Source organism: Poeciliopsis prolifica, unplaced genomic scaffold (genome assembly GCF_027474105.1).
Source record: "Poeciliopsis prolifica strain line A6 unplaced genomic scaffold, Auburn_PproV2 SCAFFOLD015, whole genome shotgun sequence".
NCBI lineage: Eukaryota > Metazoa > Chordata > Actinopteri > Cyprinodontiformes > Poeciliidae > Poeciliopsis > Poeciliopsis prolifica.
The window spans coordinates 3328656-3472834 of NW_026562390.1; the positions used below are offsets into that span (position 1 = coordinate 3328656).

At 36.4% G+C, this 144179-nt stretch overlaps 5 protein-coding genes across 5 annotated transcripts in view; 3 read left to right on the top strand and 2 right to left on the bottom strand.

The window, feature by feature from the left end:
• The first annotated feature begins 15501 nt into the window (after positions 1 to 15501).
• lpar1 (lysophosphatidic acid receptor 1) lies at positions 15502 to 48363 on the top strand. Its single transcript, XM_055040724.1, is given in 4 exon segments — positions 15502 to 15841; positions 30767 to 31382; positions 31384 to 31517; positions 44107 to 48363. Coding segments are annotated over 3 exon segments (1050 nt in total). The 5' UTR covers positions 15502 to 15841; positions 30767 to 30783; the 3' UTR covers positions 44424 to 48363.
• Positions 48364 to 50676: 2313 nt separating this feature from the next.
• On the bottom strand, positions 50677 to 74084 carry musk (muscle, skeletal, receptor tyrosine kinase). The gene is given in 17 exon segments (XM_055040723.1): positions 50677 to 53780; positions 56132 to 56280; positions 57932 to 58126; positions 58214 to 58388; positions 59252 to 59426; positions 63339 to 63427; positions 63514 to 63537; positions 63976 to 64169; positions 64282 to 64560; positions 66585 to 66600; positions 67043 to 67202; positions 69313 to 69437; positions 69554 to 69695; positions 70481 to 70608; positions 70692 to 70843; positions 71838 to 71964; positions 73857 to 74084. Coding segments are annotated over 17 exon segments (2901 nt in total). The 5' UTR covers positions 73927 to 74084; the 3' UTR covers positions 50677 to 53079.
• A 3332-nt stretch (positions 74085 to 77416) lies between these two features.
• Positions 77417 to 84148, top strand: rassf6 (Ras association domain family member 6). The gene is made up of 13 exons (XM_055040725.1): positions 77417 to 77585; positions 79420 to 79491; positions 79847 to 79925; positions 80035 to 80168; positions 80278 to 80369; positions 80489 to 80525; positions 80684 to 80784; positions 81814 to 82013; positions 82490 to 82591; positions 82710 to 82761; positions 82845 to 82963; positions 83531 to 83628; positions 83885 to 84148. The coding sequence occupies exons 2-13, from the start codon at positions 79433 to 79435 to the stop codon at positions 83958 to 83960; spliced, it is 1149 nt and encodes a 382-aa protein (XP_054896700.1). The 5' UTR covers positions 77417 to 77585; positions 79420 to 79432; the 3' UTR covers positions 83961 to 84148.
• Positions 84149 to 92707: 8559 nt separating this feature from the next.
• On the bottom strand, positions 92708 to 95829 carry si:busm1-57f23.1 (uncharacterized protein LOC368621 homolog). Its single transcript, XM_055040726.1, has 5 exons — positions 95724 to 95829; positions 95462 to 95619; positions 94442 to 94593; positions 94256 to 94357; positions 92708 to 94167 (listed from the first exon to the last, which is right to left on the bottom strand). Exons 2-5 carry the CDS (start codon positions 95547 to 95549, stop codon positions 94072 to 94074), a joined length of 438 nt encoding a protein of 145 aa, XP_054896701.1. The 5' UTR covers positions 95550 to 95619; positions 95724 to 95829; the 3' UTR covers positions 92708 to 94071.
• Positions 95830 to 102831: 7002 nt separating this feature from the next.
• Positions 102832 to 144179, top strand: part of il11ra (interleukin 11 receptor, alpha) — a 47183-nt gene continuing 5835 nt past the window's right edge. Inside the window, exons 1-9 of the mRNA XM_055040727.1 lie at positions 102832 to 102970; positions 133415 to 133511; positions 138584 to 138650; positions 138800 to 138966; positions 140033 to 140147; positions 140260 to 140429; positions 140747 to 140910; positions 141036 to 141180; positions 141639 to 141719. Coding sequence (XP_054896702.1) covers positions 133415 to 133511; positions 138584 to 138650; positions 138800 to 138966; positions 140033 to 140147; positions 140260 to 140429; positions 140747 to 140910; positions 141036 to 141180; positions 141639 to 141719 — 1006 coding nt within the window. The 5' untranslated portion in view covers positions 102832 to 102970. The remainder of the gene's footprint in view (positions 102971 to 133414; positions 133512 to 138583; positions 138651 to 138799; positions 138967 to 140032; positions 140148 to 140259; positions 140430 to 140746; positions 140911 to 141035; positions 141181 to 141638; positions 141720 to 144179) is intronic.

Genomic DNA, 144179 nt, shown 5'->3' on the forward strand with positions numbered 1-144179 from the left:
CAGTGGAACAGATCAAAGTGTTGTTTCAATTTCATGAAAGCAGATGTAATTTTTCTGAAAGAGAAAAACATCTCGTCAGAGCAAATGTCTGACAAAACCAAACTTAAATGTTTGAGCCTCAATTCCTACATTTTGGTACAAAGACAACACACTATATCACAGAAAGACCCAACATTCTGCTTCTTTAACTGATTAACGACCTTGTTTTCCAGTGTTTTGCTAATTGTCACTGGATCATTGAATCTTCAAGTTCAACTTCAAATTAAGGCAGTTTCAAACAGTTGCAGCAAGTAGTAAAGTATTCCTATAAAATGTTTATAACATTATTTATAAAAGGCAGAATGTTGACAGAAAAATGGCTGATTTAAAGTGCTTTTAAATTGAGATTCTTGAAGTCAATTATTAAAGTATTTCACACTTGATTAATTTACTAATTAAGAATCCATTTTTGTGTCACATCGTGTTTTTTTGCGTGTTCATCTGGTGTTTCAGTTGTGTAATTTTATCAATTGTGTTATGCTATTCTGCCTTTCTTGCAAATTTTCACATCTCATTTGTACATTGCCTGTTAAAATACTTTGCAATTTCTCAAATATAGGATAAGTTAGCTTGAACATTGCTTTAATGTTAAAATGAGTCACATTTTATCAAATGCATGCATTTAAGTTAAAAAGAAAACAACTCTACCTGTATCATTACATATTCCATGTAACTATTTCTTAAATATTATATTTAATGACAAGTAGCAAGAGGAGGCTATGAATTAATCCTGCAAGTGCTTCAGATATATAACTACAGTGTGCCACAAGCTATGGTCCAATAAAGAGGCAGTAACTCAGTCTGACTGTGATGTACAATGTATGTATATTTCATATCTTTACCACTGGAAATTAAAGTTCCCAACATTGTACATTGTACATTCTACACTACACCAAAAAACAACAGACTCCAGAGAATTGGACAAAAGCAAAAGTAATTAAAATTCAGCTGACTGCTTTTCATATTTTGTTCAAAAATTAGTGTCAAAACATAAAAAAAACAAAAAACATCTACTCCTTGAAAAACCGACTATTTTCTCTGTGGCTAAGCACTCTCGGATTAATTGCATTGTGAAACATTCTTCCACAAACACTTTAATAAAGTCTCCAACAATAAAACAAGGCTGTATACAGCTCAGCTGAAGGCAATGTTAATGACATTAACAGAGTGTTCACTAGAAGAAGTTGATTTATGCAGACAATGCCTGTGTGTTTGCACATGCTTGAGTGCGTGAGAGACTGAAAAGTAGATTACCGGTACCGTGACATCACTGTTTTCCACAGGAAATCGTGTTTCCAAAACCCTGGTTTTTCGCTCATGGCCTACCTCATACACAAACTTTTTCTCTGACTATAATCTCTTCCCTGTGAATATTGTTGCACAGTAGATCATGTATCTCAGATTTCTTGGGCTCAGTCAGCAGAGATGATGATGGAAAGTTTAATTTTTTATGTGCGTAAATAACAAGACCCCCGTCAGACTTATTCCTACCGCTAGTAAAGATGTGTACAGACTTGCATTATACTGATCGACTTTTGTTTGAAGTGTTAGAATTGAACATCAAATAAAAAATTAAAACAAAACTGTTCTAAATTGAATTCAGACTCCAACGCAATACTTTCTGTGAAATAAATCTTACATTTCAAGTTTATTATGTAATCCTTAAGGTGCTTATCATACAAATTGCTTCTTCTCTGTGAAAGATGAGCTCTGGGTGAGACACGGCAGATGGTGGTGGAAAGTAAAACACAGGGGAAGGGAGGGTGGAGCAAATTCAGCTAAATGAGTGGCGCCCTGTGCTGTAGTTCAGAACAGGGCAGGACGAACGTTTAACTGATTGAACATTTAAAAGTGTCTCCAGAGTGGCAACTGAGGAGAATCCCAAAGGAAAACCAGATGCATCCTCTAAACTGTGGGGTGGAAAAAAACAACCAAATAAGAAAACAGCAGGGATAGCAACTCAATTATTCATGTTATTTTAATTTCTTAGTTTTGTCCATATTTTTTGATTTATGTACAGATTTTTTCCTTTTTGATGCAAGAAACGATACAAAATTACAAGATTTAGACTTTAATTACACAATAAGTAACAAAACATGCATACTCATATTTTGTTAATCCTTTATCTTTGTATTGCATTTGAAAATCAATAGATTTTACACACAAAAAATGTACATACTGTATAAAATGTTAAGTTAGTAAAAATAATAACAATTCTTTACAATCTTTCCATGTCTGCTTGCAAATCATTCTTATAGCACTTCCTCCATTGATGACAGATTTTTTTGCATGCATTTGCATCTTCTCAATACAATATTAGTAGCAGAGATTATTTAGAAAGGACAGTTTTGATACACCAGGGGTTGCCTGCTGTGCGCAGCTCCCTCACTGTGAGCAGAGTTAGGCAGTAAAACAGTATTCCTGTAATTATCCTTGGGTTTGCTGTGTGCGTGTGGTCTTCTTGCTGTTTGATGAAGTAGCTAAATCAAAAACAACACAGCTCTCTGCCTGAAATAATGCACTTTAAAATAAAACAGCTGCATGAGTGTAACTTGTGAAATTTACTTGCTGATCATGATTTGCAGTGAGGGAGGACAATTGATTGTTTAACAAGTTTTTATATAAGTCAGGTTTTTGGATTATTTTGGCTAGAACAAAGGGTTATTCTCAGTTTCAGTCATTTACAATGTGATGATGACTTCATAAGTTATCATGGCTATTATATTTGTTCTGATACAACTGCCTACCTTCATTCTTTTTTCTCTCTTTCTGTTAGTTGGTGAACACGTCTTCAAAAAATTTAATCAGATCGTCCATGTTAGGTTCACTTTAATTCTATATTTATGGAATTCATATTGGTACAACACCATAGTTCTTATCTTAAAAGGCAGCCAGTGACACTTCCCATCTTGCCAATTCTGAGAAAGCTCGTACAATGAATACATTTGGATGGAAGGTCAGGTTTCTGTCTGGATGAACTCTCAGAAAGAAAATGTGCATGCGGCGAACTAAACTGGGACGGATGCATGAATTTTATTGTGTAAATATTTACAGTTCTGCTATCTAACTCAATTGTTGTAGCCTAAAAGAATTGTGCGGGTCAAACAGACTTTCAAGCCAAACCCTAAACTCGGCTAACCTAATCAGATTTCCTTTCTAATTAAATCTACGTTTGCTCTGAGTTGCTCTGGGACAAAGGTTTGTCTTGCTTGGATGTTTTCAGTAAGATGTGCAACAATATGATCTGGGGAATCTAAAGTGGTTTAGCACAATCCAAAGGATAAATTACAGCATTTCATTTGTGTCCCTCAAGTGGGACACAAATGGATATTTTGGGCTTTCTGGAGGTTGCATAAAGGTTTTTCAGTGGGATTGGTTGTCTCGAAGGTATGGACATTTTGTCCGCTTAGCTTCATAAGACCAAGTTGTAAGATACTGACAAGGAGCAACGTTACTGCAATGACAATAATGAAGGGAGACAAGACAAAAGATACAGTCTCCAAGGTATTCCTTGTTGAAATGACTGTTGAAACAGAAACAACACTGTAACCCCATGCTTGCCTCTTTAGTTTGCGTGTAAATGGGAATACATTGGTCAATTGTTACAATATTTATGGAAAACTTCACAGGTTGTATTGAAGGCTTATTTTAACAGAGAACCATGAAGACATATTCCTACTTCTTTCCTCTTCTCTAATAAAGACCTCACACTTGCAAACACACATATGTGCAAAAGAATGAGTGACATTCTCATCTTCACTTTGTCAGTGGGTGTTCTGACCGGGTTGACCTCTTGTTGAAGCAAAGAGCAAAATGTCACCACTTTGATGTATCGGCAAAGCCCCTCCTCTGCGTGTGCATAAAAACTGATGCTTACCGAACAATAGAGCTATTTGTAAATATTCTTACCGATTTTGGGATACTACAGAAAAACAAGACTACATGACTCCTGAGGCAATCCCCAGACTGACTATACCAGACTTGGTCTCTACAGAATCAATCTGTTTGAACAATAGTGATCAAAAATGCTGCAAACAGATTCTACTCATATGTCAATGCTTCAAAAGAAGATAACTGAACTCTTTCTGCTTTCTTATAAGTTGTTGGGCGAAGCAAAAACCGACAAGCCAGAAACTCCTAAATCCTTAGAAAAGCAAGAAGGCTTTCTGTTCAGGCATATGAGATTAGTACTGATACCATTTTAGGTTCTGCTGGCAGTCAACCCCGGTTAGGCCAATTGACTGGCCTGCCATTTTCATCTTGTCTGAAACGCTGCAGGGAAGGAAAATCTCTCAGCAGCTGTTTAATCTAGCAGTCTAGTAAGAAATTTATTGAATCTTCAAATCTGTTCTATTTTGTTTACTTTTCTATGCATCAGTTTAACTTATGCATATTATTTTACACAGTATATTTCATTTAGGTGGCATTTTAAATAAAGCGTTGCTGAATGCTACACATTTAAAGCAACACAACACTAAATCGCAGGGATTGGTTAATCAGTTTAAACTGTATGTTCAGCTGGGTATCATTTCTGTAGTTCACTGATCCACTGAAGTGACATCAGATATCAAATATTTATTTTTCAGCCGAGCCAATTTATTCTGCCATCTCGCATAGAACTTGTCAAATTTGTCTTTGAGAGAATGAGACCAACAATATATTGTTGTATATAGTGATGCGGAAACAGAAATGAAACACTGGGAAAAGTGGAATAAGTGAAAACCTGTACTAAAGTGACTGAATTAGAAGAGAGCTGAAATGTTACTTTGTTGAAACAGACAAGGGTTTCTTTTACCTCTTTGGGCAGGGATCATTTCCTCTTCCCCCTCTTCCTCCTCCTTCTTTCTTCTTACACTCCCATAATTTCTTCTATATCTGTCGGCCCCTTAAACCTTTTTTTGTGCCATCTGCCATCTATTGACTTATAGTCTTCCTGTATCTGTCAGCATTTTGATTGGCTGACTCCATTTAGTTTGCTGGCATGCATGCAGACAATCTAAACTTAAGTCAGTGGGCTCTCTGTCAGATTGTGTGGGTTGGTTAGAGGTTCTGAAGTTGGTTCAACTTCAAAGCTGAAACTGGAGTCTTTCCACCGTCTGCGACTTCTCTCTTTGTCTCATTAATTATTTGGCAAGTGACACATAAATGTACCTGTCCACAGCCACTACAAAGAAGCAGGGGAGGATTTGGGAAAAAAGTATATCAGAATGCAAACAAATACTGTAGGAAGAGGCAAAGAGGTGGAGGATAAACCAAAATTTAAATCCAAGAGAGGGTCAGACTAGAATTAAATAGAGAAGATGAAAGAGTAGTGTAACATGAGAAAAAAAGCCAGTCTTTCATTAAATTTCCCATAGAATAAACAGGGTGTTGCCAGTCAAGCCCTAAGTAACTTTATTTTTACAGCAAGAATCTCACTATTTCTATGTTGCCATGAAGCCAGATGAAACATATCTTGTGGGACATAAAGGCAAAATCATTTCTCCTGATGGGAGACAAAGCAAAATCATGGACAGTATTTGAGTTATTCATGCTGAGCATCTGTGGCAATACTAATCTTTATTTTTACACATATGCTTAATCCAATTTTTAATCCAATTTGACCGAGTTTGAACAATTTAGCAAAAAATAATGTCCAAAAACGTTGCTCTCTAAATGTGAAAAACGAGGGACGTACCCTCAAACAGATTAGCAGCCACACTTTTTAGATAAACTTTTCTTGTCTATAGAAAAATTGAATGCCTCTACCATTTTCCTTCCATATCATAATCCTGCAGTCCTTTGTGATGGTGTGTCACAGTGAAGTACATGATGTTTTCGTTGCAATTTTACAACGTGTGAAAAAGTTCAAGAGGTGTGACTACTTTTTTCCAGCTGTTTTTGCGCAGTGTACGTGGAGTCGAGTGTCTGCAAAGTACATTTTTAAGGGCCAATTTTCGACACACATTATCAGAGAACTGCAGAAGTCAGCAGACAAACACAATGGGAGGTAGATACACATCCACCCGTCTGCTAGTAAAACAGCTGCTCTTTGTCCAAGCTTGTGTGTGTTTTCATGAGCGCGTTTTTTTTTTTTCTGAAGGAAAGGTTTATAAAATAGTACTTGGTCTGTACTTGAGATATAGAGTGCTTTCACTATTTCAGTATGTTTCTTTAAGCACACAGATCTGTTGTTATTTTGAATTTATTTACTCTGACACAAACCAAGAAGAGGGTGAAATGAAAGGCTGAAAACGGGAGGATTAGAGCCTCATCCAACCTTTTCTCTTCTTAACAAAAGTGTTTAGAGAATATATAAGTATACTTTTTTTGTTTACCTTTTTTTGTTTTTTGTTTTTTTTAAATATTATTTTAAAAAATACATTTAAACAGAAGAGAATGTAAATCTCCTTGTTGATTCTCATCATTTTAATTGACAAATACATATTTAACATTTTAAGCTGCGTCTTCACTACCAGAGCTGGTCTTCACTACCAGAGCTGGTTGGATATGGATCAGAGCTCTCATCAAATGACAAATGAAATGAGTAAGACAGAGCCCCTTTGCCAATTAAAGCAAAAGAAAGAAGAAGTGAAAAAGAAACATAGGCAGTACGTAAGTACAGTAAGTACCATGTGGAGTGTGAGAATTGCCACAACTATACCACAGAGTGGTACGCTCGTTGCTCACATGCTACCAAACCACAAGGCCTTATGCCACAGATTGAACTGCTCCATGTGTCTTGGTGTGCAGTCTATCCAGCTCTACTGAAACAGTGACCACATGTAAACTCTTTGATTTTATAGCTGAAACCCTGTTTTGGCTATGTTAGGGGCTAATTTTCTTTCCCAGGCAGGTGAAGTCTGGGCCACAAGGCCTTGCTCTCATGTGTCAATCATTAGTGATGCTGCTAAAAGCCTGTGCGTTTGCAATTTTTACCAGAAATAGTATCGCAAAGTTATAAGCGTAAAGTCTGAGCCAATACAATGTTTTGAAGTATTTTATTTTTAAGTAAATTGATTAAAAATATAACTTAAGTTCAGATTTCTTGAAAGATTTGTGCAAAAGTATAAAAATTATTTGTACTTCTGATTAAGTGATGCCAAGATGCAAAAATAATTTTTTCTTTGTCCAATCTTCGTCTTTTCCCGTGGAGCAGGCTTCTCCTCAGTTGTTTTTCACATTAGCGTTGTACGGCATAAAATATTCTGTAAAGTCCTTTCTTGGTTTTTTAAAAATATTTCATAAACTTCTATTTTGGGGGGATTTTCCTTCTAAATGTGTCACTCTTAAAGTAATTTATGACCCAAACTGATGTTTTCCTATGATTTTTGGGTTCTCCAAAATGTGCTAGTTGGACATCATTAACATGACACTCGAAAAGGCTCATCCAATCAGTTTTTTAGACTTTGTGATTCCACATATCCTCACAGAAAGAAATTATCAACAGACGGGAAGAGCTTACACAATATTTCCAAGAAGTGACCAATCCCATGTAAGCATGTTGACCTTCATAAAGGATGTTGAGAATGTTATGTGAAAGTTTGTGTTAAATAAAACAATCAGCTGAGTTGCATTAGACCGAGTGTTCAGCAGAAAAACACTTTATCTCCTATTGGGAGTGCAGGTGGAAGCTCAGTGTGAAGGACATGCTTAGTTTCTGCAGTTCACCATAGTAAGAAATCAGCATTAGAGTCTTACATCACCTAATTTAGTCATTTAACACTGTCACACAGAATAAAGTTAGGAATACCATCAATATTTTTTTATTATTTTTTACAACTGAAGCTTGGAAAAAAGGAAACATTTAGTAAAAAAAATAATAAAAATCAGTTGCACATCAGGTCCAAAAAGAGGTGTTCACTCAGAGCAACATTCATGCAAAAACCACTAATAAGATGTTATAAAATAGAAATCTTAAGCAGTGTGAAAAATGTCCAGTTTGATGGAACGGGAGAAAATTGGAAAAGTCTGGAACTACTTCCATTTTTTTTTTTTAAATGTAAGAAAAATTTAAAAAAATAAGGTGAGCTAGCAGGATAGGGTGGGGTAGAAAAGAGTGAAAGCACATTTTAGGGAAAGTCAGGAAGGAAAAAGGAGGGTTCGCTTAAAAAAAAAAAAAGTAGAGCCAGCAGGACAGAAGGCAACAGACAGGGAAGAAGACAGGAAGGAAAAGACGGAACACCGCTGAGAGGCAGAGAAAAGGTGGGGGAGGGATGCAGAAGAAGGTAGACATGGGGCAGGGGGAGGGGTCTGCATCTGCTCTCTGAAGACGGCAGTTATAGGTAATTGATTCCTGATGTGAACCTGAGCTCAGCTCTCCAAATAAAAGGCCTTTCTATCAGCTGTAATGACTTTTCCATGCCACACTGCTCCAGTGGGGGGTATGTTAGAACCTTTGCCTGGAAACAAGAGTAAGACAGAAAAAAACCTACTCCCATTGGCATGATAAGCATCTTGCTCTGATGACGTTATCAAACACAGTTGTAACTAAGTAGATTGTTGAAGCATTTCTTCAGATACGGGTGTGCAACAAAGTACAGCTGCTGCAACACAGCATTGATGAATTCTGAAGGTTTTGTTGTGATGTTTGGGGTTGTGTAGCAAAGTATTGTTTGATTCAACAAGGGGAAAGTTTATTATGTCATAAGAAAAGATGGATGTGAGGAATGTCAAGTTTGTTTGCGGATGGCCTGTGGAAATTATCCAAAGGAAAAAAACAGTCACAAAAACTAACAAACCTGCAGTTTTTTCTGTCCTGATATTCAGTATCTCTATAAGAATATGCCTGAACCGTGATGCCTCTACATTACACCAATAATTATATATTTCCATGTTGTCAAAACATGTAATCATGTTATATTTTGATAATATGAAGACAGTTTCTTGTTTTATGATTCTTATGTAGAAATGTATTAGGGTGAATAAAATAAAAATATTTGAATTGCTCACTGTTTTAATTCAGGCACAAGCTGGGAATGCTATATTCTGAAATATTTAAAATGGAAATGGATAAGCGCGTGTGAACTTTACACACACACTAAAGTGAAGTGACCCCAAGGCACAATGAAAGTTTGAGTCACAAACACCAGACCCCACTGACCTTACTGACTCAATAACAAACAGCTGTCATGCCAGCAGCCTGGGTGTGTGTGCAGCAGTGTGTGCATATATGTGAATAAGATGCACATATGTGCACATTTATGTTTTTGGATTGAAGAAAGTTGAAAACAAAATTAATCATGTTTTTCTGCTATCAGAATAAATAATACATTTGTTATAAGCAGTTTTGGTGATGAAAAAGGTCTGCAAGAAATTATTTGAAAACATTTAACATATTATGCGACCTTTAAAGTTTTATAAAGTGACATTTATGCAAATGGAGATCCTGAATCTTCCAACAATAATGCAAAATACAAAACTGATAAAAACGCTCCCGTTGATTTTATTTTTTTAGAATATGATGTGCCCATGTAAAACAAAATATAAAGTAGAAAGAGAAAGAATAACTTTGAGCCAGCAGTGAAATCTATAAGATGAGAACATTAGCACTCAGTTTAGCATAGAAAGATAGTTAATATTTCAAAGCACAGCAAGCACTTGTTGGAAATTCTTCTAACTCTTCTAACCCAAACAGTTTCAGACTCATCTTTACTTGGTGTTAGGAAAATACTTCATATTTTTACAGGGCTTCATTTTAACAGGGGTGTGAACACATTGGGGAGCCGTGGTACAGTAAGCTTTTGATAGACTACAAGTTTCTTTTTTAATAAAATGAAACTTGACTTGGAAAAACCAAACAGGCTTTTATGCAAATTTTTATCCCTTTTGTGGTTTATTATTTATGATTCCATTCCACATCAGCTTCCGTCGCCTGTTTTTCTTTCACAGTGACACAATGGAGATGAAAATGGCAATAAAGAAAAACCGCTGGAACACCAACATAGTGCTTCGTCTAAATTTTCAATTCGGCACGATAAGTAGGTCTACTGATGGCCATTTGAGCTGCCACCTAAATCTTGAAGAAGAAAAGTTAAACAGTGCCTAAGGCAAACATAGAACGATGGAAAAGTTCATCCAACACATAAATCATGGCACAACAAAATGGCATGGCAAAAGGAAATTATTAATGTCATATTTGCATTGTTTCCAAGTCCTTTGAAAGCAGAGCTTCTACCCACAAGTCCTCTCCATCAAGAACTGTAAATTATTCATTCTGTTGCTTAGAACAAAAAATATGAAGAACAATAAAGGACTCCTGATACGTGTGTTGCTCAATAAACCTTCATTTGGAATCAAGCATGAGGTCATAAACCACATTAGACATAATGATGATGACATTGACTCTTTGTTCTTTTGGACTTATTACCCACTGCTTTCCATAACCAAACACATACATGATAGCCTAAATTCACAGTTTTTTTCAGTTCTGGCGCAGAGTTTTGTTTACACTGTGATGTCATTCACCCCACTGCTCCTGAGTTGTTTATGTATCCCCAAGCCCCTCCTTTTCTCTCCCTCCATTTCACCCAAACTAATCCCCTCTGCTCTTTGAGACAAAAACTCAACTCTCTTTCCAAACCTCTGAGCCTCTGTCTCTTTTTTTCATCTCTCGCTGGTCTAGACTTATTTAAACTCTGGAAATGTCAACTGCTTATGCGTGCAGCTAAATGTCACAAAGAGAGAGCCAGACAGAGAATGAGTACCTTTTAAGACATTATGTTTGTGTGAGCAACACACAGGGAGCTAAAAAAATATAAATAATCACAAACTTCCCTCTCTTTTACTATACTGAGCCTTTATGTAATAAGCCAATGCAAAGGAGTGCAAAAAAAACCCCAAAACAAAACAAAACAATTCATTTGACAGAAGAGAAATCTGAAAACTGTGGCGTGACTTAATATTTAGCCCAGCTAGGTTCATGCTTTTGAAACAATGTTTTGCTGTGATAAAAGTAAAAATATTGTCAAAATATTGTCTGTTCTCCTGCTATGAGGTAAAGCTTGAACCGGTGGCAAGTTATTTTAAGCTTTTCTTCCAGGATTGTCCCACATTTAGTTCCATCCGTCTTCCCGTTAACTTTGGTGAGCTTCCCTGTTGCTAAATTAAAAGTTTTGCCATAGTGTCTTCCTTTCTATATTTGGGTGATGAAATAAACTTGAGATTTTCAGCCTTAGCAATGAAATCAAGTGGTTGCGCTGGATTTTTGTTTTGTTCAGTGTCATCTTTAAAACCTTAGTTTGCATGTGTAAGATTGATTTTTGAAGGTGTTGCAGCTTTCTATTGCTTATTTGTCTTGTGCCCCTTAAAGCCAGTGGAATATTTAAGATATGGTTCAAAACCACAGAGCTAAACAATCATTTCCTTAAAAGCACCTGCACTACTACACTAGACTGGGAAATTGAAGCGTTTTTGACTGAAAATTTGCAAGACTTGGACAAAGTGAGAGCTGGAAATCTAAAAAAAATATATATAGTTAAATAAATTTCCATACACAAAAGTAGCATTTTGTAAAAGAAAATGATGCAACAAGACATAACTCAGTAAAAAAAAAAAAAAAGCTGCAGCGCTCCAGTCAGTCTGAAAAGCAGGAACAAAGAAACATGCAAGGAGAAGAGATAGCAAAGTTCCTGGAGTGCTGAGGCAACAGGACTACATTTCCAACAGTCTTTATTCCTGGCCTAGTGTTTACTAGGTGATTTAGTGAATCTTACATAAAGGCTTGTTTTTCCACCATCTGCTCAAACTGAGGGTTAATGCCCAATCGCCCTTACTATTTATTACGAGTTACATTAGGGAGCTAAAGACAAGAAAACTTTATCTTCTCGATAAAAACATCATGTTTTAGCTATTTTGTGTTTTTAGATCTACAGTATTGACAGTATGTCACAAAGTGCAGTTAGTGGTTTTGAATAACAGATAGCATAGTGTCGTTCAATAACATCTGAAATTGAATTCCACTAGAGCTCCAAGTGGAGTAAAAGAGGCTATGTGGGGATATTTTTTTTCCATGTGAAGATTTATATCAGCAAGTCAAATTGAATCAATTAAAAACTGAACAGTTTCCTTTTTTGGGCATAACCGAGATCATTTTCTTCAAGTAAATTAATCCTGCTCTTTCAGGCGTGCAACTGTTCTCTTAGATTCTTGAAATTATGGTGGTTTTATTTACTACCAACACCTCTATAAATGTTACCAGATGCTGCAAATGTCAGTGGGTGTGCCGCCTTGGAAACAATACATGTAGTTGGGGCTGCTGATCCATGTGTCTGCAGAAGAATGCCCGGCTTCCTCAATATCTATTTTAACCACAATCTAATGTAAATGCTCTTCATTACTGAAGATGCCCTCACACAAAACTCAGTGTCCATCAAATTTTACACAGCATCTTGTCTTTTAGGTCTAGACTAGCAGTCGTTGTGGGAGTGGCTCATTTTAAAGATTTCAAAATCTGGTGCAAGGAAGTAATAGAAACCTTTCTGTCCACAGCTGTAGAGCTTATGTTCCAGAAACCAAGACAGTATGTTAGTTCACTCCCAGCACAGGCATGACAGAAGGCCAGCAGCAGTTTCTTGTTCGGATTGCTTTTCCTCAGGACACGCAGAAAATGTATCACTTGCTTGACCTTAACAAAGGCCTTGGTGTTGTGGGACCAGTACAGACTGGCCGAGATGAGCGTGCTCGGGAATTTGAGGTTATGAGAGTTTCCAAATGCTCTCCGGTTTCAAGGAAGGGTTGTGATCTTGTCTCTTCTTTCTGAAGTCTGTGGTCAATTATTTTGTTTTATGAATTTGGAGATTCAGGTTGTTTTCTGGTCACCAGACAAATGGTTTCTCCTCCTTATGCCTTTGGACCAACTAATCTCAGAAATGAAGCTGAACCCAGGGGTTAATTTGAAGACACTGTGTTTGTGTGTGTTGAATATCAAAGATAGCCAAAGTAAACACAAGATTTCAAATGATGATTTTATAGATAAAACTGCCCAAAAAACTTAAAAAATAAAAAATTGTCGACTTTAGTTTATCATGTTGACAGGTAAAAGGAAAGAATTCTGTGTTAGGAAACCCAACCAACTGAACTGAGTGACAGACTTTCTAGAAATCCCCACCCCAATCAGTTAGTGACAGTAATCAATGAATTTCATGAGGTGATTAACTTTGAGAAATCCCCTCATACTAAGCAAACACTGCAGCATGAATTTTAAGCTTCCGGTGTGAGATTCTGTAAAAAACATTAATTTGATTTCAAGACAATTTTCATATTTATAATGGGTACAAACTGTATAATGTGTAATGCAACTGTGATTTGTGTAGTCTAATGTCTTTTTTTTAATCGGCACCTTTCAGGAATCAAATTTAAAATGTTCTAAATGCTGATGTTTCAATTTTGTTCACAAAAATTTGCTATAAATTTTGCAGAACACATTTACCATACATACATAAACTGCACATTCCTCATTTAAAATAAGCCATTAATAGTCAAATTCTGCTTCAGACTATTTCTGGGATGAAGCAGGGTCATAATAATTTCAGGGGAAAAAAAAGTAACATTTGTACAGGAGCACAGCTTAGCATACATAGGCCTGCAGCAATGTGAGCATGGGGTTCCACTTGCACAGTAGGTGGGATTATTATGTGGCCAACACATAGATGTTTGCCTTTCATTGTGGGACACCATGGTTTAAATTTGGTCTGTTAGACTCATGTGAAATAGAGGGGCTTCTGTAACAACACAAGCCCAAATGCAGCACAGTGGTTATGGAAGTATTTCTACAAATCCCTCAAGGCAAACAAATCCCCCCACCGCCTCACCTCCTGAAAGCCCCATCATCACTGACTTCTTTGTGGTTGCTTTCATTCCTCTGCAAATCTTGGCTGCACTTCACTACACTTCAAGTGACTTTGCATCGTGTACCATCCAATTTTTGGTATTCCTGTTTCGTGAAATGTATTGTGATGTTGTATCTTTTCATAAATTGTATTTTGGCTTTTTCACTATGGGAACTTCTATAGGTTTTGAGCCAAACCACAAAAGAATACAAGAGAAGATGAAGGCCACAAACTGAAGTCACACTGGTGTTTGGGCTGAGTTCAGAGAGATTTAGATTCTAATAATAGCATTTCTGTCAAATGAAGGGATCTCTGTAATTTTATACCTCACACAGAAGATTTATAAAATAAATACTACAGGATTCAATAAAGTCCTGAGAAAAACAAAGTCCGCCCTTACTTATTACAACAAACTTAAGACTTTAAGATGCTGTAAAATAAATGCACTTTAATTACCTACCATCAGAAGATATGACTCAGTGAATGCTAGCACAATGCTATGAAGGAAGGACATCAGCAATGATAAACTTATGTACCAGTATATATATATATATATATATATATATATATATATATATATATATATATATATATATATATATATATATATATATATATAGTAGTCGTGTTTGTGGATAGAGTTAGAAATCAATTAAGAGGCATTCTCACATATAATATTAAATATTAAATATATGTTTCCCATTTCTTGTTAAGGTGCAGTCTTGTTGCCTGAAACTGTAGAAAATGTAAATATGAAAGCAATTTAAATGTAATGTCTTCTAATACAGAGAGCTTCTCACAAGATTTGACAGCAGATTGCCATGTTGTCAATAAAAAAATGCAACAAATCAACCCCTCATACTAAATATTGTGGGAGATGTTCAGTCATCTAAACACACACTCACATATAATACTCATGCAAAAATCGTTGGTTGGTTCAGCCCTAACACCTCACTAAGTGTTCACAGATGGTGTGGATTGTGCAGACATAGCTGTTCTTGCTCTTGCTAAACACTCTCTGAGATCTCCACATGTGAAAGTTTAACCTTTAGAGACAGCAGCACCAAGTCCAGGCTGAAAAACACTTTACCAATAATAATAATAATAATAATAATAATAATAATAATAATAATAATAATAATAATAATAATAATAACAAAGGTTCAATTGTCAGTTTATGTCTTTAAATCTCCCAGTGTAAGTCTTATGGTTGCTTTTCATCTCTTTTTCACTCCTCCCCTCTTAGCCCTCTTCCTGTCTTTTTTTTTTTTTTTTTTTCCTCTTTACAAGTTGCTCACGAAATGTGTTTCCAATTAGGCAGGGAGAAGAGAACGACTCTCAAATATTCTCTTGGAAGCCGGACTTTGTGCGTCTTTGACAACCTCTATGCACTTGTTGCTTGTGTCTTCACTTGTGTTAACGTGGAAGAGATTTACAACAAGCTCCCTTTCGTTGGCCCGAACAAGGCGAACGAACAGAGGTGTTGTACTCATTAAACTGATTACATAAAACGAAGGTGCGCAACGATCCTCAGCTGCGGCGTCTTTCATTGCCCGGTGCAAGTGCGTGTGTGTGTGACGTCACGTGCAGACCCTTCTCGCGCTCCGTGTGACAGTGCGTGTAGGCGTGTGCGTGTGTTTGTGTGTGGCAGGCGTTCAGTGAGGGAAGGAGAGAGACTCGCCTGCACAGAGAGGCGCGGAGCCGGAGCGGAGAGCATCAAGCAGACCGCATCCTGAACCAGCGCAGGACTCGGGAAAGTAACACAAACTCTGACGCACCTATAGGACGCGTTAGTGCGGGGACTGTGTTGGTATTTGGACGTAAAATGAAAGGTTTACCTGTCTCTTTATTGGATCTGGAGTCCAATTTGCGGCGGCTTTGACAGAGGAATTGCGCATGCAGAGTGGGCTTTCGAACCGAACTTGACTTGGACATCCAGGATCCCCAAACCACCTTAAACCTTCCCCCCCACCCCCGCTGGACATCATCAAGCTGTAAGCATTAATATTAAATGTCTTAACTTCTGATACATTTACATAAAGTGCCTTTTGTTGTTGTTTTTTATTTTGTTTTTGTTTTTTTTGTTTTTTTTTTCTGCATTTGAAACTATTTCATCTTATTTCGCACAGCGCGCACGAATAATGCAGGCATCTGTAGATAATCAAAGCATACCTGCCACGTAGACGCAGCGAAGCAGTGTGCGGTTCAGATAAGGGCTTCAATGCCACCAGCAGGTACATGATGGGCGAACCGTTGTTTTAGCATGGGGTATGGTGTGCCATGGCGAGCGAGGCACTTTTGTGAGGACTTGTTGTGCCAGAACATGGCTCTTCCTCAAACCTCTGGGAGTAGAGCAGCACTTGAATGAGGGAGTAAGAGGAGGGAGGAAAAGACAAACGAGCTCTGGGACTTAAAAAAAAAAAGTTGACATTTGTCTTTTTTTGTGCAGAAAGGAATTTGTTTTAAACATATTTTCTCAGTTTCCTCCTCTAACAAATGCACGAGCCATCCCGGAGTTGTAAAAATATGTTTTGTTTTGTTTTTTTCCAACATTCAGCATTGGTTAGCCGAGAGGAAACCCTCAGTGGTGGGCTGAAAAATCACAGAAACACAATAGCCATGCCAGAAACATCTCCAAACTCTTTCTTGTGGTGCTGGGACCCCCTTTAATACTGTCAACTGTTTGTGGGAATTAGAGAAACCCAACCGAGCCGTGAAATTTAACCGTTTTATGAACTGTTTTTCATTACAGTCAGTTGGAATTGCAGCACAGCTAAAACTGAGATTTCTTTGAAGTCAAGATAAAGAACTCAAGATGTATGAGCCGGCAAGGGAAGCTAGCCAGGGTGGAATAAAGATAGAGATAACTAGAGCTTATTTCTATTTCACGGAGAGGATTCCTAAATATTTCTAGCTCAGTTTTAGTGTAGTAATGAAACGTTTTATTTAGCAAAGAAAAAAAAATGCTGTGTGATCCCATTTCCTCAATAAAGGTGATGGATACATAGTGGACAGCAACAACAATCATGCAGGCTGTGGTGTCTGAACAATGCTTTGTTGGTACCAAGAGGCTCAGAGTGCCAGCAAAATATGTTACATCACCACATCCTCTACCACTGATGAAAGGTGGAATACAATTTAATTTAATTTTTATTTATTTATCTTTTTATGTTCTGATGAGCCTGTGCCACTGCAGCCTTAGTTTCCTGCCTTTAGCTGTCAGGAGTGGCATTCGGTGTGGCCTCCGGCTGCTGTCGATCGTCTGCTTCCAAATAGTGCATTCCGAGGTGATCTCTGATTTTAATGAGGTATTTTAGTAAACACAACTGTTAACAAATTTGCCATTTTTGCACTGTTCTGTAAAACCGAGAGACGGTTGCGTGTGTTTAGTCCCAGTAAATAAGTGGTTTCTAAACTTCTTAGATCATCAACAACCAACCCATGTTCAAAGTAAATTCATTCCCTTTTTTCACATTTGTGATGCTCTTTTTTTTTTTTCTCTTCAGCAAATCACCTGTACTATATCTAAATGCACCAACTTGGATTCACTTGTCTAATTGATTGGGTATTTTTTATAAGAAGCCACTGAACAAACCCAATAAAGACACTTTAGTGAATATCATTGATCTTCTTACATTACAGTGGAAGAAGGTTAAAAAAAAAGAGCATGGCTACTGAGAAGCCAGTAGAGGGTTTAAATGTGATAAGTAAACTAAATCAATTTCTGTGACATCAGTAGCATAAAACACGCAAGATATTTGTGCTTGATGGTGAAGTTTGATTGCATATTGGTGATAATAAAAGAAAAAGTTGTGAAACTATGGAAATTCAAGTCAATATAAAAGTGTATTTTTCACAAAAGAGACTGAACATTTTTGTGTAACACAAAAAAATCAAAGGCTAGATGAAGAACAACAGTTCTGTAGAAAAAAAAAAACAATATGCAGGCAATTGTTTTCCCAGCAGGAGTTTGTCTGGCTGTTGTGGAGTTGTCATATATCATTTTAAATTAGCATGCATGGAATGCGCAGATGTTTGCAGAACTATCCATGACTAAATGTCAGAATTAATAAAGTCATGGGAGCATCTGCAAAACTCTGCAAGTCCAGAGATCCTAGAAATGCGTTTCCATGTGATATCCCATTGTTTGATATTTCAAGCTGTGACGTGAATTACAACCATGTCTCACCTTTGATTAAGAATTTGCCTGGTCATGCATTCCAAAAACAACTAAATGCCATATTTTATTGCTGGAAACCTTAGGAGTCTCATTATTGATGCAACAGAAATCTGTTTTCCTCTTTGTGAAGAGTCAGTTTCCAGTAGCATCAATTACTTCTGATCTCTCACTTGCCAGCTTCTTGTTAATTTTTCAACAAATCAATCTCTTGGCTCACAAAAAAACAACAAACGGTGTGGTTTATCTCACATGTTGCTTTCTGTAGGTTAAATTAGGTTGAATATGACTTCAGAAAAAAAATATATGTATGGTCTGTTTCAGCTATAAGTGTTAGCATTCAACAAATTCCATAACATAGTGAATTCCCAGTATATTCAGCTTAAGCTTGCTTTCTACTATAATCATTATTTTTGACGTAACCTAGTGAGTGTTATCTCTTCATGACCTCAAGCAGTACTTGTTCAAATAGCTGAGTGTGTTTATTAGTTTGTTCACAAGAGAACGCGAAAACACTGTTTTCCGCCACCCACTGCCAAAGACCGCAGGGGGTCTTTGATGCCACAGGCGTCTGTGAGGGTCATTTGCACTTTGGCAGATAAAGTAGGTCAGTCAAGCTGATTTAAGTAGAGGTTACATGATTTATTTCTCAAATTATCCACATTTGTTCGCATTGGTTTTGAAGTTAAAGCGAGTGAGCTATCAGGACATTTTGAGTTAAAATACTTATAGTTTGAGGTAGGATATGTCACTCTGGAATCATTTCATCAGTGTTTTCAACATTAAAAAGCATTTCACCTTTTTGGTTTTGACCTATTGGGGCATTCCTAAGACATAATTAGTGGTACTGGCCTACATTTACAGTACCTTGCTGAATGTCCAGGCACACATTACTGTGTGTTTTACTGAAATATTCTGAAATTCAGTAAAAAATTTTACTCCAAGTGAAAATAAATAATGCATGTTTGTTAGGGTTTTTTATGTTTTTTTTTTTTTTTTTTTACTTGCATACATTTTAACAACCTTGTAAACAGTTAGGTGTCTTATATTCCACATGAGGGGAAAAAGAACAAAAACCATTAAATGGCTAATGCATATAGGGTCAGGATACTACTCAGCAGCTCATTGGTTTCCTGATTTGCTATTGAGCAATACAGACAATGAGTCCGTAATATTCTCACTAGAAGACCTGAAAGGATTACAAATGCGTGGTCATCCGGGAGTTATTCTGCAACTTGCACGAGGCTTTAAAAGGAAAACAAAATTCGAAGAGTGAAGTTGATGCTTCTGACTTTTGACCTTCTTACCGAGGCTAAACAAAACTCCTGTTGCAAAGATGTGGTATCTCCCCTGCAGACAACTGCCTTATGTTTCCCTACATGAGCCCTGACATTCGTCAAGCAAAAGGGCCCTTGAAACATCTGTGTTGTGATTGCTGAAGAGCTTGATCTTTCCTCCCCCTTGTCCAAAGTCTTGCATTCCACCCATTCTTATACCAGAAGTCCAGATTACTTCAGCACTCATGCAGGTAAGAGTGCTATTTGTGAGCTAGTGTTGCGAAATTAGATTTCCCTCAAGAGCAGTGGGATGACTCAGGGAAAATACTTCCTTTGCAAGTAAAATCCATTTAAGGCATGCCAAATTCACATCCATGTGCATATTCTCATTAGAATACTTAGATTTACAATACTGCAAAATTGCCAGATACAAACATTGTTGAACAACTTCAGCTTAGTTTTAGTAGATTACAACAGGCGTTTTCAATCTACAGTGAAATACGTACATTATGATATAATAAATTCTATACTGACTTCATTTATTTGTCTTTATGCTGCTGACAGAGTTCTCTACTGCTCATTCGCCAGATGTAGGTGCTGAACAACTTCAGCTTAGTATCAGAAGATTACAACAAGCTTTCTCCAAATTGCATCTCCAGGTGAAGTCATGTTTGGCGAGAATGACTGTCTAAACTCCCAAGTGTCTCCTTTCATGATGGGATTCCTTTGTGCTAGATTACTGGGTTATATACCCTGTTGTCCATTTCAGAACAGACTGACACATCATAAACCAAGGTTTATAAAAGTCTATTTTCCACATCTTTTAGTAAAAAAATAAAACATTTATTCAAATGACCATCCTCTCCATTTTAGATTATGATGATGTCATGTACAAAGCATCATGTAAACACTCTGAAAACACAACCTCCTGGAACAGTCTGCCATTTGGCTTTTAGCTTTTAGCTCTCTTTGGAACTTGCTACTGTACTTTATATTCTTTCCTAAGTTCCCTTCTGGTGCATTATGAAAGTTTTCATGGACAAACTTGGTTATTCAGACTAATAGCCAACTGTTTCTTGGTCTACTTGGTTGACTGCATGTACAGTATGTTTTTATTGTCTTTGATTGCTTTGTGTAATGTTTATATATTTTTTTATTTGCTGATGTTTACATTTTATCTGCTCTTACAATTTATAGCCATTTCCTTAAATGTCCTTCTTTTTGTCTGCAATTGCAAGTGCCAATTTCTTCTGAATATGGCACTTGGTCTGCAAACATTATGTCACATAACGTGTGCATGTCAGCCTACAGTATGTGACATCAGTTCTTAGTTGTTGTTTGTATCATTTTAAAGTGAAACACTTGATGTTAACTAATGGTCTTTGCTGCCAAACTAAATTTTACATCACATAAATTCCTATGGACGCATTAGAATTTTAGAAGATGGAGGAATTGGTCTACCCTTGTAAAGATGTAAATGGACATCACAATGGTGAAACATTTGGTTAAAGTGTACACAAATTCACATCTTGATGACAGAAATTGCAAATGGTGAACCAGTACATTTTATGTAGACAAAATTAGTATGTTGCTTCTGCATTAAGAGCACAATTGCTATGGTGTGATATTGGTAAGCTGGACCAAATTAGCTGCTTAGTTCGATGCCTCAAGGCTTGTGCTCTTGTGGTTTAACATATACAGTTCTCTAAATCACCCCTTATTTCTCTGCTAGTCATTCATTAACTTCTCTTATTCCAATTTCTACATCTTCAACATGTTTCGGTTTTATGTGAAGGGTTCAAATTACAGAAGACAGCTGATGTCAGTCATGAGAAAGACAAAAAGAAGAACCAGAATATATCAAAAGGAAACTGTCTTTCAGTACAGCAAAATCACAAATATGTATGACATTATTATGTGGTCATTATTCTTTCTTACTTCTGCATTTCAGCAACTTCGAGTTAGGAAGCTGTGGCAGTGTTTTTTAAATGAATTCTTGAGTATTTAATCACAAGTTATCTCTTTGAAAATAAGGACATATTTTATCAGATTCCTTAATCTTCAAACGAAACAAAAAAAAAACTGACAACCAAAAAGTTGAATTCCCAGCAGTTGCGTTGGCACAGGAAGCTGGCCATCTACAATTTGGAATGTTGATGGTTTTGTCTTCCATGTGTTGAAGTGTGCATCCGTGAGATACTGACTGCCCTGCTGCCCCTTCATGCTTGAGCATGTTTGTGAAAACAACTTGTTTTTAGAGGTGCTCAAAAAAAGCTCCTGACTGTGCAAAAAACATTGAGTGTAGCATTAATATATGTGGATCAGCTAGTAATGTATTTTTCTTTCTGCTATGTTTCAGTTGCAACCATACTTTGAGTGTTTTCTCAAGATGAGTATATTAGCTAGACTAATATATTTTCTCCTTCTGTTGCATTTCAGGTACAAAAATCCATTTATAAAAGATATTTAGCTAAGAAAAGGAATCCTTGTGTAGAGCCGGCTTTTATTAGTTGTTTGCTGGCTGCCAACCTGCACACACTCACATGTTGTGACAGGCCCAGACTCCAAAATCACACAGTTTGAGTCTATGACTACTTCACTCTGTTGGTGAAAACACAGAAGTGAGAATTCTTCTAATTTTTTGGCAATTTGACTACAATGAAATTAGAGGGGTTTTACCATCTAATTTTACATAAATAGACTGGAATATAGTATAATTAGACTCAGGACCTCAAGTTATGATTTCTCAAGCCTTTACTCTTTTTGTGAAAATAAGGTTTGTTTAGTTGACTCTAAGATATCAGTAGAATGTTTTCAAGTCTGATGAACTCAACATTGTTTATTGTCTTGTCTCTTGAGTTAAATTTTGTGCAGTTGAAAATAGCAAGTAGCTTTGTGTATTTTGTGTACATTTAGAAATTTTAGACACACTTATCAATTTTTATCATGAAATATTATGTTTCTCTTTTACATAAAAATTCCTCTTCTAAGCCCCTGACCCTTACCAAACTTAACCTTTTGAATCTCAGCCCTAATGCAGAACTTTGCTTTTTTACTTACGGTACTGAAAATCAGCAGTACTTTTGAAAAGTACTGCATTACATGAGTGATGAAGATGAATGCTTCAGAGTCAAACATTTTGTAGGATACTTCGCTGATGCAATGCTTTATTGCATCCAGGCCCATGTGATGTAATCTGTGTCAAAGAGTGTGATTTCAATACAGGATGGCTGAGCACACCCTACAATAAACTGAGGTTGAACATAACGCATATGGTAAAAGCTGCTTAGTAGAAGAACTGTGGCTGTAACCTAGTAGATGGAATGATCTGCAATTCCAGATTTCAGATGGGAGAAAATTGCTATTTACACACCTTTATATTGCTTAAACTAGGTGCCACAAATGTTATATGTTAGTGTATAGTGTGCTAAAAAAATATATGTATTGTTTTGCTGGCAAAGGGTTGTTCTGGAAAATTTCCATTGAGCATATGCTTTTCTGCAAGATGTTTCATGTGTTTCATTTCTCAGTTCCCTGCTTTTAGGGATTTTCCATACTGATGAATGAGGTTTTTTTTCCATGCACCTTCACCAAACACAGCCAGCTCAAGAGTCAAATGTAAGCACTTTTTACACTTTGTCCATAATGTCATATGAGATACTGGTTAAAATATAAGGTAAAATGCAAACAAGTACACATTAACAAAAGAGAAAATGTTCAAAAAACAAACCAAAAGCTTTTAGATATTGATAGATGATGTCACTAGATAATATTATTTGGCATTTGCTATTTTCCCTGTTGTGCAAATTATATTGTTTTTCTCACAAGACAGAAAACTTTAACATTTTGTCCTATAGTAGGACTATGTAAAATCAACCGTTTTGAGGTTTGGATTATATAATCATGTTATTCCCTCTTACCTTGAGTGTAATTTGATTATTTTATGCACATTTGAAAAATTAGGTAATTGTGATTGATCATTAATACTGCATCTCACTCACTGCTGGTATTTGTGTGATGTAAATGGGAGCAAAAGATATTTTGGAAATAGCAGCTAGTAGGGAACGCTTATATTGTTTTTAAACCCATTGTTGGTCAAAAGCTACTTAAATGTCACAATATTCAACCAAACTGGAGTTCTTCTTCAGGGAATAAGTTCATATTCCCCTTGCCGGCTGTCTTTGTCTGCTTGACACAAACATTTGAAACAGATGGGCCTGACTGGAGCCAAAACAAGTTTCAAACTCTTCTCTACTCAGCTGATAATAACCCATAAACTGCAAGTTTTGTTATCACTTTCCCAAGTGATGATACTTGAGAGAATATATGGCCCAAATGAAACTGCTATGCATTTTTAAAATGATTTTTTAAAAATCATTTTTAAGTAACCCACTCTGTCTGTGGCCTTGGAAAACTAATGCTACACTGAATCTAACAAACCTCATCTACTTGCAGCTACAAGGTAACTCCTCTTGTATCGAGAATAACATTTTATCTTTCCAGAATGCGTTCAAGGAATGCTCCCAATGAGCTACTGTTTTTGAAGGGTGATAATATTCTGATTTAATTCAACTTGATCAAACAAGATTTTACTTTTCATAGCTACATAATAGGTCTTGTCACTTCATAACGGTAATTATTTATGACTTTGGCTCCCATCACTTCTCACAAACCAATAGTGCTTAAAATAGATTTAGCCTTTTTCCCAACAATAAGTCACTTTGTGTTCTATTTGAAGTAGTCCAATTTGATGAAAGTTTCAGGCTTTATGTATGGAAGTGCTCAAGTGTTTGCAGGATATCATCCACCGACATGCAGTGACTCAGCAGCCGCTCCATGACTCTGTGCCAACTCTCTATCTATTCCTTGTCCGGGGGTTTTTTTCGCCGCATTCTAAGCGTCTGACAGTGTATGCTGGTGTGAGACGGTTGGGTGCATGTTGTTCAAGAGAAAGTTGTAGAATGAAAGCTTCTATGTGAGCGTTTGTGAGTTATGTGCTTGCAGACATCCTTTTTTCTTTGCTTTCTGGGGAACGACCGAGGGAACAATGGGCACATTGTGTGGACTGCTGGCAAAAGGCAGGAAGAGAGGGGGAGACGTCGGGGGTGATGTGTAGAAGAGCAGTGAAAACTGTAGAAGAGTGAAATGACATGAGATTTTATAGGCCGTGAAGGAGACGCATGAAAAGACACTTGAAAAGAGATGAAAACAGAAGACGGAGGAAAAAATAAATGTTCACTTTACCTCACGTCTGCATTCAGGTTGCCATTACTGTACGAGGTTAAAGTAACGACAAATGAAATTACATGTGTATTCTTCCTCGTTTGTCACCTCCAATACTTTTCTCTCTGTCCATAAATGGTTTACATACACTCATTAGAGCAATTGTCATTTTGCTCCTTAAATTTAGCATTTTACATTACACGTGATGTCTGAAACATCTTCAGTTCATTTCAAAAACTGAAATCTGGTGTACGAAAATTGTGTTGTAAGTTTTCATTAGTTCACACAATTCCTATTTATGTTGACGGGCATAAATTAAAACATACAATGCAACTAATGTTTCAGTGAAAAAAATCACTAATAATTTCAGATGGCAAAAACTCAACTTTTATTAGTCTCAACTATATAATCAGTTCAGTAATAATCATTATTGCCTTAATTTCAAAACCAGTTTTGATCTATTTGTCTTGATGGAACGCTCTTTTGTTTCTAAGTTGCAAAAATGTAGCCGTTTTATGTGAAGTCAAAGGATTTAGAATTAGTCTTTGTTCATTACGCCATCCATTGACTAATGAACCATTATAGCTGGCATTAAAACAGTCCCACAGCATGATATCCCCATCACCGTGCTTGACAGGTGGTACAATGTTTTAACATTACCTGAGTTTCTGAAAACATACGGCTTCTTAGTGTGGCCGCATAGGTCACTCTAATATGATACTTTTGTCTTGTGATTCTCTTAAAACAATGAAATAAATTAAAATTTCAATTGCATTCTGATTTATTAAGATGTTTTATGGTACGACTGCGGTTATGTAGTAGCAGAGCAATGACAGAGATGGAGACATACTCCAATACCAATAATTCAAAATGCCCTGATCACAATCAAGATCCAATATTTTGGAAAATTTGTTGCAACTATTTGTGCATGTGAACTTTTGGTGATAGCCGTAGCTTTAAAGTATAGAGTCTGAAATGTTGTCATTTTCATGCTATTTTTTGGAGCTTATTGTGATCTTATTTGTTTTTTTTTTTTTTTTTTTTTGTTTTGTTTTTGTTTTGTTTTTCCCCTCTACACATCTGGATATCTTGTTTTCTTTTTTGCCATCATAATTTTATTCTCAATGGATTTAAAAGAGGAAGATTTTTTTTTCCTTACTTTTTGTTATTTAATAAAATCCTGACCATTTTTTTTTCTCTCCAAGATACCCAAATAACTGTTCACATAGTCAGAAGTTCAGATTCTTGTCGTGGGAAAAGTAATAAAGCTTAAAATGATATTTCCCTATGAGTAGAAGCATTCATAATTCTTTGTTTTCTGCATTTGTTTTGAGAGACGTAGTCTCAGACATTTCTATGGTGGTTTTAAATGGAACAGCTGCAGGCTAAGTTGGAGACTGGATGAAGTTCCTGTTGTTTTGTCTGTATTGTTTTTACACACATTATAGAGATGTTTTACTTGTTCCAAAATAAGATTAATTGCAGAACAGTTTGGAGCTCTACGAATGAGCTGTAGAGGTGGCGTGAATAAAAATATTAAGAAACATAAATTCTGACTTCTTTAAATTGCAAGTTGCACTTGCGTAATCATTTTACCCTTGGCATAGCTTTGAAATGAATCATCACCAGCTTATCTGTAAGAGAGCACTGTGACCCAAAGCTTTTAAAAGGTCCAATATTAAGAGATCTAAGATCAAAAGATTATTGAAATGTCAAAGCTATTTCAGGAGTGTCTGAAACACCAGCTAGCACCTTGTTGCCCCTCCATCACCTGCTGCTATCTCCAAACTTAGTCTAAACAGAAACACTAGAAGTGCTTGATTAGCTTATTTGACCTTTCTTTGTAGATTTTCATCTTAGTTTTGTAATTATGTAAAAACATTTAAACAATAATAAAAGCCACGCAATGCCTTTTTGGTCACATTTATTGTTGGTAGTTTTGTCTTTTCTGTGTCTGACCAATAAATCTTTGCTTTTACTTTACAATAAAAAGTTGACAGACCGTTACCAAAACTGACATGCTCAACATGACATTCCATTTCAGCCAGATAGACGATTGTTCTTTTTTGAATCGGACAAAAGTTGATCATGTTGTATATTCTATGTTTTAATGCACTACCATGAGTATTTTGAAAATCAGAAACATCCACAAGATCAACAGGATGGGTATTTTTATTGTTGTTTTTCAGTTGATAATGACTACAAACAGCTATGTGAACTACCAGGCTAACAAAAGTTTAGTTTCCTCTTTCATATCTAATCTTTAGAATAGCAGAATCATAAAAATTCACACTGTGAAACTATGATGACGTGAGTGTGAATTGTCCTTAATGTTCAGATGCAGCCTTGCTGTCAGTGCTTGAGTAATGACCTCACTCATATGGATTCCAGAGTGGCCCTTTCATACCCCGTTGGACACACTTCCACACACAAAACACACTTACCCCCTTCTCCCCCACCTAGCCAGAGATTAGCAAACCTCACTAACAAGTATGAAGTGTGTACACATAATAAAATGTTTTACTCTATCTAATAACACTGATTCTCTCACTTCTACAAAATTCCGTCTTTCATTTCCACAAAAATATGTCTGAAATTTTTATGTTTTAAAACATGTACATGTACACACCCAGGTTGGACAAAGTTGGAGAAACCAAAATCCCCTTTCTTTCTTGGCCCCTGTCTTGCACAATCACTCTCTCTTTTACAAGACACACTCCCCAGCTGTTGAACACAAACACAATGACATGATCTGCTTTTGCAGGCTCCAAGAGGCTGATGAAATTGTTGGGAATGTGCACCAAAAGGACACTGACACTTCATCCAATTCGTACTACTGGCTTTCGACCTATATAAAGTGTCTAATACCGCCTTGAGTCCTCCCAGATGTTTAGTGGGAGGAGCCACACAAGACCAGCAGAATAGATTAGCTTTGATTTGCTCTGGTAATTGTCACTGAGCCTCCCTTGTTCTGGATTTATAGCGCTTTGGGGTTGCTGATATTCAGATGCTGCTTGTGCTGTCTTCTAATTGCTGATGCTGCTTCATCAAGATGTAACAGCTGTTTGAAAACCTCAGACTTACTTGCAGGTTAAGAAATGCCTTGTATAGTAAATGATTTAATAAAGATTACTACAGTCTCTACAAAGAAACAAAATTAAAGAACATAGATGGGGAAAAAGATTAATTTATATATTGTGAGTCATATTTGGAGAAATTCAAAGGTTGAAAATTGTTGAAATTAAATTTTATTTGCAGCAGCTTCAACTTTATTTGTATTTTTGTTCATCTCTGTTTACATACACAATTAATATGTAGAGAAAGTGAATATTGAAACTATGGAGCTTGTTCCCTGTGCATGTGGAAAAAAATCTGCTGTATTAGCAAGTACTAACCTGAGTAAAGACAGAAGCTGATTGTTCCCTTGAGCTGTTTCCAGGAAGTCTGGCAGCTCTGAATATTCAAATTCTTTTTAGCAAGGGTAAAAATAAGTTTAAAGTGTGTACATTTATTCATCACTAAATGAAGTGACAACCTACATCCGGGTAATTTAACCTCAGTAGAGCGCAGCATGAACACAACTTCCTGAATAGTTAAAGACAAGCTATTTAAAGAGGCACTCAAGAGGCCATTTGTTTCTCTAGAGAAGTTGTGAAAACAGTGATAGAATCTGTCAACATAAGTATTCACTCTACAAATTTGACATTTTGAAAGAATGGCACATCACTGTTGAAAAAAATAATGTAATATAAATAAATAATATAGAATAAATATGTGTTTATTTTGCAATAAGATCATTTAAAATGGTAAAAAAATGAATAAAATAAAATCCAATCAAGTATAAAACCAATACCATACTGTGAATGTTCCTCTCTTGCCTTGTGATCTATGGAGATAGCAATTACAGATGACTGATGGGTGGAATTCCAACATGTTTGCATATAACTGACTGTACCACATGGATTATATAGTATTATGCTGACGTCCTAATCAAATGCATCTGCAGATGTTTCATATAAGCCAGTGCCAGGAATATGAGAAATGAACTGCATCTGCAAAGCCCTGATTGGACTTTTTTGGACTTCCTTCATACTGCCATTGGGGCACTTCAGTGCCAAGACACTTGTTCCAGATCAGCAGAATAAGCATTTTTTTTTTACACAATGTCAATATGCTAAGGAAGTGTATGGCTCATGCAGTGCAGATTTCAACTGAGAAGCTTCAAACTGTATCAGATTTTGTTTATGCAGCACTGGCCCCTGAAGAAGAGGTCATGACCTCTATTGTAGGTTAAAGTCACTCTTCTGAACTATGTGACAAAACATTTCCAACAAATGACATTTGCACCCAAGGTTAAGGATGATTATTGGCACACTTCAGCCTGTGTTCTCTGTTTGTGTAATGCTAACATGTTTTCGTTTTATAACAGCGAGCAATGCAGCCTTTATAGATTTTCATATTCACCAAAAGGAAACTCCTGTTTAAACACAAACACTAGCCTTTGACCAAAAACCTTTAAATCTAATCTTCTAATCTTGCCTTTCTATTCCCCTTCATTTTTCACAGAGCTGTCCTCGCAGCACACGCTTTGCCTGTCAAATTTACACACAAACAAACCAACCCTCTTCCAGCCCTGAGTTCCTGGTTCCGGTCTGGGGTGTGTGAGAGAGCAGCCTACGTCTGTGTAGGACTGGAGCTTATTACACTGGCACACACACACACACACATCTGCGTCCCGTGTTTGTTTGCGTGAGTGAGCTGACAAAAGCAGTAGGCTCCTGGTCCTGTTTAGCTTCCTTGGGATCCTGAGAAGCATCTTGCAAGGATAGACACCGACAGTCTTCGACTTGATGAGAAAAACAGTTCTAGCTCAATTTTACACCAAAGTTTATTGACACAGCTCAAACACATACACACATAGCCACAAGTTTATGGCTTGTCACACATAGTGGGGATGCATGCAAGCACAAAAACACACCAGTCTTGTGCAGCGTTGCTGTAAAGTTTGACTTGCAGACTGCAGCCGTTTTATCTTCGACAATCATTTCAGACGCCTTGCTCTTATAAAGCTACTGCTTCTGACTTAATGGTAGCTGTTTTCCATATGTGAAGCAGTCAGGGTACCACAAGCACACATTCGCTCACATTAACAGCAAGCAAATAAACTGAGTGTAATGCCAGAAGGAGTTTTTTCTTTTCTTCTTTTTTTCCACTTAAGGTCTGATTTACCAATATATACATAAAACTGTATCTAATGAAGAAGGAGTGTCCTTTCCTGAATGAGAAAATCATAGTTTAAGAAAGGTCACTCAGTGGAAAACAGATATTTTGACAGCTTTTACCCGATTTTAAATATTTAGCCTGGATGCATTTTTTAACCATATGATAAACATGGACTGAAATTAATGGGGAAAAAAGGAGATTCACAATATTATTCAGGTAAATTTGTATCAGACTAGTACAGACTCAGAAATTGAGATGCTTAATTGCTCTGTCACTAATAGTATAATGGTTTCTAGTATTATATACATAGCCCTGCTCAAACTAATCATTATCATCAATGTATGAGACTAACTACTCTAGATTTACACTGAATCAAGATGCGTCACTCAACTATTTTTCCGAGTTGCCAAAAATCTGTAATGAACTTAGCCCACCTGTCATTTGTCATTATCTAAATACTAGTCTGAATTAGGATAATGGCCATTTGTTTAATCGAAATTGAAATCCATCCATCGATTCATTGTCATCCATTTATCTGGGGTTGTAGCCTAAGCAGGGAGACCCAGACTTCCCAGTTTCCAATGTGTCCCCTGGCCAGCCAAGAAACACTGTGTGTTCTGGGTCTTCCTTAAGGTCTCCTCCTGGTGGGACATCCTGGAGGACTCTTAACCAGATGCCCAAGCCAATATTGAATCAAAAGATTTTACTATGTAAATGGCCTGGGATTTTAATCCCAATCAAATAATCATAAATGTCCTTTTTTTATATATATAAGTCAGGTTCTATGGAGGTGATATCAGCAGTTGAAATACTTGCATTAGCTGTATCATCCAAAATCAACTTACTTGATGAAGATATGTGTTTATTGCCAAGTAAAATGCAAAAAGATATTCTGCTTTATACTAAAGTGAATGAAAACTTTTCTCTTTTTGTAGATCCCAAATGTTGGAATATAAAAGCATTACCTGTTTTAATCAAATGTCAATGAACCTCAAATTTCTTTTTTTTTAATCTTTCAGCAACGATCACCACCATCATGGATGAAGAGCAGTGCTACTACAACGAGACCATTGCCTTCTTCTACAACCGCAGTGAAAAGCACCTGGCTACCACCTGGAACACCGTGAGCAGGCTGATGGGTCTGGGCATCACTGTGTGCATCTTCATCATGCTCGCCAACCTTCTGGTAATGGTCGCCATCTACATCAACAGGAGATTCCACTTCCCAATCTACTACCTGATGGCCAACCTGGCGGCTGCTGACTTTTTTGCTGGACTGGCCTACTTGTACTTAATGTTCAACACAGGACCAAACACAAGGTGGCTGAGTGTTTCAACATGGCTGTTGCGTCAAGGCTTGATCGATACCAGTCTTACAGCTTCGGTGGCCAACCTGCTTGCCATCGCCATAGAGCGTCACATCACTGTCTTCCGCATGCAGCTACATACGCGTATGAGCAACCGACGTGTAGTGGTGGTGATCGTTATAATCTGGACTATGTCCATAGTGATGGGGGCAATCCCCAGTTTGGGCTGGAACTGTATCTGCGCCCTGCAAAGTTGCTCCAGTATGGCACCGCTTTACAGCAACTCCTACTTGATCTTCTGGGCAGTGTTTAACCTGGTGACGTTTGTTGATGGTGACTCTTTATGCCCACATTTTTGTCTATGTGCGACAGAGAACCATGAGGATGTCGCGGCACAGCTCTGGCCCACGACGCAACCGAGACACAATGATGTCTCTGCTCAAAACTGTGGTCATTGTGTTGGGTAAGAATTATCTCTGTTTTCTTTCCTGTTTCTCTTCATCTACCCATATTGCCTTCCGAGAATATTTATGCTTCCTAAGCTGTGTTACCTTATCACATGTTATACCACTATGAGCACTAACTAAGTTTGCTTCCAATTTTTTGACTTTCTTGCTGTACTGGCATAAGAATATTGAGAGAACTTTTAAAATGTCTCAAAAATAAGAAAAAGAAAACCATTCATATTAGTCATATTTTCATCTACTGCTTTGAAACAAAGGTGAGCTCTATTCAATAACTTTGAAAGCATTTGTTTTAAATGGTTTTGATGGAAAAGATACACATAAGGTTTGAATGCATTTCTTAAATTTGTGTTGAAACAGAAAATAATTTAAAATTTAAAATCGAGCAACATTTTCACAATTATGGAAAACTTTGTGTTAGTCTCTTCCATAAACACTTAGTAAAATATACTTAAATGTGTGTTTGCAATTAAAATCTCAAAAGGTCTAAATGTCATAACCTTTTCAAGCCGGTTGAAATACTTGCATTAGATATATCATCTAATGCAAGTACTGTGTATTTTAATGGTGTAGCTTAATTTCTATTTTTTATTTTTTTTGGGGGGGGGGGTTGAAGAAAAGATCATTTTAAGACCTCCATCCTTTAATGAAACATTATTCTGTCCCTGCTCAAAATATGTTTATGAAGCTGATTACATAGAATGTCAGAAAACATTTTCATCCAACATTGAGACGTCAAATGTAGTCCACAATTAAGGCCCTCAATCCATTTCAGATTGCGGTAATGTTTCACTCTGGAGTCATAACAATAATGAGAGTCCATACTCCATTTTCTGTTGATTCCCAGTGATGTTGAAAGCTCTATATTTATCTGTTAATGTTCATTTAGCGGTAAATGTCTGCATCTCTGTTTAGTTAGAAATTTTGTTTATCATTCTATCACTGAGCGCAACTACTGTCATCAGTCATCAGTTTCACCAAAACAATGAAAGTGTTGAGTGGTTCATCTGCAAAGCTTCAGCATTCAGACCAAACACAGTGTCTGCCTAGTACGAATGCTGGCGTCGCATACAGTGGTCTCATTCTGTGCTGTCTTTTCTCAAATATGTCACAGTGTTGGGATTCAGCACAAGCAGTTAACAATGAATGTGTTCTCGATGTGCTGGAGTTTCTATAAGAACACTTTTTCATTGCGATTTATCAGTGCAAGTCCAGTTGCAGTCTCAAGAAAAGTATTTTAGACACCTGTGAAGTGGGACAGATCCATGGTTGAGACGTCTTTTATCCAAAATGTTAAGTGTTTGAGTCCAAAACTTGTCAAATAATTCGTTCCGCCTGTGACATGTGAAGCCATGTATCAAGTTGGCAATCCCAATGTACAGATTTTTTTGGTGTTAGGAAAAGGCGCAACTAGAAAACATAATTTACATTAACAGTCCTTTCTTGGTATTTTGGTCAATAGAATTTGCATCAGTTACAAAAACACATTAAAACATGCACAAATTCTCATCATAACGCACACACAAAAATAAACCAAAGACAAAAGATGAAAAACCTTTCTTTCCCCATTTTAACAGCGTACCGACCAAACAGAACAGCAAAATAAAACCAACTGTTCAGGGCCGTATTGTACAGAACTCCCCCAGGCCATAAAGATGTCACACACTTTCTTCAGCATGTGCAGCAGAGTTCCTCCAGCTTATCCTAAACAGACACAACCCTCCTTCAGAAGGCCAAAACCATTACTTCAGCATAACCACTGCTCAAATGTGCAAATCCCTGATTTCCTACTGAGAGAACTCAGGACACACACTCCAGTGTGCAAAATTTCTGCATGACTGTAAAACACTGAAAGTTCAGAATTCCTTCCTTTAAATGCAGTTCTGCATTGTATAATATTAATATTACCGTATATGTTTTGAAAGACTAAAAAACTGATAATTGCCACACTTGTTAAATTGCCTTACAATGCTGGTCATGACCTTGTTGCTTAGTATGTATGAATAGTCTAATTCAGTGGCACCACAGATCAAATATATTGTATGGTTTTTAGAAAAAAATAATTCTCAGGAATCCTGAGTCCAATCACTAAAAATAATTCAGAAAAGAGTTCGTTTAGTTTACTTTTGTTTGTTTGGTCCTATTTTCTTTTGAAATCCACAATTTTCTGTTTCTTTTTTGAGCTCAGGTCTACTGAGATGGCCAAGATTTCTATTAATTACATTTCTGCAATTGGAGGAAAAAAGTAATGGAAGTCATCAATCAAACATGACATACAAAACACGCTCTGTGAAATGGGAAATATGGACCGTTTCCTTTATTTGCAGATTTAAGCTGATAAAGTCCAGTTTCTTTGTGAAACTGACAGATTTTTTTTTTTTTTTCTGGTTGATAAGTGATAGTCGTACTAAGATGCCTGCTATTGTACCTTAGATTTAGACAAACTAAATATCCATATAGTTACATCATCACCATAACTTTTTTCACAATGACAGTCATAATTTTGGATAAAAAATAACTTCTCTAGCCATTGGATGTCATTATTCATTACAATATGCTTTCAGGCTTATGAATTATGCAATAAAGAAGTAGAAGGACATTTTACCTAATATTGTTGTGTCTAAGTTGATTTTGTGCCTACCAGTGCATGGGTTAAATGGCATCCATTTCTAATAAACATGGTCTGTTTTGTATTTATGTTCAAAAGTGAGCAGAGCCTGACATTTTCATGTCTGAACATTTACCAGAGCAATGTTTTCCATTTTGAAGGGCCCCAAGACTCTCCAGTGTTTAAGATTGCGTTTTGTCTTATTTTATTCGTTTATCTTTTACGTAGATTGCCTCCAACCTCATAGTCGACCAGCTCAGTGGCTGCAAAGTAAGCTGGTGCAAGACTTGTGGGAAAAAGGGCTTCTGAGTGCCTGAAAACAGGATATGTTGGTCCCAGACAAAACATACCAAAGGATTCCACACGATTTGTCTCCGGTGCTCTATGTTATCTCATCCTGATGCATTTGTTGTCTTTACAGCCAGTTTTAATACGAAACAGGGGAGAGCAGAATGTTCTCTCAGTATAAGCAGAAAACATATATTCTCAGCTGCTTGAGAAATGCTTGGTTTTATTTTTGCTTGTTTGACCTAAGAGGAAAGGGGTTTCGCTTTCTGCATGATGGTGTGTTCTCTTTATGTTTGTGGGGTCCAGATGTGGCAAAATGTTAAATATGAAACACGTGAGTGCTTTATTTTTGAACTGCACTTTGAAAATGTGAGCGGATGGTGAGAGGCAATATACCATAGTCTGTGTTAAGGCACAGAGAGTTACTGCTTTCTCTGCCATATCTTCTTTCAAAATTATTTAAGCGAAACTTTACACATTGGGGTAAATGAAAATCTAAACTCATCCCAGCGTCACTCCAGCTGGTTCTGCCTTTAGCGTTCCAAATGCCTATGTGAATCAGTTAACCTTGAAGCAATGCTAGAAATTTCCTGATAAATTATTGTACACATGTTTCAGATTCAGAGCAAACAGCTGTTGATTCCTGAGAACAGAACTTTTGGTTCATGAGATTATTTTTTTTGTCTCATTAGACACATTAAGTCATAATATAACAGTGTTGAAATAATTTGTTAGAATGTGATCACACTTTTACATTTGCCAAGGACCGTTTCCTTTATTTGCAGATTAATTATTTCCCACTGCTACTTGAAACAGTTGTACCAAAATAGATGTTTTGCTTGATCAAATTTTCTACAGTAATGCGAATTAAAAACCCCTCCTGGCTCGAGATTAAAGAACAAAACAAAATGTAGATAAAAAAGCAAATCAGATTTTAACCAGTTTTAGTTTTGCAAACTTGTGGCAATCACAATTTATGCTTGATTAATAAAATGAAATATAGCTTTGAAGACTTAAATTATATCCTATCTCAGACTCTTTTGCTGCATTTTATGACTTTTAGATTTTACTGTCTGAATGATTCCTGAGGCAAATTTACAGAACATGTTTCTGTAGCTTTTTGCGTCTCCAAACAGTGATGGCATAGTTACTTTGAAAAAAAATAACTTTAATTGGATTACTGATTACTCCTTGAAAAAGTAACTTAGATTACTGATTACTTGATTTGGAAAGTAACTAAGTTACATTAAAAGTAACTATTTGAGTAACTTTCAGCAGCTGTTAACAACAGCGCTGCGCCACCTGTGAAAATGACATTGATCTTTGCCAACACTTAATTGCAAGAATATTTTAGAATAAAAAAGTGTGACCCGCGACTCCCCAAAGCTGCTTAAAATAATCGGACTTGACCAGCGAAACGCCAAAATACTTCTTGTTGTTCCAGCAACAAAATGCGCATCTTCCTCTTCCCTCCATTGTTTATGTTTCTGTCGCTGCTGATACTGTCGCATGGAAATGGCGGTTAATCCCCAAGACACGTAGAGGAAATCAAATTTAATTACAAAAGAAAATAGTAACACAATGTAATTTTGATGATCAACTGTGGTCAGACTGCTGGATTTGAAGTAGCAACGCGTTAGATTTCTCATTACTGAAAAAAAGTGGACTGACATCAATAACTTTGCTAAGTAATGCTACTGACATCACTGCCCATGACCTCAGCACTAAATATTGGCACTACACTCTGACCAGCTGAGCTAACCTACCATACATAATGATGAGTTTTCTTCAGTTTTAAGAAAAACTTGCATGATTGTAACAAAAGTGCTCATATTCTAATGTTTTTTTTTTTTCAAATCAATATGCATACTGGTTCGATTTAAAGCCTTCTGCTATTTTGAAGTGTTGATTTTCTGAAAAGACATCATGTTTCAATTGGCCAGTATATATATATATACATATATGTATGTATGTATGTATGTATGTATGCATGTATGTATGTATGTATGTATGTATGTATACATACATATTTTTTGATATAAAGCAAGTTTCTACAAAGTCACACTTATTTCATGTCACTGAAAGTAAAATATTACTGGCAGATTAAAGTTTCCCAGAGAGGGTGTGATCTGTTTTTATTCAGCCAGGAATCTTCTCCAGGTTCTGAGTGAGCTCATTTGGAAATATCACAGGGGATGCTGAATATTACGTCTCCTACTCTATCACTCTCCTCTGCCTACTTTGACTATGAGTAGTGAGTCACATCTGTATTAACATTGCTCCTGGACTCTTTGACAGGCATTAGAAGATTTATTAAAACAAGAAAAAATATCCCATGATGTCAAATCTCCTATGATGTAACAACCTCATGTTACTGGTTTTGATAAATTGCTTCTCAGAGAAGAACTGTAATTTCTCCCATAATCATTGCTGCACTCCTGACTTTTGTCCTTCCTTCAGTTGTCCCTTGGGGAAACTGAGGGGAAAAAAAAAAAAATAAAACTTTGGTTACACGAATGTGCACATCTGCATAAAGAGGCGTAGAAAAAAGCGTGCAAATACAAAGTCTCCCACAGTCACATAAACCTCAAATGGAGAACAGTCCAACAACAGATTGGCTTCATTCACATGAAGCTGATTGGGGGGGAAACAAAAAACAAAACCACAATGAAGGTTGTTTATCTGTGTTGTTTACATAACAGATGAATACACATCTGGAACTAAAACGGAAACACATGTTAAAATACATGAAGAAAAAAAAATCTTGGACTTTTGAAAATACTTTGTTGCATTATGAAGGTCTAAATGTTCAAGTTATCAAACCATGCAGTACTTTTTGAGGAAAGATTATAAAATCAAATTGTGAACACAATTACACGGTATTGCAGCTCATGTTGACTCACTAAGATGCAAGTAATTCATCTGGCAGAGAGGACACATCAACAATATCGATTCACTGTTTTTCATCAAAGAGGAAAGATGAGAAGGGAACATAAATGGATCAGGAGGTTGAGCTTTATCTGAAAAAAACAATTTCTATCTTTTTAAAATGATTCAAGTGAGTAAATAGAATAAAGAAGGATAGTGGAGCAAACAGTGGTAAAGAGGGATTAGCAGGTTGAGTGGCGTGAAAAGGGGTCAGAGGTGAATGAGAAGGATGTTTGCAATAAAGAGGGTTTGCAAAGAAGGATTTGGTAGATGAAAGTGGGATGAAGGAGGATCGTAAAGAGGAATGATGAGAATGAGTAAAACAAAAGGAGAAGTGGAAAAGAGCCGTCTTAAAAAAGAGAGTACAAAGAAAAGGGGTCAAAGGGAATATAGAAGAGTCATAAAGGTCATATTCAGCTTCCCTTCTCTTTTTTTCTTAGCCATTCACAAAATCTATGATAAACAGTCCAGTTGTTCTTCCTATTAATGTCTAAGCAGAGTATATTTTTTTAACTTCTTATCTTCACGTGAGATAAGAAGTTGTAGTCCAAAGTAACATGTGGACTACAGTTCGCTAATTTAAATGCACTGCACATTAAAGCCATCTTTGTTAGTTACATTTTGTACTTTTTGTTTAATGTAGGAAATGTTTTAGGTAGACATACAGATTTTCTCATGTATAGCACGTTTATCTGTACAATAAACAAATCTTACTTTAATTGTAACTTTTACAATTTAATGTTTGTTTCTTTAAATCCAACTCTCCACTTGCAGCTTCAGTTTTGACTGAGATATTGCTTTGCGTAAAAACGCAAAAACGGTCCACTATGACAAATCCGTATGACAAGAAAACCAAAACTCTGAAATGCCAAACACTTGGTGAATCGGACTACAGCTGAAGTGGATTAGTTGACGGCGATATTGTTACAGTAGCAAACTTTTGTTGGCAGTCATCCAATGAGGCCACCCATTTACGATAGAACAGTTACACATCCCACTGCTACAATTTGGCAATCCATCAGGAGAACATTTTGTTTGAATGACCTGAACAGATACCCTTTGCATTCATCTCCACTGACCCAACAGCCCTTTCTAATTAACCATGGCAATTCCTGAATGTGTGGGCGTCTGTCTGTCAGTTGTTGGTCTTTGCAAGGGTCTTTTTGTGAATGATTTGATTATCTTAAAGCTTATGGTGCAGTATAAAGTCACAGTATCAGCCAATGTGGTGTGCCAAGTCATCCCATTGCCAAACACATGCAGCCAGATGGCATATCAGTAACTTACATTTGTTTCAAAATCTCTCAGTTCGAGTGAACAGAAACAAACCAAGACCTCTTTTATGTGTGGATTTCAAAGGGAGAACTGAAAGAAATTGTTAGATGGTCCCAAATGTGTCTTCCAGACGCAGGCAATTATGTGATTACTTTGCCACAGTTGCATATGTGGTTTCTGGCAAACTGAGACCTGAACCAATCAGAGCTGCTCGTGAGCCAAACTCTACAATCCTGCATAAGCGTTCAGACGCGCCTGGTATGTTGATCATAATGTCACCTGTTTTCCGTGTGCTTCTGTGAATGTTCTGTGAATGTTTGGGTGTTGCCAAGAAGTCTCTTTTTGCACAGTGAGGGTTTTCTGAACTCTGACAATGGCTGAATCGGTCTGTCAGAGTCCGGTTTCAGCAGCATCTGTCGCTCATTTTGCCAAACTCCAAGTGCTGCCTGAACATTGATGTGGTTATTAAAGTTTTCATGGAAAATCCAGTGTGTTTTAGGTCAAAACTTGAACCATTGTGAGGTTTCTTAATAACTCAGGAATACATATTTGGTTCACAATTAATCTCCCCAATCTGCTGTTTTTACTGTTGACCTCTTCAGTTTTTTTTTTTCTTAGATTCATTTTGACAGCCTATTTTATAGATATTTTTGCTAAAATGTATATCTTTTTTTTTATACAGCTGTTGAAATGGAATTAAACAGCTGGCTGCTTAATTTAAGAATAAGATATTTAACTCAGTAAATAATGTTATGAGATCCGCTTTAATTTTGATAACCTATGGTTAAGTTAATCAGGTTAAAGTTATTTAAAGAGACAGACAATTTTTGATTGGTATAAGCTCTGAACATCCTAAATTGAGTTGGTTTTAAAGGCAGATCTTCTGAACTTTGTTGGGTTATTTACATTATGTTGTTCCATCTTATGTTGCTTTTTATTTATGTTCCTGATTAATCATCAGACCTTCACCGATTCAGAGTAGAAACCACAAGCACAGACATAAAACTACCCACAGAAGCAAGAAGTTACAGCAAAGTGTTTTGATATGTAGGCAAAAATATAAGTAATGATTCCAATCCCCTTTGGAAAATAGTCACAATTTGGAAGTTACGTTTGTCGAACACAAAAGATATAATTACACTGAATGTGTTTCTGTTTGCTTATTTTTTGAACAAAACGGCAGAAGTCGGGCTCAAAGACCAGAAGCTTCACTTTCAAATGAGTCACTGCTGAGCCACAACTCACCAGATAAATTATGGACTGAGAGGAAGAACAAAATATTACTGTAAAGGAAGTCTGTGTACTTGGAGCCAAAAACACTATTCTGAGTTTGACACTTTGTTCATTGGTGAAACCATTACAGGAATCCCCTCTCACAGCACGCCATAATCCCCTTTATCGTTAACTAAACACCCAGTGACTAAACATGAACTTTTATTTAAGCTTCGTTTTGTTTGAAAACCCTGATACAGAAAAGAGTGGGAAAGAGAAAAAAAACACTTCTTCAGAGAAGCCACTGAGCTATATAGAGATGATGGTCACAACCACAGAGGATAGCTTGGTTTCAACAAAATGAGCTAAATTGAGAGTGACATTTGGACAAAAAAAATGACAGAATGGGCCAAAAGATTATGGACAGAGAAGTAACTTGAGTAGGCAGGGGATGACATGAAAAACTGAAAATGAAAAAAAAAGCAAGCTGGAGATAAGACAGGAAACCAAAACAGCTGCGGAAAAAGGCAGAAAGCGACAAACGGATATAAGTGGAAGGAGAGCAAGAGAGCAGTAATGAAATAATGAGTTCTTATGGATTTAAAAGCCTCAGGGAGTAATCACTTTAGCTGAAACCTTAGCTAACATGCTGACACATGAGAAATATTTGGAAAGCTTCATTAAGGCAAAATATTGCCAAAAACTCTTCTTTGACTCAAACTTGCGTTTTATGTTTCACATGAACTCATTTGATTTCTGATTTAGAAATGAAAATTATTTGTATATTAACAATACAGATTTTACCAAGTTACACAAATCCTACAAGCACTTTGTTTCCCTAATTATTTAAGAACATTTATTATCAGTACATGTCTTTGTATAACGGCAGCAAAGTGAATTTAGCTCACCGGACCTACCAGAACACTGACAGATCCGATTAACTGTCAACATTAATGTCCTTTGCCATGACCACGATGTTTTCCAGTTATTTGCAGGCTAATATATGCCTGGCTAAAACTGTTAGCTGCAGGGCACTGACAATGGGAGTGGTGATGGATGTTTGTCAGACAATGGATGCAACATCTGCACTGCCTTATAGTGATTATCATGGAGTTTGCTTGAGACAAAGACAGTCAGATATTTCCCTGTAATGCCATGAAACAAATGCAATACTTACAAATACTCATACTTGACAAACTTTGCTGCATTTTCTCTTTTCATAACTGGTAAGAGAATTTCTGCAACTGTTGGCATCACTGTTTAATCTGACTTCAACACTTAACGCTTACCCATTTTTAAAGCCTCTTGGTAATAAGGCAGAGAAAATCTACTATCTTTATCCTAACATGAAATTAATCATCCAAGTAGCTAGAAAATGATTGTTATGGATGGTGATTTTGTGGGCTGAATGATTATCCAGTAATAGTCAGTCTTGCACTGTTGTTGGCAAACACTGCTAATCCACCTTATTTGCTTTTGCAGCTCCTCTCTGTTTCTGTATATCTCTCTCTGGTTATGTGATTATAAGGCCGGACAGAAAGCTGCTGTAGTCGGGGATGTGATCCTCGGCCATGTTCAATGAAAATGGTAGCTTGAACTTCATCCTTCTCTCACTGGTACTGATCCGCATCCAAGGATAATCATTTTCAGCTTCTTTTATTCCCACTGTTGCACAATTTTCTAAATCAAGTTTGAACTGAAACAAAAATCAGTTGAACCTTTGTTGCATGCATGTTACCTTCCCCAACCTAGAACTTTCTAAAAGTGCACAATCAGGACCAACAAATAGTGACTTGCAAAACGAATCACATCCTTGAACCATTTTCACATTTTGCCTCAACCAAAAGTATTACAGTCCAAAACAGTAAGTAGCAGTACTAAGCAATGGATTGTTTTATCTTTAATCTGTTTTATAGGCTTACAAGGTAAAAAAGAAAAACAAGAAAGAAAAAGAGTACCTATAGTCATAGCAAATAGTATGTGACTATAAATCCAGAGATGAATCATTTCTTTGCTAAATGATAACATTTGCTACCAGATACAGTGTCTAGTAGCAGCACTAATTAGGCCTAACAACAGATTGTCTATTGGATTTTAAGCCACACTTTGAGTTGTCTGTTCTCTCTGAACCATTTCTTAAAAGTCTAATAAAACACTTTGAAACCACATGCTGTGATGTGGCATAACATGTAAAGGTTGAAGGTGTACAGACAGCTTTGCACTCAAACATTCTTGAAGCTTTGCCAAACAGATTTATTCCATATTCTTAGGATATTTCAGGAAGCAAAAGACTGGTGTCTTGTAAAAGAAAAAATATGTGCATTCTTGAAATTTGAGTGGTCACTGTGACTGAACAGAACCACATTTCAGGAATAGATAAGACATCTCGACAATGAAAAGCAGAAGGAACACAATGATTCAGCCACTAGACAAAAACTGTTGTGATCAGTGCCAAAACAGATCTCCTTCTAACAGCAGCAGTAATCGCTGAGTGATTAATTTTCCAATGAAACCAAGATTTATGTGAGATCTGTACGACTTGCAGATGATCTTTCATCTCTGTGTCATTTTTTTTATCGCTTCCCTTCCCTCAGTTCAGAAAGTGCTGCTGTATTTCAGTGGTTTTTGACTGCATGGTGTTGAATCACATTGGTCTCTATTTTTTCTGTAACATCAGGCCCACTTCTGTGTAATTTTTATTCATTTGACATTTTCTTCTGCCAATGTTGCTTTCAAGGTAGTACAGGTCTTTCTAAGAAGCTCTAAAGGTTCTTTCCAGACACTAACTGCATGCAAAGTAGATTACCATACATTTCAACATTTTCCACGCTAGCTTCAGTATGTTTATTTACTTTTCTCCAGTGACTTTCCACTTAGTCTGCCCCTTTTTCCCTCCTTTTGGCATTTTCAAGGGAGGCAAAAGGAGAAAAAAAGGTGTTTTTTTTCTTTACACTTTATGAGGAAAGGTACTTCTTAAATTATATATTACAATGTGAACAAACTCATTGTAAACATTTGATTAAAAGTTGTCTCATTTTATTACAAAAGATAAACATGTTGCATTGTTTCGCAGTGCAAGAGCACACTATTAGGACTCTTCTCTTTCCCTTATTCATTTCTGTACTTTTGACCGTGTTGTGTTCAAATGTACAATGTTTCCTTGGTGATCCAAACAGTACTTGAGAGATGTTGTACACTGGGTTGTGAAGCATCCAGGAAATGCAACTAGTTGTGCAGAATCTGGAGAGTCTGCCTGCATAGCTGGGAAGTGAGATCAAGCGTTTTCCTGCAGCTGCTGCGTGAACAGTACAAACAGATAACAGGCCAGCCTGTCAGCTCTCTCTTTCCCAATTCTTTCTCCACTTGCACAATTCCTAATTGAGTTTTTCTTTTATAGTTTCAAGAGACCAATGACCTTGGGGAAATGACAAAGAAATGGCAGAAATGACAGATCTAAAAAAAAAAATTTAATTGGAATAAAAAAGTGCAACAGTAAAATAATTGAAAATTGTTTGGAAACAACATATACTTGAATATTAGTCGGACAAGACAGAAATTGAGATTCATTATGTCTTAAAGTGCTAAAAGTGTCTATTCTTCGGTGGGTTATGAGGACTCAAAAGTTTAAAAGGCCGGTTACATTCAAGCAGTTTGTGGAAAAAAGTGCTCACAACAATAAAATGACACTTTCTGTAATTATACTATCCTCAATCAGCTTCAGTGTACACCAAATGCACATATGTATACAATTTTACAGAATTATCCCAAAATAAAACAACTGGGCCGTCCCAAACTCGAGGAAGGTTGGGCTAATGCCTAGAAGTGAGGATGATGGGATATGTTGGGATTCTGGTTTTGTGTAAAACATGGGCTGTGTGTCCATATTTTACTAGTTAAAATAAAAGCTTTCAGAGCTGTTTTGCACTTGAGGAGCATTGTAAATACCCACTAATGCACTGCAGCCACAATTCAAAACATTTCAAAGGCACTTTGAAACAAAAACACTTTCTTTTCATTTTCCGTTATTAGACGTGACTCACATGAGGTCAGCGGGTGTCACAGATTCCTTATATTGTCAATTACTAACAATGTGGTTATTAAGTGGTGGAAATCTATTAACAATAATCTTGTTTGCTAGCAACAGACTAAAAAAAGAATTTCCTTATTCGATACTGTGGCTTCCTGTTGACCAACACCTAAATCATTGTTTGGAAGAATGATTTAGGTGACAGTTTTGACACTTGCACACACATCTAATGCATGTTTTGTGTCTTCAGGTGCCTTTATAATCTGTTGGACCCCAGGCTTAGTCCTCATACTTCTCGATGTCTTCTGCTCCAGCTGCACCGTCCTCAACTATGAGAAGTTCTTCCTGCTCCTTGCCGAGTTCAACTCGGCTATGAATCCTATCATCTACTCATACCGGGACAAGGAGATGAGCGCCACCTTCAAGCAGATCTTGTGCTGCCAGCGGCAGGAGAACGTCAATGGGGCGGTGGTGGACGGATCCGACCGCTCGGCGTCTTCAGTCAACCACACGGTCCTGGGCGCTGGCGGCGTCCATCACCATCACAATGAGCACTCGGTGGTTTGAAATGAATGCAAAAAGGAAGCCTGAAAGTTGTAGCTGTTCTGCCTGAGACTAGGTAAATACGAAACGAGGGATGTGAATGTGACAGATCATAGACTGCTCTTTGAATTTACAAACAGATGACACAAACTGATCAACATGATGGAGAGATCAATGAAGAAACGACAAAAAAAGAAGAATGGAAGTAAAAAGAATGATGGAAAAACCAAATGAAGGAAGAGGGGAAGTCTAATGTTCGGGGACTCTGACTGGGTGTTCGTATTTTTGTTTAGCAGTATGTTGTTTTTCTGTGTTAAAGGTGATTTTTTTTTTTTCTTTTTTACAAGCAAAGATGATATGAATTATTTAAGTAATCTGTGAAATGGTAATGCCAGTATAACCATTCAGTTTGTTTAACTTTGGAACTTCTACAATTCAAGACACACAGAGACTAAACTGTTGAGACCCATTTTCATGTTACCTTTCCCTATAACTGAGGCATGAGCAAACTCCTCATAGATTCACCACCATTCTGGTTTCTGAACAGAAGCTGCTTTATGATTATGTCATGTGATGGAGCAGATGGACTGTATGGTGAATGATTAAAGTATCAACTTCACAAATCATCAGTTTAAATCTTTGATCATTTTCAGAAAGTCTTAAAGAAGTCTAGCATCTGTGAGATTAGATTAAAATTCACAATTTTACCAAAAGAAGACTTTATTTTTTTTTTAGTCCTATTACACAGTTTTGATTAGTCCGATATATTTGTTGCATTGATTAGCTGAAGACTCCAGAGAAAAATATAGTTTTTATTTGTAGAACCAGCAGAGTGAATTTAGAGGCATTTGTATCCATTTGCTGCCATTTTGCTTTTTTTCATTTCTGTCTTCATAAGCCGTTGCATAAAATTTTATTTCTTTGCTGGCAAGTAATGACCAAATATTTTCATAAGGAATATAAATATTAGCATATATTTCCCCACTGTCTGACAATAAACCAGACTTTGATTTTTCCTACTTATGTCAGTTAGAATTACCAAAATTTCTTATTCCAGTATTTGGCAAATGGTAAAAATTGTATGATTATTTCAGATTTATCACAGTTCTTGTTCAGACAGTGTCAAAATGTATATATTTTTCTTTTTACTACGCTGGCCTTACAACCACAGTGTAGAAAGATTCAGTTGTGTGTGTTTCTTTATGCTAGTTATGAAGACATTAAGAGATTGTTTAAGAGATTCCACTGCTTTGCAGTAAAATGCAGTGACAAGTTAATATCTTAAATGGCAACAAATTAGTAAATGTGCTCAGTAGGCTAAATCATTAGAACTGTTCTGATGTGTGGTTTTTTTTTACCTCTACAGATAAACATTGCTATTCTCCTAGTGTTTTTTTAATCTGATTTAACCTACTGGTCTGTATATTTTAAAGAAATATCGGCTACTCCAATGCCTACAACTTGCTTATTCCAACTTATAGGTAGAATTTTACTTTACCAAAGCTTTCACATTTTTTTTGATCATCTGTTTAGAAACAAACTGAAGATGATGCTGAGATGAAGCTCTGCTTGAGCGTTTGTCTCAACATGACAGCAGGTCGAGTGAAATAAATGAGCTTAAACAAATTTTCTCTCAGACAAAAATGTTGACAAACTTCTCAGAAAATGGAAGGCTTATAAAGTCACCTACTGGCAGAGTAGAAGCATGACTAAGACTCTGCAGTCATGCTCGGAGCTGTGTCACTTACTTCAGACAGAGCGGTGCTGAGAATGTGCCACTAGCAGACCCAATAAAATCCCAGTCACACATAGTTCTGATGAGCAATTTCCTCAAAGGTCTGCTATTTCAAGATGAGTTGCAGTTGGTTAGTGTCGCAAACGTATGCCAGGCTTAAACAAAATCCATTTCACCTTTCTGTGATAATGTATGTTCTAATCATGGTCTTAGCAACTGTTCCTCCAGGGGACGACAAGCTTGTGTTAAATACTCTGAAGTTACAAGAAAGGAAATTCCCTGAACTTTTACTGCAACATTATTACTAATCACATAAGCAAGGTCACATGTATATAAAAGTATGTAGTTTGGTTAAGTAGCAGCAGATGAGATGACGAACTCTGCTTGACATCCTTTTACAGTATTCATCAAACTAATTTGTTAAATTTGTGAAATACACTAATTATTGTCAAAGTTCTGACTTTACATTGATATCTTGCGCTAGACTCTTGGATTGAGAAAGTAAAATAGTCATTTGTTAGTCTTTTAGCATTACTAAAAATAGACCATGAGTACATTTGTTTTCGAAAGATACGGAGACTGAATCAAAAGAGGGTCCAGTGAAAATGAATTGGTGAATAGGAGAGAAGGTTTTTTTTTTCTTCATTTTATTTGTTTTTTGCAACTGTTCTGCATCAGGTACATTTTGAAGCATTGAAATGATTCCTAAATAGAGTCAGCTACGCCACATTTTGTTTAGTAAAAACTCATGTATGTCTGTTTCAAAAAGAATGGGTTTATTTTCCCCTTCACCAATCTGTTACCACAGATAAATTATGGAGCCCAGAATGTTTGTTACTTTCAAGACTTCTTTTGCTTTTGCCATTTCTCACGCCTGAACAATTCAGATCATTAATTTCAAACAAAGATAACCTGACTAAATACAAGAAATATCTTCATATAATAATTTTATGTATTGTTAATTGTATCTAAGCCAATCTGACCCTAATTGTAATGACCAACATCGTGAATGCATTTTAACCCTCTCTCCTCTACTGTTTTTTTTTTGTTTGTTTGTTTGTTTTTTGTTTTTGTTGGGGTTTTTTTCATCTCACTGGAGACTGAAAAAATAATTTTAGAGCATAAACATTTTTGGTAATGCTGAAAGATTATATACATGAAAATTTAACATAGCTTGTATAAAGATTTTGTGGTTTAACTGTAATCTAAACTTCTAAAATATAAATTAAATAATAGCAGCATGCTGTACCAACACAAAGTATTACACAACTAATACTAATGTACAAACTTGATTTTATGAAATTTCAGTTCAACATGTCCATGAAACCAACATGATTTTTAATTTCCTTTACTAAGCTAAACAGTAACATTCCACTGATCAGTTGAAGTTTCCCATATTTAGTCAACATGTGATGTTTAAAGACTTCAAATCTATGTTGCCAATTTATTTCAGTGTAGATTATTTTCTTTCAGGTGAATTAAAGATGAAGCACTGCTGTGAATTGCACCTTACTCAAAGCTGTCAAGTTGTTTTTTTTTTCATCTTTTGGTCATGTCAAGATGACTGTTTTGGTGCTTTTTTTAGTCTGATTGTTTTTACACATTTAAAAGGGAGATTTTAAAAATGCCTTGTCTTTTTAAATAAAAACGAATTCTAAAACTGTCCCTACCTGTTCATCTGGACACTGGTTTGCGCTCTTCACTTCAGTAACTGCATACCTGCTGTCATCCTTCACGTTCACAACATTTTTTCTGACTAATGAATTATTCAGCTTATTATAGCTAACCAAATAAACTGTCATTGCTTGTCTCCTTACTATTGTGTCATCTTTGCATACTCTTGTAAGTATAATTGTACAGTTATATCTTAAATATGTTATTTCAAAATTAATTGCAAAAAAGTGAAACGTGAAACAAGATGTGCCTCATTTGTAGTCTTGTGGTGAATCAGTGTTTATTGTGGCCTTTTACTGCTGTTGTTTGGCACAGCTAGCTTGCATAGCATGTCTTACCAAGTGCATTTCCCATATGCAGGTCTTTTTTTTTTCTTTTTTTTAACAAAAAACATGACTTTACAACCTAAAAAATGGCAAACCTGTCTATACCCGTAGTTGTAGTGTGTAAATGTGACACAGAAATGGTTTTCCAATATCAAACATCATTGCCAATGAATATACACCAAAAGCAATTGTGTTATTTCAAAAACAATAAAACAAGACATTAGAAGCATTCTAATTCATGTGTGAGTGGGATTTGTGATCTGATAAATGTGTAGAAGAAAATAAAATGACAAAAAAAAAAAAAAAAAAAAAAACTGTTTGGTCTTCCCAGGGTTGTTTCTCTGTTATTTGCTTCTGTTTCGGTTTCCACAAAGCTCGGACAGGAAACACTGAGGGTTCCTGATACACAGACACAATAATGCATGAACCTTAGAGATACCTCACACATTTTTGAGACCTTTGGTCTTCTCTCTGCAAGAGTGCTTTGCATTTAAACACCTTGCAGCTTCAGGAAAGATATGCTGAAAAAAAAGAAAGCTTCTGAAACAACTATTGGCTGGCATTTCAGACTTGATTCACAATATGTAGCTAGAAAATGAATAAAATAATATGTTTCTCTCGTGCAAACAGAATGTGGTTATCAAAGTGATAGCATAATATTCTGATTAGCATGCCTATACTGTATGTTAAAGGGGCAGTATTGTGTTTTTCAGCAACATAGTGCCATTTTACTGCACAGTCAATTAACTATTAACTTCAGTTATTAGAAAAAATATACGCATATATAAATAATAAAACATAAGACACTTGATTGTAAATTAATGCCCTAAATTGGGTTTCTGTCTCTTTAAGAAATGCTTGCTTTTTCTGATGCTCAGGAAATCATCTCAAAACCACTCCTCTAATAACCATTTAACAAACGTTTATTTGCCAGTGTTTCACTCAGAAGTAGCTTGCATATTGAGATCAGCAAATTTGCAGTTCCATCAAATGTTTGCTAATTGCTGGTGGCTAGTCTGAGGGAGCTGAATGGCGGAGTCACAGGAGAGAGGATCTCTGTTTTGCGGAAACTTGGAGCAACGGAATCTGCATCTCCGAGGAGCTTTATCCTCGACGTCGGTTCTGCGTAAAAAATTGGATTCACGTGCAGTAATAGTGAAAAATATCCTTTTAAAAAATTTTTATATGTATTTTTTTTAAAAGGCAGTCAGAATTTTGTTGCCTATAGGAAGCAAAATCATGCTGATTGTTTAGCACGATTGTCTCCAGTGGACCATGAAGGGAGAAGAGAGACCTGGTTCTCACTCATTATTCCAGGTGTAACTTGAGATGAATAAATGTTTATTTATGTCCAATTTGAGACTTGAAACCAAATCGGCATGGTAGTGACAAGGACTAGACTGCTTGAGTGATTAACTGTGATGTTTAGATAGAAATGGTCAAGAACAGTTCTGTATCCAGTGGCGGAAAATGAAATACATCGGTGACCTTACCACAGTCTCTTTTTGGAAAGAGTGACATGTTTTTGCGTGGGTGTCTGCTATCTACTGTTTATTGTTCCACAGTTTTGGAGTGTTTGCCTCCAGCTGACTGATATATGCCTCCATACTTCCTGTTGCTCCTGAATAGACCAATGAAAGCCAACATGGCCAAGCAGGAAATACCGCCGGTCGCTGACTGAAGGGGATGTCACATCACTGTCAGGTCAACATGGACACTTTCCATGATTCTTATTATGGTTTGCTGAAAAGCAAAATTGCTCCCCGTGCTCAAAAATTCACAAGTTGGAAGGACATATTTTCTTGCAACCTGCACCACTCAGAAAGTCAGCGAGTTTATAACCACTGAACTTCAAAGATTCACTCGCCCAAAGGAGAATATTATTACAGTGAAACAGGAAGGGATTCTTAACTCTAATAATGTTGAGATGCCAGAATCCAAGATGCTTTACCCAGCTGTGAGAAAGGTTAGAGCTTCATTTAAATAAACCGTTTGCGTGGAGGACTGAATGACTCAGTGTGAATGAAGACCATTTAACTATGTAGCTGTCTCTGTGATGCATTTTGACAAAATTATTTTGAAGACAGAGAAGTAATGAGGACACAAAATTATCTGCAGTTAAACCAAAAAGACTTATTTATGAGGGAAAAGCAAGACAAGGCAATGAAAGAAAAGGCAAGGCAAGGAAAAACCTGAAATAAGGTCCAGATGTTGAGGAGGTGAAAAGTGAGGCGACATAGGAGGAAGTGGGAGAGGGAGAGAATGAGCTGCAGTTTATGTCGAAAAGAAGAGGGATGACCGGTCCAAGGCCAAACTCCTTGCTGCCTTGTCCAAACAGTTTACACTGGGCATCCCCAATCTGCATACACACATACACGCGTATAGACACACACACCCACACGCACACACCCCCACACACACACACACACACACAAACACACAGAGTGCACTGAATCCATGAAGCTTTCACAGGCACACCCATGCAGTGACAAAACATGCTGGCAAAGATGTAAAAGAAAAAAAACAACAAAAAAAACAGAACGTGATGCAAGACATCTTATTTATTTGTACATAGTTACGCAAGCAGAAATTAGATTTACAAAGACATTGAATTGCACAGTCTTTTATTACTAAAGGCCACCCTTACAAACCCTCTTGTGGAGAGAAAATATCACTGCACCATGCGCATGTTGAAATGCTGGCCTTATGTGTTTTCTGAAGGAATGATTATGGATTAATGAATAAGAAAATCTGAAATAATTTCTTAAGGACTAAAAGGGCATGTTTCATAATGCTGTATTTTTTAGATGTACCTGCATGCATCTCAGTTTTATTATTATTATTTCATTTTAACCGGAATTTTGATGATTTATCTCTGGTGATGAGCTGCAGATCATAAAGTTGATGACCTGGGCTGGGCCTGTCCAAGATGTGACGTGACAAATTGTCGGTAAAATTGTGGGATGATTTTATACCTAAATCAATTTTCCCATGGTATAAAAGTGAAGGCTAAGTATCAGTATATCATGCACTAAATGATACATGGAATATTTGTTTATTCATAGGCGATACAGACATACACACGTACTGTATATCATTTTGTAGAAATCAAAAAATACAAAAATAAATAACGAACTTAAAGCATTTTATGAATCGTAACAAATAAAAATAGAACGCCACAAATTGGAACTGAGAATTTAGAATTATTTCTTTCAAATTATGTGAATCTCTCATGTATTCAATTCTTCCACAATGTATGTAAGAAAAAAAAATTCCGTGCAAAGTCTTGTCAGTTTGATATGAACTAAACCTTTGCTTAAAAAAAAACCAAACCAAAAAGACATTTTACTTCCATAAAAGCTATTTCAGTTGCCCCCTTCAGACAAATGTTGGCTTATTCTTAGTCAACTAATTTTTAAGGAGCCTAAATTAACAGATCTTGCCAAGTGGTTTTGCAGAACAACCATTAAACAAGTATTGAAACATTTTATGAACAAAACTCACTGAATTTTGTTTTTCTTGCAAACTTGAAAGACCATCAAAAAACCAACAATGAAAACAAGAAACCTCATAAAAATTCCTCAAACTGGAATTAAAACGTATATACTTTAACGATCAGTGTCAATTAAAAGTGATTTTGTGCCACTGTGGAATAAACAGTTTCTTTCATAGCAATGTTTTTAAAAAAGGGAGCATGATGTTCTTGAACTACTGCCCTTTGTCTATTAAATGACATTGATCTGTTTAATGCTTCGAAATTCATAAAGAACAGAAAAAAAACTATTAAAACCAAACTGATAAAAAGCAAGATTTAAACAACTCTTGTTGAAATGATTAAAAATGACCATACTTTTGAGATTCAAGTCTTTATAGTACATGACAAGGGACTACAACTAGTATTATATAAGAACTATTAAAAACCACAAACATATATTTCCAAAATGCGGTACAAAAAACTAACAAAAAAGGTTAACTCAGCTGCATTCAGAGCTTGACTTTTTTTCATCCCATGCAGATAACCTCCCAGCCTTTTTAATATAGTTTTTTAGAAACTGACTAACTAAACTGAGAATAATTACAGTAGTCTAAATACAAATTTGCAATAAAATAATAAAGTATTGGATTGTTGTTTCTATTAGTGCTTTTTCAAATGATCTGTGGGCAACTTGATGAAACAAGACTAGACGCATGCTGCTGATGTAATACATGTAATATCCACAGTTCTGACTGGTGTGAGTCCCTCTATGTGACCTCCTCTGCTCAGTACTCAGATATTCTCAGATAGCTCTTGGTGTAGAAGAGAGCACCTGAAACATTAGTCATTCAAGTTTATAATGACTAAAGCCCCAAGTTTTAGAAGCAAGAGAAAAACCTTTCTTAAAAAATTAATTTTACACATGTGGAAATATGTTACAAGCTGAAAAATATCAGTCACATCAGAAAGGAAGGCTTGGTTCACATACTAACTTTAGCCTATCAGCATGGCTCCTAAAGAAACCCTTGTCAATAGTTTATTAAAGACTGTATGTCTGGGCAAAGAAACATTATAAAGCTAGATAAAATTCGACAACATTTGATCAGAGCATTGGTTGTCATATTCAAGTTAATCATTTTCTTTTGAAAAGCAGTTCAGATCAGGTGGATCAAGCAGAGAGGCAATTTCTTATTTTAATATTTATCCTATGTGAGATTCTCTTATAAAAGGCTGGTACATCTATGATTTCAGGCTCCAAAATGGAAAAAAAAGCTAAATAGAATGAATAAAGCATAGTTTGTCATTAAAATAGGATAGGGGTTAAACATATGATGCCCACCCAAGAAAAATAGGGCTAACAAAGTCAACATTATCAAGTGTGACATTTATCCTTGTTCTCAGTGACAAATTATAACTACAATCCCAGTTTCCTTGGTGCTTTCTCTCATGCAAGAATCACTTCAATAAAAATTATGAGTCAGCTTCTGGTTCTGCATTTGCACTCAGGCTGTTTAGATGCATTCGCTCCAGTATCCGATGTATGCTGCTAAAGCTTGGCCTGTCTGATGGGTGGGTGCTCCAGCACAGACGCATCAGATTATAAAGCTCCAGGGGACAGTCCTCAGGACAGGAAAGGATCTGACCATCCCTCACGTAGTAAATAACCTCCTCGTGACCCATTCCGTAATATGGCTGCATCCCATGGGAGAAAATCTCCCATAACACCACACCGTAGGCCCAAACATCTGATTCGGTTGTGTAGCGATTGTAGAAAATCGACTCCGGGGGCATCCAGCGGATGGGGATTGCATCGTTCTCGTTGGCTTTGTAGTAATCAGCTGAATAGATGTTTCTGGAGAGGCCAAAGTCTGCAATCTTCACAATCATTTCTTCTCCAACCAGGCAGTTGCGTGTTGCAAGGTCCCGGTGGACAAACTTGCGCTCTGACAGATAGGCCATTCCCGCTGCAATCTGTTTAGAAACAGAGAGCTGTTCCGGACAGGTGAGAGACGCTGACTCTCCCTCTGAGGAGAAACTGCGAGCTGATAGGCTAGCCCGGCTGATGGTGCGCACAGACTGGGTAGGAGATCGGCGACGTAGGAACTCATTGAGGTCCCCTTGGGCCATGTATTCAAACAACAGACACATCGGCTTACCCACGGCACAGACACCTGACGAAAGAACAAACAACGTCCTTATAATCACAAAATAAGCGAAACAAAATATCAACAAAATAAACTTTTAACCTAAAAAACAAATTTGTTGTATTTAGTGTTTGGAACATGCCAATTGATCTTTGATTTCTGTTGTGCCGTTGAACCTGATTTGTCCTAGAGAGGGTTGAAAATACCAAACAGGGCCTTGAACTGTAGTTCTATTTTTGCTGATCTGTACTCAGTTTAAGATATTCCATAAACTAATAAAGTTTGTAGGTCGTTGCCTTAAAGTGAACTGTGTCAAGAGTATCTATGATTTACTCTGTTTCTGTTTTTGCTTTTGAAATGAATGGCTCAATGACCTTCTGGTAGCAAAGTTATTTGAAATGCTTTCAAATGTTGTTTTACCCCACAGAGGTTTACTTTCATTTCTTGTTGAGATTCCAGATTATCCTTCAGAATAAAATAATGTCAGGCAGGAATCCACTGAGGAACAGGGTTTAGATGAGCAAAACAGTGAAGGCTGAATTTATGAAATTATGAGTGTAAAAAAATGTTCTGCTATTATTTTAAGCAATGATTTCAAATTTGATGTAATATGTGAGTCATGGATACTAAATTATCTTTCTCTGAAATTTAGTCTTTGGTGTATAAACAAAATATTCAAAAAATCACCTCTCTTATATTTAACATTTGGCATTACATCTCAGCTTTGTTCTGATAAATGACTTATTTGATTACATCTCATACGAAGGTTTACTGATTTTGTTGACAAAGCCACAATTTCCATGTGTTGTTGCAGCGGATATGGAAAGTATCTACAGCACTTCACTTTTTCACTTTTTTGTGTGGCAGCCTTATTTTAAATGTTATTAAATCAGTTATTATCTTCAAAATTATACACACAAGTACCCCACTAGCATAATGTGGGTGGAGAGGGATCAGTTTTGGAGGGTTTATTATTATTATTTATTAAAAATAGAAAAACAAGAACCATACTTTTGTAAATGTGATTTTTTTGTTTTCTAAGAATAATTGATAGATTACTTGATTACTAAAATATTTGTTTACAACAGCCCTAGTGGTCAGCAGTAATCTTAGTTGAAAGTCAGCTTAAATGCTTCACTCCACAGCTAAATATATGAAACTTAAACTGAACACCTTCATGCATCAAAGCAAAGACATGCCATCATATGTCGTCTCTAAATTTGAGTCGTTCATCTTATGGAGACATATTTTTACACAGCAGTTGCAGTGTATTATTAGCTTTGAGGGTAGTTTGAGGTTAAGGAAATAATCTAGTGATCGGGATTCTAATTCCTTGCGTAATCTATGGGAGACCTAATGAACATGAATCAGTCAGTCAAAGTTGAACCGAAGGAACACATCAAACACTGTAGGTCTCTGACATTGAGGAGGACTGAATGTTCTTTTAAAGATATTTCAGAACCAGAGGAACAGTGAAACTAACCTTCTTTGAGCAGTCAATGACCGATGGCTCTGTTTATCCTCTGCAAGTACCAAAATGAGCATGCTATGCCTCTAAATGTCTTCCTGAAAGTATGTTTGGATTTGAGCTGTTTGTCTTAGATAAGATCGGCTGAATTAGTGGAGATAATGTTTAATGGAGGCCATTTGTTTTACACAGGTCAATAAAAGCACATTAGTTGTCTTGCTCCTTCATGGCAAACATGAAGCAGCTGTCTGAAGTGCATTTATGCCGAAGTACTAACGACGTCAAAAAAGTTACTTAATTACTGTATCTGAGAGGACGCTGGAAATTAAACCGATTTGAAGTGTTTCTAATCTTAGACAGTATCAAATATATATATATGTATTTTTTTCATTTGGGTTAGAGGTGATATTATTGCCTGGTTAGTATTCAAATTCAAACATGAATTTGAATCGGTATCAAATTTTTTCTGAATAGTTTCAAGTCTGTTCTTAAGACCTTGCTGGCTCTGCGAATTGGCACTTTTGTTACAAGGTAAGTGGTATAACTAGCCAGATTTTTCAGTTCTAATGAAATAATCATTTGAGAACAATACTAGTTCTCATAACAGAAAAAAATATAATCTTTTTTTTTCTAGACACAGTAGCCATGTGTACAGAAATATAAGTATTTTGTTTAACTTGTCATGTTCCTTGACCTTGTACTTATTGTTTTATTTGCTTCATTTTTTTCTGTCTCTTCTCTGTCCAACTGTTTCTGTTTCTCCGTTTTATTGTTTTTGTATTTGTGCCGTGTTTTTACTTGAAGAATACCCACTGCTTTAACAGATATCCAATGTAAAGTCCAGCTGTGACTGCAGTCTGGTTGGAACACACTCTTCCCATCTCACCATTTTCCACAGAGACCTACTCACCCAAAAGTCGAACGATGTTTGGATGGTCGAATTCGGCCATGAGCGCCGCCTCCCTCTGGAAGTCGTTCTGCATGTCAGCTGAGGCTTCCTCTTTCAGCATCTTCACAGCAACCATTGTGAAAGGCTCTGGCGGCAGGAGGCCCGGTGCTCTGCAAGAATTGGAATGCGTTTCAACGTTCTTTAATGATTTATACAGATTGTTACAGAATTTAGTGTTTTCTGTTTCTACAAAATTACCTAATCCATGTCCATTTTCCCTAACTCTATGTTCTATTTTTAACATTTTTACATTCGCAAAACTGTCTGCTCTAGACACAGTCTAAACTACTCTACAAATTAGCTTGAAAAAGCCTAATTCACAATTTCATCAGTCCATACCTCCATATGATTTCCTTGTTTAATAACCACACATTTTCACCTTATTTTAATATTCTTAAAATAAATATTTCTGAGTGCTAGAATCATACATTTAATTTAATATATTGCAAGGATTCATGACACAATCTAGTTGAATGAACTGTGTTTCTCACACCCATTTTCGCCAGTTGACCAGTTCACCTTATGACCCCTGATCAAATCAACAGACTGACCTCATTGTTTGCGTCTGATAGACTTGATCACCAGGTTTGCTCTTTCATCTGATTTATGAATCCAGATCAGAAAAGAAGAAAAATTGTTCCAAAGAATGAACGTAATTGCTCCACTTTGTAAAGTCTTTCTATGGGTAAATTACAGAATTGGAAACACATTTTCTGTGATGCATACAATCACTAAGACTGAAAACAGCCTTTTTAGGCTCTTAGCCCAATGTACGCACTCTATCCACTCTATTTGCTTTCCAGTGTGGGTGTTGAGGTGGCTCTCCGAACCTCTGTATATAAAAAAACTAATATAATGAAACATTAGAGTTATCAAGTTTCAGAGAAAGGATGTGGTTTTCGATTGAAGACATTTTAGGCCATTTCCATTTCCTGGCAGGGGTTTTAGATTGTTAGGACACGTGTTTGATTTCGTTTTGTTTCAACACAGCCGAATCATATGATTGAATTACCTCTTTAGCAAGTCTGGCATAGGCATCGGGTTTGTAAAAGGAGTTTGCAATGAGCCATTCATTTGATTCAGTTGTGTTGGATCAGAATGCATCTAAAACCTGCAGGACAGTAGCTCTCAAGGAATGGATTTAGAAACTCTAGTGCTCAAGGGGGCTTTATAGGAGGGAGATTTTCTTTTTCGGTTCTATTTTGCATTTAAATATATGTTAAAAAGGTTTAATTTCCACCCACTCTGCTTCACAAATTTAGTTTTCAATAAAAATTACTATAGCATAATGAAGATGGCATCCAACGCCCTGCGAGAAGAGAAATACAGCTAAATATATTTCAGGTTTTAAATACACCCAGGTACAGCTTGAACATTGTTGACAAATCAGTTGTTGACAGATTTATGATTCAGTAGTAATAAAACTGCCTTGTGACTCAGGTTTGCTGTTTGGTTTAATGGAGATCAGTGTGAGTCTGTGGTATCCTGCTGTGGGTTCAAGGTAAAGTGAAGGTGACTCCTATAACAGCTCCCCTTGTGACTTTGTGAATGACGCATTGGTTCTCAAAATGACCAGCAGCCTGGCTGAGCTAAGATAACCTCTCATCTGTCTAAATCCTCCTCTCTTTCCTCTGTGTGAGAACTGTAAACATTGTCACCTAGAGCCCTTTTCTGCTGTTGGAATATTGCTTTATTACATTGTTGTCCACTTGAAGAGACATTGTAGAAAGTACATGTTGCCCTCTTTGATCATTCTCTTACCTGGCCTGAAAAACACGTCCAAACGCTCCCTCCCCAATGTCCCTGACATATTGGATATTGTTGCGGGGATACTCGAGGGCCAGCAGCTTTGAATTCAGCAGCAAAGGAACCCTCTGGTACATGGGATTAGGATGGAGTCGATCCAACAAGAGCTCAGATGGAAGCGCGCTCAGTGTTGGGGTCCCAATCTCTCTTCTGACAGCAAGGGCATATGAGAAAAAAATCAGAAAGCATGACAGCATTTTTCAAGTTTCTTGTCTCTTCTTTTAGTTTTTTTCTTACCTCTTTCTTTTCCTCCACTGTTTTCTCCTCCTGTGACAGCCAAGGATGATAATTGTGAGGAAGACTGCAGTTGCCATTGAGGTTAGGACAATGACAATGACAGACATGGAGTAGGCTGGCGATGATGATGTCGAGGTGGGAGGGGGACGAGGGACTGTCAGCTCTGGCTTCCTCACTATAGAAAACAGTAGAAGTAAAGTCACCAGTCCATTGATGTACACAGTAGAAGCTAATTAAAAACCATTACCAGGACTTCAAGAGGACATGCTAAGATTAACAAAAAGGGGATGACAGACAAATCCAGATGTATGAAACAATATCTACACATAAATCCAAGCAGTTTTACTTTGTATTTGACAATCAACATGGAAATGAGTCCTCTGAGGACTCAAGGTATTCAGAAATACCAGTTGCTTCTAGTGACATGTCCAAATTTAAGTGAATAAATATAAAATATAAGGTGAACAAGTAGTTTGCTTTTACAATAATCAAAAATGATCTCTATGTTACAAGAATGGCTACAATCAGCAGACAAACTGCCGCTGTGCCACACTGAGACCAGCCACAGATGTTTGCATGGTTTCAAAATTATTGTTCTTTGGACCTGAAGGTGGCTGAAGAGAGAGTCACAATGTTGGACTTTTCAATCTTTAAATTCATATTATTGTTCCCTCTGTGAAATTTGAAATACCTTCCACGAAGGTTACAGTCATCGTTGCAAAGTGTTTATTCATATAGATGACATTTCTTCATTATGGGTTGCTGTTGAATAAAAATTGCTTTCCCATCAGGAACAGTTTCCTAGCATAAGTTTTATATGCCAGCCAGCATTTCTGGAAATGTGTTTGCGCCAGTCAGTAAGATAACACAGGAGTTCAAACATTTTAGGGTCAACTCATTATTGATAAATCCTGAGATTGGAGTCACAAATAAGATATGCAATATTTCTGTGCCAATGAAGCCCCTGGTGTGATTTAAAGGTAAGAGAATGTTAGAATATCTACTAATTAAGCAAATCACAATTAAAAGCAAAAGAACCTGGTTCTGTGATTATTTTACCACACTGAGGCACTGCGCAGTATTCCCAGCGTATATTAGGATCTGAGGTGTAACACCACGGCTTGTCACTGATTCCTCCAGGATTCCTACAATAGTTATTTGAATTCATCAGCTCTGGAATGACATCCACCGATAGGCGGTGCTGGTGGGGAACCTACAAAAAAACAAAACAAAACAAACAAACAAAAAAAAAACACATTTTGTAAGTAGAAAAAGATAGAACTATTGACATTCCTAAATTTTCCAGTGTAACACAGATTATAAAATCTTTTCTTTTCAGAAAAATAGCACATAATGTGCAATATAGTTATAGCTCAACAACCACATGGCATTATGTTTTCTGTTGAGGATTTTAGGAGCTTCTTTAGTGAGCCTGCAGTTTGGTCTGCCAAAAGCCCTCTATACAATAATCATCTGAAAGCAACAGTCAAATCAAAGTCTGACTTGTCTCATTAGATTGTGTAGAGCAAATCCCCAAGGCAAAGTATCAATATGGCAGTGACTCCTAGTAGAGAATAGGACTCAGTTTTTATCCTCTGAATACATCCACGTCTCACCATTTTTACATTCCAGACGTTTTGCAGCACTTTAGGAAACTTAAAACGTTTTTACGGTGAACTTTTTTTTTGTGACATGAAATGATTTCCACTAAGCACAGCTGGTGGCTTTTCAGAGGAATAAAAGAGTGATAGTACAGTGATTTATCAAACTGTTCTGCTCAGGTTAGTTTAATCATGCGCCATGATGTCATAAACAACTTTAGAAGGTGGCGTAATCTCACCACATTAGCCAGCTTGTATTACCTCATAATAGCTATAACTTAATCTGCTGAATAATTCTGAACACTTAAACTGTTCATCTTGTGCGAAATGAGAAATGTGCAGCTGAATGCATCAGTCTCTTTGAAGACGCAATTAGTGACCGTCCACCGCATTTTATTGGCTTTTTGAGTGCAGCAATCGTCTGCATGACTCATCAGATCTAACGGCAGAATGAGGAGAAATTTGTCAGATTTTCCACTTCTGCGCAGTGACATAGATTCGACCCCATGCCAGTTTTTAACTTTATTATTCAGACCAAAAAGATTGTATCCCACTGTACATGAAACACATGCCTCAATATGAGCTCATTTTACTTGACTTTACTGTGGAGGGTAAGAACTGTCCCTTGGTGCAATAGCATGTTGGATGGTGTTTATGTGTGAAATTTGTTTGATGCAAGATAGATTAATGAAAAGACCAGCACACAATGCAACATTAAATGAAAGCAAAGACTGACATGATTATAATTTACAAAATTTTCAGATGGGATACTTCTGCTTTCACACAAATTAGCTAGCTTTCACACAAACTCTGCTGGATGGACTAAGTTTTCTTCACTTCTCAAGGAAATTCTATATCACTGATATGAAATCAGGAGCAAGCATTTTCTGTTTCAAATTATCAAGAATAGGAAATCAGAGCATAATCTATTAATGCTGTTTCACAACCAACATACACCAGCAAAAAAAGCCAGAATTTTCTTTTCAGCATGAAGTTCTAATCTTTGCTCAGATAAAACAAATGAAAGAGAGTTAGCTATTAATTTCATTCAAATTCTGTTTTTTTAATAAAGTATAAAAGATGCAATCCTCTAACCCATTCCTTCCTCCATCCATGCAGCCAGCTGCAGTGTTTTATTATGTTGGGGTTTTTTTTGTTTTTTTTTCTACATCTCCCAGTTATATCCTAGCAGGTGTTGTTTTGCACACTTGGATTACTTCGGCAGGGTGACATACAAGAAAAGAAATAAGTGCTTTTGAGCTAAACAGTAATGAGATCTTTCTTCTGTTTGTCTGTTTTGTTGTTTGCAATTACATGAAGCACTTCATATATGGTAAAATTAAAGAGCACAAAATAGTGATTAAGGAATGATCAGATCAATCAATGCCCTTTGGAAAACTATTCCTGTAAAAACCAGGCCCCTGATGAGATTACAATGCTTTTAAGGAGGAAATAAAAGTCTGGTGCTTCCCAAAACTGTAGGGACTGTCATCAACATGCATCAGTCAAGTTTTAAAGCTTTTGTTTTCATTAACGCTTATCTATAATATCACAATCTAGTTTTTTCTAAGCTTGGTAGCCTCAAACATTTACTCACAAAATGGGTCAATTCATTGGAAAAAACTGTTATTGCGTTAGATATTCCCAGACCATTTTGAGGAGAAAACAGATCATTGTAACTGGGCTGACTTCAGTTGTCTACTGCAGATTCATTTTAAATTAAAAATAAATTAATAACAGATTCATTTTTATTCACTAAATTCCTCTTGTGTTGAATCTATACATACAAAAGTTTTAGGTGTATACGAAGGCAGAAAAATTAGAGTAATATGTGATCACTGGTTCAAAGCAACAAAAGGTTACAGAGAATACACCAACATCTGAGTCATATTAGACTGCAATTGTTTCCTCAATTGAGCGAACATGTATATAAATATAATGCGCTCTGCCATGTGTGTATGTGTGTGAAGGAGAGAGAGAGTTTGTCCTGGAGTCTGTTTAACACATGCGTGTGAAAGCTAATTGCTTCCAGAGGTTGGATGTGACATGAGAAGCTCCTCCCTCTCTGCTGACCTGGCACCAACACACACTCCCTCACACACAACAGTGCACAGAAGAGCTGTAACGGCTCACCCAAAAAGACCCTATAAGTGAGGAAAGCAGTAAAAACATAAAGAGGCTTTTGGGCAGCAGAGTGTGTGTTTGTGTTTAACCCATGCATGCCTATCCATATGCACTAGTGCTTGCACTTGTCAGCGTTTTGTGTCTGTGTCAGTTTTTGGGTAGATATCTTGGATGATGAATATAAAACTGATCAAAGCATCTGGGAAAATCTTTTGGCTTTGGATTCTTGGAATCTCAGATGTCCTTATCCCTACAGTTTATCCACGCTCTTGTGAAAGCACCTAGCAGGCTTGTGGATTTTCAGAGGTTTAAGAGTTACCCAAGTAAGAAGGGAAGGGGACAAGCTAAAACTTGTTTTTTATTCTTGTGCTTTTATGAAGTAAAATATAATTTAGCTAACTCAGATATTGCTGACTAGATTCCTTTCCCACATATCAACTTATATCTGAGCAATATCAACTATATTTGTTGTATTTTCGAAATGTTAAGCTACAACTTTGTCATATAATGATTTAAGTATTTTTCAACAGCTGCATGTTTGCTCTACAGGCCAAAACGATTCATTTTAAGAGATTCAGATGTCCTGAGGGGGTGATTGTCCAGTGACATGTTTTGTGGAGCTTACTACCGTCTCTCCCAAGGCGTTGTGTAACTGTGAGAGCAAGGAATGCTGGGAATGTTCCTAAAATTTTGGTTCAGATATTGTGGAGTTTGTGAAGTTCATATTTAATAAAAATAGTGAAAACATGTCATATCAGTATAAGTTTGTTAAAAGTGAAAATAGACCATAAGTGTTGAAGGCTAACAGCTTTTCATAGGCTTCTTTCACTGATTAGCATTTGAAAACAATTTAATCAGAAACTGTATATATCAGTTATGTATAAGACTTTGTTAGCAAATACTATACGTCCAACATTTCACAAGGAATAATTATTACACAATGCTGCAGTTTTGTTTATCTGAACAACCATGTCTCTGTATGGAGTTTGTGACAAACTCTTTTGACCAATCCGACTGATGCAGTAAATTTAGGCCACATCACTTCATAGACATCAAAGTGAGAAACTAATAATCGACTGATCGAGACTTCAAACTGATTACCACCCATACCCCATGTATGTCCTGTCACCTAACATCATAACAACACTAAATATAAGCTGCTAAAATTCAAACTTGAAGCTTGAGCGGTTTTATTACTTGTTAAGTCTTTTTAATTATTTGAATGATTTACTAAATTAATGTGTTCTTTGAAAGTGTCCTTTGAATTTGGACACAGCCTTTGATTAGGCCCTTCTGAGCACCTTTTCTGGCTTTTTGAAAACCTTAAACATGAGCACAAATTGATAATAGCAGAGCCGCCAATTGATAGCAGATTTGCTAAGTTGTTAATGTTTGCACACCTGTTTGTTCCACGGTTGACACTGTATTCCAGATCTTGTGATATTCACATTGCCTTGGTAGAAGCGACCTCTGCCATCATAGCATGTTTCTGTTGACAACAAAGAAAACACTGGGATTAGGACACTTGGTGTTTTATTGCAGTTTCTCTCTTCTGATTTCTTTTTTTATACTTACTTGTTATCTGATCTTTTCGAAGATCTGAAATTACAAAAAAAAAAAAAAAAAAAAAACATCTAACGTTAAAAGGAAGCATTACTGGTAAACTCATATTATCATGAACAATTATATTAAATTGTGATATGACACTAAGTGGTAGAAAACCAGAAATAGAATAGGATGTTGGAAATGATCTGCTTAAAATGTGTTTTGTTTTTATTTGTACTTTTTTTACAAAAAAGCTATATGAAAAGGACATCAATGCTTAAACTGTATTATCTATTACTATTGCATGCAGATTAAACTAAAATGCATATTTAAAACTCACAACATATACCATTCTGGCCTTTGAGAAATTTAAATCTACGCACAATCACAACCATTACAAATATACTTACATATAGAAAATCTATTAATTATCCTTTTAGCTGAAGTGTCACTAAGTAACACTCATCACAGTTTTGAGATGTCATATCTTACCTACAAAGGGGATATATGTACAACCATATGGGTCAGTGTGAAGACTTGGTAAGGCCTGACAGTTGGGTAGCAGTGAAGTGAAAATTTGGGCCCCGGTGACTGAGCTTAAGAGTCCAGCCTGAACTGAACCAGTCCCCTCCAGTGTCAACCACTCCTTATGGCAATAGAGCTCCTTCACTGCCAGGCAGTGCTCTCTGTTCCAAAAGTGGAGAAATTCATTTAGAGGATTACATGGTCTAAATGTATTTACTGCTCTTCGCTTCTAATTTAGAAACAGCCCAAAGGGAAATGTAGACCACAGAGTACCTGCAGACCGGTTTAGGGGCCGAGCCACCTGATGGGTTGCAGTCAGGGAAGGCAGAGTGGCAGAGCAGTGAGAGTGCAGCTGGGTTGCACAGTTCGTTGAGGCCTTCCAGCTTAGCCAACCAGCTCTGAACCAGGTATTCCTGCATCGCTTCAGAATCCAAGAAGGACGAGTTGATGAAAACCAGAGAATCGTCTCGAATATTCGTTCGACACGCATCTCCGCGATATGCACTGCAGTAGCCTGTGTTGCCCTTGTGACTGCCTGGTGTCTGAGGATTTCTGTTGAAAAGAGAAAAATAGTGTGTGAACAAGTACTTGTTCTCTTGTGTCTCTTTTTCTGTTTTGTTTTTGTTGTTGTGTTTGGACAGTTTATGACTGATCAAAATTATATTGATTTTAAGTTTGCACTTTAACTAGACCACTCCTAACAAATAGTGTTTGTTTTAACTTTATAGACATAGACTTGTATCAGATTGTTATTCAAGAACTTGTAGTAAAGAAAAAAAAATACATTTCCCAACTCACCTGATGATGAACAAAAACACTTAAATAAAAAAAAAAACTGGGGCAGTCTCTCTTTTACTGCTTTGGTTAGTAAAAATATGAGATGCTTTTCACCTGAAATATCTCAATATGATCCAGATGTTGACGATGAGAGTAACTGTGGAAGGTTTGCATGGATTGCATGCTGTCTGCTAGACTTCCTCTCTGCCTTGTGAATGAACATCTGTCACATTTTATGTAAAAACCTGCCTGTGTGCCAGACTCCCTCTACTCCTGTTTTTTTTTCTTGGTTCGATGTTTGCGATTACTTCTCCATTGCCTGTCATACCTTCTGGCATAGGAACACGTTTATCCCCGTTTGTCATTTTGACTCCCTCATACGCCTACATGTAGAGCTGATGGCTTATTTTCAGACCCGGGTTTTTTGTTGTCATTCTGTTTTACCGCATTTACAAATTCCAAATATTGCCTCAGGGGAAGATTGATGCTTGCGCAAAGTTAAAATCAAAGTCCATTTATCCTGTTTTTTTCCCCCATTTGTTCTTCAATTTCTATGTTCAACTGTGGTTGATGTCAAATCACAGTGAAATGTTACCATTTATTCTGTCTATGACCTGCAATCTAATGCCTCTTATGCCCTCAACTTTTGTCTTCAAGACAAAAATGCACTTCCTAAGACTTTTCTACTAAGTCTGTGACTTTTTATGTGTATTAGTACAGCTACAATTGTCTCTGCAGTACCGTATTTAAACTATAAAAAGTTAAAAGTTTTGCACAGGGGTTCATAAAATAAAGACTGTTTGGCACAGTCAACAAAAGCAGTGAGGTGGAAATCACATTTTAAGAATGAGCAAACTCCAAAAATAATCTAACAATAAAAATAACCTACTGTGCCCTCAACATTTATAAGAAATGTCTTAAAATGCATAAGTAATGAAATGGCTACCCATTGTTCCAAATAGGAAAGAAAAGAGAACATATGACCTTGCTTGCATGGGATGTTGATCTTAAGTTTGAAAATAGCAACATCAACCAAATTCAACATTTCACATACTTAGTCAAAATAATCTATAAAAGTTCAAAAACAACTGCAACAGTGACAAGCAAGTCTAAACGAAGACTTCATATGAATTTGGTGGAATTTGATGAAACGTACCTGAACTACAACTGGAATGCCGACTGATCTTAAAATTGGCTGTAACATAAGACAAGACCTAAATATGTAGAAAAGCACCTTACTCACACATGTTGTCAGTTGGATCTGTGATGCTGTTGGCCCCAGTGCATGGCATCATGAACTATTTAAAACACCAGATGGTCTTAAAAATCAGTTGTGCTGCACGAGTGAACTTAAAATGGGTTCTCATTGTTCCTCAGAACCAAAATCAAGCTTTTTTCCCTTTTTTATGACTCAAATCGCAATCCTCAGACTTAAATTAAGACACACACTGGCCACTTCACTCAGTGCATCTGTTCAATTGCATATGTACAAAAACAGCAAATCATCCAGGTGCAGCTTGATGCATTTAGTAATCTAAATGTGGGGTAGACATTCTTAAGTTAAGCACAAAGTGAAAACTTACTAAGTTGTAATGAGTTGCTCCCAAAATTAAAGTTTTTTTTTTGTTTGTTTGTTTTGTTTTTTCTTTTATGTTCAGTCCAAAATTAACATATAAAGTCTTTTAAAAGGCTTATTAAACATCTCTACTAGGGGTGCTGGACATATTTACAAAGCTGTGTACAAAAGACATTCAACACATTAAGAAAAGACCATAAACTGAAAGATAAAAAAAAGGCACCTTTCTTACCTCCAGTCTATAGGAAAGAGGCAATGTCCAGAAGACACCAGTTGAATGAACCCGAGTTGAACAGTGAGAACAAAGACACAAGACAAATGAAAAAGACAAAGTTGATTCGTATGTTTCAGTCTGGGAGAGCAAATAGCAGCCATGGTGCTTTTCTCTTCAAGTCATGGTAATCTGTGAGGGGACTGAAGGACAACCAGGTGGGAGCAGAGTGTGTATGTATGCAGGTGTGGTCACTGTCATTTGAGGACGACTGTGAGCAGGGTGTGTTTAAAGCAAGAAACAGCTGAAGCAGCATAAAACACGACCATCTGGCAGCTAGAACAACACAAATAAGCAGCTGGTCACAACGACCACTCATCAATAAAACAGTTCAAACTTCTAATAAAAAGACTTCAAGTCTTTTTTTGTTGGGAGTTTGATGGCAATGAAAACTATTTTCTCTACATTACCTGTTACAGTGACTCTGGCACTTTTTTTGACATTGTTCGCTCCACCGCTGTGTCTGTTGGAGGCCACGCATGTGTATAATGCTGACTTAGTCACCGTTACTTTAAGAACGGAGAGTATTACATTTCCCTCCAAAGTCTCCTCCACAGAGGCGCCTGACACCTGGAAATGAAATCATACACGAGAGAAAGGTTTATTGGATACAGATCAAGTCATAAATGCTCTTTTTTCAGTTTTTAGTAATTCACGTGAATATTGTTTTAAAGTTGTTGTTTTTTTTTAATCAAAACATGAGTGTCATGTAAGTGGATTCTCATTTTCATATAAAAGATGACGTATGTAATGTTGTGCAATGAGGGAATGTGTGAACGAATGAGGCTAGGCTAGCTGCTGACATGTGGCTGTGTCTATGTTTGAAGTTGCTTTTCACACTGTCTGTTTTAGGACCCGGCTTTGCTGATATTAATGGCCTTAACAAGCTGCCAGAAAATCACCTCCCAAAGTCATTTTAATCAGCACGCACAGACACGCGCAAACAGACCTAGTATTTACAACTATTACGGGCCTATAATCATGTTGTAACATCCTGAACTATAAAAGACCCAGACGGTATGTGATGTAAGTCATACGCTTAATTGTTTGCATGAGGAAAGTCTTGTGTCGTCTTTAAAAATATGACCTACTTTACATTCTGCATTAGTTATAGTCAAAATCTCAGCGATTTCTCAGGCTTTGATTCTAGCGTTTACTCTGAAACACTTTGAGCCAATTATGAAACAAAATTCTCATATTGCTCTATCATTTAATAAGACTGACATTATTATCTAACTTGATAATAATGGGTATTATTAGATAACTGTGATGAAATCTCTTTAAAGCTTTGTCGCCACGATGAGAACTCCCTGCTGTTTATATCCCTGATCCCATGGCCCGTCTGAAGGCTCACTAACTGCTGAATCAAGTGCAAAAAGCAGATATCAAAAGCAACAAATGAAAGTGTAATTTCTGTTAGTTATTAAGGGGAAGGGATTCAACATCTGCATTCCTACAATCTCACAGCTGCTCAATCTGTTTTAGTTCTGACTCAAATAAGCGAGCCCTTTTTTCTGCACCTTCAAAAGAAAAATATAAATGCCAGAACATAGTACAGGTTGAATCAATCTCAATTTGTATTTTAATGAATGCTCACTGCATATTTTCCCACTTCATGCCAATGTTCAGCCCAATAAATACAATTAATATCCCCCATAAAATCTGATACCTATGTAACATGAAAAGGATTAGAAGGTATTCACCACCGGAGATCAACTTCAAAGAGTAGCTGTTTAGGGTACAAGTCATACATGACTTCTCCTGTCACCCAGGAGAGAGTATTGTTGAGTTCTGACTCAAATAAGTTTGAGTCAGAATAGTATTCAATAGCTATTCCTTTTTGCAATTTAAATAAGACCTCAGAAGCACTGCTACTGTAGTTAGCGGATCCGGCTGTACTGTTATGCTGTGGAAATACACTGAAAACGTGCAACCTTTCTTTGAATGAACATCTATCTATCATAAGATTTTTATTTTTTCTTGAGATCATTAAGTTATCAGGAGAAATTTGGTTTACTAATTGTGGAGAACCAGAAGCTTACTGTGACCTAAAACCAGAAGAAAGGGAAACTAAAATAGAACGTGCTTTTGCAAAATCCCACTAAGGTTTTCAATGATTGTGAGATTTTAGAAAAGTTTTGTAATAGTAGCACCATGACAAGACCATCATTCCTCTCCAACAGTAAGTAGTACGGAGGTCAACAAAGTTATTTACAGAGTCCATATTTTAATTACAATGCCATTACTGAAAGTATACTTCTTGTTAATAATATTTTTAAAATATAATTTAAATCATTCATTCAACCACAAATAGAATCTCCACATAGAAGCAATGAAGTGTCTATTTTTTTTATTATTATTATTTGTAGTTTTTTGTTTGTTTAATTAAATGTCAGTGAGTGGCAAAAATCACTTTACATTCAAAAGTATTTAAATACAAAATAACAGGTAATACATAAAAAATAATTATCTATATACTTTACTAGATGTCTAAATATGTTTCGACATCATTACTTAAATTAATAATAACAAAACTGTATATGCCTCAATTTATTGTCTGCCAATGCAAAATGACAAATAATTCTGCAGACAATAAGAATGAAATGAGAACCAGAAGAATTAATTTTAAATGTGTTCATGTTTACATGTATATGCACATGAATTAGGTGCAACCACTCACAGTATTCCCATTTTCCAGCCAGGTGATGGTGGGAGTGGGATTTCCAGTGGCATTGCACTCCAGGGTTATCTGACTACCATAATCTGCTCTCTTCTCTTTTGGAACTCGCAGGAGTCGTGCTGGAGCTGAGCAGATACACAGAGTGCTAGATTCATTTAAACATAACAGTAGAAAAAAAGTCATAAATTCAGCTTGCTTGAAATGAGTTTAACCGAGCAAGCGTAAAAAGTAAACATCATACTTTGTACTTCAATGGTGACAGGCTTTGAAAAGGCCAAACCAAAGCTGTTCCTTGCCACACAGCGGTATATCCCAGCATCCTCTGTCTGGATCCTATGAATTTTTAGCGCCCCATAATCAAGAATGGTGATGCGGTCACTGATCTGGAAGAAATTTGTATAAAGTGTAAAAAGTTTGTTTAAACCATTCAGTATTCCAAGATCATATACGAGTCAGGAATAACATTATAACTATTCAAAAGTTATGTAAACACCAACGCTTCCTTTATTATCAGCCCTGTGAGTGGGTGAGATGTATTAGGCAGCAAGAATTTTGCTGTCAAAGTATTATTTTGACACATTTATTTAAGGAAATAAATGTGAAGCAAAAATATTTTGAGTTTAACAAGCATATTGGGTGCATAGTGAAGCAGTCACGGTAAAAGCAGTCCATTGTGGTTGTGGTCTTTTTATAATTACAATGCCAAACAGCAAGCATGATTGAGGATTTGAGAGTGACAAACTTGCAGCGTTTACTTGCTCCCCAAATTTTCCTAATTTAATTGCATAGCTTTGTGATACACATCTACTAATAAGTTCAATCTGTCAACATCTCACACCTTATAGCATTCATAAGATCTGCTGCTAACATCTTGGTGCAAGACCCCAAATCACATTCTTAGATTTCTAGAGGTGTCCGTGTTTCTTCAGTTTTGGGCTGTTTTAGCAAGAGAAGCAGGGCCCACCATACCATTGATCAGGTGGCCATAATGTAATATGTCATTGGCCAAGCAAAGACAAGCAAAATATAACAAATTAATGGGTGAAAACTATGTTGCTAGTCTTCACATAATTTCTCTTTTTGCAACAATTTGTCATTTTTAAAAAACACATTGGCCGGCCATCAACTTTGACAGATATCATGTTAAAAATATACTAAAGGTGCTTACCTTGATGAGCTCATCGTCTTTCAGCCAGGTGACATCTGGTTTGGGATGCCCAAGGGTAACACAGGGCAGCACTGCTTTAGATTCTATCAGTAAAGTTACGTTGGTAGGTTGACGCTTGATCTGGGGCTCTGGTTTAGGGAAAACATTAGGGTTCACAAAGTTTTTATATACTCTTTATTCTAAAACTATAAACTTTTAGAATACAGCTTACTCATCTTCAGCTGAAGAGCTCCACAACTCTTTGCAGCTTCTCCGATGCCATTGCTGGCAATGCAGCAGTACTCTCCGTTGTCAGACTCTTTCACATGAGGGATGGTCAACATCTGGCCCTGCTCCTTGGTAAGGTATCGGTTGTCATAGTACCTGAGAGAGCAAAAGGGAGTGTGGTGATGAAGTGAACAATTTAGACTTTGTTACAACTTCTGAATCTTCTACTTTTACATTTTACAGACCACAAAAGAACCGGTTGCATCTGCATTGTTTTGACAAAAATAATCTGTAATCAGCACATTTATGTGAGTCTTACTTTTAGTACATAGTCACATTAAACTTTAAACCTAGCATCTGAGATTACATTTTTATGATATAACTAATCCTAAATTAAGAGTTCATATTTCAGGTCTTAAATCTCTGTTGCAATGTTCTGCTAAAATCTCATTTTTTTATAATTGTTCACACTATAATTTTAATGTGATCAGCATCAGACTCCAATGTGAAAAGTCTGGGGCCCTTCAGTGACCTGCATCTGCAGGAGAACATCTGGAATCTCATGCAGCATTTTGTGTTTGTACAAGTTACTATGGATGTCAGCATGGTTGTCCAAGTGCAAGCTGGCAAAATTATGACTAGCTCCATTAATGATGTCTGCAGTAATGCTCATAAAAACTGCTGTGGTACAATTTATTTAGGAGGAAACCAACTCTGGTAATAAGACACAGCATCTCTACTTGATTAGCTTTAAGGACAACTGTTCTATACAGACTGTAAATAATAAGATGCAGCTGAAACCTGCAAATCCAAAAACAACACCATGTACATGTAGTTATTAATGAAGTCAAAATATCCTGGCATGAGTTTCATTGAGGAAAAAAAAAAGGACTTGTGCTGTTCATGCTGTCATGTAAAAATATGAGTCACATCTGTGTAAAACAACTGGAATATATTCACTGTTCATTCGTGATTTTGGATTTTTATATTGTAGCATTTTATTGCTTTCCTCTAAATTATCAATACTAACTAGTTCTGTCTCTTCTTTCTTTTTTTTAACTATGTATGTAACATGTATATGATGTCCCTATCAAAATGTGGTTACTTTTAGAAGAGAATCCCTAAAATGATCAAGAAACTATAAACTTACATGATTGGCTGATTGTTTTTGGTCCATGCAATAGAAGCACTGGGACTTGACTCCACCTCACAGATGAAGGTGGCATTGTGATCAAGAAGAACATCCACTGTGTCTAGTAAAGTGATGATACGAGGTGCTAAGCAATAAAGAAAAAAAAATAGAAAGCATTCTGTCACACAGCAATCTAAATTCATTAGAACAGAGGAGATTCACACATTTGTTGAAGCAGCTGAAAGAAGTTGCTCCTTTTCCACAGACTGACAATGTTTTATTTAGTACTTTTGCTTAGTTTGTTTGAATGTGCCATTTTAACCTAATTACAGTCATACCCAACTTCAACTTAAGGATTTCAAAAATACAGATGATAATGCCACATGACAGTAAAGTGCTTGCAATCACTGATGTGTGTGGGAAATGCATCAATCCTGCATTATGCCACCATGACTGAATCTCAAGTAGACATTAAATATATTTTAACCTCATAATCAGATGAAAAGCCATGTGTCAAGTTCATCCATTGCAAACAGTACGTTCTCTACATTCTGTTGTCAGACTGCCAAAATTTTAGTTCTATTTAACGAAGAATAATCTTTGTACCTCAGAACATTTTTATTCACTAAACCAAAACCAGAAACGTTTGATCTTTTGTTTGTTTGTTTTATCTTTGTTACATAAAGTATGAAACAGCAGGAAACTTCTTAGAAAATGATCGCTTGAAGACAATGGTCTTCATGAGGTAACAGTAACCGTTTACAGTTGGCCTCAGATCAGACACATTTGGATTTCCTTTCAGCTTAGAAAAATCTAATACACAAACAGTTCAGAAAACAAGAAGGGAAGTGTGCCAGGATCATCAGCAACAAGAAAACATATGAGAGAAAAGGATAACAGTAAAAGCCAATGTTTTGTCTTTTTTAAAATAAATATTTCTAAATGACTTAAGTGAAAGAATTTAGCTCTCACATTGAGGGTTTGGGTACTGCTCGACTACTCGGCGCTAAAAAAGTTAGTACCAAAGATTCTTCAATGAGCTGAAGTGTTGGCTTTAAAGATTACTAGCATCTCAGCTTCCAAAGCCTCTTTTTCTTTTGAATATTCTAAATATGCTCTGCATAAAAAGAGAGAAATCTGCAAAAAGGCCAGTTTTCCACAAATAATTTGGAGTTAAATTCCACAGAAAAAGCCAGGAATAGGTCAACCTACAAATAGTAAGTCTTACATAGGTGAATATCCACTGTGTATTTTTTTACAACCTATGAAGGATGTCACCATTTCAATCGTTTTGGACAATTTTACAAAACGGTGCTAAAGAAATTAGAGCGCAAGATATGATGCCATTTATTGAATCCCTTTTCTATGACTAATGTTTGTATTCATGTGAATTGTAATTTAAAACAAAGTCTGTTTTTATTTCTAAGACAAATATGCAATCCATCTTTAGGTGAACTCTCTTTTTTTTATTATTATTATTAATTTATTTTTTTTTCCATGCAGTGTCCAAAACTTCCACCATGTCACATATTGTACAGAAGCTCCTGTGGTTCTCTGTGGACAGAAAGGCCACCTGTTGCTCTCTGCAGCTTGCGGAGGTGCTCCACACTTTCTCAGCATGTCTGCCTCCAGGCTCATGAACTGTTTGCGCTAGCATTTGATATGGTGCTCATATCACATGTCTGTAATCCAGCGCTTCTCTCACTGCTTCTAACCATGTTAGATGTGATGCAGTTGCCTTGTATACAGCTGAAGTGCTGTATATTAGAACGTGTGACACACCTGAGGCTTTCAATTTCCTCTGTCACAAATTACAGACATGGTATCCCAAGTTGTAGGAAGGAAATGAAGATAATCAAATTTTGGGTAAGTTGGCCTGCAGACACCAGCTCGTTTTTCATGCTGTGTATGAAGGTTATCCTGTAGTTCACTGTATTTATACAAATATTTTTGGACAGTTGCAGGAAACACCATCATCTTTAGGAAAAGACAAAAACACCATCAAGCACCAGGATCACTCAAGAGTTTCTGACTTACCTCTCTGTGTGCTGTAAGCCGAGATGACCAGAATCATTTGAAAGGCAAATATTTGCTCCAAAGTCTTCATTCTGGCTCCAAAACGACTAAACTGAGTAAAACATGTGGTCGAGGGAGCAAAATAACAAACTGACAGCTAGAGTCCCATAGCAGATAAGGAGGTGATCTTGTTGCTTCACTCTGTGCCTGGGACAGCCAGGAGCTCTCTATGGGACAGCTCTGTCACTCTGTGTGCACGCGTGTGTGTTTTAGCTGGGTGATGGACAGTGACAGCTGCTTAAGTACAGCTGGGATTTTGCAGCTATGCTCTGAGCTCGGATGGCTCCTAACACAGCATGCGTAGTGGTCAACAACACTGACAGGACACTTTATATTTATTCAAAATAAATCACACTGGGATGTTTCTGTTCCCTGTCAGGAATCTCGCAGAAGAGAAGCACAACAAATTTATTGAAGGATATAAATTCAATCGTATCAAAATTGTGCCTAATTATTGTTATCAAACAATTTGACATCCATACCGCTGATATTTTCTACAAACATGTATTCACACAAGATTGTTATGCAGCTCACTGCTTAATAATCTGTCAAGCACACATCCAGGATACACAGAATCCAGGAGACAGTCTTTGTGTCCACCTGTCGCCTGTCTGCCTGAACTTTCTGTTTTATTTTAAGAAAGGAATGGCATTTCACTTCATTCACTGCTCATCCATCCAGCATCGAGGGCACTTAGCTATTGTACTCCAACAGGAAGTCTGTATCTTTAAGTCATCATTAGGGTGTGCTTTTGTGTGTGTGATGGGGTGTGTGGGGTTTGTTAACTTATGATTTGTGATTTCAATAATATGTCAAAACAGTGGCAAAAATCATGTTTTGGCATACAATACTCCAAAAGCAGATGTAAATAGAATGGAATAGAATAGAATTTAATAGAAGTTTGTCTTGGCCTGTGAAAACCATAAAAATAATTGAAATGGAAGGGCTATGCATATAAATATTTTTCAGTTAAACAAGGATCTCTTTATAATCAAAAGGAAAGTAAGTGTATTTGCTCTTCTTCTTATTGTCCACTAGGTGATGCTGTCTGCTAAGTGATAGCTTAGCTTCTTTTTTGGTTGTTCTATCAGAATCCAACAAAAGAAGGGAAAACATTAGCATGTCCCATATCATATTAAAGAAGACAGCACTGGAACTAAAAAAGCAGAATACAAACACACACATGGCAAAATGATTTTTAACGCTCTGGCTTTAAAAATCATGATATTGTCTAGAGATCCTCTGGCTCCCTCTGCTGATCAAACAACAGTCACATATAAAACCAAAACTTTTTAATGTATATTGTACACAATTCTAACAGCCTTTAGTAACTCAAAGGTCCTTTTTTATGGTACATGCTATGCTGTTAAATACAATACTTTTCCCTTGAAAGATTTTGCTTGGACCTTGGACTGTGACTGATTTTAGCACAATTGTTTTACCTAAAAGGTTTTAGAGGAATTGATTTTCTGTTAAAACAACACAATACTGCAGAGAAATAAGGAGCACCCAAGCTGAGGAATGTAACCTCAAGAGGCCCAGGGCCTTTGTAAACACAACTTATCAAGCAACCCAAACTTTGTCATGAGCTATGACTATGAGGTTTTCAGGTGTTTTTGCAGCAACTAGATGATTACCAAAAAGATACTTGCCAAAACTTGCCTAACACTTGCAGATGAATCTGTTCAAGGGAGACTCAGCATTCAGTTCCAAGTCAGATCTGTCCTGGACTTTCTTTTAAACTATAAAAATACACTTACTTCATACTGTCCAAGTAAAAATGAGAAAATTATATAGCCACAAATGTTCATCAAATTTTATAAAGACTCAATGAGAAAGAAGGAAATAACGATGAAATGAAGGGAGGAAGATTGCCCAGAAGAGTTGTAAAACAAATTAAAAAGCTAAGTTCAAAGCTAAGAAATACCAACACAAAACAGCTTATCATATTCTCAAGCTTACTGGTTGCTAGATAATATGATAAATCTTTGAGACTTCATAAAACTTCAAGACATCCTTCTAAAACTTGGCACAAGATGACTGCTCAGTTCTGGAAATGTACCTGGCACATTCTGGAAAACTCACCGATAAGTTTGCAAAGAGTACTTGATCTTCTGACAGAGAGATTTTTTATGTTTTATGAAGGTTCCAAGAAAGTGTCTTGCAAGTTCTGGAAAGTCTTTCGAGATTCTGGAAGCAGTCTCTAAGCTGTGGAAAAAATAACTGATCCTCAAAAAAATCTTGGACTATAAGTAACGCCTGGTGATTTCATTTTAAGAAAAGCTTTACACATTAAAAGCCCCTTAGACTTTAGGAGACGCATTGTCAGAACAGTGAGGAGAACTTTTAGCAAACCTAATAGTGTCTTGTGAACTGTACAAGGGAAGATCAGAGAGATATTCTGTAATGGATAGAGCTCTGCCAGCAGTGGGCTCTGCTCCTTTGTCCTGTTTGGTTTCACATCCTTTACTTCCCCATTTTATGTTACTTGTTTTGTCAGATCAAACAACTTTTTACAAGCAAGCAAACACAATAGATTACTGATGGCTGAATGACCACATTAATATCAAATGGATGGCTGAGTAAAATGGTGAAGTTACGGAAAATCAACGTAAGGACAAGGATGCAAATAATCTGTGGTCAAATATGTTGATGTGTGGCAAATAATTAGATATTGCATGGCTTCATCATTGCCTAGTAAGGGCATATTTTTTATGTTGTATTGTTTTGAGAGTCAACCAATCACAGTCCCTGGAGGACTGTGATTATGCATAACAACTGTCAATCACACATTCTCACTGAAACAGCAGGTTCAAAGTTTCTTTCTGTAGCTGGCCAAATAAATTATTCTTTGACTTTGAGAATTCAGACTCTGGTAAATTGTGAGAAAGTGAACTGTACATTTCGCAAAGTTTGCAAAGACATTTTAAAAGTGTACCTGGTGAGTTTCAGAAACTTTCCTGTACAGAAATACAAACTGCCAATTTAAAACTTTCTACTCGTTAAATTCTCTGAAGACATAATTGCTATACTGCAATATTTTACACTACCTAGTAAGAAAAGAATTAAGAAAATAAGGAAATGTGTTTGAAATATAGGACTGTTTTAAAGTTGTTTTAAAGCAACTTTTACAAAGACCACAACAATAATCAAAGAAACCATGCCTTTAGCATGGCATAAGCAGTCGATCAGACCTTCAGAGTTGTGATGTATTGATAAAGAACTTGCTTTGCATGTTTTAATATATGCTTGGTAAGCCAGTTTGAGTTGATCTGTTGAACTTAGCATCAAGAAAGGCTTAGCTACACAAAAGATTTATCAGATTCAGATTTGAAAATCCTCAAGTCTCATTTTGTTTGTACACGCGGTTTCTCTCTCGCTCTCTCTCTGCTTCCTCCTCTCTCTCGCCCTCTTTTAACCTCTCTTTCTATCACTCTCTCTCCCTCATACATGCTCACATTCTAAAGTCAAGTCAGATCTGGTGTCAGTCAGCCACTCCCTCTGAGGATTGTCTCAACGTGTTCTGCAATAATTAACCAGCTGCTCTGGGGTTGCTACACATGCTCACCTCCTGAAGCACCAACTGTACTTCAGACCTTTGATCGCAAACAAATGCACAAACATTCGACTTCTAAACATGTAGTGGAAATCTACATCATTGCTTAGAAGATCAGACGAAAGCCTGGCCAGGTAGGGAGAACTTGTATTTGATCTTTCATAGAGACCGATTCTGATGTGGCTTTCCACAGAACCAAACACTGAAAAGATGTAGGATTGGTATTGTTTATGCTATGTGAGTGAATTGGCAGTTTTGTTCCTCATTATCTTATTAAGGGGTATAATTATTGAGGGTTTCAAACAGAATTATTGTAACTAACATTGTGTTAGCAAAACAAAGGCTTTGAATTACTATCTATTGCAAGTTGGTTATAAGCGGGAAAAGGCACATGCACGACTTACAGGAAGACAATAAGTTGAGTTACTGGCTGTGCATTGTGGCTTTTCACCCACCAGGTGTTTTTCTGATCAGAAGTGAATAATATAAAAGGCTTGTTGCATGTCTCATGTAGATAATATCCAGTTTAAATGAAATATTTGCATTGGGCTTTCCTGAATTGAGGAAAGTGGCCATGACACAATTGGAAAACTGAAAAAATACTATTTATGTGTTATTAAAGCTTCTTTCTGTAACATAGAATTCTCTTGTTCGTGAACATAATCGTGTAGTTCCAATAGGTTGCTTGCTGATGAACAACATCTCGAGTGTTGACTTGTTTTCACAAGGAAATGGTCGATAATCTCCTTTTTTTTATCCACACAGTGCAATAAGATTTTTTTTTCTACTATATTTGATAGTATAATTCTTTGACAAAGTGAAATTATACAAGTAAAGTGTTTTATTTTATTCTTTCAAACATTTTTAAGCTTTAATTATTTCTAAAAATAAATGTAAGATGTCATGTTATGGGGGTGGTATGCAAGCATCGTACACGGGGCGATCCTTTTTTTTTTTTTTTGGGCAGAGACAAGCTAGCTGGTCTGGTTTGGAGAAATCCATTGGGCTAAATGGATCTCCTGAAATCCTGAAAAAAAAAAGGTTGAAAGATTCAAACTGTTGCTGGGACTCACCTTCTATACTTACTCTTCAATGATACTTAGAATTTAAAGAAATAAATCCATTTGAAACTAAATATGCACCTCTACCAACAATAGAGACAATTTAAAAATTGTCCCCATCTTCATTAAATCTAATACAAACAAATGACAACCACATAAATTCTGGGAACTGAATAAAGCTTTATTGGGTTGCGCCTGACTCTGAGCAATTCTTTAGTTCATATGTCAACCAGAAATGAACAGCTCAGACATTTCCTTCACCACAACAAACAGGTTGGGGCAGATAAAAACTCTAAGAACAAAGGGGAATGTCAATTAAATGAACCACTGCTGCTGTTACTTTTACAATGCCAAAGAAAACCGGAGTAAATAAAAGAAGAGTAGGAGCAAAGATACTCCAGCAGTCGCTGGTTCCAGTGGGAGGCTTCAGCGTCTGTGGGCAAAATATAAACAAATGGTTTGCCCTACGCTGTCATCACTGGTTACTGGGTGGAGCACTGTTATTAAATCTCTTGGAAACATGCAGAGAAAGAAAAAAAGAAAGTGAAAGAGTAAAGGGATGGTTAGGGAGAACGGGATAAATATAACTTCAGACAGAGAAAGAAAGAGCTGGAATTTTTTTTTCAAAGCACAGAAAGAAGAAATCCACTGGGACAAAGACAAAATCAAGAGGTTATCTCAGATTTTCAATGTCAGAGTGGGTAAGACTTTCATTTTCTAGTAGCATTTTGAAAAGATTAACACTATGACGGTTGTATGAGTGCAGGAAGACCGGTTTTAGCGTTGTTGTTTCACAGGTTTTGTGTTGTATACTGAGTGATGCTTTAGGATTCAGCATGGCTGCTTTGTATTCGTAGTCGCAAGTGATCACAGTTGATCCTGTTTTTTTTTTTCTCTCTCTCTGCAGTAGCTGAACAGAGATGAACAAAGATCCTCTGCCTGCAGTGATCCAAGCAGGCAGCGGGAGGACGCTGTCTAGGTGATTCAGTGCTTTCTGTTTTATTTTCTGTTCATTCTGTTTCTGATATTTTTCTGGAAAATGTCTTAATTTAAAAAAAAAAACTCACTAAAACCATTTCTTGTTTACAGTCTCTTGTAAAAGTATTCAGATCCCTTGACAGAGATTTCCACATTTCGTCAGATACATCTTGAAGAGTTGGAAGGGAAAAAAGTGTTACACACAAACAAATCTGAAAAATGTGGCATGTATTTGATAGTAACATGTAGAAATGTGGAAAAGAAAGTCAATGGACATGGACACTTTCACAAGAATGTTGCATTTCTTTGTTCTTTATTTTGCTGTGCAACATTTTTTATTTATTTATTAATTTCAGAGCCGCGTTTTTGTCACTTTTGAACACCTACAACTGCTACCTGAATGACCAGACTCAGCTGCATCTCACCTATTCTCAGGTGCGAGGCACAGCTTTTGAATTACTTCTGGTTTGTGGGAATAGTTGAAGGATAACTAACTGAGACCTACAGAAAGATGTGAGCAACACTACATGTGTCTGTGTAACAGGGGCATGGAGGACAGGTGATAGTGGAGGGCTTTCTGAACATCTCCTGGGGAGTACGGCGACCAATAAGACTGAAGATACAGGATGACAAACAGATTCTTCCCCTTGAGTCTCCAACTTGCGTTGGGAGCAAAAGGTTGTTTTTTTTTTCTCTCTTTTTAAACTTTGATCATTTTTACTTGGAAAGGTAAAAACCTTTGTATGACTGTGGACTGATGTCATGTCCTGGGTGTGTTTCTGTGTAGTACTATGTCACGATGGGGAGAATACAGTGAGGTTCAGCAGATAAAGGAACCAGAGGCAGCAACAGAAACAGTCTTCACAGATCCTCTACCAGGTTAACTTTTGATCTTTTACACACCAGCACCATCTTTTCCCACTTTCTTCTTTCTTTGTAAATAAAAGCACCGTTACAGATTTTTTCTGTTCTTTTATTTTTATTCCCAAATGTTTTAGATCCTGTCAGCCCAATCAGCCCTCTGGGGAGCAAAAGGTTCAGAGCTTTTAATCATTTTTTTTTTAACATAAATATTAATTTAAAACTGTAAAAACCTGAGGTTTATAAGGCAAGTAATGTTTACATAAAAACTTAAAACCTTTCACAGGACTCTGTTATTAGTGATGTCATTTCCTGGGCCTGTCTCTTTGCAGTACTATGTCACGATGGGGAGAATACAGTGAGCTTCACCAGATAGATGAGATGGCAGAGACAGAGGCAGCACAGGAAACAGTTGTCAAAGACCCGTTGCCAGGTGGGGTTTTAAGTTTCTATGATAACACTTTACTTGAAGAGGTGTGCACTGTCATAAACATGACATGTCAAATGAAGTCTTCATGAACATTTATTATTGTTATCATTGAGTGACACTTTTAATGCAAAACGGACACTTTTAATGTAAATTTGCATTACAAGTGTCATTATTTACCAAATTACAATAATGGAAGTATTTGGTGCACCAAGTACATTTTGGAGCCAACATCACAATTGTGTGTTGTCACCTGTCATATCACCACCACTAAATCTACGGAGAACATAAAAGAACTGGCTGCTGCACACGGGTGTGCAGATGTTTCTTATAAAACTGGCAAAACCGTTATGCCTGTTTTGCAAAAGGGAACAAAATGGCCTAAACATTGCATCAGTAACAAATAAAACTAAAAGTAAAATAAGAGAACTTTGTTGTCAGCTGCCCAATTTGAGAATTTAATTGTTTATATAATAAATTTTGTTTAACCTCTTATTAAACTGTGGTACCTATCTGGTGATTTCAAAGAATTGTATTTCCAAATAACATGCACTGTTAAAATGTACCTTTCTTTCTGCATTCAGGGTTACCTTTGTGGACACATAGCAGACTGTGTTAAGCAATGATTGCCAAAGTTTCCCAAAGTCCGATCTGGCTATTTTGGTCATTGTGGGATCACAAATTTTGATACAACGCAGCTTGGTATTTAAAGGCATGGAATTATGGATTCTGTGTTTGTAGAGACTTAGAGACTATTATCTTCTAGATAATATGAAATGTCCTCTTTAGTAATGTATTGCCGAAATGAACATGCTATTGAAATTAGTGGCAGTTTTCACTAAGTCTTTCAAACCCTGGCATCTGCTGCCTGCAGTGTCATCTAAACTGGAGTTCCTGGGTTATAATTTTAGAATCTTCTTTGCACTTCTGTTAACCGCTCTTTTGCAACTGAAAATAACTTTCTTCACACTTAAATTGTGCTTCAAGAAAACCTTATTTTGTAGGATTGAAACAGATGTTTCATACGTTTCGCAGGGCCTCCTGTTTATGAGACTGCCACCCTACGTCCGATGAGGCACAGGAGCCCTGAGCTGGAGCCAGAGTCCAACCTTGTTCGCTGCATGAGCGATGTCTCATTGGTGAAGAGGAGGAAGGGCAGGGGCAAGTCAGCAGCACAAAGAGAGAAAGAAAAACAGCATCGCTTTTCTATCAACGGACATTTTTACAACTACAAAGTAAGTAAAGGGGCATGAATTAAGCTTTTTGACTTTAACACTATGTCCACTGGCTTCTCACTCCACTTATTCATTGATGGGATTTGTCAATGTGTTTTAGTAATGTCATGTTAGTTTACCTGTTAATGTTGTGATTTTGTAGATTTCCAAAATGTTGGTAGTTTTAGAAGAAATGTTGCCTAGGGGAAGCCTCATTCCTCCCCTTCATCCTGAGTTAAACAGTGGACAGTTAAACATCACATACAGAGGCAGATGGTTAAATATATTGATCATAGAAAATAAGTGAAATTGGAGGAAACAAAATTAATTGAGATCATTCCTTTACTATCATATAAAAATCATTGAAAAAACTACAAAATCAAAATGTTACAACAGGACAAACTCAAAAAGTAATACACAGTCAGCTAACTGAGCTTCCACTTTTATGCCGTATAAAATCCTGAGCAACCTCTTTTTTTTGTCATTGACTTTTGCAGACCTCTATATTCACTCCATCATTTGACACTTCAACTAAAGTTCGCATCTCTAGCAGGATGACCACAGACCAAGTCATCGAACAGCTGCTAAACAAGTTCAAGGCAAGTTTAGAATATTTGCTCTTATAGCGCATTTTTGTTTTTGCTCAGTCAGAAAAATAGTGAATAGACCACATGTTGAATGATCTAATGTTTATCTTTTGATTTGTTTGTAATGCAGATAGAAAATGATCCCCAGGAGTTTGCATTGTACTGTGTTCACCAGAGTGGAGGTAAGGCTGAGCTGTTCAACCTGAAACCAATGAATAAATGAAAAAGAGTAAAGCTGATCCAATGTCCTTGCTGTTTTTCCTAGAAAAAAGAAAGCTGAGTCACAGAGATCATCCACTGTGGGAACGAATCCTGCAGGGTCCCTCTGATGACATCATGAAGATATTCCTGATGGACATGCATGAAGAAGAAGTCAGCAATGACGTGAGTTACAGCTATGGCCAATGAGTTATTAATGTTGATCTTTCATTAACTAAAACTTGCTTCATGACTGACTGTGACCCATTATTTTCTTATTGGTGTTTTATGTAGATCACAGTTTGCTATCATCCATTTGCTTTATGACAATTTGACACAGGTTGTCAATTCGTTCCAGATTTGGGAATCTACAATTTAGTAACCATATAAGATAGGATATTCTTGCATTTTCGTCTCTGGTCAATAGATTTCCTAGATGTCCCAAAAATCTGAATGGGAATTCTTTAGACAAAAGATAAATTTATTAACGTTAAACAGCAAACAAATTTGTCTTAACTTTCTTCTAGCACAAAGTAGTGGACACTTTCTAGTCTACTGACTGCAAATCTTGCAAAACAATTCATCAAAGTCCACCTTTGGTTCAAAGATTTACAGATTTGCCTTACCGTTTTTAACTCTTAGTTTGTTAATTATTATGAAATATTTTACATTTTATTCAATATTAAAGCTATATTTGAGTAAAAGTAAGTCTTGTTTTTCTTAAAACACCAAGTTCCCCATTCCTGTGTTCAGGTTGCTCAGTATCTGAACTTGGAGCTGCCCATTTTGGACCAGTTTCTTCTCAAACTCAGAGAGGAGGAAAACAGAGAGATTCAAAGGGTCATCAACAAGTAAGAGGGCGATTTTATTCACAAAAAGGATTTCATGTTGCCACTGGTGTATTATCTTGAAAAATCCTTAACTTTTCAAGTGCTGCATCGACACTGCATTCATATTTTCAGAACATCTGTTACTGATGTTCTGAAACATGTAAGGTGCAGTTACATGTGTTGGCCTCTTGGTGATGCCAGACATCATTTTAACCTACATGTTTTTGGATTTTCTTCATTTTTGCTGATAACTTTTCTGCATTTGTGTTTGTGTCAGGTACCAACATCAACACAGACTGCTGTCTCATATGCTGAGCTTTAAGATGTCCCCTCACATTGAGACCAGTGTCTGACCACTTCTGAACTCAGTGAAAGGAAGAAAAAAGTATCTCTGAGGAATTACAAACACCTGAAAAACTTATGAAAATGAGTTTGAGGAAAAAAGAAAAACAAAATAAAGAAACATATATGATACAGCAAATAATTATGTTTTGTCCTACAAAACAATTTATATTTACAGCTCTTTTCCACATTTTTTTTTTATAAAGAAAGAATGTGAAGTAAATTTTGATGCAAATATGTTGATTTCAGAGACTTGAATTAAACAAGTGAGAAATATAATCTTTTTATGTTATTACTTCTCTAAGTGTAAATACAGATTGCATACCACAAGTTTATGATAAAATTGGTCATTATTTATCAGGTAGAACAGATGAAGATTGGGTGTCATAAACTAATCTATGTGCAATTTAGAAGATTTCACATCTGTGTCTGGTAAAACACTTCATGTATAATTATTATTGTATTTGTGTTTTACCAGCTTAAGAGCCATTAAAAGTCAAACGGTAAAACAGATAGAGAAGGTAAATGCTGAAATGAGGTAAACATTGTCAGAAATTGACTGTAACATACCAAACATCACAAATCTGTGTATTTTGTTGTAATGAAAACATTTGCTGATTTGTATTTGTCCAAAGTATTTTTACTTCCACAATGCCTTAACATTTTCATGGAGACTACAGCACTTCCTGTTCTCCACATAGATAATCTTACTCTTGCAAAAGTATTAACATCTGTGGAACATTCACAGGTTTAATCATATAACAAACCTCAGTGTGGCTTGAAGGATGAACACTGCCTTGAACTTTCTCTTGAATTATTCACATTGTAACATTTTAAAAATACAGGCATTCCTGTGTTTTTCATAACACAATTGTAGCAATTCTGAGATTCAACAGCTGTTGCTGTTTGATATGTCGAAATATTTCAGATCTTGATATTCTCAGATGCCGCCAGTCTTAATCCCTTATTTCCATAATTTTGTTATTGTTGGTGTTATTGCACCGTCACTGGCATAGGGTGGTGTTAAAGCAAACACTGCATTTGTACAAAGAAGTCACAAAAAACATACGTTTCAACCAACGTTTATTCAACCCTTCTTTATTAACTTTTATAAAAGCTAAATGTAAGACTTTTTGAGTGTTCTACCAAAAAAATACATCTGCACCCAGTTTTACTATTTCTATTGAACATAGAAATAGTTCAATAGAACACAACTTATTATTGAAGTTTGATTTTGGGTATAGATGCTATTTTGTGAAAGTAATTTTCTTCAAATCAATCACAATTGTGAAGATATTTTAGACCATTGTTGCTGCTTCCCCTCCACCATCTTCTTTCTCTGCTTTTCCTTCGGAGAGGGTGAGACATGGAGAACGTGTTTCACCAGGAGGAGACTCACAGGGCAGGCAGGTCTGATGAGCTTTCATCTCTGCATTGATGTGCTGGCCTTGGGTGCTGGCAGGAAGAGTATTGACTTAGACCTGCAGGTCTTGGATCTTAGGTTGATTTCATTATGCACTTTGAGGTCCTCAGCTTCTTGTCTTGCAGCTCTGAAGCCCCCTTCACCTTGTTTCAACATCTTCTGGTCCATAGAGATGTAAGTGACCTGACCGCACGGAAGGAAGGCCTCAATTCCTCTTCTTTGCCTTTGGGGTCTGAATTTAGATGACGTTGGAAGTGCATTTTGAGGCCACATGCTGTGAGGCTGTGTTCATGTTAGAGTGGTCTTTCATAAACACAGACTGCATGTATTCGTCTAAAGTCACCCTAAACCCTTTATCTGCACATGTTTTTTTATTCTAACAGTTTGAGTTGCACAACCAAAATCGAAATCAGCAAATTCTGAGGTGTTGCTCATCTCTGCTCTCCTTTTATTTCCTCTTTTGCCTAATCCTTCACCTACTATCTACCTCCAACACAACATCAGTGCTCTTTAATTACAGTTACACATTTTACATCATTTCAGGTTTATCAAAATCACATCTCTAACCTCTTTAGCTTCTGATTTCACAGTCATTTGTAATATTACAATAACCATATCTTATTAGTTACTATTATTCTAATAATAATGTGAGTAATTATTGGGGTTATTCAGAAAATCATACATTATTCTCATTATTTGAAACTAAAGTTGCAGTTGATCAATCTTACAAGAGAAAACATTAAGTATTTTGCTCTGATTTTTATTCAATTACTCAATTAGATATGAATGTATTATTTAAAACATACTTGTATTGAAATAAGGGAAATGATAAATCTCTCTCTCTCTCTCTCTGCCTAACTATAATTTCTTATGATTAAAATAAAGAAGAAATAGAATTTAAAAGTAAAGCTTACATGAGCTTTACTTAACACATTAAACACACAACCTCACTGATTTTATTGAAGTTTGATTTTGGGTATAGATGCTAATTTGTGTCATTGATTTTAAATGCAACTTTATGTATTGTTACTGTTAACCTAAAATCTCCAGCATGTAAATGATGGAATGATATCAGGTTATCTTGACACTGTAAAAAAGAATTAGCCATTATTTTGCTATTTTTTGGCATTTACTGCTTTGCAGGTCATGTTCGCTGTTGCCAAGGTTCAAAGACACAACAATGTGGCACAATAGTATCTGTGAAAGAGAAGACGACAATAAGTATAGAATGAAAATCGAAACTTTTTCTCAATGGTTAAATGAAGAACAGAGGGTGAACAGATTTACCCATTTGTTCAAAATGCAGTTTTTCACATCATGGGTTTTAAACTTCGGACATTGGGTTCTTTCGTAGACTGCGTCAATTTTATACTTGATCACATTGGTTACCTGCAGAAATAAGCAGACAAAACAGTGATAAGAAGTATGTTTAATTAGGGTCCATTAATTTGTTTTAAGAAAGATCAGTCCAACCTGGATTTTAGCACTTTTAATTGAGATCAGCTTGTACAACATCTTCCCCCTTGTCTTTTTGCTGAAACTTCCCAGAGCGAATTTAGCAGCCTTCTGCACATCTTCTGACTCAGTCGATTTGAAAGACCAAGGCTCTAAAAGATACACTTTAACCAGTAAACATTTAAACAAAAATCACAGAATAGTGACAAAAACCATTCAGCTTGAATCAGTTTGTAGGGTCAAAGAAAGGGCAAGAAGGAGACTTATCATTCTAGCCATTCTGACAAGCAGTAAAATTGCTTTATTTCACATCACAGCACCTCTTTTACACAATGAAATAGAAAATTTAAAACAATCGCCTTACACCAGGACAACAACCTGATAGGAGTTGTAGCTTCTCCTGCTGTGAGGAGAAGCTTCAGGAGAATTGTAAACTTCCCAAGCTAGAGATAGGCACCAGCAGCCCTCCCGACCCCGACAGGGACAAGGGTGTTAGAAAGTGGATGGATGGATGGATGGATGGATGGATGGATGGATGGATGGATGGATGGATGGATGGATGGATGGATGGATGGATGGATGGATGGATGGATGGATGGATGGATGGATGGATGGATGGATGGATGGATGGATGGATGGATGGATGGATGGATGGTTAAAGCGAATGATACAAATGATCTAGCAGTGTAATAGAAAATACATCTGGTTCATTCACATTCAAGAAAAAAAAAAAAAACATATCTTCACCATATCGGGGCATTGACTTAACATCTAAACACAGACAATGTGTTTAGATGTTCATCCCATTTTATTGTGTTGCATAACTAAACAGGTCTATTCTGGATGCACTGAATCCATATCTCTACTTACCTTCTCGAAAGAGTCTCTTCTCAGGTTGAATTCCCAAACACAGCTGGAAGACTGACAGACATATCAGCAAGGCCAATGGCAGAGACATATTTGGATTCCAACGACTTGTCAGCTACAGACGTTCCCAGGACGTTTGCAAGATACTGATAAGCCCAGGTCCATTTTAAAGGAACGAAACATAAAATAAGAAATTATTAAATACAACAGAGCAGAAGAAAAACAGTTAAATATTGATTACTAGCTTTAAAAAGTCCAACACCAACCTTATAGATAGATGTTGCTTCAGCTGGAGGAAAATGGAGCAGAGGAAGAGTGAGACAGCTTCTATGTTCTCTGAGTGAATATGTGTTTGTGTCAGCAGTCAGATTTTAGTATGTTCAACCAGTCAGTGAAGACCACACCCACCTACTTCTAACCATCAGCAGCCTTGGTGAACATTGGAGGCAAACTGCAGAATAGGTGTTTGGTGATGTCTCCCTGATGCAGTGATTCAGGAAACTTCATGTTGTGTATGCGGGCATGTCATGAGCAATGGGTACTGTCCAAAAGCACAAGGCTGTGGAGAGAAGTGGCAAAAATGCATTTCATGTGTGTAGAAATTCTTCAAAAGACTGAAAAACTATAAATGTATTAATGCTAAAGAAGAAACACAACTGTCTTAACTTCCCTCTAAGACAAAGTGGTGGACATTTTCAACTCTACTGACACTGCAGTTCATCAAAGTCCACCTTTGAAGCACAGATTTACCTTTTGCAATAGTAGTTGAGATCACATTTGCAGGGTTAGGGTTAGGTTAGGTTGGTTGTTTGGCTCAAAGACCAAGAATTGACATGTTGGGGCATCTTGATTAAACAGGCAAATGCTGGGAAACCATCTAAAATATTTTTTGGGTTTGTTTTCTGACCTATTGTGAAAATACACTTGGTATATCAAATATTATAGAACATTTTGTATTTTTTTTTCAATACTAATATTTAAAACACCAAGTTCCCCATTCCTGTGTTCAGGTTGCTCAGTATCTGAACTTGGAGCTGCCCATCTTGAATCAGTTTCTTCTCAAACTCAGAGAGAAGGAAAACAGAGAGATTCAAAGGGTCATCAACAAGTAAGAGGGTGATTTTATTCAGAAAAAGGATTTCATGTTGCCACTGGTGTATTATCTTGAAAAATCCTTAACTTTTCAAGTGCTGCATCGACACTGCATTCATATTTTCAGTACATCTGTCACTGATGTGCTTTAAGGTGCACTTACATTTGTTGGCCTCTTGGTGATGCCAGACATCATTTTAACCTACATGTTTTTGGATTTTCTTCATTTTTGCTGATAACTTTCCTGCATTTGTGTTTGTGTCAGGTACCAACATCAACACAGACTGCTGTCTCATATGCTGAGCTTTAAGATGTCCCCTCACATTGAGACCAGCGTCTGACCACTTCTGAACTCAGTGAAAGGAAGAAAAAAGTATCTCTGAGGAATTACAAAAACTTGAAAAACGTTTTCTTTTTCATAACATTTAAGCTATGAAAAAGAGTTGGGAAAAACAGAAGACACATATGATGCAGCACAGAATTTTGTTTGGTCCTATAAAACAATTTATATTTAAAGCTCTTTTCCATCAGTCTTTTTTATAAAAAAAAAAAAAAAAAACAGAAGTTTTTTTTTTTTTTTTTTTCGTGCATATTTTGTTACAAATAAAATATGCAACAAATGTGTTTATTTCAGAGGCTTACCAAATTAAAAAAGTGACAAATATAACCTTTTTGTGTTACTTCTGTAACTTTTAATACAGATTGCAAGTTTATGTTAGAATTGGTCATTATTTATCAGGTAGAACAGATGAAGATTAGGTGTCATAAACTAATATGTGTGGAATTTAGAAGGTTTTACATCTCTGTCTGGTAAAATCAAATCCATAATTTATTGTATTATGTATTTGTGTTTCACAAGCTTAGAGGACATTAAAAGTTAAACTATAAAATGGGCGGAATAGGTAAAGGCTGAAGCGAGGTAAACATTGTCAGTATAACATAAACATCACAAATCTGTTTGTGTATTTTGTTGTAATGAAAACATTTTCTGATTTGTATTTGTCCAAGGTCTTTTTACTTCCACAATGCCTTAACATTTTCATAGAAACTGCAGCGCTGCCAGTTGTCCACATAGTTAATCTTACTCTTGTAAAAGTATTAACATCTGTGGAACATTTACTGTTTTAATCACATTACAGTAACAAACTTCAGTGTGACGTTGGGAGTTTAAGCAATTTATTCACAAAGTGGCAAAAGTGGAAAGATAAAGTGGAATAAAAAAACAAACATATGGTTTCCCAAAACTTTTAAAATGGTAACCTGGAAAGTATCCATTGAGCTGAGCTACTTAGCAAGAAAGAGAAACTATTTTAAAACTGCCTACCTGGACAGCTTCATGTTGTAAAACAGTGAGGATAACTTTCCCCTAACGTCGCAACCAAGATTGATTAAATTTAGTCACCATGAAAGCAGATTGATATTTAAACATGGAATCTGGAGCTCATTCTTCTGTCCTAAATGGAACCTCCCCCAACCCCTCAAGGGCAGCTGCCAGACGCCCAAAACTAGTCTAAAAACAAAAAACACAAGGGTGGACGGAGGGACACTGGACAGGAGGTCAGAGTCCATAAACAAAAAACAAGCCAACCAGGGTGGGCGCAAGCTCAGGAGGCGGGCCATCATGGGAGATCTGGGCCTCGGGCCTCGGGTGCCGTCGAAAGAGGAGCTCAGGCTTCCACCGAAGAGCGTGGGCCTCAGGGAGCGGCAGACTCCTCAGAGGAGGTCAGGCCGGCGGCGGTGCAGACTAGTGGAGGAGGGCGGCGTTGGCGCAGGGCCCGGACCTCTGGAGGCCCCGATGGATCTCGGGGACCAACTGGAAGTGCCGATGGGGACTCATTAACTGGGGCGGTAGCTCATTCCACCAACCTTGAAGCCTGTTGGCCAGGTGCCAGCCTAGCCGCCTGGAACCCCATGGCCACGGGAACTGTGGTTTGAGCAGAGACTGGCGCGAAGGCAGGAATGGTGGAAGACGGAGCCGGTGGCTGCAGCAGCCGGTGGCTGCAGCGTACTCTGGAGCCAATTATTTCTTCTGCACGAACTCGTCATAAAGTTCAAAAATTAATTCCAACATAAATTAGTTATTTTTAAACAGGTCAAAAACATAACAAAAGTCCTCCTCGGAAACGCTGTCATCTCACCTTGTTTGTTGTCGGCTCCCTCTGCCATAAGTTGTAGTGAGGAAGGTGCAGTTCACCCAGGTAGAAGTGAGATAAAGGAGATTAAAAGGTAAAAAATGTACAGGTAAATCCAAAATGTCCAAAAACCGACAGCAGAGCGTAATCTAAGGCTCAATACTGGTACCAAACAGGTCTAACAAATGGACAGAATAGACTGGCTCGACAAACATACAACTAGGACCCGACAAGGTGGAGTTAAATACATAGAAGTTAGTCCGGGGATGAGACACACCTGGGAACAGTCAAGGGGTAGACAGGACAACAAGGAGACACGGAAACTCAAAATAAACACACAGAAAACTCAAATCCTGACAAGTAGTTGAGATGACATTTGCAGGGTGTTTGTTGTTTGGCTCAAAGACCAAGAATTGACATGTTGGGGCGTCTTGATTGAACAGGCAAATGCCAGGAAACCATCTAAAATATGTTTTGGGTTTGTTTTGTGACCTATTGTGAAAAAATTAAGAAGAATGAAATTTAATGGGAGCCATGTTCTGATAAGTTAACATGTAGCATCTAAGAATGCAAGGCTGTAATAAATCAAAATCAAGAAGAATATTACCAAAAATAGACAAAGTGGATTAAACAAAAAACAAATTTTCCTTTTCTTTTTAACCTTTGGTTTCTCAAATATTGTAGAATTTTTTTATATTCTACAAAATAGATGATCAAAACTCTATTGTTGTTTTAAGAATATTAATTTTAAAAATACCAAGATCCCCTTTCTTGTAGTCAGGTTGCTCAGTATCTGAACTTGGAGCTGCCCATGGTGGATCAGTTTCTGCTCAAACTCAGAAATACTGAAATGAGGTAAACATTGTCAGTATAACACCAAACATCACAAATCTGTTTGTGTATTTTGTTGTTATGAAAACATTTTCTGATTTGTATTTGTCCAAGGTCTTTTTACTTCCACAGTGCCTTAACATTTTCATAGAGACTGCAGCACTGCCAGTTGTCCACGTAGTTAATCTTATTCTTGCAGAAGTATTAACACTTGTGGAACATTTACTGTTTTAATCACATTACAGTAACAAACTTCAGTGTGACGTTGGGAGTTTAAGCAAATTAATCACAAAGTGGCAAAAGTGGAAAGATAAAGTGGAGAAAAACAGATATGGTTTCCCGAAACCTTTAAAATGGTAATCTGAAAAGTATCCATTGAGCTGAGCTATTTAGCAAGAAAGAGAAACAATTTTAAAACTGCTTTCCCGGACAGCCTCATGTTATAAAACAGTAAGGAAAATTTTCCCCTGATGTTGTAACTAAGATTGATTAAATTTAGTCACTGTAAAAGCAGATAGATATTTAAACATAGAATCTGGAGCTCATTCTTCTGTCAGAAATGGAAAAATACAGTGCGGCTTTACGTCCTGGTAAAGATCCAGAGAAGCTGATTGAGGTGATGAACATCTGAAAAGCATCTCAATGAGTAAAAACATATTTTTCCTGTTCCTTGTTTTTTTTAACTTAGAGACTATGGAAGAATTTTAATATGCATGAACTTTACTGCAGACTTTTGATATGCAATACTAATTTTGTTGCACTTAATTGAAGTTGGGGCAATAATTTTAGATGTTTTGAAAATGTAAAAGGTCGTGGGACTTTTATTGGTGGTTCAGATTGGCTTGAAGGATAAACACTGCCTTCCAGATGTGTTACTTTCTTTTCAACTTTTTCACTTTGAATCATTTACAATCATAAAAAAACTTTGAGTTGATATATTAATTGAATGTCCACAACATCTTTCAGCTTTTTCTTTATGCTAAATATTTTATTAGTAAAGCAATTTGTTAATACAGTAAATACAGGGTCAGTACAGCTTAATGCAGTTGCAGAAATAATTAAATCAGAAAAAATCAATCATCATATCTATCCTATCTTTCCCTAAAGCTGACACTTTGAACTAAAAAGGGAACACTTGAAGAGATGGATGGTGTGTGGAATTTTGAACCCCAGAACTGGCCTAATGATGGAGAATGTGTTTCACCAGGAGGAGACTCACAGCAGTGATCGATGAGGGCAGGCAGGTCTGATGAACTTTCATCTCTGCATAGATGTGAGGTCACACTGGCCTTGGGTGCTGGCAGGAAGAGTACTGACTTAGACCTGCAGCTCCTGGATCTTAGGTTGATGTTGAGGTCCTCAGCTTCTTGTCTTGACCTTTGATAGCGTTTCTCCACCCTTTAGATACACTTGCATTGGTTGGCACTGTTGCCAGGCTTGTTTTATTGGCTTTTTGCTTGAATAGATGATCTCATGTCCATCATTGTCTTAGAGACATTATGACCTGATGTCTGTGTTCATGTCCTGGTCTTGGTCAAAAGTCACCCTAAACCCTTTATCTGCACAATCTTTTTATTCTAACAGTTTGAGTTGCACAATCAAAATCAAAATCAGCTAATTCTGAGGTGTTGCTCATCTCTGCTCTCCTTTTATTTCCTCTTTTCCCTAATCCTTCATCTACTATCAACCTCCAACACAACATCAGTGCTCTTTAATTACAGTTACACACTTTACATCATTTCAAGTTCATTATCAAAATCACATCTCTAACCTCTTTAGCTTCTGATTTCACAGTCATTTATAATACTATAATAACCATGTATTATTAGTTACTCATTATAGGTGTTATTCTGAAAAGAAAACAGGAATCATACGTTATTTTTATTGTTTGAAACCAAAGTTGTTCATTAAAATAAGCATTTTGCTTTAAGTTTTCTCAAATTACTCATTATGTTTAGACTTCAATCTTTAAAACATTCTTGCAGTGAAATAAGGAATAGTCTCAACTGTTTTTATAAATCTTCAAGCTTACTTCATCTTATCAGGAAGCCTGCTGTTCCTGTTTCATGGCTTGGCAACTCTCCCTCTCTCTCTGCTTGACTATGATTTCTTATGATTAAATTAAAAAAGAAACATAATTTCAAAGTAAAACTTGCATGGGAAAAAATAAACACACGCTGATTTTTTTGAAGTTTTGGGTATAGATACTACTTTGTGTCATTAATTTTAAATGTAACTTTATGTATTGTTACTGTTAACTTGAAAACTCCAGCTTGGGAATGATGGGATGATCTCAGGTTATCTTGACACTGTCAAAAGGAATTAACCATTCTTTACAACTTTGTGGCATTTATTGGTTTTAAGGTCATACTTCTCGCTGCCGGGTTCTAAAGTCACAACAAGGTGGCACTTTAGTTGCTGTGAAAGAGAAGACAACAATACATTTGAATAAAAATTCATACATTTTCTTAATGATTCTATAAAGAACAGAGGTGAACAAATTTACCCCTTTGTCCAAAATGCAACTTTTCAAGTCATGGTTTTTTGTCTTAGGGCATTTGGTCTTTCCGAGGAGTGCAATGATTTTAAAGTTGATCATATTGGTTACCTGCAGAAAGAACCAGACAAAACAATGATTTAAGTATGTTTTGATAGGGTACATCAAATTTGTTTTAAGCAAAATCAGTCCAACCTGGGATTTAGCACTCTGAATTGATACCAGTTTGAACAACATCTGGTACTTTGAATTTTTGTTGAACGTTTCCACAGCATGGTGAGCCGCCCTCTGAACATCTTTTGACTCAGGACTTTTTTCATGCCAACTCCCTAAAAGATTCACTTTTTCTGAAAGACAAAGGTATGTTGACTGTGACATGCAGCATTTCAGTAAACAAAGATCACGGAATAGAGACAAAAAATTGACTTGAGCTTGAGTTAATTTGTAGGGCTAAAGAAAGGCCAAGAATGAGTCTCAACATTCTGCCCATTTAGACCAGCAGTGCAGTGGGTTTATTTCAAATCAATGTCTAATGGCAAACTCAATAAGTCCTGCTAATTAACAGCACTATCTTATTTCTTTTTTCCAAAACTAGTCCCATCTACCAAAATACACAGCTCTGTGACAATAATGAATTCATCTGACTTGTGGCTGAAGCAAAACCTCTGACTTGCGGTTCTCAATCTTATTGCAATGATGAGTCATCAGCTGTGGAATCAATCCACAAACACACAACTTATTTGACCATGAAGTCAGCAAGCCAAAGTTTTAGAACAAGTCCTTTTTTTTTTTTTTTTGCAGAATCGGATTATTGTGTTTAAATTTATAGATCATTTTGTTAACTATCTTACCATTAACTTAAATTCTCTGTGATTACTAAGGGGTTTCGCAGACTGATGGAAACAAACTAGCTTCTTTGTCATACAGTTTGTTCTTCTCTCAAAAAAGAAAAAAAAAATATATATATGATTTAGTATTTTAGCGCTAACATTTGACGATGTGTCAGAATGTTCACATGAAACCACAAAGTTACGCTTTGATGTTGTTTGACTTGTTTCTGGACTGTTGGCAATGATTTTGTGTTAATGGCAAAACAGTTGAAACTCATCAAACCCTACATTTTGTTTGGATATGCTTACATTTTAACCACTATATTGTGTTACAAAATAAAACATATATATATTCAGGACACATTGCATCCATATCTCTACTTACCGGCTGTAATGATTTTCTCCACAGGTGATGTTCCCAAACATAGCTGGAAGACTGACAGACATATCAGCAAGGACAATGGCAGAGACATATTTGCTTTCCAACAACTTGTCAGCTACAGACGTTCCCAGGACGTTCGCAAGATTCTGATAAGTTCAGGTCTATTTTAAAGGAACGAAACATAAAAAAGAAACTACTAAATACAACAGAACAGAAGAAAAACAGTTAAATATTGATTTCTAGCTTTAAAAAGTCCAACACCAACCTTATAGATGTCGCTTCAGCTTTGGTAAAATGGAGCAGAGGAAGAGTGAAACAGCTTCTGTGTTCTCTGAGTGAATGTGCGTTTCTGTCAGCAGTCAGGCTTTAGTATGTTCAACCAGTCAGTGAAGACCACACCCACCTACTGCCTGGGAGTGACGCCATGCACTCTTCTAACCATCAGCAGCCTTGGTGAACAATGAATGGAAACTGCAGAGTGGGTGTTTGGTGATGCCTCCCTGCTGCAGTTATTCGGGAAACTTCATGTTGTATATGTGGGCATGTCATCTGTTAGTGCCATGTCTGTGGGCATGTGTCTACAATTAGCTTTTTTATTGTTGAGCAAAAATCTGTTGCTGTTGCTCCATTGACACAGCAAGTCAATTGAGAAAGATTGATTCATGGTACATGGTAATTAAAGAACTTAGTTTTTACCTATCAAATGGTGGATTGGTGTGGCGTCTGCAGTGATGTGAAAGCTAACGGTCTGTTGTGGTTGAGAGAGAACTCACTGCAAAAACACAAAATCTTGCCAAGTATTTTTTTATCTAGTTTCTATTGCAAATATCTTAGCACGCTTGAAATAAAACAAAACTAACTTAAACCTTTTCAGGAAGATACAGAGGCTTATTTTTCTTGGTAGATTATTTTACTTACACAAGACATTTTTTCCATGTTGAAAGCAACAGGTACTGTCCAAAAGCACAATGTTGTGGAGACAACCAGCACAAACAAGTTTCCTATACACAGTGTCTGGAGTGAGACACTCCCATATGAGTCATCTGGGAGGAACTCAGGTAACAGCTGCTACTCCTCCAAAGTTAAAGTAACCTGTTGATGTGGCTCAGGCATCTAGTCAGGGAACCTTGTGGTCGCCACCGTGGCGAAGTCTTCTCAAAATTTTGCTCTGGGAGCAAAACCAGAAGAAAGTCCAGGACATGTTGGAAGGGTACTGTGAAGAAATGACTTTTTGAAGCAACCTTCAAAGTCCTGCAAGTCTGTGAAGTTTAACATTTTCCAGAACAATAAGCATTTTCCTTCCACTGCACAGTTATAATCTACTTGTTTGGCATTTCAACATTTCAATAAAATTCATAAGTTCTATAAAATTATTTTTATTATAGACACATCTGGACCTTAAAGGTAAAAATATTGGCCCTCACTGGGATTCCAATACCATGTTGTAATAGCAATGAAGGGCCACCATTGTCATCATGATGACGTTACCTGCATTTATATTGGGAAAAAAAAAAAAAAAAACAACAACAACAAAAAAAAAAACACTATTACATTCAACAGCTTACTCAGACTGGTTGAAAGCCTGTTGCCCAAGTTTCACTTGAATTGGAATTCAAAACATATTTAGGCCAAGCAGAGACAAAAACAGAATGAGTCACTGTGGTTTGTGTACAGTGGGCCTCAATGTTATTATTTCTGATAAAAATGTCTGGACACCTAACCCACATGTTTATACCGCAAAACTCCCACTGCTGGAAGAATATCAGAAAAACCTGTTTTTGTACTAAAAGCTGCCTACATGAAAATGGCATGACACAGAGAAGAAAATAGAACTCTTCATTTTATAAAACTGTGGACAGAAAAATTATCTTGAAAACACTTTTTAATCGTTTTGAACTAAGCAATAACTGCAGCACTCTCACATTGAGTATCTTGTTCAACCCCATTTTGCAAATCAGACAACATCTACTAAAACACCATAAAAATTATTTTTTAGCATGGAGAGGAATGCTTGTCCATTCCTGTGTTCATGATCCATTTTGGAATAAGGCCCTTTTTATTTTGTTTTTAAGAATTTCTGTTGATGTGATCTAATTATAGAATCAAGAGCCTGCTGAAAAACCCAGTGCTATCCAAGTTTCACTTTTTCCATAGTCAACCTAATTTTATTAAATTTTTTCAATCTTAGGAAAAATTGTAAAGAGCTGCACTCTTTGCAATGCATTTGGTGATTCTTCACATGTTTGTCCTCTAAATAATGCCAAAACTTGCCATCAGGTTTAGTATCATCTGACGTGCCGAATTTAGCAAACTCCTCATTTCAATTCGCAAAGGTCATGCAGATCGGGCTTTTTTCTGGCATGCCTACCAGTTGGTATGTTAATAGCATGTAATTAGTTGTTATGGAGATGAAGCACATCTGTTTACAGCAACAGTAAAAGGATAAAGAAAAAACTCATTCAGCTTGTAGCTTAGACAAGTTCCGGTCTGAGAATGTTCATAAAACAGTGTAACAAAACACATATCATAGGCATGAGATGAATAATTTCAAAAGACATATAACTGAAAAAAAATTGCCACAAAAGTCAAGATGTCAACTTGACTCTTTGTGAAAGTTTCTTTGACACTGTTCCAGTTGTGGCTGAGTCACTTATGGCTAAGTTTATGAGAGTTGCTGCTCCTTTTTAGCCCTTTTGTCACCAAAAGACCACACATTACACATGACTTGTATGAATGCCAAATTCAACTGTCTTTTCAATTTTGAAAAAATAAAATTAACATTACAAAAAATATCCATTCATACCAATAGTACCAATTTTTGTGGCTTTAACACCTTCAGAATAGTTTTTATCCAACTTATTAATTTATTACAGTAAAAAGGTTAGTTTTTTTTTCAAAGTTTAGCCCATGCAAGAGCATTAATTTAATCTACTAAATTTATCTGTCTTTGCCAGAGGTGCCAAGAAGTGTGGTACATGTTATAAAAATTGAATCGAATCCACAAACTTAAAATCACATCAACCCTGTGTGTAAACACTCACCATGTCCAGCAGAGGACAGACAAAGACAGACATTCACAGTCAAAACTCAATATAAACTTGTCTGTATGAACAGAAACATTTTCTTTTACATAATTACATGTCCCACTGACAAAAGGAATGTCGCTAAAGCAAGAAGAATCTTGAAATTGTATTTCTATTGTGTTGTCTCTTGCATTCATATATTCTCTTATCATTTAAATGAGTCTTAATTAGCAACAAACATCATCCTAATTAAAATGTTGTGCATATTTATTACAAGTGAAATTGAGCAATTTTAAGTCTGTGCTTAGCAAATTCCTACGCATTTTTTAGCTACAATAATACGCATGTTCACGTAAATGTAATAAACCTTTCCTTTCTTCTTAGAGTTAAGTAATAAATGATGTACAATGTTGAAAAAGAATCTTCAAAATGTACTTGAGACCAGGAATCCTGACACCTGTATTCTGCAGAGCCATGACAGGCGACATCAATAAAGACTATTAAAAGGATCTTAGAAAAGAAAGATTTTGACTGGACGGGATTAAAAAAAAGAAGCGGCACAAATGACTGCAGACTCAGCCAGATAGGAATTCCCTGACCGTTGCGATGTCTCATCTGCAGATGTCCCAACAAGAAGGATTCAATGCTCAAACTCAAATTGAAAGACAAAGGTCCTTTAGATAGCTGAGTGGTGAGAAAACAAGAAGCACCTGCTGTCCCACGACACAAACTGACACAGAACAAAGGCATATTTATAATTAGTGCACAATTTGACACATGTAAAAATTAATTCTGCATAAGAACAGCTTACTGTAAGCTAATGTACCGAAATAAGTTAAATAGAAAGCAAGTCATTTCTCCTTTACGCATGGTTACTCAACACTGAACTGATGCTCTTAATGAGATACTTTACTGAAACACTTTTATAGCACCGCATGATGGTCAGGGTCAACCTTGGGGTCTGTGTGGATTGGCTGGTCACTGGAAATCCCCTCTTCAGTGCAATAATTGATGTCAGTCTAGTTTGCCCTGTGAATTGACTGAAATCCATTCAGCATGTTGAGTCTGTTAATTATAAAATTGGGTCAGTTTGGGGACCAGTCCCTCATTACTGCTCCCAAAGAAATTTAGGTAAAAGGTTATTAGAATAGGTGACAAAATCAAAGCACAGGTTTTGCTGCAGCAGCATGCCAAGGTAGTGGCTCTTTGTCACATCAATGATTCATAATCCTTAATGAATTGTATTCACATTTGTACTTGCTGAGTCTGAGGTTTTTTTTTTCCTCATTTTTCTTTGTGAAACAGCTCCAACTCTGTCAGATCTATGAACATTAATTAAGACGGATTAATAATTGAATAATTTGACTGCTGATCCGGGCTCAAGAATTCTGCATCCACTAATAGATTTTCCTCCTGGACTCTCCTTGATTTGACTCCATTACCTTTTGAGTCAATTCATGACAAAATGTGAAAAAGTATGAGGCCATAAAAACTTTTTTTTTTACATATTCCTATTGCCATCATGTTCAAATTAAGCGATGCTATTCCAACCCACATCATTCCAAATCACATCATTTACATCAATCTGAAATTATATTAATGCCCGAAAGGAAATAGGGCCTTTTGATGGAATCTGATATGACATCTTGACAATTAACAATAACTAAATGAAGATAGTGGGATTTTATTAGTTTACTTGCCGATGACAAATGTGTTTTTCCCTCTCCACCTACATTTATCACGGAAGATAGAAGGTCGCTGACTCAGATAATGAGATGCAACTGTCATTCTGTTTATTATCCACCAGAGCATAGAATGATGGAAGCGCTAATGGATTTTATTAGCGTGTGTACCCAGTGAGTAACAGGTGAGCCAGATAAATGAAGCGCAACAAGATGCCATCTCACAGAGGAGGGTCAACATTTTGACCAGATTCGAGGAAAACATGGACAAGCTGTTTGTGTTTCCATTCATGAAAAGACGGAAACAGAGTGTTCTACATCAGTGGTTTTCAATCCTGAGCTGTCACCAGCACTCGCAACTGGATTACCTCTTCTTTTTTCTGTCCTGTGTTTAGAAAAATTGTGCCACATTTTCTCACAATTTAGCAAGACGGTCCTACAAAGACTTCACTGGGGCTGCTCTTAGTCGATCGTTATTCACTTTAGTTTCCACAGATGACCTTAAAATAGTTTCCTCTGCACTTCTCCTTCCGGTAGTCTCTGGCTGGCGCCAAGAAACGGAAAAGGCTCAAACTGCTCATATTTTTGTCGATGTCTGCTTTTTAGCTTTTCACCACCATTCAGAATGCAATATTGAATAAATTGTAGGTAGTCAACACAAGTTGTACAACTGGAGAAGGTGCAAGGCTGTTAAAAGGACTGAACTTAAATGGTAATTGGACTGAATTTATATGGCGCTTTTTCAGTCTTTACACTAGAGTCATATTCACCCATTCGCACTCACGAACGCACACACAATTATACACTGATATGCAGATCGGTAGGCAATTTGGGGTTTAGTGCCTTTCCCAGAGGCACATTGAGATGTGGTAGAAGGAAGCTGGAATCAAACCTACAACCTTCTGATCACAAGATGACTACTCTGCCATATTGGCACAGTCACCCAGAAAGGTTAAAGGGTAGTAGTAGCACAATTTGAGAACCGTGCATCTAAACTTAATTTGCATTTGGTCAGTTATGTCTTCATTGTCTCCCTGATTCATGAAACTAAATCTTAAACTGTTGGAAAGCTGCACAATACAAACAATTTGGCAAACTTGCAATAAATATTGGCTGTAGAATGGTCTGCTCTGTGAGACCGAACACATGAGGAGGAGTTGCCTTACTACAGCTCCTATGATTCTCACACACTACTTGGTCCCTTGCATGTTGAATGAAGAAACTAGTAAATTCCTATTGTGTCTTGTGTCTTGAAACTTCATCCATTCTTTCCAGTAGCTGGCACAAAGCAAGTGGTATTGGGAATGTATATTTTTTTATGGCTGAAACCCACATACTCAGCACATTAACCCAAGGCATTGTTCTTGCAAATTTTCCCAGCTACAAAATAAAAGTGTTTTGTAGAAAACAAGTGTGCAATTATTAGCAAAAAGTATTGTTACAATACAGAAATAACCCAGCTCAAAAAATTTAATTATCATTTGTGCTAAAAAAAATATTTCCAACTGGATAACAGTGGATGTCTTTATATAGTCAGTTGGGATTTAACTGTGATGGAAAGCTGAAGGATGGGACTTTGGGAAGAAACTTAGCCTTCCAGTTCTGATGTGTGTTTGGATATTTAAACAGAAACACCCAATTGTTTACAAGTTCCAACTGCTATCTATTGATTCTGCAGAAGTGAAGAACTGCAATCTGCACCCAATTTATGTATTTCACCAAAAGTGCAGGCAGTTAAATAACCTTACAGCATGTTGCTACAATCCCCTTGCCTGGCACTATGTGCAGTGGTCTAATATTAGAGACCAGAAGTTGTATTTCTTGGTTTTCAAGTGATTCAACTAAACATTGAATCACTTGATAAGTGGTTAGAATTTTGGCACATAAGGGGCAACAATAAAATTTGTTCAAATACACACCAAAACTTGTTTTAGAACTGGTCCAGCACTAACATTAAGCGTCCAGAACGGCCCAAACCCAAACCTATTGAAAATTTATGGACTGTGTATAAAAGCCTGATCAGTTTCAAGAAATCCAAGAGTTTAAGCTCTATTATTTCTGATAAGAAATGCAGAGGCCAAACAAAATGTGTACCAGATTTTGGTTTATGGTGACAAAATTGGTGTAGTGGGGTCACAACTTGGTTAAGGGACATTTAAACAAATGGGGCTTACATGCATATTATTTAGTCTTTTTAGTATTTGAACCCAGATCTTGCTTCCAGTTTTCAAATAATTTTTGAGGTTATATATTGCACGATTATTCCACAAATTATAGTTTTATAAACCATTAACTAATTAACTAATTAATGAATTACATTTCTTGCATTTTCATAAAAAAACATTGCCATTTTAAAAAAATATACATTTTTATACAAAATGAATCTGGCATTGTGTCACCAAGTTTAATAAAAAAAAATGTATTTGCTAAAACCAAACCAAAATCTTTAAACAAATGCGTTTTTGTTAAAGTCGATTTATTTATTTTATTTCTCCCATCAGCCAGTTTGTTTTCCTATTCCACTGAACTTCAGAATTGGGATCAGCCTCGATAATCCCTTTACAGTTAGGACTCGCCCCCTCTGTCGGGTGATGTACAACCAGCTCCTCCAATGAGACGGCAGGATCCGTCTGACCTCGTTTTTTGCCCTCCTCCTCCTACTCTTTCTCATCCCGTCTCATCTCGTTTGTCGCTCTCCAACCAACTAGTCCGAGTGTACTCTCTCTTCGGAGAACTGCCCGCCGAAGTCACGGCCATGGAAGAAGACAACATAATAATGCCCGTTTGACCCACGGAGCTCGTCCAAGGTGAGTTTGCCGGGGGTTGTGAATCGGGATTAGCGGCTATGAAGCGGCGGCTGTGCGGAGGGGGGGAGGCGAAAAGTTTTACCCGCCGGACAGGAGGGAAATGTACTCCCGTGTTGCTCTGTGGGGCGGTCTGTCATGATGCTAGTTTGTGTTGGATCGCTTTTTGTTGACTGTTTTAGACAATACATAATTCCCTTTATATTAGAGTGTATCTGCTTCTACATTACAATGCACAGCGAGCCAGCTTCTAAAAAAAATACTTCTATGTGTTTTGTTCAAGTGTTTAAATTATTCACAGTGTAAACTCTTTGTTTCTTTTTGGATTTTACTTTGAACGTAAAAAAACCGCGTTTAGTTATTGATAAAACATTTATTGAAAATAAACAACTTCTGGTTGAAAAAAATTAACTTTTTAATGTTTTGTTATTAGAACAATTTAGAAAAAAAACCCAACTAATTATCTAGTTTTCGATGACAATAAAATAATTCAGTCAAATCGAACATATGTTTAGGTAAAAACAAACAAACAAACAGAAAATAACAGATAAATGATAATAAGAGATATGTTCTTTGTAAAAGGTGAGTGATCTGTATCCTTAAATCCAATTTGAATACTGAAAATTTGTAAAACAAAACCATGAAAAAATAATTTATTTCAAATGTATTTTTGTATACATTGTCAATACATTTTGTGAAGTTAGTCTTTGATTAAAGTTTTATCTTTTTACATGTCAGATTAACTTACAACTTTCTTTTTATTCACCCATAACAATGATTGTTACAGTGCAGTTATATATTTTCAACAATAAAAAAACAAGATAATCTTTTAACGTAAATTTTATAATTAATTGTTTCTAAACCTTCCAAATTAATAGTTTTTTAATTGAATGGATTGCATGGATTAATTAAGTATCTCCTTACCTATCAAACTAGGTATTGTTACTTATCTAAATAGTTGGGGAAAAATATTAACAAACTATTGGGCCATTTTAAAACTACTTGACTTTAGATAAATAAAACTTAGTTTTATTGGACCAAAACATAAACAACGAGCTGAAACTATGTCTGGAACAAGAATGAAACAAAATGATAATGGATAATATGATATAATGAATGGACATTCTTGAAACTCGCGTTATCTGCAAGTCTAACTCGCGTTAGACTTGCAGATAATTAAAAACGTTATTTTTACTTAAGGTTGTCTCAATGTTGCTCTCTTGACAGAGAATAAATGAGACTCTTAAATCAACCAAATGCACTTGATGCAACAAACAAGATTCAGCTTTTTTATTGTTGTATATTTATTATTTTGTGTTGCCAGAGGTCCTGCAGGGCTAGTTGCAAACTCGATATGCTGCTAGAAAGAAATACTGTGAGAATGATAGACACAATGGCATGGGGGTCTCGCTGCAGATGTGCATTCCTTGTGCCAGTGCAGGGATCCAGTCTTTAAATAGAGTACGGCAGGAATGCAAACACACCAAGCAGAAAGATGAACCCTTGGGGCGTCCCGGGAGTAAGAGCAGGAAGGTAAGTCGTAAAAAGAAGCGGATAAACTCTGCTGCAAGATATTTTCTTTTGATTTAGAATAGTTTATTGCACTTTCCTCAATGTTTCCTAATGAATATGAGCATGTAGGTCAAAGTTCATGGTGTAGAATTACTCCTCTAAAGGATAATGTTGTTAGGAAAGGTCTAGCTGCAATAAAGGCGTAAGATTACATTGTGCAACTGGACCCATCAGTGGTAAAATTTGATTTTGACCAACAGATCTTGCTATATGACATCAGAACACTTGTGTTTATACGCCAGGCGCGTCTGCATTGCCTCAAAGAAATGATGCAGCTTGAAATGGAGTCAGAGGGTTCTTTATTTGCTAAGTGTGTATACACAAATACGGTTAACCGGTCTGGTTTCTGGTACTGTTCAATGTATGGTCCGGAACAATATGTTGGAATATATAGTGATGTATCCTCATTAAATTAGCTTCAGATTTGAATTCCAAGTTCTTGAATCATGTCTTTCATTTTCTTTCTGTTGTGCACGTACGATAAATTCAAGATGCGTGAATTTGAGTTTTCCCAGGATTACCCAGCTGTTTTTATAATTCCTATAAATATATATATATTTTTTACTTTTCTCAGACTGCGGGCTTATCTTTTGAAAGGTGAGAGGAAAGAGGCAACACCCTGAAAGTAATTTGTTCCTGACATTCGATTATTTGTAACTCATTTTGGTGATGAACTTCTTTGTCACAATAAAACACAAAAAGGAACAGTCAAATAAAAAGCTATAAATCTTAACAATGCTCATTTCATTAGATTTGTTTTGACAAATGGTTTGTAAACTTTTGGCCAGACCCTGAAATCTGTAGTTTGAGTTTGCTGTCAGCTGTTGAAAAGTTAATCAGGTCATTTACACACATGTTGTCTTGAAGCTGCTTATACTATTGAGATGGGGTTGTGGAGGTACCCTAAACCCAGTGACACCATCCAGATATTTGTAGTGGACCCAAGGTGCTTACTGGCTAGAAGAGATACTCACCCCAGGAAGTTTGGGTTTTGGGTCTCCTCCCAATAAAACATGCCAGGAAATTATCCAAAGAGATGTGCTCTGCAATAATCCTGATCAAATTCCCTTACCACATCCACTGAGAAAGCTTATTTCATCCAAATGTGCGTGCTTTTTAGGCCAAGTTCTTTCTTTTACATGGAAGGCTGGACGAGTCCCTGAATTCTACAGATAAGGCTATTTTTCATTGAATAAGATACTTCGAAACTTGAATTCCTCTACATGGGGGAGAGACTGATCTGGATGGAGGAATCTTTTGGTCAGAGGATATAAATCCATAGAGCATATCTATTGAACTTTATCACATCCAAAAAAACATTGGTCAGTAAATTGATATGTGTGTGAGTGTGCTGGCTATGGCTGGAAAAACAGCTATTCCATTGTTTCCTTCCTTGAGTCTTTCTTTATTGAAAGGTGTAGCAGAAAACATTCTGTACTTCGTTACATTTTAGAGTTTGGACGATGGAATTAAGATGATCGCTATGTGGAATGTCCTTCAACAGAGTCTAATCTTAAACGTGCTGGACTGTAAAAATAAATGTTTGCCTTTGGCTAAGAGGTTGGTTCTAAAATAAGAAACATTTAGGGTATTTTCACTTGCAAACACTGAGGCTAAAAGGAAAAGTAAAACTTTGGAAGTAGTTAAAGTAAGCATAGTAGTTGCAAGTACAGGCTTTATAAGCGTCCTCAAAAAAGAAAAGAATCTGAAGTGGGTTTTTTTTTTAACCTTTACTGCATCCATATTCAGAGGTTGCATCCTTCAAAGGCCACATTTGATGGGAGATTATGTCACAGCAATGTGACATAAACTAATTGATGGGTCTGGTGTATCTTTAACAGCACACCTTAATCTGAGAATCATTGGTAGATTTTTGTTCCTTTGACAATGGCATTACAAGACATGGCGGTAGAAAAATGAAGAGCTTCAAGAAGTTTTATTATATTTTTTGTCTTTTATGTAAACATGTATTTTAACATAAATTTTTAGTATTGTACAAATAAAAATGTACTTAATTCATTTAAAAAATATATTATTTCAATTTCTAAGGTAAAAGTAGGAACAAATCTTAAGGCTTGACCGTCCGTTTTCTTTCATCAACCATTTTTAAAGATGATTGTTTTGTTAGTTAAACAAAACAAAACTACACCCTCCAACCCCCACTTACACAACCAAACAAAGAAAATGAGTATCAAGAGATCTTCAGACTAAAACTAAAGTTTGATTTGGCAAAATCCAGTTTTGTATCAGGGAGGGATCAAATTAGTGAGTCACCTTCTGAATTTACAGTAATTCACTGGAAGACTTTCATCAAAAGAATTCTCTCTGGTTACTTCTTATTAGTTTAACTTTTTAAGATAAACTCTCAAAATGGGCATAATAAATAAAACGAATAAACGAACTTTCAGATAATTTATTCTGGATTTAGCAACGTAATTATTCTGCTTTGCCTTTCGCTTTCCCTGCAGACTGCTCTGAGTCTTTGCACTAGCTCTGGCCAAAAACCACATGTGCACAGGAAAAAAAAACACTCTGGCTCCACATAGACCTTGATAGAAGCTCCACACAAGCACGTACAATATACATGTAAAGACACAAACTCAGACTGGCCATTGGCTGTGTGCCTGCACACTCATATAATCAAATGCACAGAGCCCTAAACGACGTCCAAGCCTCCATACTCACTCCACACTCATATTTCACTAGTCACTCACAGAGGGCCCACAGCAATCAACTCCAAATTAGAGAGAAATCTGCTCCAAGAACTTGAGAGCAGCGTGCCAGGTCTGAGGCCATTCTGCACTTGGTGTGTATGTGAGAGATGGAGAAACAAAAGAGCCAGCCCTTGATATTAAACCAACTTTAAGGGGCCTTGAATGGGGTCTGTATCCCTCTGTGCTGCTGCTCATGCAGTTTCTACTTCAGTCAAACTTTAAGGAATCTCTGTTAACTCTTGAAACGATCTTAACAAAGAGTTCCTCGTTATTTTTGTTAATCGGAGTTTGTTGACCTGATTTTGGACTTTTACAATTGTCAGAGCTTTTTATAAGCCACAGAGTCAAGTGTCTTCTGGGTTTTCTGACCTTTTTTTATTACAACTCTTGTTGCGTTTGCCACACTACTTGTAGTAGTGCATTACTCTTTCTAAGGTTGATACTTTCATAAATTGGACTTTTCAGTTATTTTATGCCAATATTTTGGGTTTGGTTGGCCTTTCCATTACTTTTATACTACAATTTTGACACTTTTCTAAGGTAATCATTAAGTGGTTTTCACAGCAGATTTCCAATGAACAGAAATATTAAAGGCCAATTTTTTTTTTCTGATCAGGAAAGGCTTCATCAAAGGTGCTACTGTCGTCCAAGTTCTTATTGCATAAAATACACCATTTTCAGTCTTCATAGATGTTCAGAAAGTCAGAAAATGTACTGAGCTACTAAGGGCTGTTTAAAAGGAAATAATATTTTCTTTAATTCAGTGAGAAATGTCGAGTTTATACTGGCTGCTTGAGAGTAAGGCAGATAACAGGAAGGATAAACAGAGGAGCAGACTTGTCCTGCCATTTTCCTTTGGGTGTTAAAGCTCTCTGAATTTGGAAATTTTGACTGTCTTCTGAATATTTAAGTGAAGGTTGCAATTTCCATTATCAAGGAAATGCATCTCTGCTAATGTTTGATAATTCTGTAACATTTGCTTCAAGAATGGATTGTCACAAGTCTCACAAGCTTGCTGCAGCCTCACTTAAAATGTATATGTGAATTCAGGACTTGCTTCTCAAAGCTCGTTTTTTTTTTGCATTTTGGTTAACCTTAAATACCTTAAAATATAAGATTTTAAAAAGATAAAAAAAATTAAAAATAAAAACACTGCCGGCATGAGGGGGGTGGGCGGGCGCTGTAAAAACGCCAGTCCCTCTTTTACAGTGTGGATAAATTACATAAAAGAATGTATATATTTTTTCTTCCTAAAGCCTTGGGATACATTGTATTGCTAACAGGACTATTGTTATTAGCAATACAAGGCTATTCTTGAATAGTGTACTTAGCTTTTTTTTTTTTTTATTTCTACACTGGCTTGAATGATGTTGTTTATGCCGTTAGACTTTGGATTCTCAAAGTCCAAAGTAATGTCAACAGCAAGACCCCAAATCTAGAGAAGTTGAACAAGGATTGTCTGGGATATAGGACTGATTCAAAGTGGAGAGCAAAGAGGAAGAATTGTAAATAATTTATCCCTAAGAATAGTCTTTGGTAATGTGTTGAAGATGTTTTAGTCAGTTAAAGTAAACAAAAAATACAATTTCAAGTACTAAGGGAGTTTTGGTTAACTGCAAGAAATTTTAACAAAACATCTAATTGTAATAACTTGCAAGGGTTAGAAGAGACAAGTCTTTGGTTTTTAGTGAGGTTTCTAGCATTCACAGCTATTCTGAAGACACCAAAGCAGTTTATACTAAGACATTTTTCCATTCTTCAATGCTGGCTTGGTTGAACCCTACTGACTCCACTTCAATCAGGCGGTATTTTCACACCTTTAGTTTTATTTTTCAAAGTTCAATTATTGCCAGGGCACAAAGAACACACATTTCCACAGCATTGTTCGAACTCTTATTTTTTTTGGCTTTCTTTTTGCATGTATGTCTAAATTAATATGTGACTGAAGCAGCCGGAAGATATGAAAATGCTGGAGTGTTTCATTCTAGGTTTAGGTAAACACCTGTTTTTATAGAAGAAGAGTTCAGTTTTCACTCTCTTATGTAATTAATCAATTTATTTTTGCTAAGATTTAAATTGTATTGATTAAGGAATGCAAATAAAAAAATCAAACATTGTTCACTACCAGCTTCTTCTGGAGGATTTGAAAATGCAGATTTCAATAGCTTGGGAGGGGAAACTTATAAATGACAATTATAGGCATCTTGTGTAAAATGCATTTTAACTCTGTAGCATAAGAGCAAAAATAACAGTTGCTTCCCAAGACTTAGCCACAAACATCAGGATACATTAGATACACAAAGGTTCATCTAACTAACTTAAGTTGATAAGTTAGCTACATAATAATAAGATATTGCATAAGGAAGACAGTAGGTTGACTTACATTTCATAATTCATGTAGTTCTTACAAAGTGTACTTTGACAAAAGAGCTGACAAAAAATTGAACTAACTAAAATTTGCATAAACCATGTTTATATTATGTCTGCATGGCTTAATGTTTTAGGTAAGTGAAGAAATGTTTTCTCTGTAGATAAATATGCATTTAGATCATGGTGACGGAAATATGTTACTTAACAGCCTCCATTCAGAAAAAAGTTTTTTTTAATAGTCGAATAACCCTGAAATCCAGACAGTCCCTGATGTGCTTGATCACCTTTTCAAACAAACAGGTACAGAAAATAGTCTTTCATAGAAAAAACTTGTTGATGGTGTTGGTTTCAAATTTTGTTCACTGTTATTTACCAGACCAGCTTAAAGCAAACACAGGATTGCTTTTCAAAACTGTCAGGCAAAAATGCACCAGATTTTTTCAGTTTGTTGGTATTGACTTTCATCCTGCCGGTGGTCTTGCTTACTATTACTGTCATTTCTGAAATGTTCTATTTTAAAAACTTCTAATCAGACTTGTCATTGAATACTTCTTAATCTTGTAAATCAGCGAAGTATATTTTCAGAGGGAGGCTGCGGATATTTGAGCTAATAGGACAAGTCAAAGCCAGGGCTTTTGTAATTCATCTTTGTGCTATGCTTTTATGTCTCTCATTATAGCATTTCTTGTTGTGGCATTTGTACTTATCCCATGCAAAAATTTTCATTTTATAGTTTTGGTTGTTATGTAACATAATAGCAACTGGAAACCCTATTCTCACATGGGGAAAGTTCACTTTTATTTAGAAAGTATGATGTATGCGCTAGTATTTTGATAAACTACAAAATAAGGCTATACTTTCAATTGCTGTTTTAGTTAAAAGGTAAATTTTCATCTCGTGAGGATTGTAGGAACGTTTCTACACACACAAGCATGTGTGTCTTTGCAACATTTGTCCCAACTGCGCAGAAGAGGAAGTGTGCTTTGCATATTCAAGTCTATAAAGACAATAACATATCTATGTACTTCTATTGCTTTTTCCATGAAATTTCTGTTTGTTTGTTTGTTGTTTTTTTTTTTTCTGGAAACTATTTTCAGGAAATAGTTTCCAGTAAAACTACATTTCACTGAAATTAAGACTCCAAAAATTGTAAAACATTTGATAGTAGTATTTTTGCTAAGTAAGGCATTGGTGAAATTGATTTTCATGAATGCAGATTTTCTTCTCCTATCTCCTGAATTTTGTATCATCATGTTACCATCTGCTCTGTGAGCTTTATTTTGACCACTGCCCTCAATGCCATGCTAATTTTATTTTTAAGACAGAAAAGTGACAATTATTCAAACTAGTGCAAATAAAAATCTAAACTAATTATTATGGTAACATGTTTATTTAGAATTATTACTATTTTCTCTAAATATAATAGTAATTTCAAGTTCTTATGCTGAGCTGTGTAATTTTTTTTTTTTTTTTTTTCATTTTCATTCCTTAATGAATAACACATGAAACAAGCTAATATTAACAGTATGATTAGTTGGGCTATATGCTCAGGTAGCAGATAGCCCTAGCTATCTGCTGTAGTTGGTTGCCTAAGACTTATGAGTGACGCTTCTTTAGTTTTGACACAGTCTTTTTTTTAATGACAGGAATATTTTTGAAGTTGTTGTAAAGTCATTGTTGATGTTGTACTACTATACAAACTTAATTTGATTTATTGTAAAATATGCCAGCTTTTCTTTTCATTGATATAGTGCCAGACCCACAACATTCTGGGCCTTTTTCTTCTCAGTCTTTCTCCACCACACTTCATTTATTGAAACATTGTGTGAGCACAGTTACTGTGGAAAGAAGCAAGTGACTGCATGACAAACCATAACTTCTGAATAGTTCATGAAAAACACTAAGCTTGTCATCTTGAGCACTTTTCGAAAAAGTGTTTCAATCCAACTTTGAATTGTCTAAAACACATGGGGGGAAAGAATTGTGGTTTTAAAACTGTAAATTTAAGACTATATTTCAATGCTGACAAAAAGCATGCCTTCGTTCATATGCTGATTCAGATGTGACTTTGAAAACTATTATGCCAACAAGAAGTGACTGTAAAACCTAAATCTTCCTGAGTTTAATTAATCTTTCGATCCCAGGACCCGGCGACATTTGCCGCATGTCTTGCCCTCTTTCTTGTCAGCTTACTTTTGAAAAAGGGCCATTAGAGCCCTCAAAAACCTTGGAAAAAAGAAAAAACTCCCAAAAGATTCTCTGCTAATAAGCTTGATTATTTATGGATGCTTCTTTTGTAGCAAGTGTTATTTTAGTGCCTAATAGTGACTAGATAATGGATATAGTTCCCTAAGAAGTAATCATATTTCCTTCATGTCCTTCTTGTGAGGAAGTGACTATTTTCACTGTGGTGGTGATGTATATTTGATGGACTTGTCTGTTTGAGTTATGTGACAGTCAGTTGGATTTTGCTGGCATGTCTGAAGATGGTAAGTGTGTGCTGTGATAAAGCATACAGTAAATTAGTATGTGCATGATGTTTCAGTGATACTACTCCTTTTCCCTAGTTATATTCTATTGTCTTTTTGTCTTATTCTGTGTTCTTACATTTGCTCTCTCCTGTCATTCTCGCTCTGTTTCCCTCTTAGCACTGAGCATCTGTCTACTCCCTCTCTTTTAGCTCTGTCTGTGTTTGTTGTCTTTATGGAGCATTGGCACACTTAAAGGATAAATGGATCATATCGAGCATGATGATCATATCTGATTTGGCAGACAGGTGACAAAAACAAATGAGTATAAAGTTATGACTACACTGGTATTGCTTTGTTATAGAATTACAGCTACAGCTACAAATTACTAGTTGTTCAGTTTTTGCAAACAAATAAGCCAGTTTTGTTTTTATAGGTTGGTGGTGATTGATGTTTACACAATATGTATGTTTTTTAGGTTTTGCCAACTGTTTAGCTGGTAAAAACTAGTCACTGGTTTAAACGGACGAATTTCATTAAAATGCAACTAGATCTTATTTAAACATAACTCTGGTGTGATATTTTGGTGTTCAGATTAATCGGTGTTTCTTTATCTTGCTGTGTTCTGATGCTTTTCAGATGACTCATGTCAGGACTGTACATTGGGAGGTGTGGGTGCTCTCTTTATTCTCTGACCTTCCAAGTTTAAGAAGATTCAAAGTAAACTGTCAATAGTCATTTTTCTGCAATATTACGATAGTGGATTCTCTGTCCTCACTGAACTACATATGCGACACTTTTATTGCATTATATAACCGATGTGGTACTTTATGTATCCTCTCTTGCTGAACAAATAATGATTAGAAAGCTTTTGATCTGAACTTGGTGGTAGATTTCTGATTTTTAGCTTTTGGAAAGCTTTGACTTGACTAATGTTAATGGATTACAGTTTATTATATCACCTGTCACTTGTTGCAATAACAGATTTTTAACAGAAAACAGATAAAATTAAATTTCCAAAACCAGCATCATTCAAGGCAACAACTGAAAGCTCAAAAAAAAAAAACAGCAACTTTTTTGTACTCTGTTCAACTTTTCTGCCATCTTGATTTCCTCTGACGTTTCTTCTTGCTTCATGTTGGAACACCTCACCAATACTAAAAATAGCAAATTGTCAGTATTCTCATCAGGTTGCAAAATGAAGAGTTTTGTTGATACGCTGGCATTGTAAAATTACTAATTGGAAACAGATCATCGTTGGTTTCTGATCCACCAGTCACAAGTTGACCAATTTGAATTTTATTCACCATCCAGTTTTTCTCTATAATAAACAACTAACTTTATAAAAACATTTTCTCATTAAGAATTGATGTATGTGTTAAACTTTTTTTTTCTTTTCACGCGGGTCTTAATCTCTTGAGTCTAACTTTTGTTTGATTTTCCAAACTTGCAGTGAATCAGAAATGGCTGATTGAGAGCTGTTTTACTACAAACAGATGTCAAAAACCAGCGACAGCTTTGTTGGCTTGATATATGGTGGCCTCTGCATTTGCAGCCGACAACATTTTGTTAGATGTTTTTTTTTTTCAGACAAAGAGAAGGCCATGCTGATGACAGCTATGCAGCAGATGTTAAGGTTGTTTGTCAAACAGACATAAGATCATTTCAACAGTGTTTGGAAAAACTGAATTTAGCAAGTAAAGGATCTTTACTGTAAAGTAATCAGATTAACATTTGTTTTAGATTGTGGTGAGTAATCATCTAGCCTGAAAAAATGCATTCTTGTCATACCACGTCTACACGCAGATGTTTTTAATGCATATTAAACATAATCTAAAAAGCCATCCCCTAGAATTTCTAAATGGCTACATAAGACTATACTTTCAGGGAACATATTTAAAATGTGAAAAAATGTATTGTAAATCACTTTAAACATCCACAAAGTATCACAGAAGAGAAGCGTTCCTCTCTGTTTGATGATAAACTTATTTGATGACCACATGACCTCCTTTTTGTCGCTTGTTAAATAGTCTATTCCTTGTGTCAACATTTGCCTTAAGATTTAGATAAAGTTAAAGTAGGAGATGGTACGGAGTTCACCTGTGTTCAGTCTTGCGTGAAAAAAAAAAAAAAAAAGAAATTAGAATTAAGTCCAGCTTCTATCAATTTACATTCATGTGATTCTTCATTTTTAAAGCTGTCATAGTTTTAAAAGAGTTTTAAAAAATATATCAATTAGAACTTATCTCTGCAGGTGCAAACACGTTGCAGTGTATTCTTACTGAGGTAAAAGTTCTGTTGACTCGAAGTCAGATTAATACCTCAAACTAGTGTGGTCATGTAGAGGGTTCTCTGGTTAAACTCCACCCTTCATCTGCTTCTGCCTTTGATCATGAACAACCCTTTTAATCTTTCTCTTGGATCCCATCTACACACAAGCGCACACACTCACACATGCTTGTATGCGTGTACACAAACAAACACCAGGCATCTTAAAGTCAACAAACTTCAACCAAATGATGGAGGTGCTCTGTAAATCAGCCTTTCTATCTCCTGTGCCATCTCAAGCTTGGATAATCTGCTCCCTGTGAAGCCAGCGCTATTCCTGGAGCCACGCAGTCTGATGGAGGGGTCTTCTCGTAATTGGACTTTTGTTCATGCTGAAAGAAACGTCATTGCAAATTGTGTTGCGTATGCTTTGTACGCGCAATCTAAGAACTCTGAGAGGTTGTTGATTTTGTTTCTGTAAAATGAATATATAAAGCAAGAATTTAAAGTTTCTGTGCATTAGTTCAAGTGTGACATGTTTGCTCTTTTCACTGAAAAGTCAGAAAGTCTCCTGAGATTTCATTTCAGCTCAGCATTTTTTGGATCCATTAGCCCCAAAGTCTGCCTGAAGTGTATTGCCTCACTTTATATTCTACAGGGGCTCAACTATGTGATTCAATCTGTAAGTGAGTTATTTAGATTTAATCAGATGTTGAGTGTGTGAAGGTTGTTTACTGTGTGATTCTTTAGCCTGATCTTTGGTTAAGAAAGCTTTCTGCCACTCAGACCTACACTTGTCTAAAAAAAAAAGCTGACTTATTTTGAATATCACTTGAAACCATTAAAAAAGGAAAAATAAATATTTCAGGACACTTTTTTATACAAAAGTTGACTCATAGTAATTGTCTCCAATATTCTCAATAAATGAACAAGATACAATATGGACACCTTGGCTGTGTTTAAATAATTTAAAAAGAGTTGTCAGTGCTCATTCACCAGACATAAACTCACCTTGTGTTTACAGCCATGGAAAGAAAACAAAGCGTGAGCAGGTGTTGAGACCGTTCACAGCTGACTGGAACAGAATGGGAAGGGTCAACCCGCATAAAGGGTCAACCCGCATAAAGCCTGAGGGCCAAATTATATTTCAGCTGACATTTTGAAAGATTCTACTGCTGCTGACTTGAAGGTAGATTTCACAGAGAAATCTTAGTTGTCTGTAGCACTACCAAGGATACAAAAAGGGTGATAAAAATGACTTTTTAGATCGAGGGAAAGCTTAAAGAGTGTCTGTAAAGAATATTCCCAAACAATATGCAAAAACATATGGATATATTTAGATATCATAACAAGGAATACAATATTCACAGTTTTGAGCTGATGTTATATCAAGCTGTGCATATTGCTATGAAAACCACAGTCACCTATTTTAATGGAGTGCAGTGGATCCTTTAATGAGATCTTCCAACATTCCTCATACTACGTCATGTTATTGGATGCCATGTACAGTATTTTATCACTCCAGGAGAAAATGGACATTGGTGCCAAGATTTTATCCCCTGTGGCTTAAAGTGAAACCTTGTCTGTTCAGAAAGGATTTTGGATGCCTTTTTCAAAAGACCAGATGACTGCGTGTTTCAGAAAACTAAGCAGTGGAGTCCCACAGGGATATGCACTCAGCCACTCTGTCTTTTCTTTGCTAATAAATGATTATTTTCCAGATTCAGGAAAAGCAGGTCACTGAGTATTTATCATAGGTAAACAGTATAATCATTAACGATACCATTCATTAATGAGGATGAACTCCAGAGAAGAAGGGGAAACAGTTTTTGAGTTGGTCTGTGGACAACACTCAGTCCCACATTGTGGAAATGCTACTGAACTTATTTTGGGTCTGTACATCAATGTACGTCCCTGTGGGGAGGGTCAGCAAAACCAAATTTCTGGAAATTTCTCTTTTCCTCTTGTGTCTTAATACAATACATGTGGCCAAGAAATCTAAACTGAAAATACATTTCCCCAGGAAGATTAAGTGAAATGCATTCTTTTTACAGAGGCTTCTATGCGGTCATATTGAATGCCATGTAAGAACTTGAGGTGTGATATGGTTAGCTGAGAAAGTCATTGGGTCTCATTACCCTGTTTGAAGACCATCTTTTAGGAAAATGCCAGCAGAACTCCTACTGGCATCGTTGTGCATGATTACTTTCACCTCTTGAATGTTTAACCTCCCACCATTTAAAACATTTTACATCCACTCAATAAATAGCTACTTATAGAAATGCTTAAATATAGTGTGTGTTATGTAGAAGAACTACTAAATGTAGACTTCATTACGACCATTCTCCACCGTCTGTGTAAAGAAAGTGCAACTCTCATGTTTATTTTCACATGGGATTTACATTTTTGTTCCACTTACTAGGTTTATATTCCTTTGCAAAGCACATTGAACTAATCTAAAGAGGGGGAAAAAAAGCAACCTCTAGAAAACAATAGTGATACAAAGAGAAGAGGCTGCAGAGTCCTACCAGAGGATGGCACTATAGCTAATGCTGCTCATGCTTGTAATCCAAGAGAAGAAGTGGTCAACTTCATTTGAAGCTGACCACTTCTTTATATGTTTAAATAAACATACAACTTCCATTCCCCCAAGGTTTTGTCAGTCTTTAACTGCAACAATGGAAACCAAAATGTTTTTACCCCAGTTCACATTCGACTCGCTGAAATAAAATACAGTAAAACTCTGCCTTGGCTCTTCTCCTCTTATCTTTCTAAATACTTTATTTCATTTTAATCTCATTGCTTCCTTTTGTCTTTTATTCCTCTTTTTACCTATGTCCATCATTGTCTTTCTGTTAGCAGCTAAACTACCTGTCTTCTTCAACATGTCAGGACAGTCAGTCATCCAGTCTGTAGTAATGGGGAAAGCATGGAGTTCCCAGCAGAGTGACTCATGGTTCTAGCAAGCAGGGGTCGTGCAAGTGTGTGTGTGTATATGTGTGTGTGGGACAGCTGAAATATGTGTGGGTGGTGGGGGGAGGGATAACTATATCACGTGTGGGTCTGTGTGTGTGGGTGTGTGTGTGTGTGTGTGTGTGTGTGTGTGTGTGTGTGTGTGTGTGTATGTGGGTGTGTGCCCAAACATGTTTATGTAATTTGGGTGTATGTTTGCTGTGTTTTCCTTCCTACTCGGCTCATGGTGAGAGATTTGTCAGTAGTGTAAAGGTCATTTGGTAGTCAAGAGTAAAGCACACATAAATCAGGGCTCAAATTAAAATGAGCCCTAGGAGGAAAAATAAACTTCTGTTTTATTTTCTCATACATATGGATATTTTTATCTCCCAATAAACAGGTCTATCTATTGCATCTTGGACATATTTATATATGACTTTCATGGTTTTGCTTATTTCTTGTTTTGTGGGCACTGTATTGCGAATTGACCTTGCAAACCGAAAGCATTTCTCTTATCTTTAGGTATGCAAATATGTTTTTTATTTGAATATAATGATGTTGCCAAAGCTGGTCATTAATTTTTAATTAATAATTCTTATCAGCTATGTGAAAATAATTTGTGATTGTGAAAGGATGAGCTGGAATGAATGGATGATAACGTTCATATCTTTTTGTAAACAAAATGTTTCTCATTGCTTTACTTAAGAATCACAAGTGCATAGTTTGACAATCTTAGGACTGTTATCTGCAGGTTTTATTTCTTGTAGTTGTATTGCCATGAGTGTAAAATGCCTGCAAAATTACAAATTTCCTAATGATCTGATTGCTACTAAACTTCTACTTTAAATTCAGAGATTGTACAAATCCTAACCCTTTGTAGCTGCAATTTAGTAGTCATTGGTTGACTTTGTAAATAGGGAAGGACATGAAAAGCAACCTGAAGGAGTTTTAAATAACAGTAATTATAATATGTTATGTGTATATGGTTTTCAGAATTTTACCACAAAATAGGCAGCAGTGGGGATTTCTCACTGAATGAAGTTCTATTAGAATTACATACATTGGTATAACACTGAACAACAGTTTATTGAAAAAACAAAATATATTTCTGTTACATTCTTTACATCAAGCAATTTTCCACCACTTTCATGTGGGATTTAAGTGCATCATAGGCAAATATTTGAAATTAAAAATGGGATACTGCTAAGAAAAGGGAAAATATGCCCAGCATCTAGTTTAATTCTTAGCGTTATTGTAGAAATGTTTGCTTCTATTAATAACATTCCTGTGGAATACAATCAAACAAAAAAAAAAAACAAATGTCATAATTTTTTTGCAAGCAGCGGAAGAGCACCATTAGTTGTGAAACTTTAATCAGTTACTCTTTACTGAGTAACATTTTTTCATATAATGTCACATTATATATTGCATATGTTTATTCTATAGAGCTGTTGACTCAACAATTTTAAGTAAAACTGTTATTACAATCTGGATTTTATGCCCTCTACCAATCCAAGTATTTTTAGATGGCAAACTTCAAACGTTACATTGAAACATAATACAATAAAAGCATTTAGTATGCTTGACAACCCTGCAGCTCCACACTGTAGGGAATAAACCTGTGTTTGTCATCCTCTGTTGTTTTCCCATAGTAACAAATTATCAAAATATTTATGGTGTCTCAAATTTTGATGTTTGTGTTTTAATTGCCTTTTTCTTGCATTGGTGACAATGTAAGCAAAGCTAACCAATGTAGCATATTGAATATTTTATACAAGCCTCACTTTTGGTTAGAGATTATTCATTGTAATATTTTACAATTGACTCTGCAGTAGCAGAAGCAGACAATGGAGACCACCAAACTAAGATTGCCTTGATGTAAATATGAAAAATGGCTCATCTTACCTCATTCTCACCTTCACGAGTTGCTCAACATCACATTAAACTCCCAAAAGTGTTATTTCAAATTATGCACAAAACTATCTTTGTTACTGTTGGGCAAAAGTCATAGTTCAGCATTAGGTACATTTTTGTTTCTAAGTGGTTGGCATACTATGGAAACCAGAGAGCACGTGGTGTTGCAGTTTAGGCATTACGACCAACACTTGCCATCTGACATGTCTGGGCTTAGACAGCTCAACATTTCTGTTTTGTTGGGTAAAACTTCAGAACACTTCTGTCATCTCAGTTCTTACACTAATAATATAGTGTCAATGGAAGTAATACCTATTTTTTTTCTGAAATTGAAACAATGCAATTTAGAATATTGTGCGTATAGGTTTATGCACATGAGAGCGTCTCAGTGTTGGATCAAACAGCAATCTTCAACTATCTGCTTTATGTCTTTATAATTACTTCCAGCAGTAGAGAGGCGCCAGTCTATGGTGCTAGTATGTGCACCCGGGCACAGGCACACACACAGATTCAGACACTCACAGCTCTCCCAGCAGATCATCGGAGGAGCGTGGCAGAGCAGAACTAACCTTATTGCTTTTGAGTTTAACATCAGGCAAGATTAACAAGCAATACGTGTGAGCTTTTCTGAGTGTGTCTGTTCATTTGTTTCATCCATTTCCAGATGTGGGCAAACAGATATATCGTTTTCTTACTATAAAATGCAAAGAACATGTTTTTTTTGGGTTTTTTTTATTAAATATTTTTAGATTTCGTTGTCAAATCTGTAGCTGATGGTGGTGATCACAAATCATTTTGTGCTGTATATGTGCCTCTGTGTGCAACTTTTTGGGGGGAATAACAGAGAACAGATGTGGAGGAGTACTGTTTAAATACCCTGTCATTGGCTCACAAAGAGCAGATGTGTATTGGACCATCATCTTCCTTTTGGCCAGTAGCTGCACTGAGTCAAACGGTTCTACTGCATTTCACTTGCTGAGCAAGCAGCATAAACAATCCTCACAATATAAGGAGAAAGCCAATTTATGCTAATAGATGCTGTTGTGAGGGTTGGGATTTGTCAGAGCATGGAGAAGTTGACTTTTGGGTCAATATGCGCATGGCTGGTAGTCTCTTGACAACCAGTACACCATCGCTATGGTATTTTCCTAAACACTGTAATAAAATTTGGTTTACGGTAAAATTCTAATACTCCCAGCTGATTTCCGTTGAATGAACTTCAGACAATTAATCACTGGTAAAACGGATAAAGTCAAGAAGAACGATAAAATCGCGTCTTCTGGTGATTTATGGTTTCAATTTATTTTGTGGAAATTCTTCCTTTCTCGCTTTTTTCCATTGTATTTATTTGGTGATGTGTGATGTTTCCTTTTCAAAAGAGTATGAAAACCTGTTCATTTAAAGTTTACCATGGTCTAACGATACTGAGTTACATAAAAAAACATTTCTTATGGGGCATACTGTCTTACAATTATGTGAACAAGACACACCAAGTTTGGTGTTAAAAATTAACGTTGGCATTTAGTTTGAGCAGTAGTAAACGAAATGAGGTAGTATAACATTGATTGAGTGTAATAAAATATGAACAACAACAGTAAAAATAATATGAATGGACACAAATTATTCTATTAGTACATTTTCTTAAGGTCATGGATGTTGCTCTTCACCATCCACATCTATTTCTATCCTGGTAAAGACATATAATGGACTTTAAAATAGAGGTATATTTATTGTAGTTGCTTAATCTTCCAATAACAGACTTTAGAAAAACCTTGAATTAGAGGGGTGTTTGGTAAGTGAAACATTTTGTCACTTTTTTTTTGAGGTGATCAAAGTGTGTAGGTAATATATTGATTAATGTGTATAAGAAAGCCGTACTACGATTAGTAATCCATTGTGACTGTAAATATTACTAAAGTCAGAGTACATGCTGAAACAGTTGAAGAGATTCTCACTTCATGTGCTTTGTGAAATGATCCTAACATGATGGATTTATGTTTAGGAAAGTTAATTGGTTATTTTTTTATGTATATAAATACTATGATTATCTTCTGGTATATTTTATGTGTGATGGTTTACAATGGTATGTGAATATACTTAGTTCCTGAGTATATGTGCCAACAGGCCTTTGAGATTCAACGCCCAGGGGCACCTGAAGGTGTTAATCCTAAAATCAGGAAAATGAGAGCATTAGACATAAATGTAAAGCAGATGCGTGTTGATCTTAAGTCAGTAAAATGGCCTCAGAAAATAAACAATCAATCACCTAAGTTTGCTAAAAAGCTTAAACAACTGGAACTGCGACAAATAATGCTGGGCAAAGACTCAACTTTATCTTTCCAAGACCAACAGCGAGGCGAACAGGAAACGGTTTTTATCGTAAAGCATTTTCTTTACTAGATGTGAGTCTACATGTGGATAGTGTTGTGCACATAGAGACTGCATTTACCATGACGATGGAGCAGACAGTATAGAGCTGGAGCAGACAGTATAGAGCTGGAGCAGACAGTATAAAGCTGGAGCATAGATGCAACACAAAAACTGTGGGTTGTATGGAACAATAGATGCACTGTTAAAACCCAAGAAGAGGGCTTTCTTCTTGTTGGCAGTCATGAAGCTTCCATTGGACAACATCTGCTTGGCAACTCAGTTTGTGGTCATTTGGTTTTCTTGCTTAAAGGCTTCAGCCTTGCTAAACTGGAGCAATGTGTGCTACCTTTCTTGAGTGAAAAATGAAAACTAAAGCTAAAGACCCATTTACAGGAATGGTTAGTCTAACTTTAACTTTTTGTTATTGTTAATCAGTAGCTCTTGCTAAGTTTCTGTACTTCCGTGTTTTTTTTTTTTTTTTTTTTTTTTTTTTTACTAATATGTGGTCAGCCAGACAGTGCTGCTGTTCGGTACATGTCAAATGTCAATGTCAAATTTATTTATATAGCTCTTTAAAACAGGTATAAAACTGCACCAAAGTGCTGCACAGGAACGACAGTAACACAAGTAGATAAAACAGAATATCAAAAAATTGCTTCAGTTAAAAGCCAACGAATAAAAATGAGTAAAATAATCTATTACCAATCTATGAGGCCTTCATAGATTGGTAATAAGTACCACAGAAGGTAGAAATGAGCTGATAATTTTTGGTTTCCTTCAAAGTCTGACTTGCTAATTCTTATTTTGACAGATATTTTTTGAGCAGTCAGAGTGTATCAAGGGACAACTGGCTATTCCAAATCTGGTTAATCTTGACTAAAAATTAGACAAATTCGTACTGTGGAACAATTTAAGCATGTGTCCTTAATGTCACCATAAAGGGCATTTTCCTTAATAGTGATAATGTCACAACATTTTCACCATAATGTTTTTTTTTTTTGTACTAAACTGCAATATTATAAATACTATCCTACCGTATTCACATTGCATGAAAATGCATGGAAATGCATGGCTTCACTGAATTTCTTCCTTAATACCTAACTAAAATATGTCAACAATTAATGGCATAGAGGTTTTTTTTCCCCCTTTGAGGATGAGCCAGTTGGTTTCATCCTTTTTAATGCTTCTTTTTAATGCTTCCTTGTTTTGGTTACTTATCTGAATCAATTCCTGGGATTAACACCATTCAGTTCAAACAAAAGACCCAATCAACACTTAACAAGAAAAGTAGTGCATATGTTTTGGGAGTTCCAGGTTAAACTTGTATATTTTTTAGTTTAGATGCTTTGGTTTCATCATTGCAGTGGATTCATTGTAAAATCTTGCAGGAGATATTTATGCAACTAATTGGCAGGAAATTGTCACAGGAGGTTTATACGCTGACGGTGTGAATATGCAAGTTTTTAATTTGTTGTAGCTGAGTAGTTGTCTTGAGTCGTATGTTTCTAATTCTTTACACGTGTACTTCTTTGATGAGAAACACCAACGCACAGGCTAAAGAGAAGCGTTTGTATGCAGATGTACTTCTGTTAAATCCAAACTCCCAACCCCCACTCCAAATGATGCAGTTCAGTACGTGTTTATTTATATGTTACATTGGCTTCAGTATTACAACCTTGAGTGCTCACAGGACTGCGGGCTTTGTGTGTGCGTGCGCGTGTATGCGTGTGTGTGCAAATAGCTGGCATATGGTAGCCATCTTGCCCTGGCGACAGAGATGGAGGAAATTCCAGCGTTATAGTGCTGAAGCCAAGATATCCTTATTGCCACAGACGCTCACTCGCATACACACACACACACACACACACACACACGCACGCACCAATTGTGTCAAACCCACACACACAAAGTAATATTTTTACGTCTAAAAGTATTGAAAAGTTAACGGAAAATTCTCAGATAGGAGCCAAAAGCTGTTTTGTATTTAAAGTTTCCACTCTTTCTGCCTAATGTCTCCCCCTCTCCCTTTTTGTTTCACATATACATGTGTCTGCATGCTCAAGGCCTAATCTGCAGATTGGCTTGGTGTTATCTCAGTACACAGATGGAGCCTTTACTTCTTATGTTTTAAGGCTTGGGAAAAAGAAAGAAACAAGTTGAGAAACCTGTTAGCTGAATATTTCAGGTTTTATCATTGATATGATATATATATATATATATATATATATATATATATATATATATATATATATATATATATATATATTATTTATCATCATCATAGACTTAAGCTTTTGTAATTATGAGGTGCATTTAAGGAGTGAAAACATAAGTATTATATTAATAATAATTAACATAATAAGCATTCATTAATCATGTTCATTGTTTAATTAATTAACATAATTATATTTATGCATAATAATACTTAATGACTATGTTAACAATGATTAAGTATTGGAGAAATAATAAATGCATTTGCAGAGTGAAATTAATTTTCACTCTTTCATCTAACCCTAAAGTAAATATGAACTTTACAAAAAATATATACAGATAAGACTTTTAGTATTTTGAAATGGCACTGACAAGACTTTACTTGAAATTTTGATCTGTGGTTTGAATCTTAAATTAGTAATTAGCAGTTAGTGGATGTAGCATTACACAATTAGCAGTGTTTCCATTCTATTGAATAGAGATCTTAGTTTTAATTAGAGAGTCTCAAAAGCTTGTTCATTTACAAATACAGCATGTTCTGTGACATGAAACAAATATGTTCAGCCTTTTTGGGCCTGTCCCAATCACCCGTATATCAATTTATTGCATGATAAATTAAAACGAGTTCAATAATTTCCATTTGCATGATTTAGTGTTTTCCTTTTTGAAAGACAATTTAATTTACAAGGACTTCATAATTTATTTAATTGGATGTTTCTGTTGCTTTGTGTATTTTTGGGGGGGATATTTAAAATGTCTTGCAATTCCTGTTTTAAATGGTCATTAGAATGTAAAGTTTATTGATGATAGAGAATATGTTCTCATTTTTTTTATTTTTATTTTACCATTATTTGAAACTGGTCTTCACAGAACTACAATTTTATCTTTTATTGCAATAACTTCTGGGACAATTTGCTATCCAGAAAAAAAATCCTATCATGACGGGCCTGTACCTTTCTATTATCTGCTAAAGACCCTGCACTCTCTGAGTTTACCACTGACTGACTGGGCCACAGAAATGTCATTCAAGGCATTTTACTTTTCACCAGTTGTTTATATTTTTCCTCTTCCTCTAAAATCTCTTTGAAAATTTAACTTGAACTTTAATTTCCCTTAGCAACAGGAACCACAAAGAATAGCTAAACAAATCCTATGCTTTGGCTGTGGTCACTTAAGTTCTTGTTACAAAACTGAGCCATAGCAGTGATGTCTTAATTGACAGACGACAAACAGAAAGTACATTTTCTTTGATTCTAAAGTTTTGCAAATAACATGAAAAAGAACTACCAGATTAAATTGGTTCCCTAAGCTAGAAAATGCAAGCAAAAAGATTACTATTGGGACCAGAGAAGGATTATAAGGCTACTTGGAAACATTTCTGTCTTCATGGTTTTTCTGTGAGGATCATTCACACGTGGAAATCATTACAGAGAACCTGTATGTTCCCAAGAGCAGATTTGCTTGGAAGTTCGTCCTTGAATGAAATTGTGCAATGGTCAGTGAAGCTGCGAAAACCAGAGCTATGTCTTGAACAACACACATTTTGATTAGTGTGTACAACATTCCCTCTGTTAACATCCACAATGTAGTTTGAACCAAGTTCAAACAATAATCTTTAGCTTGGAAGTTTGCCACAAATCAAACTATCTTCCTAAAAAAAAAAAAAAAAACATGTGGAGGATGCAACTTGAGCCACCAAACATCCTAAGCAATGTCCTTTAGACGGACATAGCTGAGGTTGAGCTGTTTAGTGAAAACCAACCACAGCGTATCAATACAAACATCTCATGCCAACTGGCAGCTGAAGCTTAGCAGAAACTGGGCTAAAGCACAAGACAATGATGTCAGGCACAGTTAAAGCTAGAACAAAATACCTTTAAAGGAAAATAATACAGGCATTGTCTTTGGTTAGTGAAATTCTAGACCACCACCTGACTTACTTGAAGTGCTGTGGCAGGACCAAGCTAAGCATGCACAAATGTGGCAGATATTCATGAACTTAAATCATGTTATAAAGATGAGCGAGCCAAAATTCCTACACAATGACGTGAAACTGATTAAGTCATATGGAAGACAAAATGGAAGGTGCCAATTTAATAATGAAGCAGGTCACGTTGACCTACTTCACATTCCTGTCAGTCAGCCCCCTTTTTTGGTAACATATTTATAACGCTGCTTGCCCACTCCTGTTTCTGCCCTGACCATGATGTCTCATTCCTTCCTACCTCCTTGCTGTTTATCTCTCTCGGTGCTCGAGAGCTGTCAGCAGGTAATGTTGGCTTTGATGCCTAGCAGAAACTTATTTGTTTTCCCTTTTTTGTTCCACTTTTATTTAAATGAGATTTAAGCGGTGTAAAAAAATTCATTTGGGTAAATGTTAATTTTGAATGTATTTTTAGGGTGCATTCAGACCGGATAGTCCGGTAGAGTTCGATAGGGGACTAAAATTGCAACATTTGTTACATTTTCAGAACTGTAGTTTGCATTCACACTGAAGTGTCCAACTAACTGAAAAACCTGTTCCGCACATCTCCTGTGGTGGCGCTGCACAAAGATATACTGAAGAAATAGACTCAAAACCTCTTAAGAAGACCAGCGCAATTTTCTTCTTCAGAAAAAGTAAACAAAATCGGAGCGATTGTAGGATTTCTACGTTCTTGTACATTAATTATTTGGACATCACCTGTTAGCCACTAACGCTAGCGCCGCTCCTGCAGGCGCCATCACTGTGCAGTGAGTCATTGGTATTTGTGTTACTGCTAAGACAGTTTTCACTGTGTGTATTAATGCAAATTTATATATTTGGTGTGGAAACTATTAAAATGTGAGAGCCCCCTCTATTTTTAGTGCGACTTCAAGTATTTGCTGATTTTAGCCTTTCACAAGTGGTTGTGGTCACAAACCTCCTTAAATACTGGTGATCCCCTGAATGCTAATATTTAAGATTTTTGTTTAACTTTCGCAAGAGATATAGAGGAAAAATAAGATTGGCACTTTAAATTGATCCATGTAGATACGCAGCACATATTCCATTCATATTTTGGACAGTGTCTGGCCTTCAGTGAATACTTTTGTTTTTGCTCTAGACTTATCTTTTCCATTCTCTTGTTCCATTAGCTCATTCACACTTAGACACTTTCAGCAAAGCAAGAAATTCACTGGCGCTCATTTAAAGACTGCTGTGTGTGTCAAAAAAAGAAAGCCCTGCACTTTATCCCCTGATGCACTCCACATATAGAAATATAGACCGACACACACGGATGTCAGTCAGCAGTGCTCTTATCGCCTGGAAAGGTCAGGAAGACAGGGTGTGCAGGGATTGCCATGGTGACCTGGGTAAACACTAGCTCCATTGTGGTCCTCCCCCCACCATCTTGGCTTACCATCGTTACCTTGTTGGTTTAGTGCACGTACACGCACACACAGAGTGTATTTTTTCACTCCATCTCATTCACACTCACACACAATGCACAGTTAAGTAATTTAAAACCGTACAGTTTGTCATCATTTTGCTCTCGGAAATGGATTTGAGACACAAACAAGTAAACACACTTCAACTATTGTTGTGGAGGCCGTATGGTTATTGAAACATCGGTCTTTGTTAATTTCTAATTTATGGCATGTCCTGTAATGACCTGTCCTTCTGAACAGGACATCCTGCAATGATTTGTTATGTCACTGGCCAGCAAAGCAGAGTGTACCTGACTAAACAGTCTTTTTTTTTATTTTTTTTCAAAATGCAAATATTCCAGTAATGTATTGTTGGTGTACTTTAGGGTTTTTCCCCTACGACACCTAAGATCTGCGATATGTCCATCAGCTAACTTTAAACAAGATTCACCACATTCACTCCAGCTCCTACCGACCCCCCAGGCCTGGCTTCTCCGCCACCCCCTCCCTTACTCCTATTCTCTGTCTGTCTTTCCTTTCAGTGTCTTGTTTCTTCTCTTGTAAAGCTGCCTGAATGTGCAGAGGCATGCCAAAAACAGTGACTCACCACGTGGGATTGTGCTGCCATGGAGAACACTGGTTAATAAAAAGCCTTTTTAAATGTGATCTTTCTCTGTCTGTCTCATTTTGTCATCGAGACTTGAGAACCAATAAAGGCATCTTCAGCTAACCCCTCAGCACATAGGTGTTGTTTGAGTTTTGTCTTCATACATTGACTTTCACTTTTTACTGTGTTTGAATTGGGCGGAACATTTTTCACGGAGAAAGTTTGTACGTCCCGGTTTAGCAATTACTTTTTATCACTTTGTAGTTAAAAGCTCTGAGAACACTTTCAATTTTATTACTGGCTAACTTGTGCTTTGTGGTGAATTTACGACTTTTGTTGTTTTTCTGCTTTTATGAATTGTGAGCACTTTCTTTAAAGATGCATCCTAGTGACAATGACCACATTCCCATGTCTGTAGAGAGGTTTGGTTTAGTATTCACAGTAGAAGGGTGACTGGAGGGTGTGACTCAAGCTATTGGCTTGTGATTACACACTCTGACAAAGACACACATGAAACCTAAAAAGAAAGCATGGCAAACACAGTTAATCTCTCTGTGATGCTTGATGTTGTCCATATGCTTTTTGTATTTATTATGCAGAATATCAGACTAGTTTTGCACAGATAATTAGATTTTGTCGTCTAGCAGAGCTCAAAAAGGAAAAAAAAAAGAACTCTAGATGGAATGGAGTCACATAAAAACTGAGTGGAGGCTTGGAGACTAGTACTAAAGATCAGTACTGATGATAAGTCTGGAAAGCAGTATTAATCACCAGATTTTCATCTTGCCAGCTGACATTTAACTTTACGTTGAATCCCTGGACACAGGTAAAGACACAGTCTCATCTTCAGTCAGAGCTGCAATTAAACAACATACTACACACATAATATTATAACATATATCCAATTCTGCTCTTATTAGAGCTACTTTACTGAGTAATGGGTGTCATACACTGACTCGTCATATTTTTCACATTTGAAAATGTTTTTACACAGCCGAATTGATCCTACTTTGTAAGCAAGGAAAAAGTATATACATTTTTGTTGTTTTGTTTGTGTACTCAGTAGACCTCTGCTCACAATCTGACACATTTTTTTTAGTTTGTGAATTAAAATAAGTGAAGTTCCAAAGACACTGCTTTTTACTTTTTCTTTGCTTTAAAAATGCATATATTCCCACTGACCATCAGAATCGGCTGAACAATGTATGCCAGTGTTGCCCCGTGCTGTTTAAGAAGAATCAAATGGTTTTAGGAAGAACGGGGGCTTTACAACTCATCAGGGTCAGATACAGAGAAAAACCAGCCGACTGGAACTGATAGAACAGAAGATTTATTTTTGTATAGAAAAAAATATAAAAATAAATGTGAGATGCATATTTAATTTTTTAAGATGATCAAACAGCCAAGCTATACTAATAGAGCAATAGAAATCTGGACGCTTAACTTCGAACATTTTGACATGGTGATGAAAAGCCATCCAGTAGATGAGATGGTGAAAGTGTCAAGGTCTAAAAAAAGAAAGCAACAGGTTGAAAGTGGTGAATAGCAGAAACCGTGTCTGTGAGGTTTAACATCAGGCTAAGTGTTGCTGACAAGCTCCTACATTAATATTCCATTTGCACATTTTAACCCATCAGCAGAAATGTTTCCTTTTAACTATCAGAATTTCCTTTTTATAACAAAATGAAAAAAAAAAAAAACATTAAGATAACACTTCCATTTCACTGGAAACATTTAGTCATGTGAAAAAAAGTTTTTTTTCTTTATGCTACTGAAAAAACAAACAAAACAATAAACATCCAAAAATGATGTAGATCAGAATGTACGTCTTTTGCTTCTGAGCACAATGAACAGGGAACTGTCCAAACTTTTCCTTAAAGATTAGTTGGTTTTGCTTGTCATGATGAGTGAATCAGCCTAGTCAAATTGACCATCTTGTGAATAAGTACTGTCAATGTGAAGGTGTTTTGACCTGCTCTTAGTGGATTTTTTAGGCCACATTGGAAGGATTTTCCTTGAACAAACTGTTTAAAATTGTGACACAATTAGATTTATATCAGAATTTTACTAGACCACTAAGAGGAAAAAAAAAACACATTTTAACCATCAAGAGGTAGATCTTCTAGTGTGCTTTGGATCAATGTTTTGCAGCATAACCCATGTGTAATTGAGGGTTAGGGTCACACACCAATGGCCAGACATTCAGTTACCTTTTCTCATCACTGTATGGGTTATGGATACCATCCAGAGTTCCCACTGAGTTTTATTTATGGAATGTTTCTCAGCAGCTTAACAGTACTAAGGGGAATGTAAGCAAGCAAGTGAGTGAGAAAACTGAGATTTAAATTTGCCCCATACTCAGAAGTGGTGGTGGTGAATGTAACATGGCTGTGCTACCTCTTAGCATGATTGACACACGGAGGCTGACAACGACATCAAGAATATTTTTGAACCAGTTCATGTAGGAACCACTCAATTTTCCCATTTCCCAAATAATCCTTTTCCAATTATTTGGAAAAGGAGATAGTCTGCTACTCTAAACTTTTATAACACAATGAACCTGTAATTAAGTTGTTGATTACAAAATGTACATCTGGAAAGCTGGGCTGCAGAGATTTCCAGTGACTTATTGTGACTGAAACCATGATGCGCGAGACTTGTCAAGGGTCGGTATTTATTTAATGAGGTCAAACTGCATAAATGTGAGCTGTAATATAATCAAGCGATGCCAATGTGTTTTGTTTATTTAACATTTACAGCTGCTGGACATATTGAAATGTGTTTTGAGGCAAATTGCATGAAGAAAACAATGAAACACCAACAGTTTTATTTCTGTTTGTCCATATGTTTCTGTCACGTTATCTTAAGAGTCCTCTTTATAATATATTTAAAATAAAAACACGATTAATCAGTTATTAGGATGTAACACATTGCTTATAAACTGGCAGTCTCAAACATAACACCTCGTTCTCCTGTTTACTTAAAGATTTATATAACAGATGATCTGTTTGGCTGAGATTCTGTGAACCACATGTTGGAGTGTTATTCTCACTAAACCACAATGATCACAGTTCAAGCACCCATAAATAAACCTTCAAAATTCAAATTGTCTTTGCAGATGGCATGAGAGAAAAATCTGGTTTTGCAACGGTCAGGGATATTCATAGAGTAGACGTTAGGTTACTACTTATTAGGGAAGAACTGTTACAAAATTCTCATGTGATAACGGGAAAAAAATATCCGGTTGACAGCGTTGGCGCAAAGATTTCAAACATAAACATTACTGTTGCAAAAATAATCCAGATTACTACAGCTACAGTTATCTTATTAATACAATGTTTTGAAAATTTCTATTTAGACTTTGGCAAAAATGAATGCCTGCCTTGACTGAATAATGATTTTACCAATCCAATATTTAAATTTTTGAGAGCTCTTTGTGCAGAAAAAAAATATATGTATTTGGTGTTTTTATTTTTTATTTTTATTTTTTAATGTGCATAAACATGTTTATTTTGTTAATAGCTAGTTAATTAGGTGGCTGTCTGCACAGATAACCAACCTGCTGTCAGTTGCCTAACCCTAACCTTGATAAGAATTGTAAGTGGTACCTCTGTAGTGTCCACACTCTCAGTATCTTTGAATTTTGGGTTTGGAAATCTTGGCAAACGAATGAGAGAAAAGTTCAGCCGCCATTTTTCTGCCTCCTGACCAGCAGTGGGAAATAACAGATTGGGGAGAATAAGAGTCATCTAACTCTGATGACTCTCAGAGGTTGTGTATGGACAGAGCCTCTGACAATTTATGCATCTTCTCAATAAAAAACAGTTTAAACCTTAGGAATGGTGTGATGGAATCGATTTGAGTTTTTAATAACCGTAGCCTTCTGTTGAAAGCCTTGCTATACCTTGATTCTGATAACTGACTCATGCATACGTGGCTGAAATCTTTGCAGAAGATGTTTAGCTTTGCAAAGTTCCTGTTGCATTTTTAAAGTCTTTCAAAGTATTCATCTTTATTTTAAATTTTTAGAAAGTTTTATGTACAACCAGATCTTAAATAGTTTCTTTTATAATATTAATTTTCTGTGTCAATTGATTGTTAATTGAATTGATTAACACTAGTTCAATTAGTTTGAACTAGTGTTCAAACTAATTGAATACTAGTTTAGATTGTTTCCGTACATCATTCACTTGTTCATGTGTGACAAAAACAGCAGAGGCAGAAGTTGAGTATTAAATTTTTAAAGTATAATGGAATATGAATTTACCATTTAGCCACAAAAATTAAGCAGTAACACTGCTTAATCTCTGAGGCATAGTAAAGCAATGTATTTGTAGATATAAGCAATGGGCTTTGGATCATTGCTTATCCCATTATCTTCTTGATGTCAGTGTAAGTTTTACATACATCACCCCTTAATGTAAGACTAACCAGTGATACTAACCTCATTGTAGATGCACGTCTGTTTTAGGGTGTGCTCCTTAAGGCACTATAATGCCACATTTTTAATAGACAGCAGATTAATTTGACTGTTTTAATCAGCTTGTGGGACAATTTTACTGTGCTTTTAAACACTTCATTAAGGCTTGGTTAATTTGACTTTATTAACAATATATAACTCTGGTTAGATAGTACAGATAGTGCTGAATAAAAAGTAATATGGATAAGGTTGAGACCTGCAGGGTACTGCAGGTTAAGAAATGTTTCTGTTCCAAACATGTCTAATACCATTAAACAGAGTGAAAATAATGGTAATGAATTTGTATGTTTCGATACTATAATTATTCATTTCAAGGTGTAAATATGTTTTCTGAACTAAATGTCTGTCGCTCAGTATTTGCTTGTACTTCATCTCCTCTTCTGCTCCTGGTGAATTATAGAACTGTTTGACATTGAAAGAAATTGTGTTTTTGTCCAAATAAAAAGAATGGGTTCTTTATGCTTCATGCCAGTCAACCCACGGAAGATGTCTCATTGGGTTTTTAGCATTGAGGAGCTTCATAAAAAACAAGACTGCTGAATTGATTATATATATATATATATATATATATATATATATATATATATATATATATATATATATATATATATATATATATATATATATATACATATATATGTATATGTATATATATATATATATATATATATATATATATATGTATGTGTGTGTGTGTGTGTGTATACATACATGCATTACATTTATAGTTTTCAAAAAAGGCTTCTCTGTAATAGACCATTGCTACAGGATCTAAATAGGCTGCTATTCAAATTCATAATGAGGAAAGCATATGTTTTAAATATATTTACATGCTAAACTCTTTCCAGACTTTCAGAATTTATTTCTCCATTAATACAATGCAATACAAGTCATTTTGTATCCATATTGTTATGAAAAGTCTGTTATTGGACGTTGAAAAGCTCTTTCACTGAAGCATTTGCTGCTCTATTACTTCTGTTTCCTGTTTGAGGCCTTAAACTCTGTGAAAGAGAACTACGAGCCATCAGTTGCAGTATTTATCTTTTTTTCTGAAGCATAACCAGGGAATGGTTACTTTTGGTTGAATTTTAAATAACCTCCTCCTCCATCTGTGTCCCTCTGTCCTTCTAGATGCCAGGCCTTCTGTCCAGTCCTGTTTGTCTCATAGTCATCTGGATTTTGTCTTGGTCACTGCCTCCCAGCCGTGCTCAGATTTGGAGTGATGAAGGTAACACATGCGCACACACGCACAGGCCTTACACTTTTGTCGCAAACAAAACTGACAGTTACATTAAATGAAAATATTTGTGGCTGCGCATTTGTCTAGGCACATACCTTCGCGTCAACCCAGCAACAACGCACACAGACGCACATCTTGTCGAGATTCCGACATGGACTCCTCTGGATCCTTTACACTCGATGCATTTACGTACATATAGAGCTTTGTGTAAGAATGAAAGAAAGTGTAAAATATAATTCTTTATTGACAATTCCAGTGCTTGCCTTTCATTTTTTTGTGAAAGCAATTTTATAAGGTCAGAGCTCGTAATGTATGCTGTAATGTCTACAAACTCCCACACTAGGTAACTAATTTAGTTGCAAAGAAATCTGAGAGATGCGTCATGGTGTCCTATAGGGAAGATTAATTAAATGAATAACAGTACTTCTGACCTTTCCTGCCCTGATTTTCAACAGATGATTACCTGAAGCTCCAGTTTTTGTTTTAAACTTGACTCAAGTTATTACAGCACAGCACCTTCAGTAATAACTTTAGATCATGAGACAAAAAACCTGTATGAACAGACCTTAATTAAACCTGTTATGGTTTAAGGACGACATGATTGTGTCGGATATGATTTTTTTTAATTATTTGCCTTTGTAAAATTCCAACTACATTGACAGAGTCATGGATAACAGAGCCATAGTTCAGAATTTCAGCAGTTCTTAGAATGAAACGTGTAACCATTTAAATGTGTTTACATTTTAAGCAGAACTTCCTAACTATCAAACAGGTGATTTTTTCAGGTGTGTAGAAATGACTTGTGGTTGCCTATTAGCCATCAAACACACAGGTACACATAGCAACATGACCAACAGAGCAAATGGAGCAAGTTTGTTTTTCAAAGCGGGGTAGCAAACTTATGCATTTTTTTTTTTTTTTTGCCTCACTTCATTATGATCACACCTTGCAGTCTGAAGCATAACCCCTTATGGTCTGTGCCATGGCTGCATTAATAAATAACTGCACAGATGTTATTTCATGAGCTGTTGTGATTAAGGGATTTAAGCAAATTGTGTTGTTGTGCGCTCACCCATTTTATAACACAATCAGGTGCTTACACTCATGCATATCTGCACATGCAAGTATGAAAATGACAGCAAAGCAGTGCGGATATTTTATTTTTGTAACAACCCGATGTGTCATCCCTTTTTCAGGAATTACAAGTCAGATTATTCTTAGAAAATTTGTTTTACTGTGTCAATCAACTTTAAATGAGAGTCAGCCTTTTTTTTTTTTTTATAGTTCTGGGTGCAATGTTTTTAATAATAGCCAGCAGTAAAATAAGACAATTTCCTAATTTATATGTAGTTTATCAAAGCATATTGCAAATCACACCAGAAAGCTGTATCGTTCTCTGCCTTTCATTCATTTATTACAATGGCTGTGTGAAATCTAACCCCACTCATCCATTTGTCCTTCTGATGGTTAGTTTTTATTTTTATTTTTTCATAGTTTTGTCTTTAAAACATAGCTTTGATAGAAATACAATAAATCATTATAGACTTCTGTATTTAAACTTTAAACTAAGAAGGATGAAAAACTTTGCTAATTTGTGTCTGAAGACATTTTATTTGCCTCTGAAAATCAAATCTTTCTTCCTTTCTTGCTTGCTTTCTTCCCTTTTCTCTGACTTTTTTTCTTTCTTTCATTTTCCCTTCTTACTTTCCCCTTTCCATTCTTTGTTTTTTTTATATATATTAATTAGTGAACAAATTGACCTTCATATGAGGCCATCCGTTCCACCCTGAGGCTCCTTTCTATTGTTTTGAAAGTACTGAGTTTCATCCAGCTTGCAGTTTCTGTGTCTGCTTTGCCATCTGATTTTAATGTCAAGACGAACCTGAAGCCGTTCTGTGCACATCGTTATGTGGATGTGCGTGTGTGTGTGTGAGTGTGTACATAAACGCATGTTTGTGTATGAATGGATGGGCTGTTTTATGTCTGCGTATGTGTGTGCGCACATGTCGGGGTGCTCCTGCCAGAGGCAGAATCAGATATGAGTGGAACGCTGCGGGTTTGGGGAATAATGTAATTCACTGCCAATAAAACATGAATACACACATTCAGATCAGCCAACTCTTTGTGCTCCACCAGGGCCCCAGGTACACACACACACACACACACACACACATATATGCAGAAAAAAAGGGATGGAGTGTGGTGAAAGGAAAAAAGAAAATGTGGTTAAAATTGTTGAGAGAGGCTCCGTATAAAATGACTGAGTAAATGGAAAGACTGATGAGGAAAGTGAGACAATAAGAAAGAACAATGGTCTGTTATAGGACAAACAAAACCACTTGTAAACTTTAGTAATCGAGATGTTTCAGACAGCGTAAGTCTAGATTTGTTCTGAGCTCTTTTTTTACCATATGATATAACCTTGTTGCATATTATTCAAACCCAGAGACCGTAATTTACTTTGTTGTATCGCCGCAAGTTTCAGTTTCAGCCTCCAGTCTTCTTTAGTTGGGAGTCTACCGGCAGGATTATGACGGGTTTCTTGTCCACAGCCACCTGGAACGACTCGTGAAACATGAAAAATTTTCTTTAAGACGTTGAATATTTTTGAGATCGCATAAGTCATGAACAAATAGATTAATTGTGAATTTGGTTTTAAAAAAATTGCGGTGGTAGTCCTACTTATCATTTAGGCCTCTTCTGGTTCAGGTTGTGTATTGCAAATCTGAACAATTTTACATTTTCACAAAAACATCACTTGCAGTACACATTAAATAATTTTAGGTGCAACTGTTTGCTTCCCATAGTAATTAGAAAAATACTGAAGGCAATATTCCCTTTACTATGGAGTAAAATTGAGGTTTTAAAGATTATTTTTTAGTTTCAGATAAGTGAAATATTATGTACAAAATCCTTTGCTTCCAGTTTATGTTATCTGTCCATTCATGTGCATGATCTTTTTAATGTATTAATCTTTTCTTATCTGAACTTTAAACCTATTAACTGGAACCTGGCTAATGTTGGGAATTTTGAGAATGTTTTATTCACTTAGAAATACAGGAATTCAGCAATTGCTCAAGCTCAATTAGTCAATTTTCGGCTTGACTGGTTTGACCGGAGGATTGCAGTTGCAGCACTCACGGATCAACTCATAATATTAATAGCAGGGTTTTTTTCTGTGTAAAAAATATTGTGGTTTTTCTTTTGAGTTTTCAGGCAGCCAGACATTAGTTTTATCGAAGTATTAACACTCCCACAACATCTGTCTTGAAATTAAAATTGATTGACCATGCCTTTTGTCATATGTAATTAGTTATATCCTACATTCCACAGCATTATTAATAACTTTAATTCACTTTAGAAGGCCTCAATAGATTTCAGTGTTCTCCTCCCCTTTCACCATTCACGTTACTCTTAGAAATCTAAATGAAACCACAGCGTCCCTGTGAAACTCATTTCCAGCTGTTTCAGTTCATGCAGCCACCATCAGCAGAGAATTACAAAGAAAAAAAGAAGCTAAATACAAGCTGCCGGTGAAAACTGAGTTTGTTAAAGATCTGCAGCAAACATTCATGAAGTATTGGTTTATTTCACATACATATAGGTCCATAAACTGTTTTAGATAGTACTAGTAATTAAACTTTTCAGCAGTTCAGTAGGTTTCTTTAAAATAGATTAGATAAAAACGTACAACTAAGGGTAGGTTGTTTGCTGCTATGGTAGGAGAGGCCAGCAGGGAGTGTGCATGCCTCAGTGGCTGAGGTTGTGAATTAATGAAGCTGTTTGCGTGGCACACTGGCAGCTCAAACTACGCTGTTTTTTTTTTTTTCCTTCTTTCACCCCAGATCTCTCGTAAATGCCAGCTTTCACATTACGAAGCCAAGCTAAACATGTGCTCAAATACTCTCACACACACTAGATAGAATATCTTCTTTGCAAATTACTACAGCCACCACAAATATTTGCTCGAGTAAACACTACACTTGCTATACTTTAAATCAACACCACCCTTCAGTTTTATTTGAGTTGGAAAGTATTGACATTGAAGATTTCTCCACATGTTAGTGATTGAAATCTCAGACTTTTGCAGTTGAACTGCATCTGGCATTTTCTGTTTCTTTAACTTTGATACCATTAACAGTTTGATATTTATCCTGAAGTGATAAAAAGACTTTGCGTTACTTATGCAGGTATTATGTGGTCCACTCTAATTCAAAAGTGCATTTAATTTATACAGCACTGACCATAATTGGTAGCACTACTAGTAAAGATGTCTGAAGCTCATCACTGCAAGCCTGACCTTCCCATAGTCACGTTCATGTTGCATTGTAGGATACATGGAGTAAACAAACTATCTAATAGTTGTTTGTCTTATGATCAGTCATAGTTCAAGTTTCAAAAAGTATTTTTTTTTTTGACATACCTTTTATATAAGTTTTAACAAGACAGTATTGAGAAACAAACTATTTAAATAATTAAATTCTCATTGTTTTGTATGAGCTCAGAGAACATTTGCTTCTTGTTCTGAGCCAATAATGATATCGGATACTGGAGCATTTGCTCTTTGTTTTTCTGCATAGCTACATAAATATCTGGGTCTAAATTACGCTTTTTTTTTAAAACTTACATAACAAGTATACAGTATATTGCAGTTGACAGAGTATATTATAATCTATTCCTTTGGACTGTTTGAGTTCTAAAGTGTAGCTTACTTTATTGGTTGCAGAAGATGGGCTGTACTTTTAAAACTGTTTCAAAGTGGATTTATTTGATAGACAATAATATTTCAAAAATGACTACAACCAGCTTTAAAAGATAAAACACAAACACTCTGCAGCAGCTTTACGGTGCATGCCAAAGACTCCTCAGTTTGCCGGATCCCGAACCGTGTATGGTCATGTTATTGTAACTCTGCTGACTGGACTGTCAGTGATGGTGCTTGAATCACATTAACGTCGTAGACAGTACAGACACATTGTATGTCAGACTGCTTGGTGTGCACATTCTGGAAGCCAGCATGAAATGCTCTTTAATGTTTTATGCGATGGCTGTATTTGCAGTGTCGGACGTGCAGTTTGGGCGTTTGGAGTCGAATGTGACACTGGCATGTGGGAAGTCACAAATCAGGTAGGAAGACCAGCATATTACAAGCACTAAGAGGAAGTTCCATCTTCATGAGTATAGTGGCAAAAATGACAAAGAACTCAGTTACTATGAAAGATTCCCCAACATCAGTTACTATCATAAAAATGAATAAAGTACCTTCCTCTGTCCAGTTTCCCTGTGGTGTGGCATCACAACCATAGCTCCGTGTTGTCCTGGCACCAAGTGACATTGAACGGAAGTTTAGTCCTGTTTCTCGTCGACCAAACAGCACAGGGCAACTACAGCTGCTATGACAAGAGCGGGCTCCTCCTCCACTCGGTCAGACTCCGACTGGGCTGTAAGTGATGCTTTGACTGCTTCAGAAATACGTAGGTTGAGGAGTTAAAAGGTAGTTCTACACATATACAATGTCTTCTTGCAAAAGTATTCATACCACTTAAACATCAACATGTTTCATTGTGATACTGTATACTAACCGAAAGTAATGCATGACGGTGAAGTGGATGAAGACTTATTCATATTTATTATTTTTTATCAGCAAAAGTATCAAAAATGTTGTAGATTTTTCTTGAGACCTCTTTTCTCCGATACTCCTGAGCAAAATCTTGTGTGTATTCTCTGTAGAAATGTAGCCATTCTAAAGAAATTACACACAAATAGGAAGGTTTGTTTGAGAATATTGGTGCACAAATCATAAAAACCAAATGCAACACACTAGAGAGATCAGCAATTATGTTTATCACTGCAGTATGAAACTTTTACAAAAAACATTATTTTATATAAAAAAAAATATATATTTTTTTTATATCATTGTTGAAGCTGTCATAGAATGTTTTATTCAGAAGGGACAAGAAAAGATAATCCAGTCACTTCACAGGGAAGTGACTGGAGAGGCATACATGACAAAGTGAACGTTAATTTTCTGGCAGTACATGGGCCTGCCAGAACTGTGTAGCTTAAAACACATTCATAATTCATGTTAGAATGGCTCAGTAAGTGCAGACTAATAGATAATTAATAAATGCATTTGAGCATATTTTAATTAAATACACAAAATGAGCAATGAACAAAAATGTCCACTTCTGGGTTTGCAAAGCTGAGAGAGCTATAATCTGAAAAACTTGCAAGTATAATTCCAGTGAAATGTCATTGTTGTAAAACAAATGCTTTTCTGTTTATAGTAAGATTACTTGTAAAATCAGTGATAAATGGAACAGAGCTATTAGTTCTCAGAGGAAACTGGTCTTATCAACTATCACAAAGCCATCCACATCCTCCCACTGTCTCAAACAGGAAGGGGCTTCCAACGGAGCTTCCTTCTAAGGAACTGGGAGTTTTGCCTTCTGCTGGTCAAAGCCCTCCTGATTGTTTTGGTTCATAATGGGGACACTCTTGTTTGTCAGATCCCCCTGGGCTGCTCAGCATTTCCTGTCGTGTACCCAATCACACACTTGTTCGCTGCTCCTGGAGGGACTCTGTGAAAACTTTCCTGCCAGCCAAGTACAACACCTCCTTCAGGTACAACACAGTTACTGCATCGGAACAGTCAAATTAAGAATGTTTTTTTTGTTTGTTTTGTTTTTATAAATAATAGTAATAGTAATTAAACTCTTTTGATCTTGTTTTCAAGAGGGAAGGAAGAAAAGGAGCCAACCAAATTGTGTATCGTGGACTCCACCAACAGGCACTGTGATGTACAAGATCCCGCATTCTGGCAGACTATCCACATATTTGGAGTCACAGAGACAAACGCTCTTGGGACCCAGACATCTTACCACAAAATCAGATTAGATGAGCTTTGTAAGGCCACATAAGAAATTTGTGATTTTTATAAATGTTATTTTTGATTTTAAAGGGCAGCTATAACAGTGTCTCAGAAAACACTGTTTCTGAGACACAGAAAGTGTGTCTCAGAAACACATTGTTTCAGTGTTTCTGAGACACTGTTTCTGAGACAGTTGTCTTAATTTAAAGCTAGAAAACACTGCCTGGTTCTTAATTACACTTTTTTTTTTGTCTATTAAAGCTGAAACACTATTATATTTCACACTACTCTTTCTCCTTCAACAGGAGAAAGAGTACTTGTACTAACTTTGTACTTGTTTGTGCTTTTACAGTGAAACCAGACCCTCCACGGTCTGTGTTCATACAGGAAGTGGAAGGGAATCCATCAAAGTTATGGGTTTCATGGAAGAATCCATCGTCTTGGCCAGAGCACCTTTTGTTTCCCCTGAAATTTCATATTCGATACAGACCACAGGGATCCATGCATTGGTCAGAGGTATCTCAATCAAACCTGCGCCCACATTATTGGCTGTTAATGCTGAATGGGTTTACCACCCGTGTTCTATACAGGGTTGTGATTGAGCTATCAGTAGCATCTTTTTTTTGTCTCTCCAAAAACAGATGATGACCGAACAGAATTCAATTGAAATACCTGACGCCACAGCACACCACGCCAACCAGGTGCAGGTTCGAGCCCGCGACGACGTCAACCCGGAGAGCCAGTGGAGTGAATGGAGTGCCCTGAGTTTCCATACACCCTGGCAAGGTGAGACACTAAATCCACAAGAAAGATTTTTTTTTTACATTAATGGATATTTTATGGATATTTTTGGTAACAAATGAAAATATATGGGTTGACTGAAATTATTGAATTAGACATAATTAGGTCAAAATAATGAGTGAAACCTTCCAAAATTACAAAATCTCTGTTGATATTGTACTTTTTGAGAAACTATGAAAGAAACATTCATTAGATCAAATATGCTAGAATGTTGGACTCAAGACAACAAATGTTCGGACAGAAAACTGGGGGACAATGAAACTGGGTGAATGGCGGAGTGCTGGAAATGAACTGGTTCTAATTACTTGTGTCTAATGCACAGCCAGGAACATGTACAGATTTTATTAAGTATAATTAACTTTGAATGTAGTTTCTTTTGTGGTTTGAGTCACTGGATTTGGTACATTGACAGCAAAGTTTGCATCTGTTTATTTGCACTGCAGCCGACACCACCACTCACCTTTCAGATGACCCAGACTATATCTTCAGCACATCGCCTGAAACTTTCACCGCCAAAACCCACGGTAAGACTCGCTTGTCTCTTTCAAATATCAGAACCCTGGAAGTCTTGTTCCTCAGCAACAAACTGGGTTGTCACCACATTTATACAATTCCCTCCTTACCAGTCCTGCTTATCCTTAAAAGTATTTTAAATATAGAGTTAGCGCACTGCCTGTACTCTTCCTGTTTTCCACATGCTTTTTTAATTAGGTGAATCAAATTTTCTGCTATTTAAACTCTTTCTAAAATTATGCAGGTAGTGCAAGAAATTCCTACAAAAAAGCCTCTAGGATAATGGTGTCTTGGAAAAGTGTTTCCATAATTGTAAAGAGGATGGAAAATTATACATAATTTTGTTAACTGTTTTTAAAAATAAAAGTCTGAAAACTTTGCTGATTATTTATATTTAGTGCCTATATGTATTTAGTTTTCTCTATGAATAATTGCAGCTATTCTGTAAAGACCTTGGAGATTTAAGGAATCTAAGGAATGTTAGTGAGCAAATAGCATCATGATTTGGGCCAGGATCACATTGCATGCCTCTGGACTAACTTTTTGCACTGGCTCCGCTGGTGTGCCTAGCTTTTTCTCACCGGCATAGAATTGAGTTGCAGCCAAATGTTCAACTGCATCACATTAAACATTGCAGTTTTACAAGTTTGCTTTATTTGAATCACTGTTCAATACAGCAATATTTACTGATGAATGATTAACAATTTAGCAAACGTAAAGTGACTGAAAAAGGGTTCGAACTGGTTCAGTGAGCTAAAATGTAAAGAAGGAGTTCTCAAGATAAAATGAATGAATGAAGTGCTGAGATGTGAAAAAAAATGTAAGTTCAAATCTTTTAAAGGCTGATATTTATTGTAAATATTTCACGGATATTTATAATCAATGCAATGGGAAGTACTGGGGAAGTGATTAATCACACAGATACATGCGCTCAGAATAGTCTTGTGCTCTTAGGTTGGGGGAAAAAATATAACACTATTATTATCATCAGTGCAATGCAGAGAGACCAGACTGGCAAAACCAAAACATCGAGATTTAAAATACCTACATCTTCCACAGCTCTGACAGACATATCCTGAGAGGTTATGATGATTTTTAGATGACTGAGACCTTAACATTTCTACAACCTCTCTGTTTATCTGAGTAGCCTAGTCTGCACAACATTGACACAGTCTACCACAGCCAATCAGAGGGTGGGGGCCTGCTCTGTGCTATCTGATTGGTTTAGACAATGATGTGGGAGTGTCTCCCTGTACATCTCTTTTTTTTGTACATCTCATAGAGTGAGATGTTCACAGATTGAATATACATGTGTGCTTTTCAGATTATTTTGTGGAACATTTTCTAAACTCTATTCACTTTTCTCTCCACCTCACGTTGTGCAATAACATTTTACAGTCTCCATGCATAATCACCAGAAAATATGCTACAGTATTTAACTGTAGAAATGTTCCAGGGTGGAAGGGTTCAGGGCTTGTGAATTACTTCAAAAGTTACTTTTGTACTTTGTAGCTTTGTTTTAGTTTTCTTATAATGTGTGTGTATCTCCAAACCTTTCTATGTCACTACTTTTGCTTTTTGGCTGAACTGTTAATTATGTGTGACTGTTTTTCATGAACTGTGTTTATCTAGGTGGAAGATGTGTACAGCTTGTGTCATTCCTCCTCATTCTTGATTTGGATCTTGTGTTCGTAACTATTTTTGGGCATGATATCAAAGAAAACTGCAGGATAATCTGCATCATAGCTCTTCTGTTTGTTTTGGCAGCATATAAATGTCTAATCAGTCATTAATGCAGCTAAAAGCTCAGAGGGCATTATTTACAGTCATTACAGTCTAGCTAAGACCAAATATGTATGTCTCGTTTGGTCCTGTCCTCCATTACATTTAATTGTAGTGCATTTCTCCTACAGCATGCTGTCTTCGTCAATTCCATTTTTGGATCCTCCATGAAAATTGAAGTAGATAATAGCACCCATATATCTGGGTAAAACAGAGTTGAAAGCAACCTGCAGTTGCAATTATCCCTTCTAAACTGTACACATGCGGGGAACCTGCAAGTGTACACAAACACCCACATGTTAGGGACCAGGGAGTATGAAAGTGTGTGTTACCAAAAGATGAGTTGAGAACTGATTTTCCGCAATGTTTTTTTTTTCTGTCCGCATATTCATACTTATTGTTTTAGTTCGTTTATGTAAAACAGTTTTGTTCCCCCATAAAAGTGTAATGAATGAATGTTTTTTATAAAATCTGGAACCGCAATCCTCAGATTGACTTTTAAAACGGGAGTAATTACATTCAGCAACGCATCATCAGTGTTTCGGCAGTCTGTTTAGTTCGTAAACAACAAACTAGAAATTTGTGAAATCTCTTCTGTTTTTATTAAAACCCAGCTACACCCAATGTTTTGTTGTCCCTATTTTTCTCAGTCACATGCTCCTCCGTTTTCATCAACTTGCTGCTGCTTT

What these genes read in the sequence shown, in the direction of transcription:
- rassf6 (XM_055040725.1), top strand. Translation starts at nt 79,433, where the DNA reads ATGAACAAAGATCCTCTGCCTGCAGTGATCCAAGCAGGCAGCGGGAGG. An exon ending in AGCTGCTAAACAAGTTCAAG is followed by an intron (nt 82,592 to 82,709) that starts GCAAGTTTAGAA and finishes TTTGTAATGCAG; the next exon opens with ATAGAAAATGATCCCCAGGA. An exon ending in CTGTGTTCACCAGAGTGGAG is followed by an intron (nt 82,762 to 82,844) that starts GTAAGGCTGAGC and finishes TGTTTTTCCTAG; the next exon opens with AAAAAAGAAAGCTGAGTCAC.
- si:busm1-57f23.1 (XM_055040726.1), bottom strand. Translation starts at nt 95,549, where the DNA reads ATGTCTCTGCCATTGTCCTTGCTGATATGTCTGTCAGTCTTCCAGCTA. An exon ending in TTCAGAGTGCTAAATCCCAG is followed by an intron (nt 94,358 to 94,441) that starts GTTGGACTGATT and finishes TTCTTTCTGCAG; the next exon opens with GTAACCAATATGATCAACTT. An exon ending in GTTGCATTTTGGACAAAGGG is followed by an intron (nt 94,168 to 94,255) that starts GTAAATTTGTTC and finishes TCTCTTTCACAG; the next exon opens with CAACTAAAGTGCCACCTTGT.